The sequence below is a fragment of the Nesoenas mayeri genome (genome assembly GCF_963082525.1).
Source record: "Nesoenas mayeri genome assembly, chromosome: 10".
In the NCBI taxonomy this organism is placed as follows: Eukaryota; Metazoa; Chordata; class Aves; order Columbiformes; family Columbidae; genus Nesoenas; species Nesoenas mayeri.
The window spans coordinates 15,183,835-15,328,013 of NC_137560.1; the positions used below are offsets into that span (position 1 = coordinate 15,183,835).

Below are 144,179 nucleotides of genomic sequence, written 5' to 3' on the forward strand. Positions count from 1 at the left end.
CCTAGAAAGGGTCCCAGGAATGCACTGGCTGAAGGATGTATCAGGAGAAACCACTGGGAACATCCAAGGTATCAAAAAACCTAAGCTGGCCTGCAGCAGGGTTTAAGCAGAAAAGGCTGGCAAGAAATTAAAGCAAAGTAATTAAAGAGCATGTGATTAAGCTGAGGTTGGCTGGCCGTCTCCACACAAATGAAGCATAAACTGAAGTTAATGAGGAAACATGGACAACCCCATAACCAGAACAGCATCTTTCATTTTCTGGGATGTATCACCCTGGGCTTGTTCAGTCAAGGACCAACTCAATGTACCTGCAAATGTGCTGAGAGAGCCTAGCACTGGGCAGAGAAGTTGAAGAGGCTGGAGGAGGGGGTCAGGTCTTCACTGTAAGGCTCTTGGTAGCCCATCTGCAAGACAGATGATACGAGAACATGGCAGCCATTGGCTATGGCAAGCAGACAGAGGTTGGAAAGTCAATTTGTCAGCTTCTAAAATGAAACAGAAGACATTCAAATGCCCCCAGAATAGAACAGGGAAACATAAATGGAAAATAAGTAAATGCACAGGAGAAAAGAGTAGAAGAAAAGCAAATAAAATAAGTCCCAATGCTCAGTGGATTGCTATTAATCAAAACAAATAAACAAGATGAAGAGGGCAGACCTCCTTGCATACCTAAGATTATTCCATCTTGTGATTTAGTAAACAACAAACTGCCTTAGACCTGCAGTTCCTGTAGAAAGCAATCCAAATTGTGTTTGGATTGGGAGTTAAAATTTCAGATAAGTATTTGGTAAACAGGCTAAGAGCTTTAGTATGCCATCTAATCCAGCCTCCCATTAGCTTTGGAGGTGACTTTGGGCAAGTTATTTCTCTTCTGGTCACTCTATTTTGCTCTTCTGTAAAATGTGGGTAACAGTCCGTCCTCTTTGCAAAGTGCTTTGCCATCTGGAGATTTAGCCAGCAGTGAGATCTGGATGTTAGGACTTTCCTATTACCCTCCATGGAGCAGGGCTACACAGCTTTAGAGTTTATTCTTGTAGCTTTTTCACAAATTTGAGATATATGCAGGTTCCTAAGTGAGTTTGCCTGCAATTAACCTTTCAGTACAATGACAACTCGCTCTTGCCTGATGGACTCTGGAAGAACTGTGTTTTCCAGCTTCTGCTTTTACGCCTGGTTTTGGTTTTCTTGAACTTTGTTTCTGAACAAAGACAGCTTTCAGAAACACAGCCTAGAGAAAGGCAAAGAAAGACAGGTTCACACCTTCAGGCACTGCTGGTGAAATCAAAGGAAGATCTTCCCCTGTGCTCAGTGCACAGAGCTATACACCAAGGGAGCCTTTGGTGTGACAAGGTGCACCCGAGCCCTCTGACTGCCTCAGCTGGAACATCCTATGGAAAGGTTAATCCTGCATCCCTCAGTCTTATGGGGAGCAGAGTGCTGGCCACCAGCACTAGCACAGGTCCCCATCAGCCCCCATCACACCACTGCTTCCTAGAGAAGGGGAATTCCTCCCCAGAGGATGGACATGCCTTTGAGTCAGGGAAAGGGTGTCTTCTGAGTACATGGAAGGGATCTGGCATAGTCTTAGTAAGACAAATAGGTGACTGCGGCAGATACAATTCCACCTTCTCTGAGAACTGCTGTGGTAGTTGTATATCCCCCTCTCCTTCAATGGGGCAGTTAATGGCTCTTTTGTGGGACCCAGAGTCGGTTAGCCAGGGTCGTTAGCAGAGGAGGAGCGGCCCAGAGAAGCAGAGAAACTTCTGGAATGCCCACAGCCAGATCTGATCAGACTATAAAACTGGGTTCCCGACGAGGATTCCCTTTGTCGTCTTCTTGGAGCAGCGGGTCTGTGTCAGAGCCCTCCTCTTAGGCGAGAATGCCAGCTAAGGAAACTTCCCGGGACTGGGAGCACCTCACCTCCTCGTTTGCGTGAGTGATAATTTAAGTCCTTGCCGAGTAGGCAAGTGTAGCCCCTGCCTAGCCAGCCAGGTGTAGTCCTTGCCTGATTCAGGCGAGTGTAGTATCCTGGAGTCAGAGAGCCCTGGTTTTGTTTCTTGTGAGTGCATGCATGCATGCTGTGGATCCTCATTTCTCTCATTTGCTGCACCCCAATAATCTCAACTGATATCCGAACCTTTATCTTATGTTATAGGAGGGCTAACTAATTGTATAAACCCTATTTTGGTCAGTTCATTGGCTGTACTTTTCCAGGCAGAATGAAGTCTGTTTTGGAACTTGCTTTGCTGCCTAAAACTGACTTCGGGGTGCCTCTGTGACAGTGACAATTGCAGGAAAGTACAGTACCCAAAAGACAGGGTCACTGAGGCTGAGATACCACTGTCTGGACCACACTGCTGATCCTGAAATTACCCCACCACACAAAAACCTCAGCATCTCAGGGTCCCACATGCAGTTGGGCAAATGAATCAAACTCAGCTCAGCCCCCAAAGAGTCCTTCAGGGGACAAACTGTCTCTGATGTTTTATTTAAACCCACCATAAGAGCTAAAAACAACCCCCAAAAAATAATTATGTTCCTCAACACAAAAGAATCCCTGGAATGTGAGTTCAAAAGAGCTTTAACCAGCTGGTATCGATCCCATCCTGTTGCTCCTCATCCTGTCTCACCCCGCAAGGGCATGTTAGAGCCTCAGCCAGATCAGAGGCTCCACAGAGCAAAGAAGGATCCTGAATGTCGCAGAAAATCACACAAATTGCCTTTCATAACTTTAAATTTGCTGTAGGGCATCATGTTGGAAGTTAACGTATGCATTCCTATTGTACTTAAGCATTATAAAACTAGCCGATTATGAAACCCCATCCTGGTACCTGCACGTGTCTTCAAGCGCTCCTACCACCCCTAACATGCATCCCAGATTAGATAATCTTAGTTTTGTAATTGTTTTCCCTCGTGTAGACAAGACCTCCCCTTCCAATGCCTGGTCACCTGGAGCCTTTAAAAAGCACCTCAAAGGCACCCAGTTACAGGAAATCTCTTAACTGGGAGATTTTACCCTCTGGAACCATGCCGGTGTCAGATGAGACCTTTGCTCTGGTGGCCCCGGCCACCATGCCCCAGAAGCCCTGTCAGACAGACTTCCAGCTGGTGCGAGTCAAGAACACGTGGTTCCGCATCAAGAAAGGAGAAGCTCTTTCTGACTGCAAGGATGAGATAACTCTCTCTGAAGCAAAAATGTAAGTACAAGAGTCCGCGTTGCTCATTGATAACTGCATTGGATGGCTCTGGCTAGCCAAACTACACGGTCTCCCTGGGGGGATGCATCTCAGATGGTTAAACTATCTTGTATGTGGCTTAAACTCACCATTTTGTGTACAACCCTGTGAAAGTGGGCTTCAAAATGTGTGCAATATGGCAGCATGGGTATTTGCTGTTCTCCTTGGCATAACCTGGATAAGGTACAGAGGGAGTTTTATCAACAGCTTCAATTTTTATGGATGGAAAGTTTATTTAAACTTCTAAAAAGCTTATGCAGGGACTTCTCAATGCTGCACTTGTTGTTTTTTTTCCCCTGTATGTACATGAAATCTTTGTGTGCAAAAGCTCATGCACAGGCACGGGAGAAGGATGCATTTATAGAGATGGCTGCAGATAAATGAAATGCCTAGATAGGAAAAATAAACACAGTAGGTCATTGACAGGAGCAAAAGCCATACTACATCTCTCAGACTATGGAAGTCGCCTAATGCTGCTTCAGACAGAGGGGACAGACAAATTTCCCCTAGAAATACATACAGCTCTTTTCTGATATTATATCTCTCCAGTTAATAATCCTTTAATTACAGGATATTCCTTTTCATGAGCGCATGAAGCTGTGTTTGTAATGTTGGTCTTTCTTAATACAGCTACGTTTTCATGTCAGAAGTTTTCTAGCATTTGTCATATTCAGACTTTAATGTCTCAAGTCTCACCCTCTTCTCGGTCAGGTCAGAGGGATCTTCACCAGCACTGGCCATGGGCAGCAGCTGCACGTGAGTGTTGCCCAGGCAGAGCTGCAGGAGATAGGACAGGACTTTAGCAGACCCAAAGGTGATCCGCTGGACTTCAGTCAATTGTAGGATAAACTAGGGCCCAGAGCACACCCAGACAAATCCTCCGCTAACACATGCCTCAACAAGGCTATGTTCAGCCTCAGATTCACTACTATCTTCATTGCAATGGGTGCCTGTTGCGCCATCCAGCATCTATAGTTGATTCCAACAACTAACATTCAAAGTCATCCTGTCTCTTAGAAGGGTTACATACCAGAGACGGGTGCACATGCATGTGAAGTACAGCTATAAGGTATATATTTTGTGCATTAAAATGTAACATGATGGTGTTTTTTGTAATACTGCATTTTAGAAGCTCAGAAAAAAATTTATGGAAGATATAAATCCTCACTGTTTAACACTTAAAAAGGTTAGGGCCAGAAAGCAGAGAAGCATCTATTTAGAGCTATAAAAGAAAGTGGAAAGAAACTGGGCACGTACAGAAAGCTGATTATCCAATAAACCAATAAATCTGCTCATTCAAAAACAAAAAATAAAACAAAGATTCATGGAAACTTTCAATTTTTACCCAACTGCAGCTCAAGAAGAGGTCTCATATAAAATATATTTTGCGGCTTTGCTCCTAAAAAAAAAAATCATTCACTTCCCAACAGGAGTTGGGAATTAATAAATTGGAAGGAAAAAATTATTTGCTTCTCCATCCCTTCTTGCCCTCTGTTTTATCATTACCATGCAGAAGTTCAGCCATTTGGCTGTTCTCTAAGACGGTGGAGGGTTTCTCCAGTGCCAATGCAATAGGGCCCTGACACCCAGGAAATGTGTCCCTCCCTCGCAGCCCCACACTTTTGTAATGCACAGGCAGGCGACTCCACATTCCCCAACCCCAGTTAAATATTTAAACTAGTTCAGACATGCAAAGTACAAAAGAGGAATATTATGATTTCAAACCATGTTTTCTGATCTTTGCCAGTGGTGAATGTGTCTCTGAAGGTGGAATTTCTTGGACAATTGAAGCTCCCATCTATTTTTGCTACAAAGTGGTAGAAACATACAATATTCTCAATCCTTCTAACACTACTCTGCTCTGGGGTCACATCACTGACCCCCAGCAACTAGAGCTAGCCACTAGTGGCAAAAGGAAGTTGAGGCGCTTTATTGTAATAGATGAAGTCGTTGATGAACTTTATGGCTCCAAAGTCAGAAAGTACTTTGAAGAGAATAACGTTCAGCACAAAATCCTCGCCCTGCCTACCACTGAGGAAACGAAATCCATGGACCTCGTCTTGAACATCCTACAAGAAGTCCAGAGCTTCAGCATCGACAGGCGAACTGAGCCCATCATCGCCATCGGAGGTGGAGTCTGCCTGGACATCGTAGGACTAGCTGCGTCGCTCTATAGAAGACGTACCCCTTACATTCGGATCCCAACAACCCTCCTCTCTTATGTTGATGCCAGCGTGGGGGCAAAGAATGGGGTGAACTTCCTGCAGTGTAAGAACAAGCTTGGGGGCTACACGCCCCCGGTAGCTAGTTTCCTGGATAGATCCTTCATTCAGAGCATCCCTCGGCGACACATCTCCAATGGCCTTGGTGAAATTTTAAAGGTATGGACTTTTGCAACTGCTGTTTTCAAAACTGAAATCATAGAATAGTTTGGTTTGAATAGACCCTCAAAGTTCATCTAGCCCAACCCTCTGCAGTGAGCAGGGACATCTTCAACTAGATCAGGTTGCTCAGAACCCCATCCAGCCTGGCCTGGAATGTTACCAAGGAAGCAGCATCTACCGCCTCTCTGGGCAGCCTATGCCAGTGTTTCACCACCCTCATTGTTTAAAATTTTGCCTTATATTTAGTCTGAACCTATCACTTTTAGTCTGAACCATTACCCCTTGTCCTGTTGCAACAGGCCCTGCTAAAAAGTCTGTCTCCATCTTCCTTGTATGTCCCCTTTAAGAACTAAAAGGTCGCAATGCTGGTAAGATATCAATCAGCATCTATGGCATTGTACAAACTGCTTTACAGTAGCAAGGCTGGCCCATCAAGGCTGAATGAGGACTTTTAACTCTCATTAAACCCATATATATTTTTACAGCTGCTAAATTTGTTAGAATATCCCTTATATGCAGTGCATAGTACTAACTCCACAGAGTGAACTCCAAAACTCAAGCCCAGATGTAGACACAGCACAGCCAGGGAAGAAAACATCTTCCCATTAAGGCTGATCCATGGCATTCTAAAATGAACTGCTGGCAGAGAATTTGAGGTTCATTATACTGGGGATTAATAATCTGCAAGATCATTTGTACCTACCTCGCGGGCTATGTTGAGTGCAGTCAATCAATCTCCTGCGAGACAAATTTTACTTCTAAAATTACCTGGGAAGTGCACAGAAAATGGTTTTATGCCTGAAGAGCTTTGAAAACTTTTGATAAAGCAGAGTTCAAGCTATTAAAGTGTATTAGAGATGAGTTCATCAGCAGCATCTTTCAGTGCTTACATAGTGGGAACTCCCCAGGATACCTGGAGGTTTCTGGCAGGCACTTGGAAGCCCGCAGGTCATCATTCCCCCCTACAGGAAGGGGCTAATCCCTCAATCAGAGGGCGAAAACCCACATACTTGTAACAATTAAATCACTCTGAAGCCTCATATTGCCATGCTTTCCCATATTCTGTTGCCCAAAGAGAAATTCCAAGGATTAGATGAGAGTTACCTTGGGGATGTCCACCATCCAGTCCCTGTCCTGGGGATGGTCACCATTCAGCTCAGACAGCCTCGAGTTTCCTGACAGGCACAAAAAAAGCTAAAGCTCATTATGAACCACCTGCTGGGGTACTGGAGCATGTAGCAAGCTCCCAGCATGGTCAGAGCTGGCTAGTAGCAAGAGAACTTGCCCATCAGTGCTCCCATCATCTCTGCCATTTTACCAGAGCCCCACTGGGCATTTACACACTGCTTTTTGCATATGATATCTTCTTTTACCACAGCTGACAAAGTGTCACAGCACAAGGTCACATTTCCTAGAGACCTGAAGATACACCAAACTGGTGTATCCTCCCTACTCCCACAGTCCCATATACATGCTAACCAGGAACTGTCTCTACAGAAACACTTTTGCATGTTGCAGAGGAAGAAATTGCCCATGTACCAAGTTTGTAGGTATTTCTTTGCTAGTGGATAACATGATATTGTAGTCCAGCCTATTGAAACACTCAAGTTTTCAACAGCACATACAAGGATCACATAATGATCTCTAATTACCTCTTCTTTTCTACCCTAGATGGCACTCATGAAACACAAAGGGCTGTTTGACCTGCTCAAGAGTCACGGGAAACATCTGCTGGACACCAAGTTCCAGTCTTATAGCGGTTCTGCTGACCACGGGGACGCTGCACTGCAGACTACCAGGATTGCCATTGAAACCATGTTGGAAGAGCTGGCTCCCAACCTCTGGGAGGATGACCTGGACAGACTGGTTGATTTTGGTCACCTTATAAGCCCAGAGCTGGAAATGGTGAGTGGCAGACTTTGTATTTCAGCATATCTTTTAAAAAAGAAACGAACAAACGAAATGTTTCCAATGAGCAGCATGAAAACTTAGTGCAAGTGAGCCAAGCTAAACTCCAGATTCGCACATTACCTCAGATCACCCAACACACCCAGTCTGGTCCTGTTGGACAGACACACCCTTCCCTGCCCAATTTCCCCCACACATCTGCCCGTGTTTCTTATTCAGATCATGGGCCCGTTTTGCTTCTTACCAGTTACCAAAGCAGAAAGATCACCAGATTACAGTGAAACCGTTAGAAATAACCAACATGAGCTACAACAGTGCAAAGGCATGGAGAGCATAGGCTGTATTACCTGGGAGAAATTACCACTGAGGAATAAGGTGGGGGGGATTAGACCTTGTGCAAAATTCAGAGCTCTTTTCTCCAGCCCATGGTTTTCTTCATCTGTGATTTGAATAGGGAGATAATTAGATCCTGGATCCCTATGAGAGATTTTACATGCGATTAATCACCTGTAAAAGAGATCACATTCTTCAACCCATAAATCACAAGATGCTAACATCCAGCCAATCTGTACTTCTGCTGTGAGCTGAATGTCAGTTTTCACAAGTACTTTTAGATAAAACCTACTTATTTACTATTTATCAACCCAAACCTTTTTCCCACCCACCCTTGCTCTGCTTCAGAGGGTTTTGCCGTCACTGATGCACGGAGAAGCAGTGAACATTGACATGGCATTCATGACATACGTTGCCTATGCACGGGGGCTCATCAGTGCCGAGGAGAAAGAGCAGATCATCCAGTGCATGAGGGGTCTGGAGCTGCCGGTCTGGCACAGGGGCTGCAGCTGGGCCCTCATCAAAAGAGCCCTGATGGAACGCCTGAAACACAGCGGGGGACAGACCCGGATGCCGCTCCCCACCGGCCTCGGCGTTGCAGGTACTGGGGGAGAGGGACACCAGGGACCCCTGGGAATGGGTGCTTGGGGGACAGTGGTAACCCAACACACTGACCTGCTGGAAAACCTGCTCTGCGATTCTGCAGTTACATGTTTTTGGTGTTACTTGTGCTTTTCTTAACATCCCAATAAACCTGTCAAGACACAGGATCCTACTGATTAGACTGAGGTCTAATTAATTGCATTATGATTGACCAATTCACTTTGCAAATGTGTTTGCAAACCAACAGTCTAAACACAGTTCTCTGACAGACAAACCGATAATGTCAAAAGGAAAAATGATTCCTTTGTTATACCTGAAAATATTTGTTAAATAATCCTTGGAAAAAAGAGTTTTAATGTGTTACTGTGCATAGAACAAATACTTGAAAACTAAACAGTATCTGTTCAATAACTGGGGTGAAATACTCATAAGACTTTAAAAAACAAAACAAAAAAACCCAACCAAACAAAAAAACCTCAACCTCTAACATAGAAGTGATGCATGGAACCAGGTTGTGATCTCTTGCATCCATCCAGACTACATGGTGTTTCAAAAAGATCGACCCAATTTGCAATCACTACATCTCTGAAATTGTGTCCGTCTTTATGAAATACCCTCTATTTCCGTGAAGCTCAGTCACTACACAGTCACAAGAAAACAGACTCTCATAAACTGGAGGAGCTACTCTCCCCCCTAGTGAGGTAATGCATGCAAGCAGGAAAAGCTTCTTGGGATGTCAAATTAACTGCAAGTCTCATTTTACAGAGATATTCAATGACACTAATGAAGAGACTCTGGAAAGAGCATACAAGCTGTGGGTCAGGGACTGCAGGTCAGTGCTGGAAGAAGAACCAGCTACCTTCTGAGAGCTGCAACCCTGGCTGAAGGTCCTGCCCCAGGTGTGGAGCTGCTCAACATTGTGAGTGGGCAGGACTGAGTTTTAAATGAGATAACTGTAGCACCCGTGAAACCATGTACAGCCCAGAGCTGTGAGGAACAAGAACAATATTGGTATCTGACCTGATTTACCTCTTTTGATTGCTCTTGAATTTGTTAGTGCTCAGGAAGCGATTGCTCAGAAGTAAAACCTCCAAGTGTCCATAGTGTAGTTTGTAGCAAGCTGTCTCCTTTGGAGGAAAGTGGGTGGCATTTATTCACTAATTTGATTAAGTCCAACGGGGGGACAGCCATGGCTTTGCATAGCGCTATCCCTCAACTGCTTGTAGCTGGACCGCTGAAATCAATAGGTGTATCTGGCTCGCAGACCATGTAAAAGAAGTGGAGCATCTTGATGGCACCATGCAAAATCTCCATGCTATATAAAATATTTGAAGTGGGTTATCTCTGTCACTGGTTTTCGCATTCTGAGTTGTTCTTGTTTTTCAAGCTCATTCAAACTAGCAAAAAAAGAACCTCAGCTGCCAGCCTTTGCTCCCAGTGTAAGGGAGCAACACACCCTGATTATAGACTCTGCCGTACAGCCACAGACCAGCGGATACCACTGCTGTGAAGCACGATGGGAGCTGTATCTTGACAGCATGGCAGTCCTATGTTTTGGGACTCTTAGATATTAAGGATATATTGAGATATATTTTGTTGCCAAATATAGTGGTGGTTTTACTGTGTAATCCCTGCAAGCCACCAGTGTGATAAACACGATACTATTTGCATCAGTGTGTTCTATGAACAAAGCTGAGCTCCAGGCAGCTCCTGGGTAACCCCATGGAGCATCTACCAGGGGCTTCCTGTCAGATGCTGACCACAAAAAAATGTAAAGACAATGTCAACCTTCCCCATGGAGGATGAATCAAAGGAATCACAATCAACAAACAGCTTTTGAATTATTTACAGCATTATTATATTATTTTTTTTTCTTATGTCATACCAGTTTGTGCTGATGTGCCGGCTTCTGTTTTGCTGAAGTAATAAAAGCTATTAAAACCAGAAAACTTGTAAAATAATTATTCTATTGCCAGGCATTTCTGCAGCATCAGGATGGGTTTTCATACAGATGGTACCACCTTTCCAAGCAGACCTTTCATACGCCCCTCACAGAAAATAGCAGAACACCACATCCTCAGAGCCACGACTTCCCATAGAAACAATCTCCTAAACCCCCAAGTTAAATAAGCCCAAGGATATCAATGCAATTTTGCCTTCTTTCCAGACAGTCAAACATAGGTTCATTTAGCTGGATTCTGACAGCAGCCAGTAGGGAAAGCATCACTCCCGCTCACAGGGAAGCCATCTGCACCATCACCTTTTGCTAGAGCAGAAAGGGACAGCGCAACTTAGGACTAGATGAGGACTTGAACTTTTTAGGAGCACAAGAGAGCCCCAGGACAGCAGAACTGATGAGCAACATGCTGAGAGTCTCCAGGAGGGGAGCCCCATGTTGTCTGCCCTCTCAGAGCTGATCTGGGACTGCAGACCTGCAGCTCTGCTGCTCCTCTCCCAGAGTCCACAGTGATCCCCCGGGTGCACTCAGGAGTGGTTTACCTTCTCTCCAGGAGCTGGATGGGCCATTTTATCACATCAGATAATCTGGAAATTAATGAAGTGCAGGATTATCAGCTGCCAAACAACCATGGTCCTTCAGTGCAGCAGTCCTACCTGGGGGAGGTACAAGACAAACATCAGCTCGAGTTGCTTATTTTAAATGTCCAGGGAGAGACCCTTAGGGCCCAAAGGCATCTCTCACTGCAGCCCCATGGAAAGCCAGGCAACAGCTTGGTAGGGTCCAGCAGAACCAAACCCAGAGGAGTCACAAAACCAGACATACCCACTAAAAGCCCAACAGCTCAGGCTGATGTGCTGTTGGTGACAATGGGTCACTTGCCAGCCATTTCCACATGTTGGCTTTGCCTCCATCTTCAGGAGCCTGTGTGTGTGTAACAACATATCAAAGGAGCTGGAGCACAATTAAGACTGAAAAGTGAACACATGATTATTATTTTTTACTCTCCCTTTTGCCATGGGTGACAGAATACAATCAATGCCTGACATGCTTGATTGCTTAGTAGCAGACAGCCACATTTTTAATTACATACTAAAATATGCTAAAGAAATAAAACGGCTGTGCAACTAATATGTGTATATCAAGAAAGGCATATGACAGCACCTAAATTGCTTCAGTGTCTGATAAAGAGTGCCTCTGCCAGGCTTGTCATCGAAAGATCAAGGGAAGGAGGTAGAAAGCATTATTACTAAAACAACAGCTTTTAAAAATACACCTCATTGTTTGCAGTGCATTTTTTAATGTCTAGCATGAACTTAATTCTTTTCTGTTTGTTCAGTTTTAATTCCTGCCTTCTCAAATGGAACTGTTATCACTAGAACTAAAATCTCTGTTTATTCTCTTATTACATCCAATGACATATTACTCCAAAGAGAAAAGTGGAAAGCTGTACAGGACCCAGCTGGGTTCACCACAGAGCGCATTATTAATGGATTTGTTTGAATGAAATTATAATAATACTTTAGTAGTCAGAAAGATGTTAAATTGTTTTACTATTTACATCTTCTAAAGTAATTTGTTTTGCAACAACCTGCTCCAGGAACTGCTTCTTAGGGGGGAGAAGAGGGCAAGATTCTGAGCTCTAATCTTTTTAATAAAGGAGTATCTAGGCAGTTATTACTCATGTCCAGTCAACAGCAGCATTCAATGTACCCAATGCAAAAAGAGAATCGGGTCAGTGATACTGAAGAGACCAAAACATTTTGACTAAATACAAACAGTGACTAAACAAACAGTGCTGAACATGACAGCAATTGCCCTGTTCCTTGTACCCTGCAACATGTGCTCAATGGTGCTCCACTTGACTGTCTGGAGCTGTTACTGCTGGTACAAGTTACACGCTGCATTCAGACAAAACGTCTTGCAAATGACAGAGTTAAATCAGCTCGCTCTAGAGAAAGGTGAGTTCCCTGCTTGTATTGGGATGGAGTTACTGGGCTGGAGCTCATGTGGAACCGCAGAGAGATGCCACCTCTGCCCCACCAGCACCAGGACGCAGCCAAAATAATCACTGCAGTGTGATGGGTGCCCAACCAGGGAAGCCTCTTATCATTGAAGCTTCACAGCCTGCTGGAAAAGACACAGCCCCACAAGAGTGTGCTGTTCCCCACTTTTTAAATTCATGTCTAGCTCTTGCTGCCATCAAAGGTGGAAAGTGGGGAAGCCAGTGGGAGCAGGGAGCTCTGGAGAGGCACTGCGGAATGGCAAGAGAGCAGGCAAAGTGCTCAGGCAAGACCAGAGCCCCCAGAGCCATGTGTCCCATAGCCAAACCCAGCTCAGAGCCCAGAGCGCATCCCCGGGCCCTGCACATCCCTGACCCTGCTCCCGTGGGACAAGCCCCATGTGCGGGCACTGGGTCCGACACCGGACACCCATGCTTGTCCGCCCTCCCAAATAATTGTGGCTGCCCTACTGATGGCTATAGCGAGGTGACCACTGATGGGCTGTGCCCAGCTCCCAAAGCCTCTGATGACCTCTCACAGCCCCCCCAGACCCCAGTGCAGCTCCCCTGCCCACAGCACACACATCAGGCATTGAGGATTTCTCCCATAGCTCCTTTGAGACAGTATCCACAATATGCAACCGTGTACATCAACCCCATGGTGATTTTTGTAAATACATTCAAAGAGCGACCAATGTTTGCATGATTTGCATACCTTGGTTGATCCTGCAGATGGTATCAGCCTTCTCATTGGCTTGCACAGTTCTTGGACAGCATTTAACAGAGATCTATTGTAGGAACCGTTGTTTTCCTCTATGAGCACAGAGTACAATGGTGCCGCAGCCCCAGGAAGCGCAGGTGTGGGGTAAAAGTGGCAGCTCAAAGGGCTAGGAGCTGCCTTCGCTCCAAGGAATCACAAACAAGAGCATCCATCCATGTTCAGTACTGCTGGAGTTCAACAGAAGCTTTCCCACTTCTTCATAATCTGGGTAAGAAAGTCATTAAAAGGAAGAAACTGCAGCTTCAGGCTTCAGTGGAGACATGAGCCTCAACACACGCCCGTTAAGAGAGTTGCTCTCAAAAATGAAGCAGTTTCAACTAAAGGTGCACTTTGGATCACAGGTAAAAACCGCGATGGTCAGTGCACATGCATTTAAGCTGTGAGCCACCATTCTATTAAGCCTTATTGATTTTAATGTCAGGAACACTTTACATGGCATTCCCCTGCAACTTTAAGCAAGTGCCTTTCAAAGGAGCTGGAAAAAACAGGAGTATGACCACCATTCAGTGCTGGGACTACCCTCACATGCAATCACAAAAGGAGCAGCAGCTGCTGAACCTGCAGAGGAGGCACAATCACCATCCCCTTCCCGGCGTGGGGACCTGCTGAGCTCCCAGGTGTGTCTCCCTGGAAGGAAAGCGCGATGCGGTGACATGGTAGCAGGGTCCTGCCGTGCCACCGCGCTGTGCAGCCGAGCCCCACAACGTCCCACAGCCCGGTCACAGGGACTTTCAGCAAACCAGACCCCACCAGGCGTTGGCAGCTTAATTTTTAACATCCACTTTCTTACCCTGCACAGAAATTTTCAGGCTTGTCCAAAGGAACTAAAAGGCTTCTAAAGCAGACCTGCTACCACCTCTTTGCTGACACACACAGAGCAAATACTTACAGCCATTACCCTGCAACAGGTTTTGTTTCCCCTCCTCCTGTGTTCTGTGACCCAGCCAAGACCTGGAGCTGCTCCCAGCAACATCAAGAAACTCACTCCCAAAATTCAGCACTGCCACAACTGACCACCAAAAGGAAAGCAAAAATACATCTAAAAACTTGAACTTTAAATAGAAACTATATCCTAGGCTGCTAACAGATTTTCTACTGCAGTACTACAATGCTACATTCTAATACTGTGCTGAATTTTAAGCAAATAGCATTATAAAGCCTGTTGGAAACACTCACAAGCCTTAAAAATCATCTACAAAGGGAGAGCGGGGCTTTTCTATTGTAATCCTAGCAAAGACAGGTATAATAGTTGTGACCAGCATTTTTTTGTTTCGTTGCTTTTTAAATTGAGTGATGCAGGACAGCTAGTAATTTTTAAGTGCAATTGAGTTAAGTATTTTCTAGTCCTAATAGGTATCAGATTTTCAAGGCACAAGCCAAATTCATAACTCCTGTTGTTCATATTCAGGGCTTAAAACCCATGAGATAATACACTTTAACCACCACCACCGCTGCTGCAACGTCCAGAGACAGCGAGGATTCCCCGCTGTGCGCAGTGAGCAACAACCTGTCGAAGAACAAGAGCAGAAGCAATGAAAGAAACAGAGAGACAGGGAAAAATGATGAAGATGGGAAGACAAAACAAGACCCCAGCTGGTTCCTCACCAGCACTGGCTGCAGCTCCCAGCACAACCCAGAAGCAGCTCTGTGGGCAAGTGGAGGTTTAGGGGAATGAGCTGGGGGGAGCAGAGAGAACCGGGATCTCTCCCTGCACAGGTGAGCTGGACAGGTCAGTAAGGTGGCTCCTCTGTAGGACGCTGGGGGTAGGTGACCTCGCAGGAGTGACAGCAGAGCAAAGAGGTGTCAGTAGCTCCCGGCCACGCTGAGCCCAGGCCTGACACAGGGCAGCTGGCAGGAGGTGAAGGGCAACCCAGCTGGGGGTGGTTTGGGCACACGCCCTTTTGAGAAGGGAAGGAGGGAAAAGGCAAGAGCCCACGGGAGGGGACAGACGCAATGGCATTTTTCCATGTCCAGCTGTTTCAGTCCATAAGCTTTGGGTCTGTACACTTTGGCGTGTATTTGCAAAGCCCAAGCGGGGCCTGATCCACAGTTCCATCCCCCCTGTGCTACTGCAATACAAACACAACCAGACAGCTCAGATACAACCAGCATTGCTGACTGACAGCACGTCAGGAACACGGACACTTCCACTGCCAAGTCACAAACACCAGAGCAGTGCTGGGACTTTGGATGCACAGAAACACAAGATTCACTTACATGGGAAAACGAGTGGCTTACACAGATGTATGTGAAAAACCAAATGCTTTAATCCATCTATCAAGAACAACAGTTCAAATTATTTCATTGGATACATTAATATTGATCCATAATTTACAGTGCTATGGACCATACACGAATTATTGCTGCAGTCAACAGCAGATGAATATCAACATTACAGTACCAAGCATCATAGCAAGAGGCAGTAATTAACGTCACTTTTTCAAGAAATATAGGTATTTATACTAGTATCAACATCAGCTTCCCCCCCAGTGCATTTTATGTCAAACAACATAAATGTAAGTGCATTATTTTGTGCTTTGTGCTTTCCTTATGTACCTTCTTTTTGCTTTTATAGGTTGTAAAGAGTTAAATATTGCTTCATAGGCCAAAAGCAGTAAGGAAGAACTTCATGGTACTCTGCATGTTCCTGCTTGTTGCATGGCTTTGGCAAAGTGAGAACTGGTAGGCATCCCACCCACCCACCCACTCAGGGAACCCACCTCTGGTCCAGTGTCACACAAGACATGACCATCAGACTGAGTGACAACTTCTGTCCATCTCACTCCATCCAGTTCATGCTAAACCCTGTCTCTAATTGCTGTCTCTGTCCTCTGTCATCAATCCTCTGTAAAACAGCACGGTCACGCGTCCCATGATGCGCAAGCAGGCAAAGACATCTCCAGTTCGCACCCACCTGGAGGTCTGTGTCTCCCAGAGATGTCACCCCTGCAGTGCCCACTCCAAGGGTGGGCAAACTCCAAGGTGGCTGTAGCCTGAGGAAACATGGGGTGAAGAGCGAGAAGCCTGCGTGTTACTCCAGAGCAACGCAACGTACGAGGAACACACGACATGGTTGCTGGGGCCATAGGGACTTTTATCAAGAAATCCAGCTCTTGATACAACGGTGTCCTTGAATCCTAACTCATCTCTGCACAGTCTGAAGCCAAAAAAATCACAAGTCATGGCTGTCAGCGAGTACCAGTGGTTTCATGGAAGCTTGAAAAATATTTATATACCACAGCCTAGACTCCAATTCCTGAATGCCCAGCATGGGCATCAAACCAAAAGCCTTATTCAATATATTCAGTGGTTTTCAGTTACTACACTCAAGGGCGCACACCCTGATTTTGTACAACACTGCAGAGCTGTCCCATGTTCCTGGGGAAGGGCAATGCAATCCTGTGTTACAGCTACAAGCATTTTACAGCCCTGATTTTCTTTACCTGTCACCAAGCGGCAGCACCAGAAGCCTGTATCTGCATACTCAGAGCTAAGTACGGCACAGCTGCCTCGCAGGGAATTTCCCTGCCTGAGAACCACGATGGCTGCGGAGCATCCTGCAGGCTCCCGGGTCCTGCCCTGGGCCAGAGCTTCACTGCCCGAGGAAAGACACATTCCCAAAAGCTGTCTGGGGTGGGGGGGAGAGGCATCATTATAATCAAACTCCAGCTCCTCCTTCAAAAAATTAAAAAAAAAAAAAAAGAAGAGAGAAAAGCCACAACCTGATGGTTGCGTCAATGCTAACACACAGCTCGCCGCTCAAGCAGAAATGGAGATGGCTGGATGCAGCCAGCAACAGCCACAGAAGAGCGACAGGAACACAGATCCCCAGCACCGTGACAGCAAAGCCGTGTCCCGCCGAGCCCCTCGCCATCGGCGCTGGGAGGAGTGGTGCCAGCCAGGGGACACGGCCAGAACCTGCCACGGGGAAATGTCTGGGTGAAAGCTCAGCGAGCCACATCACAGGGAACTCCCGACCTTGTCCCCAGCTGTCCCGTCGCTACCCAATTCACATTTGATTTCTGAACACTAACCGCTGCAACCAAGGTTTCCTTATAAATCCTGCCAAATTGGCACTCAAGTCGCTAACCGTTTCACGCATCCTATGTCATTTCCAGTGTAGCACAAAGGAGAACGGGAAGCTCTTGTTTTCTATACGTAGGCACCATGCTACACTTCAGCGTCCTATAGAACATCACCCTCGAGCTCTCTCCTATGCCACACTTCAGTCAGTGCTAGTCGAGGAAGACTACAACTAGAGTTTAAGGCACTTCATTCTGAACGAGAACCGCTCGCGAGCCAGCTGTGGGCTGCTAGTGAGAAACCCAGGCAATCCGTCCAGCTCCAAACACCACATCTCACCTCCGTAAAACACCTCGGCTTGATATAATACATGTATAACTACCATTATTGCATAGGACTACACTTGAGTAGATAATGCACCCGACTACTTTTACAACATTGTTGCATGTTAAAAATTAATAACATTGTTATCAAGTAACAGTTATTTGCAGATACAGTAATTTACTCTTTTTTTTTTGTTTGTTTGTTTTTCTTACGTCAGCCCCAGTGCTGAAATAAAACACAAATTACTATAACGGGTATATTAACTACATAGTTATGTTTCCAAGCATATTACTACTTTTTTCTGTATCACTAAAAATAAATATGTAAGTTCATTTTCTCTACACAGTTGTTTTATTACCTAATCTAAATTTTTACTCTACCTTAAATGTGTTTAAAAACATCTTCAAAGTGAGACTGTAATATACAAAATATTCTCAAAATCTCTCTTAAAACACAGAACCCTGCATAAAAGCTTCCTTTCAAGTTTACAAAGAATGCAGAAAACTTCCAATGAGTTTTAAAAATGTCAAAAAATTGTTGCAATATTAAGAGGCAGAAATCTTACAAATGAAATACAAATACATTTAAAACAAAAAGTTGAGGCTAACTAAGGAATCCATGCAAATCAAAATAAACTGTACAATGCAATTTAAAAAAAATAAAGCCAATTAGGTATGTACAACATAATGTGCCCAGCTGATAAAATGTATCTGGTTTTTTTTGTCCAAAAAGCGTATACCAACTTACAGTGCTCCTGCTTGGTTTACTGTTGGCAAGCCATCAACGCGTGCTACAGCACAAAATAAAGATCCAAGAGAAAAACTCAACCCATGATCAAAAGGAAAACTCAAATCGGCTCAGAGTCAAATTAAATGGCACTCTGAGAAAAAGACTCACGTCTCGCTGCAATTTTCAGCAACAGAATTTATGTCACTAGAAACACAATCAGGATGTCTTAATACTTTTTGTTGTTGTTATTGTTTGTACTCTGAGTGGAGTAGGGCAGGTTGCTTTTCCCTAAACACTTGTCATGTAAAGACCAGCTTTTGAGGGACACTGTATCTTTAAGGCAGCACTATTCAATTAATACAATTACAAACTGGACTTTTTTTCTTTTGGTTTCTTTACATTCTTTAACTTTACATTTTGTTTCCGAGTAAATAGGTTGCATTTACAATTCTACGATTCCCCCCTGCCTCCCCCCTGTAGAAACAGACTCTTCATTTGTAATTCTATTGCTTTGAGTAGATTTGACCAGTTCAAAATTCTTGGCGAATCCAGTTCACAGATACTGTACATATGCTGTACAATATTTTGGAGGCATTGGTAGTTTTAAAATAGAATATACAAGTTTCTCCACAAAAAATTCTAAAAAAAATTCCTATATATATAATATATACACATACACACACACACTGGGCTACTGATGAAGCACAAGGAAAAAAAAAATCAGAAAATTCTACAAAAGGTAAATTATTTAATCTACTGATCAAGAAACAAAGCAGTTTATGAAAGGTGGGCCAGGTATATGCTAACAAGCATGATCGGTGTCCTCCATGCTCACGCTGCTCCGCCTGCTACTTGTCTTCGATGCTCCAGGAGACACAGAGGAAAGTAGCGGGTCAGTTACTCCAACAGGGGAAAGGGTATCGTCCATCAAGATATCTTCCAGTTTGGATCCCATTTTTGGAGGAACACTGTAAGTGCCAGTCGGTTCAGTCACGTTCCCGAGGTTGTCACTGAAAGTGATGGTACCGTCGGTGAGATCAAGCGTGGTTGTGCAGGACAGGTCTGTGTGGTGCGGCATGATGTCTGGGTTGCAGTTCTCCAGCACAGGTTCTTGCTTGATGACCCTGTTGACCATATCAGGGGAGCAAAGGCCTGTAGATGGAACAAGGGACAGTCCGTGTGCCCGAGCTTGCATCTCAAGTTCCTGGAAAGGAGGAGAAGAGACAGATTAAAAAAATCTGAAAGCAAATTCTGTCATCTTGCGCTCTTGTGTACTGCGAGTTACAATTTCCTTCTGTTGGACACAAATTGTTTCCTCCCTTTCCAACTGTGACAAGAGCTTGCACCTTGTGTATTTCTGCCCTGCAGATTTTCACCTAAACATCAGTCTCTTGAAGAGATGGGCAAACCCCACCACACACAGGTCCTCACACTTCTCCTCAGAACTCACACCAGAGCCAAAACCCAGCACCCTGTAGAATTGACATGTTTCCCCTCCGGCCTCTTCTCAAACCATGGTAAGCTTGTTTGGCACCAGGTCAGGTGAAGAAAGCATTTGAAAGTCGGGAAAAAAAGTAAAATAGCAGAAGCGTATGCTTAGTACTTTTTAAAAAGTCATTTATGAAGGAATAGCATGTCTATATGATGCTTGTCATTTCCTGCTGAGATGCTGGACAGGGCATTTCTCATTCTACAAATGGCCTAGATAGGTCCCCAAACAACTCCGAAAACCCACAAACAAAAAAATAATTCGTTTATTGCCATTCATCTGAAACTGCTTCAGAAGAACACAAGCATTAAAGCTACAGGTCAGAAAAACTCTACGAACAAGACAACTAAAGTGAACATACTTCCAAACAGCTGAGCTGAATTTCATCAGAATCAACAAATAGATTATAATTTAAGTTCCAATTCCTTAGGTCTGGCACCCAGAAAAAAATATTATCATATAAATCTTTTTTATCGTATTGTTTGGAACTTGTGTTGTCCACGGTAGAACAAAAATAGACCAGCCATAAGTGCTTTACCAGAGTGTTGGGATTTTATTTTACTTCTCTTTTTTTTTTTTTTAATTAATGTATTCTGGGTTTTTTTTTTCTGGAAAAATCTCTGCAGGCATCTCAGCACTGGTCATGATTAGTTTGAAAAGTGGCTCCTTCTAACCCGTATTCCTACAAACAAACTTCAGTTGCCATTAACTGCAGTCACACTCTGCAACATCAAGAGCATTGCCAGGTTATTTATCAGCAAACCTGTATTCTGAGCAGCAGGTGCCTGTTGGCATGTTCCAACTTCTTCTGTCTGTTCTCAAGCTCCTTCGTGCGTTGCTGTTCTCTCTGCAGCTTACGGATATAGTCCACTGATGCTTTCAGAATAGTTCCCTTATTCCAGCGCATGTCCCTTTGAAATCAACACAAAAGGAGAAGTTAAGACTCTTGGGGAGGCTTTATTTTGTAGTCATTAACTTCACATCAGCAGCTATGATTACACCTCATACATACACAACACCTGGCTAATATTTATTCCAAGTTTGTGAATACAAGTGTTTGCAGTGCACTGAAGGGGGGCAGAACACAGTGACTGAAGCAGAATACAGCCAGCCTGGCCCAGCCAAGGGCACAGCACCCGGGTACTGCCCTGCAGGCCCCCCAGGCACTGCCCTGCAGCCCCTCGGGCTCCCCACAGCGCCCCAGGGCCAACCCCCCACCTTCTGCCCAGTTTGGGACCAGCACTGCGCAGAGTGACTGGAGACCAGGGGCTCCTTTCATGGCCTCACAGCAAGGCTGCAAGATGACAACAAAACCTTGCAAGACTCTTCTCAAACACAGTATCACAGAATGGTTTGGGTTGGAAAAGACCTTAAAGATCATCTAGTTCCAACCCCCCTGCCATGGGCAGGGACACCACTGGGCTTGCTGTCTGGTTGATGTCTGATTTCAGCTGGGAAGGACCATGTATGACCTGGTGCTTCTGTGGGAGAAAGACCTGAGGCTTCTAGCTCCCAAGAAGCAGCAAGCAGCCACCTCCTGGTGGCACTGTGTCACAGCTGTGTCACAGGAGGAAGAGAAGAGCCCAATATAGCAGCACATTCGGGTGATTTAAACTTCAGCTCTGGCTAAAATACAAATGCCATGTTACAGCCTTGCTGTGATTGTTCTTCAGTCAAGGGGTATGTGGCTCCCGTATTCCCTCTTGCACCTCATTCCTCCTACACTCACTTTAGAGAGAGGCTGCCTGCATCGTCTTCTCCCCCATACCATCTTGCTTTCTTTGAATTAAAAAAAAAGTTTACTGCAGGCTATCAGACCAAAGATCTACCTGTTCCATAGGGTGATGCTGTGCAATACTGCCTTGCTTACCTTAGATGAAGTTAAAGAGCCTCTCTGAAGAGTAACTGAGTTGCTCCATGAGCAACTGCCTTAAAGTAACATTGGCTCTCCTCAAAAGCAACACAGGGCATTGAATCAGATTTAAGGGAGACTTTCAAGCTCCAGAGCAAGAGCTTTCCTTGCTATTGAATCAGTATTTGGTAAAGTTTAGACAAGTTAGTAACAGTAAAATTACTTAAAAGAAATACTGGGAAACTACTACAAACAATGGTCTTTTTGTGTGTGTGCGTCTGTTTTTGATGGCTTCCCAGAGAACTACCCTAAATTTCACAGAAAAGAGGAATCAGTTCTATCTTGCTGAGCAATGACTAACTCTGCCTCTGGTAAGGTCGTCATTCCCAGCATCAGCCACAGCACAGGGTCCTGCTGGATGCTGAGCTGCTGCACAACAGTTTTGTGACTATTTTGTGACAAAAATCATCAAATGAATATAAACTAAGACAAGTTCCAAAAAGAAAAAATAAACTTCAAAACAATATTCCAAAATTGTAATTGACTCTTCAGGCATTTCTACAGTTGTGGAGTGCCAAATCATGCAAGAAAACTCACATATTTTTGTTGTTGTTTAAATTATTTTTCTCCCCTAAGATATTTATTTTTCTTTTAACACCTCCTTCCCACAATCTCCTTGGGCACATTATACTTACGGGTCATTTGACTTGGGTATCAAAGTGCCTAGTTCTTTTATACGATCATTAATATTAAATCTTCTTCTTCGTTCAACTTTAGGGAAAACAGCAGAAACGTTACAAGTAATATTCACACTTAATTGCAACACATAAAGCATTTTATCGAAGATTTGAAATGTTTGAAATGTTCATCTGAAGCTTAAAATCCAGTGACAGAGTAATTTATTTTGCTCTCCTACACATGGACACACTAAGACATAAATTCTGTCTACACTGTATAAATGTGGGACTGCTGAATTGGCTGAGCTAAAGTGAGACTCTGAAAACCAGGATGGCTGTGGTAGCTTAGGACTCAAGTGAGAAGATGATGTTTTCCTAGGGAAAAGCATCACAAGTTCAGAGACAAAAAATTAAATGCTCAAGGAAATCCAAAAGTAGGAAAAAGGACAAAATGCATAGTCTCTTCTTTTAAAGTACTCTTTCCAATGTAACATTCTGAGGATCCAAAAGCCAAACTTAAATACAAATTTTCCTGCATCAGTTTTTCATACTATGGGAAAGGCTTCTGAACAGCATAAGGTATGAAGCAGTTCCTTATTTTTCTAGCAATATAAAGCATAAAAGGGCAACTTAAGGATCCTTTCAGTCATAAGATGCTCATTATTTTAAAATGGTTGCAGTTTGTTTAGTTTCCCCTCGCCCCCAACTTGGAAATATGAGTTCCCTTCAAAAGTGGAATTTATGAAAATGCCACACAAAGGAAATGCACTGATGCTTAAAGTCACAAACTGACTACGTATCTACGATTTTAGATTAAGTTAAAAAAAGGCAAAATTATGCAAGGTGGATTTGTTAAAAGCAACTCAATCAAATATTGTTCTCAGTAATTCCATTAATAACAACCACCTGTTCCTTTGGTTTACTGAAAAAAATAAAACCAGTGTTTAAAATTCAATAGTAGATGTAAGTGCACATTTCACAAGAATTTGAGGAATTTGATCTATGGGCATAACATAATGAACTAGTACTATATACCACATGCAGCTTATAATTCAGATTTAAAACATCAACATTTAAACACTTAACCCCTAAAATCATTACTAGAATTTGTGCAAAACGCAAAGAACCAAAACTTACTCAAGTTGTGATTGTCTTTCTTTTGCCTCTCCTTAGCCAATGCCCTCGCTTCGGACTCTGTGGGAAAAACACACGCTGTGCATGTGAATCAAGTTATTAGAATTACATTAATTCATACACAAGGTTTCAGTCCGTGAAACATTTGTGCAGGAAGCCTGATTGGTATTTGTCAAACTGACTGTTACACCCATTCCAAGGGCGAGGAGGGTCTGTACCGTAAGCTGTGACTGTCAAAACACGAGTGTTCAATGTCCTCCCCGCACCTGCCGAGCATCCGCTCCCACGCTGACTCCTGGGATGAGAATGTTTCCCACGGAGGCCCTGATTCAGCAAGGCATTTGAGGACAACAAATTGCTGAAGCCCAACATACCTTTTCCTACGTTAACGCAGGGCACAGGAGCTGACCCAGAGGAACAGCGTGTTTCCTGCGCTGCCGCCGGCACAGGGTGTGCAGCAGCCAGAGGCTCCACTCACTGCAATTATGGGTACAGCCTTTTGTGGCACGTGTACACACATCACCACAAGACTCAAGGTATAACTTCAGCGACCTATTAAATATGTTCTATTTTCTAGCTACACTAACTGTTGTTAATATATGATTAACAAAAAAAAAAGATGAAAAACTCAATACCTGTATTAGCGATATTGTTAGAAAACAATGGTCCTTGTTCAAGAAAAGTAAAAAGGAAAATAATGACAACCATGCTGCACATCGCTTGTCTCCTCAACTCAGAACTGTTTTTAACCACGCTCCACACGTTATGAGACTTCAGCATGCAATAGTTCAGGCAAAACACAACTAAATTTGTTATTAATGTTGCTAAATTCAGTTCTGATTTCATCTTACATTTCTCAAGTAATTTTAAGCATTTTCATATTTGCTCTATCCCTTTTAATTATTGACAAAAGGTGAGGTTGTTAGTCCTCGCCCTGTTGCATTTAAATCTCAAAACCAGCAAACATTATTTAGTTTCACAGTAAGTCAATGGAGGGAAATGAGTGTATGATCTATTATCACAGGTTCCATTACAGAAACAAAACCCCTCACTCACTCAACAAGTCTCCCTCTATTATTTTGGTTTTAAGGATTATATACTATCTGATTCAAAGTAACAGGTGATCCAGGTTTCCCTTGGAGTATTGGAAGTTTACTACTTCACTACTTAGGATACAGAGCTACCCCAATATTGTACAGAGTATAACGAGACACATCCTTTTCTATGCTGGGCTCACAAAGTATCCTCCAAAAAGCTTTGAAAGATTATTGCATGTCTCAATGAAATTTTGGCTTAATTTGACATTGCCTTATGAAACAGATGTGAGGTTTGTAAGGCCAAAACTGATGGAAACTGCACTCCTGGGTGAGCAGAATTCCCATTAAATGCCTCAGTAACTACAGCTTAGAACTCGCAGCCATCATTACTTTGCTTGGTTCTTCATAATTTCAATATTTAGACAGTAGGATGCAGAAAGGTTTCTGACAAATGCTAGAGTTAAACATTGCAAGCTCTCTTCAGCCCAGTTCCAACAGCAAAATCTGGAAATGGAGAATCAAAAGACTCCTGTCTGCAATAATAAGCTGGTTTCTAAAATCACTGGCTGTCAGCACCATCAGTAGTGCTTTCTGTACAAAGGCTTGGCCAGATCGACGTCAAAGTGACTACTGTTAAATTTTAGTTTAATTCCTAAACCTTTCCTACCTTAAATGCAATCAGCTAGTACATGTTTTCAACAGAAAAGGCACTCACCCAAGTTGTCACTGTGAACTGGCGAATGTAGCATACAGATATTTAACTTAGTCAGGTCTCTTTTGAGTCCTGATTTCTCCTCTCCTTCTCCCTTCTTTGCCTGGCATCTTACACAACTATCTGCAGTGAAGCCACCAGCTCAGATATCCAACAAGTTGAATTTTTAGTTTGCAGTCTACATCCACCTTTACCTTTCTATAATTGGGGCAATGAAACTGTGTATAATGCAGGACTTTGAGTAGTTCTCATCCCCTTTCACCCTTCTCATAACATAGTTCCAATTGCTGTATAAGTATTTCTTTTTCTAGCAACCACAAATCATTGTGCAGTTTGTGTGTCTTCATTTGGTGCTGAACTGAAATTTCGTGCCAGCTCAGAGATGTGGCATTTCCTCCTGAGAAGCTGACTCCTGGGTTATTAAAACTGTTCTACTTAAACTAATTCCTGCCCACAACCTGCTTTGCAACTGAGTCAGCCTCTGAGTTTTGACAACAGAAGCCCAGAAACATGACAGACAAGAAAGAAACTATGCCGGTACCATACTGCATACAGTATGACTCCCTGCTTGCTTTAAGAACAGCCATTTCTGGGTATTAAGTTAATTTTTTTTTTCCCCAAACATTTCTAGAATAGATCTCCATTTGTTCATCCTGTGGACAAGCTTGTCTTGTATACTGTACCCTACATGTGGTTATATCCTTTCAAGTGAATCAGAACAGCAAAAATAAAACATGCCTAAAAATATGAAACGTTTTATTTCCTACTTCAAGCTATTTAGCTTCTGTATACATATGTGCTTGAGAGAAGGAGACTTTTAATGTTCTCCTTCCCCTGCCTCCCACGGCTTATCCAGAGCACTGCTGGAGATAGCGACATGACAACGAATTTATAGGATACTTCATTTTCATCTTAATTTAAAAGATGCGTATTCTCTCTCTTGAGTGCCTCCTTTTACATATCATAGGATCTTGGTGTCTAGATTTCATATTACAACAGGTTATTTGTTCATCACTGCCCTCTCCTACTAGAGTAAAACCTCAACATGTAGAATCCCTTGAGCTGAACCCCATAGATGTGAAGTTGTGAAAGTTTGGTGTTGATAGAGCAAACAATAAGCCCAAACTAGAAAACAGGTCTGCAAGAGAAGCTTCTTGGACACAATATTTTCAATGTGGAGATTTGACTACAACAACTAGGGATTTTGTCTTAATTTGTCCCAGTGAACACACACATGCCCAAACATGAACTCAACTGCATTGCAGGCTCATAAGTCTGCTAAAAAATGGTCTGCAAAGCAAAAAGCAACTATTCATCCCTATTGTCTTTCTCATAACAGATATTATGTCCAATATCACCTGAATTCAAAACAATTACACTATTGCTCCAAGGTGGTATTATAGACATATTTACCTGTGAGCTCCCTTTTTATATTAGGAAGATTTGCTGGACACGAGTTGCTGATGTTTAGTCCTGGAGGAGGCATGCTTTGGTTGCCATACAAGTCAATCAAATTGCCAGACACAGGCAACTGGAAAAGATAAACATGGAAAAGGATCATTTGGTTGCCCTTATGCAAAAGAACAGAGTTAGGATCTGCTAAGAAATCTGTGCTCTTTTCCATGTTCAGACTGAGTATGCTGTAAAGTCAGCAAAAGTCACAGACATGCACAGATATGAGGAATGAAACACCTACACTGGGTAAATTCTGCCTTCTCTCCTCAAGAACATGCAGAAAGAGAATGCTCAGAAGAGGTAACATGATGACAATATTGTGGTATTGTTGCTTCTTATTTTTCAGTGAAACTATTACATCTGTACCTCCATCACATCTCTTACTCTCAAAAATATGGAAGAGTTCACAGAACACTCTTGGAGGAAGCCCTTATTTTTCCAGGAATATGTGAATGAAAGTACTTAGCAAGTTGCCACATGCTTGAGGGAGAACACCGTATTAATCAGTTACAATTCTAATATGATTTGAAAGCTACTTACACAGAAAACATTTAAGTTTACTTTAACTTGTTTTCCACCTTACGTAAGAAGAACATACACCAAGAGAGGAAAGATTATTTTCACATTAAGTTTTCTCAGTTGTTCATTCTGCTGTTCTTATTTAGGTATGCTTAAGCAAGGATATTTATACAGAAATAGGATAGTATTCCAACAAGGCTTATCAAAGCTATCTCTTTAAAGTGAAATGTATTTAAATAAGTTTATCCTGAGTGGATTATTCTACCCATCTCTTTTGTTTTCAAACTGGGTTTTGAAAAGACAGGTATAAAGCATTTTGATATCTTATCTGAGTAGCAATACTACTTATCATTGTTGCTGAAAAAAACCCCATCCCTTCAAGATACTGATCCCTTCAAGATACTGATTGGAGTATTAACTTTACACCCATGTAAATAATGCCGTTCAATACAATGGAGTGAGTCACAGCCTGGACTATTAAACTGCTACTGATGGTCCTTGCCAGACTAAGACCTAACAAAATATCTCTGCCCTCTGGAGCTACCATGAGAAACAAAGTTGGTATGCACCCATTAAAGTGCCACCAGCTAGAAGCCATGCTGAGATGTGTCTTGAACAGACTGTGGCCAACAACAAAAATGAAGTCCCCTGACTCAGTCTGTAGTTGACAGAGAAAAAATGTAACTCAATTCTCACCAAGATTCAGCCTTACAATTCCTCACTCTTCTCCTAGCTTTTGAATGCAATATTTAAAAAAGAAAAAATTAAAAAAAAGAAGGAACATCTATAAATCTATGATAAATCTAATGTCGTCACTGTCCATCACAGACTATGGTCCAAGTTGTGATCTGCCCACATTAATGTCAGGGTGACCACTCACTCCCCCACTGCTCTACAAGGCCGACTCTTGTATCTTTTGGCTCCTCGAATGCATCCATGACATGGGCACAGCAACAGCGTCATAAACCCTTCTGACTTGGATGTGTTTTTCCTATTCATGCTCCTAAATATGGGGAGAGCACAAAGACCTTGTTTGTAGCCCAGGAACTTGAAGTTCAACACCAGACATGTGAAATCTAATCAGGAATTTCAGGGAATAAAAGATTTTTTTTTTTTTTTTCCAGAAATCTAGAAACGAGCATCTCAAAGACTGGGTAACACAGTGAGGTTATAGGAAACATGGAGAACAGTTAAGGTAAACAAGCTGCTTTCCTCACTGTGAGAGGGACCATGCTTGTTACCACAAGTTTGTGATTTATTTATCTTTATCCCAAAGTGTCCACACTGTGCCAGATTTCCACGTAAATAAACAGGACCTATGTAAGCAATTACCACAAAAGCGAATGGTAACACAGGCAGCAGCTGCTGAATGTCCACACCGAAGTCCTGCAGAAGTTGCAAGCACCAGGGGAACCCAACTCGGAGCTGTGCTACAACCACAGTGCAAGTTCTGCTGATGCAGCATTAACCAAATAAAGGAAGATGAAAGGCGAAATTTGCACAGCTGATAAATGTTGCAGGTTTGTATGTACACATGAATGCTTATCGCGGAAATTCATATGAGAGGCAAATGCCAATCTCAATTAAATCAGGTCAAAGCTTCAGTTTTAAGTTTTTAATACAAGTGTGACTACATGTATGGTCCACATTCAGTATGAGCCTCAGAGACCTCTTCTCCAGGATGGCTGCAAGTCACATCTTTGGGACCAATTTTATACAATCCCTTTCAACTGAAAAATATAAAGCGCACACAACAGTACAGCTCATTGCACATGCCTAAAATACCTGCAGTTAAAACTGAGGCACATCTTTTGTTCCCAATTATATTCCAGGTCCCAAAGGAATAAAATTAGTTGAGTTGTAAGGTAAGACCAGTAATAATTAGTGCAGAGTTTAGGGAACTGGAAAGGGAAGAGGATTCCTATGCTGAGGGCGTTGGTTTGAGATGGACAGGTTGGTGGTGCTGTGTGCACACACAAGCAGCCACTAGGCTGACTTGGGGAAAAAAAACCCAAAACCAAACACAGAAGAGACTTATAATGTGCACAATGCAGCAACACCCAGGCATCGGAAGAAACTGGAAAAAATTAAACATTGTTTGCACACTATTTCAGTTCTAACCTATTAAGACAGTAGAGACTTTCATCCTTTTCCCCACCTGCAAAGCAACAGGAAAGTGTTCAAAACCCCCACAGCCATTTCATTGGGAAGACGAGTTTCAAAACTGAGAAAGGCACAGAATTTGATGTCTTTTTTCTAGTGCTAAGAGGGCTCCTTCCCTACCTTCACCAAACTCTAGCATCTCTCCAACTTAAATATGCTTTTCTTAAGGCTTTGTTAGCCACCTCTGGCAAAGAAGAAATTTAAATACAGTGTCATTCAGAACACCCACCTTTACCATCCCAAAAAATAAATGAAGAGTAGCTCATACCAGGCTTAGCTTATTATGTTAATTTAAATAGGATAGTCTAAAGGCCTTCATTTGTGAGATTTCATACTTCTAGGCCTTGGCTTTACAAGGTGTACAAATTACTGCTTTTATATAACAGAAATTTCAAATACAGTAGTTATTCCTGCAGACTCGTTATAGCGTACAATTGGGGGAGTCTGAGGTTTTCTCTTCTCCTCCATCACTCCAACAAAACAAGCACCCACATTAAGGTCATTTGGGCTCTATACAGATCACTGAGACATGAGCTGTCTGATCAACAAGGCTGTTTCTGAGGTATCAGTACATGCTGGGAGGGGTTTCTGTTCCCCATCTCAGGCAGCCTATAACATATTGTGTTGTTCCCTTGCCTACGAGCACACGCTCAGCAACAGTCCCTGAAATAAGATTCTTCTCTGTTTCTGGAGTTTAACTTCCACAGAAAAGTCACATTTAGACATGAAGCTCCACATACTCACACAGCTTTCTGTGCCAGACTCTTGCTAAAAATTGATTAGTTGGATAAATTAGTTGTCATCTCAACCTGAGACAAAGGAGCACTTAACATAGTACCTACCAACTCCATTACTACGTTGTATCTACACAAATCTTGGCAAACTAGTGACCATTTTGTGATGCCTTTCACCACAGAAGCAAAGCCAGTTAACTTGTGACCCAATACCAAAGTTTACAAACACTTCCACAAGCAGTATATTGCAATAAGCCCTTTTCCATTAAGAGGTACTTGGAAACTTCCCTTTGCTTGCTCTAGACAGAAATATCTGATTTTTCTTATCAATTAAGTATTGTTACCAAATGCAACAAACTGGTCCTTTTGTTCTTTGTTGGTTATGGAACAATAGCAGCCTTTGTTGTAGTCTCAGCACAGCTATTTATAGGTTGTGTCTCTTTAGAGACCATTTCCTCTCTTAATTTCTTCCACCTCTACTTAGCTCAGTCTGCAGACATTAATTCCTTATTAGTAAAATGTTGGGTGATTTAAGACCTAAACACTGTTCCAAAAGAAAAGTGTCTGTTACGTCAGGTTCATTTTTTTCCCAACCAATTGTTGGGAATCTTTGTTCCAATTTCTTCAGGATTGGTACCAGGTTAATTCAGGGACTGAAATACGCTTTTTGTCTCCAGCAATTTAAATGTATTAGTAAAGAAGTCTCAATTCTATTATTCCATATCTTTATTTTTACGGGCTTTACTACATATAGTGGGCAATTTATGAAATTTCACAGCAAACATGGATCAGGCAGTCTTCACAAGGCTTGTTGTCACACAACAAGCAGGAGAGATGCAACTACCCTAAAGATTGACTACATGGACTCCTTGAACCAAAAGAACGCAGAGTACCATTATGTGCTTGTCTGGAAGCAAAGAGCCACTGCTGGGGTCCCTGTGAAATGAGACAGGAAGAAAAGCACAGAGAAATCCAAGTTCCCTCCAATTTAATAGGTCCCAATTCAATTAAACTTCAGAGCAAGGACTCCAGAAGAAGCTGAACCCTCAATTAAAACAAACAAACAAAAAAAGGTAATTAAGTTGAAAACTAACTTTTCACAGGTTATAAAGTTTTCCTCTCAAATTCCAGGACAGATGCACTTTTCAAGATTAAAGGCAAATTCATTCTTTCTGGTGGAGCTCACTCCACTGTTATTTCCCCGTCTGCTCAAAGGGCGCTATTTAGCAAGGGATGCTGATGGGCCGTTTCCTGCGGCTTCCACCACATCTCCGAAAGGGCTGTGGGAATCTGTGGGAGCGCAGGACTAGGTTAACATGACATCAGATGAGTACTGTCAGCAAATGTAAATCTATGCCACAAAAATCGATGCTATGTGGCAAGCTGTAAATTTTGGCACTAGATAAAAAAGAAACAGATGCCAGCCCTGGCAGACATCGACTCAGCCAGATCTAACAGCACTTAAGCCTAAGGCAAAAAATTCACTGGAGCTACCCTCCACAAAAGATCAAAATCAGATTATGCCAGAAGTATGATTACATTAATGCTCACAGCAATGTGAACCAGCAAAGAGAAAGAGAACTCAGAGCCAACCTGCACCTCCCCTCACTCAACGACTTTTCCACCCCTGTGTTCTTGTCTTTTCTCACAGGCTTCCTATGTCCCCTTCCATTGTTCAGTTTTAAAGCTTCTTTATTCCTCCCCATTTTGTTTGTTTGGAAGCTGTGGTGGGTTTTTTGTCCTTTTGTTGTTGTTTGTTTCATTTGGTTTTGTTTTGTTTGTGTTTTTGTTTGTTTGGTGGTTGCCCCTCTCTAAATTTTGTACATCTTTGCTGTCATCTAGCTATGGACTTCTCTGCATTTGAAATCAGGTTAAAACTATGATATTAGAGGCAGCAGCTAAAGTAGAGCATTTCTGAACAGGGATGTTAACACATGCTTAAGCATGGTGTACAATTTCTTACTTGAATATGAGAAGATACAGAGACCTGGGGTCCCAGGGGTTCATTCTAGGCTTTCTGAAGCCAAGTATAATGTTCATGGCGATCTTTAATGTCGATGGTTCTGAGTTCACCCGTTAGCTCAGTTCACCCTGTTACAAGAACTAACTTTGAAATAAGAAAAGCAAAATTGTCCTTTGCATTCCCTCAAGCTGATTCCAGCTTGTGTTCTTAGTTCATGTTTTTCATTGCAAATGTATACCTTGAGCTCTTCAAAGAAAAGCTAATTACAGTCTATGGGACAGTACAATAACTACTTAATTGTTTGGAAAAAAAGTCATGCTGCAGTTTTGTGTTCTCTCAAGGAAAGACAATTAAACTTAACAGGGAAACAAGAAGGAAAGGACCATTGTACCGTATTTGCCATTTGCAGGGCTGGGTCCATCAAGCCAAGGATTTCTTCATTGTAACTTGACTCCAGACTAATTATGTCATCGATCACATCATCCATCTGCAGCAGAAAAGGTAGACAAAGAAAAACAAACCAGTTATCAAAACCACGAGGATACAGAGGCCTGACACCAGGCTTGAACCACACATCGGTTCTGCAGCACAGACGCCAGCAGAGCCGCCTGTGCAGCTTCACCGCGCTCCAAAACCAACCCCTCAGCCCTGACCCCCGAGATCCAGCCAGGTCACGACAATGCTGAGGTTTCACAGTCTAACCCGCTCCTCCCACCAGCAGCACCTGCCCACGGACACACTGTTCCTCCAGGAACAGCAGAGGAGAGAGATATCTACCATAGAACAAGCTGCGCTAAAGACATGAATCCCCCTTCCCCAAGCAGCACTGTCTGCATCGCTCCCACCTCTGCCCCCTAGTTTTGGGGTCAAAACCCACATACAGACAGTACTGCCCGAGCCCCGGGCACTCGCCGGGGAAGGAGAGGGAACAAAGGTTCGCTGCTGGGTGACAGGCTGCCTGCCCTCGACAACAGAATCCCTTGGATTCACATGTGCCATACGCCCTTGCAGGATGCACCACCCGAGAGCAGCTCGGAGATGATTTTAGGTGGTGCAAGCCATCTTCTTGCTGGGGCTGGGAGGTGCCTCCATAATGTCCTGCACTGTCACGAGAAATAGAGCCCTAAAAACAACCATTGCAGGTGCTCCGAACTGTCCTGCAGGATTGACTACCTCCTTTGCCTTCACTACAAAAAAGGAGCTTAAATGACAGCCATCTACAAAATCAATGCATAAAGTTGATGGTAGAAATAGTTTTATATTGTATATTTTGTATCAGCTCAAGAAAGTGTCGTCAGAATGAATTACACTGACTGGAAACAAGGGCAAGAAAGGAACTAAAAGTTACAGCTCATATCCAAAGTTTTGTTAGATGTAAAAAACCTTTAGTAGTTTAAAAAAGAAAAAAAAGAAATATGACTACTGAGGACAAATTACCACCGATGGATTAAAGTCTTTGCACACCATCTTTTTTAAATGCAAATGCGATCTGCATAGAAATGTCTTGGAAACTATCAGGACACGAAAACATCAGCGCAATCTTGGGAAAACTGCATTAGAACAGATTTCCTGATATGAGATCTAACGCATGGTTGATATGTTGTTCTGCTGCAGTGCTACAGAGCTAAGAAAGCATGAGCCCTCTTCAGATGTCTTAATGCCCTTTTGATACCAATGCTAATAAACAACTTTGTTGTTTTGTTCCTTAAATATAACTTAGGTTCAGCTTCTTAAAGATACTAAGGGGGAAGTTTATTCTTCGACATAACTTCAAAGAAACATGCTCAATAGAAAGGGGACCTGTGCTCCACCTCCTGTGTCATCCAGTACCTGCATGCATGATGCTCGTGAGTGTGTATTCAGAGCCGGGCACTCACTCTCAACCCTGCTTTGCTCTTCAAATTTATAAAATCCCTGCAGAAATAAAAAGGAAATAAAAGAAGAAAAAAAAAAAAAAAAGAAAAGAAAAGAAAAAGCAAAGCATGGATCTGAGTTCATGGCACAGTCTCAGTCCCAAAAGGAGCACAATCGAAACAGTGTCATGCACACGTGTGCCTGGTGACACAGCAAAGTGAAGCTGTAAATATTCTTGAGGGAAAAAAAATATTTGGGTACAACTGGGATGGCAACAACTTTATTTTCTTTTGAACCTATGGAGCACAAGTAATTTCTCTTGTGTGTGCAAAATACACTCTGTAATAACTTTCTCAAAGTTGCATAGCATTTTGCTCACAGAGCGCTTGTGTATTAAAAATCTGGCACAAAGGCTTGTGGAGGGAGGATGGGGGAACATGAGGAGCTCTACAATTGTCTCCCATTTGTCATGTAAAAAAAACCAAAAACATCAACATGATTCTTACACTTGTTAACACCTTTCAAATCATCTTCCTCTGGCACCTGAGCACACATGTAACATCCAACTAAGATTTTTGCCAGGAAAGATTGAGACAAAGTTGCTAAGGACTTCTAGGTATAGGCTAATGAAGTCTTATATTTGCAGCACTGAGCTCATCACGAAGCAGCAATCAGTAACATTTTAGGGTATATTATCTGGGAAAATTTGCCTTCCAGCTAAGCAAGAGACTTGCTCAAATTTAACTGTAAAAATACCTAAAATATCTCAAAAAGCTTTGCGTTTTTCGGTTATTTTTGCTATGCTCTTTGCTCTTTCTGCAAAAATGAGCCATAAATAACATTATTCCAGAAAGCTACAGCTTACAAAACAGCTTTGTGTTCTCCAAAGGTCAATTATTCACTGTATGCATGAAGCAAGGCACGGGAAAAAAAAGTAGTAGTTTTTAATAAGCATAAACCAGCTAAAATAGTTCAAAAAAGTGGAAGATAGAGGGACACAGGTTTTTTTGCCAAAATGTTTTATGCAAACCTATATTAATCAGGCAGACACAGAGGTAGCAGTTTTATTTTCAAAGTGAACAGCCCAGAAAAGCGGATAAAAATAACATCTTAACAATAAGCAAATACGGTTTAAACCAGAAAGTAAGCCGACTGCAATTCCACTTTACTGAAGAATAAGCACAGCGAGAGCGTATTACCTCCTTCTCGCAGTTGGAGTTCAGGGTGAGCATCGCCATCGGACTGTTGGGCGCGCTGCTGCCAGTTCCAGGTGGCATGACGTGGTCACCGGGCTGGTTGGGACACGGCAAGCTCAGGGCTTGGTTGGCATGTTTGTTTGCGAGGGTGGTGGAGAGGTACTGCTTCACCTGCTGCCGCTGGGCTTGCTGGATGTGGTACTTGGTTGGGTTCTCAAGGTGAGTCTGCACCTGTATGACACAAATGTTAAAAATGCCTTATTGTTTTACAACATCATTATATGCGCTATCAATTTGAGCTATACATTTGGGACATACACACCAGCTATGCATTTGACTTGGCGTACAAACCTATGCAGCTCCAAGGAAGTCAGCAGCGCTTCACTAATCCACGGTTGGTAACAAGAAATCAGTTTATGAACTAGCGTTTCAGTAACCGAATTATTAACAGTAAACCAATTCCACTTATTCTTCTACAACACGAGATTTCACATGTAAGACCAACGCTCATGTTTTTCAGTTTATACAGAGACTCCAGAACAGTCTGTTCTCCCTTCGGACCTTCAGCTACGCCACATTTCGTTTTCACGAAAAATATGGAGAAACAAGTTGCACTGCAGGACTCATTTTACGCGTTAGTAGCTACCACTTAAAACCAAAGAGCCTGGACTGATATCCTTTATCAGGTGTCAAGTAGCAGAGAGATCAAAAGGGTTTTTGTTGTTATTTTCAGGTGTTTTCTTTGGGTTTTTTTCAGTATTTTGTTGGTTTGGTTTGTTTTTTGCAAATAACACATTGGTTAAAAAAAGGAATATGCAATTTTTTTAACGACAAATTATTTATATTTCAGATATATGCCCTAAAACATATACAAAAAAAGACAACTTGTTTATAAACACATCATGCAAATAAGATGCAAGAAAAGAAGTGTTTCGGCTCAGATCAATCACTGTCCTCAGCAACAGCTATTTTTGTATTTAAGATGAGCTTTTCAGTACTTAGAATTTCTTTACATCCAAAGTACAAAAAACCTCATATCTAACTCCTCTCACACACTCTAAACAAGAAAGAGAAGAAAGGCAGGTTTTTTCCTTGCAAAATTTTCACCATATCCTAGAAAATCTTTGTCACCTTTATTTGACCATTATTGTATTTATCCAAAAGTAGAAAACAAACCAAAATATAGTAATACTCTGAGAAGCCTTTTGGTTTAAAACAGTTCCATTAAAGTGACTTTTGCCACTACAAGCAACCGTGTATGTCCCCCACTTATTTTTTGTGGAAGAAATTAAATAAGGCATACTAGATAGCAGAGGAAATGGGTTTCCTCTATACTATAAGCCTTCTTAGCAACAGGTTTTAAAATAAGTCTGCAATAGCAACTCACCTGATAATGATTATACTCAAGCATTTCCAGCATACTAATAGGTTGTGAGAGAAGCGACTGCAATATCCTTTGGTCTATGCTACTCCGGTTTGAGGGATTCACATATGGCAGCACCATAAACAAGCTACCCCAAAACAGCAGAAGCAACTTGAATGCCACTGTTCAGACTTATAGTAACCTACGCTAATTAGCCACGCATGTAGAGAACCAAACAGTTCACACAGGGGCTCTTCTTGGAAGCTATGCAAGTTTAGCCCTAAGTATTGGTATTAATTTTTTTTCCCTGGCTTTGACGTCATGCTTTTTCATAAACATAAAAGGACCTTTTAAAGTGATGGGCTATCAAAGTCAGATTGACAGTTCGCTCAAGGCTAATTCGCTATTCATCTTTCGTTCCAGTCGTACTAATAGACAATGGTATTTTTCTTTAGCAGTAAGGTTAAAAGTTTTTAAGTACAGAGTAAGAAATAACTGAACAAATACCCTACGAGCCCAACACGTATCCCCTGGCAGTGGGGGCCACCGAGCAAACCCACAGGTTTATACGGTCCTGTCTTCAGCTCCCAGGGCAGCAGCCCCACTGCCCAGGGTTTGGAAAAGCTCCATCACATCCTCAGCCTCCCCTGTGCTTCAGAGCCCATTAATTCTGTCCCAACCTACAGCTGGAAGAGGTTTTCCAGTTCAGGAAGGGTTGAAAATGGGCTAAAGCGTGTCCCAAATGCACGTAGCTGCAGTTCTACCCAGCCACGGTACTCCACGCCGTCCCTACACCTCCCGGAACTTTTTCTTTCTAACCAACTCCTTGACAAAAGCTCATACTTGAGCACAAGCACCAAAAGCTGCTCAACATGCATTATTTTCTAACAAGTCTGCTGAACATGGAGGCACACTTAAGATAGTGTTTCTAGAGAGTTTAATCTGATTTGTTGCACTAAATCTCTAGACAACAAAATACAGAAGTCTGGTGTGATAAGTACAGCACTTGCTTTGCCAGTCCCAAACTGTGTTAGCAATTTTCCCATCACTAGCGGCAAGAGTTATGTTACCCAGATAAGTCTATTTTTCACTAACATTTTCATCTTCTGAGCAGATAAAGATATCAGTAAACTTGTTATTTTCATAACACTTATCTTTGAATATGTTATTTTAAAGCCAAGCCCTGCTTGTCTGACAGAATTTGCACATTCCTTTTCTTTCCCAGGCCCAGATACCACGGCTGTTCTCCCTCGATGCTGCCATGGAGCAAAGCTGCTCCTCCCTGCACACATCTCCTACTGCCCCTCATTGCTCCCAGAAGAAGAATCTGCAAAATTCCAAGATCCACATCACAACTGTGCATCATCAAATATTACATTATTTATAATATATACTATTACACTGAGCTGACTCCACGACAACTTTTGAAACACATACTGCCCAACTGACATAGGATTTTTGTTGGCAAAGTACATACTTACACTTCATGAGAGCATACTTTCCCCAAAATTTTGTTGTATTATTCTACATTAGAATAGTTTGTGTCATTTTGCTAGTCCTTTTTGTTTTTTAATGGGCTGTGCTGCCCTCAGTATGCCAGGGAAGGGAAGAGAAAACAACTTGTGAACCTTAAACAAAGGACCTCCATTCTTTATCAAACTTTTAAGTTGTAGATTTCTACTTAGTACAGAAGTGTAATTATTCTCTGAGAATTTTAATCTTGCTGAGAAGTACGTCCTCTTCGGTACAGGGCAACAGATTGCAGCTGCATTTCAGAAGCACACATTTAGTCATCTCTTACTACACTGGCAACAAGTGACTCTGAGGAAATTAATTTACTGTGAGGCAGGTGTCTGGGCTTCACATCAGCGGCAGCAGAGAAAATGCTCTATTGCCTTTACAGAAAAAATACCCACCAGAAGAACCGTAGTCATTATATACTAGATATACAGAGTTCTCCAAGGACGTGTCACCTTCTCATGCAAGTCCAGTACTGAACCAAAGAAAACAGAGAACTGCCCTTTCTGTCATTAAATTGCTCCGAAATGATGCAAAGGAGAGATACAGGGACTGAACATTTCCTTCTAATCCACAGCTGGTAAAACACACTTTCGCATTTGAACACAAGAACATACAATTTTTCTCCAAACAGAGGAGAATGAGACATAACTATTCTCAGCCCACATGTCGGTGCAACAAGGACAGGAGCTCCCACAGGACAGAAACAGCTTCACACACGTTCCTTCTTGGACAGACGTTCCAGGTTCAACTCTCTCGCCCTGGCCAGTGCGAGGCCTGATAGGTGACAATAGAGGGCATCTGAGAAACTTCAGTTTGAATCTCTGTTGTGTTACTCACTCTCCCCTTGAGCTGCCTTATCAGCTCCATCATCAAAATCTGGTGACAACAACCTTCCTTAGCTAAGTGCTTTTTGTTGAAACTAACTGTCTTTGGCCTAGAAAACCCTTGTCTTCAGTCTCCGCTTCAAAGAGAGACAAACTGTGCCTACTTGAGCAAATGTCCCAAGATGTACCAGTCATGGTCAGCCTGTAGATAAGCCATAAAGCAGTCTTACTTTTTAACAAGCTATCTCACAAGCACAGAGTAAAACAAACCCTAAAATGAAATTCGACTACCCCAAATTTAAACCATAAATAAAAGCTTTGACTTAATTAAAATCTATTTTTGGTCTTCAGCCCCCTTCTTGTCTTTGGAGTGAAGAATAGTTCTTGTTGTTCTTCCAAATTCATGAGACACAAAGTGCAAGAATACGACAATTTATTGGTTTGGATACACTCCCTAAGAAATATGTTTGCATGGGGACATGCGATAAAAATGGAACAACTTGAAACGGAATCCTTTAGATCTCAAACCATCTATCTCCAGGAATCTCAACCCAAGCTTTGCTGTGACATTATTGAGTGGAACATTGTTTTTTGGACATGTTGGTATTGGCGAGCAAGAAGTAATGGAAAGAAGTAATGGACGTATCATCTGCACAACTTTGGAAATTATTTGAGACAAAGTGGCAAAAACAGCTAAATTTATCACACTACAGTAAAATAATTTGGCTACAAGAAACTACAGATCAAGGATAGCCAAGTGGCAGCCTACAGCCTGGCTTCAGCCCAGAAACACCTGGAAGAAGTCTGTACTTTCAATGTGCATTCAGGTGCATTTTCAATGCCCAGAAGGGGCTTTGTGCTAAAACGGCCTCCAACACCAGCCCAGCAGCATCTCCATTCACCTTCAGGGCCTTGCTCCAGGCACTGTTAGAACTGCCACTGCACCACAAGCCAGCAATTCACGCTCTATCCATTCTTGCCATGCTGAACCTGAGCTGGTCGCTTTTTTCTTGGGCTGAAGCACTGAGAAAAGCCGTATAAAGAAATCAGCTCAACTACACCCATATGTAACCCAGTTTAGGCCCTACAAGGCTGAGCCAGGCTGAATAAATTCTGGATGGAGCCACATTAATTACTCAGCACTTGTCCCTCACTCTTTGTGTTATACTGGAGAACAATGTTATCTCAAGCAGGGGAAAGGCTTTCTCACGCCTTCACTAATCTCAACATCTGACTGCTATTTCCAGTGCACACATTCAGTTCAAGTATTTGAGTAGGGGAAAATCAGTTCCTAGGGAACTGTCTGTTAACTTCCACATCAAAAAAACCATAGTAATAACCCATATATGTAGAGGAGTTTTTTCCCAGCCCTTGCGACTGGAGTCAACCAAGCAAACATTTTATCAATGGTTTTCACTAGCTTTAAGCATACATACAATATCAGTGGGAATTTTAGGTATACTTCAGAGCACATTCTTCAAAATCCTTGTATTATATTACACAGTTACAGGACTCCTGAGTAGGCCCACATAATTCCTTCAGTTCGAAAACCTAAAAATACTTCCCACTAAGATGATCAGGAGATCAGGAACTTAAAAACAAAGCGTTGCTGCATGCTGAAGCACAGAGCATACATCTCAAATGATTCCTCTATACAAAGCTAACAAAAGCAACCAAAACAGTAATTCTGATACTTGCTCCTCCTGTCAAGTTTTGCTGGGAATCACTCAGAGACTTAATTTACTAATAACTTGCTAGTGATGGCAAGATGTTGGAACAGTGCTACATTTATTCCTAGGCAGGAAAGCCTATTGGCTTGGCCAGTGTGTTTTGCATAGTATAATCCAGAAATTAAATGGCCAATGATTAAAATAACGGAGAATTTATACCAGTATAAAAATCAGTAGTTAGCTGTGGCTTTACTACCAATCATCCTCTAGGAACACTTCAAGTTCATTAATTACTGCAGGATCAAGATTTGACCCATCATTACTTCTGGATAAAGGTAACAAGGGTAGGTTAGCTGGCCTGTGTTATTCAAATACCTCATGGAGACCCACCTGCACAGGTCTCCTCACCCCCAGGCCTTCCTCTGCTGCATCTTGGTGTTCCCCACTTGTCATCTCCCATGAAGTTAAGCAATGGAGACCTCAAGCCTGTGCACACAAAGCTGAACATGTCCCAAACCCTCCACTGGTGCAACACAAGTGACAAAAGGCCACCATGATGCCAGTAGCTCTGGGCTGGACCCCACCAGCTGGGAAAAAGCATATTCCCATTCCCCAAAGCACACAGAAGGAGATTCTTCTCACCAAAACCACTAAAGCTCCCTGTGAAAGTAAAGCCACACCACTTAATGCTTTATTTGAGCAGAGATAGGTTGAGCACAGGGACATACCAGGGGTTTACAGATGACAGCTAACCAAGGGGAAGACATTTCCCACTTTTTGGGGTTTTTTTGTTGTTTAAATTGAAAGACCGTTTGTCTCAAGTATATTGCCTTAGGATTTACACTTTACAATTACACATAAAATGCTTTCTGGTCAGTTTTCTCAGTTGAATAGAACTTTTTGTTGCTTAGACAGCTAAATGTCATGGGATTTTTAAGAAAGGTTAAAATTCTGTGTCATTTCACAATTTTACCCAATGAAAAAGGATACAAAACCACATCCATGGAAGCGTTTCGCAAGGAGTACAGGCTTCAGCTGGGTCTGCTGCACCAGAAAGCCTGTGCAACACACTAGCACAGGGCTGCAAAGCTGCTTTTTAAAGATGCTTTGACCCATCACTTTCAAGGATAAAAATCCAGCAGCAGCAACAAATTGTTTTCTAGGAGTTTGACTAAAACCAGAAAGCTGTATAAACAGGTGCCTGTCCTTTTGGGCTAGGGAAAACAGAAGATCTGAGGAGAATCACATGAGAAAGAAAATCAACTAGTGCCTCTTGCATTAGGAGTGATTTAAGCTCCTGAAATTTTCTAATCCGGGTTCATATTCTGCAAGTCATATTCACCACAGCTTGATCCACTAAGCCTAAAAATCCTAAATATTATATAAAATTTCAATTATTTCATTAAAATATTGATCATGGGTTATACTGCAATGCCAGGAAGGACCCTTCTACCACCAAACTTGGAACAATCCAAATAATTATCCAGACAACAGTTTAACTCATCCTCAAGACATCTTCCCACGTGAAGCATTCAAACATTAAGCAACGGCATCACCCGTCCCTCCTTTTCTAGATCATATTTCCTGCTCTTTTAGTCCATAACCCATGAAGAGTGGCCAGAAGAACCCTGACCAGAAAGCCCAAGAGCAGGAAAAGGTGAAGGATTAATTGTATTAACTGGGGAATGACAGGCAGGATGAGTTGATTCCAGCATTCTACCTTAGGGACATTGCCAAGGCAAGGAAACATCAGTTAGCACAATAAAACTCCCTGGTTACTTAGCTCACCCAAAACCCCCTCTGAACTTGAAAACCAAGGGAGGTTTGAGATAGTTATGTTATTTAAGATCTGGCATTATGATTGCAGTCTAAGTTGATCCAACAGTCATCTTCAAGCACAAATAATTATGAAAAAGAAAAGGCGCATTGTACAGAATGAACATCATTTATACAACTGGGGGTTGTTTTGCCCATCACCAAAAATTCCTCTGTGTAACATGACTTTTTATCCAAGGGAAAGGCATGAAGCAGACAAAAAGAACAAAGTTTTTGTGGATTAGTATTTAAAAACTGTGCTTTAGCTATAGAAGCACATGACAACAGAAATTAAAGAAAGGTTAGCCAAATTTGCCTAAGGCAACGGGAACTGATGTAATTTGCAGGTTAGTGGCATGCTAGCTGCCATTCCACAAGTGTGGCTTTCAAACAGGATTCAGTTCTTTCAACTCCAGCATTTTATTTTTTTGTTAGGAAACCAGCATTTCAGCTGTTTATTTCCTAACACACATGCCATAAATTTTTAATTTTATACAGTTACTGAGAGGATACCAAAAAGCATTGCAACATTTTAGGACAGACAAGTAATTGACTCCGTAAAATGTCAGACACAAATCTTGTGCTATGATTTCACCTACCCCAGGTGCTTTAGAGCATAAGTATTTTATGACTAACAGGCATTGATACCAGCCACACAACTGCACCTGCCAGGCAAGTTTGAATTATGGAACTGCCACAGTAAAACGCTTAATTGAAACACCTCATATTTATGTCCAGCTCTGCCATCCTTCTCTCTCATAAGGGAGCTGGGCAGCACTCGATAAGCACTGGAGGGTTTGAGATTGTTCCCAGTGGGACGTGAATGACTCCTCCTTACGGGAACTGTCAAAGATTGACATAAAGTTGCTTCCAAAAGCTTTCTTGCAAGACCTGGCATAGAGATGTGAACTCAAGAGGGAGCAGAGTCATAGAACCACAGACATTTCAGCTGCCCCAGAGCCCAAAGCCAGGACAGGCAGCCTGAAGCTATCTCCACTCCCAGCTTGCCCTTGCCAAGCATCTCATAGCTCAAGCACAACTATCCCCCTTCAGTGCAGCCCAAGCAACATCAACGCAAGATTTACCAGACCACTCTAACATAGTTTGCTATCTACATGAAAAAGTCACTTCTGAGAGGTAAAACCATTTGTCTGACTTTATCTTCCTCCTAAGGTTGCCAAGCACAGCGTCCGACAGTGCCACCTTTGACTTGCTGTCACATATTTAGAGCCTGAGCAAGACTATCAGTTACATTTCACAGGGGTTACTAATCCAGCCACCGTTCCAGCCCTCAGTAACCCCTGCTAGACCTGCACAAAGGGGTATTTCACCTCCAGATCTCTGGTTCCCTACAAAACTGCTGGGAAAAACAGTGTCTTAATGACTTCACTCTACTGCAGGGAAGAGGTGCAGAATACCAACCCTTCAAAGGAGGGTCATGACAGGTCAGACTACTACTTAAATCATATCAACCTTCACATGTGTAAAGCATTTAGGCACTCTGGGTCTATTTCTAGACCCCATGCCTGAGACAGCACGCACTTTGATATACAATAGGAGAAATATGAGTTTTTCCTCAAGTCCTGCAATGCCTTGATGGGACAGTTTCCACATGTGAGAAGAAGCATCCTTCTCCACACCTGGTTCTGCTCAGGTGCACATCATTGTGATGAGCGCATCATTGCTCATTTGTCAAATGTGAAGAATACAAATGGGACCGGGTAAAAATACTGGCATCTCTCATAGAAAATGGACAAAGGAGAAAACAGTAATCAGTTTTATACAAGATGTTGAGTAAAATGTAACCAGAGCTAACCTTAAAACAGAGGAGAGGCAGCACCCACTGATTTTAAAATTAAAAATAAAAAAACAACAAAAAAAACACCTTATTACCAACTTCCTGGAGACATGGAATTACCCACACAGAATGGGGCCAGCTGTTTGCTTGTCCAGACTTTAATAAATAAAATTCAAGAAGCTTCAAGACTCCACACCAAAAGCAGATTTAATGCAGTAAATCTGCTTTGTCCCTGCATGGTCTTGTCTTAATAAGTGTCCTGCAACACTGACTTTTCACAGTTGAACTTTAAGCTAAAATAGGCTATTTTGCCTAAACTATAAATAAAAAGTATAAGAAGGGGAAAAAGCCCAAACTGTTACTTTCATAAATTTTAAAAACCTTTACCCTCAAACACTGGTCTCATTTGCCACTATGAGGTTCGTGAACGATTGCCCAAATTTATAGTATATGAGACAGTTTTGAACCAAGATAACTTCAAATGTTGATGAATATGATCTTCAGAACTTTGGGGCTAAGCAAGAAGTGGGTTTAAGTCTTTCAGATTCACACTAGCTTCTGAGAAACAACTGACATTCAGAATATTGCCTGTGGGCTACTGAAGTATTTATTTACAAAACTCCACATTACAAAATTTCAATATTCAGCATTGAAAGACGAGCTAGGGACAAAGATGTAAAGATGACACTAGATCAAAATACATCAAACACCAAAAGCCACAACAGTTGTGTCCTTCTCTTTTTTTAAATAAAAGCTATTTGTATGCTGAAATGCAGCTCTTGTATTACAATAAAGGAAATAAACTTCCCCACTTTGGAGGCACAGCACACATCAGAAGGACACCACAGTATAATTTTGGTTGGAAGGGACCTTTAAAGGTCATCTAGTCCAACCTCTGCATCTTGTTGCATACTTGCATAGAGACACTTACACTTGTTGCATACTTGTCTAAAAACGATCTAGGTGAAAGACTGCTACACTCATTGTTCACATAATTGCATGGGGACTGCGAGGCTGGCAGCGTGCTCTCCGGTTCACTTACAAAGCACATATCAAGGGCATGCCACTAATCACAAACCCAAAGGCAAAACCAGAAAACAACTGCACCAAACCCAACCAGTGCCATGCAGTGTGTGCTGGAACAGTTTGGCCTGTGCATCTACTAGAAATGCTTTCTGCCTGAAACTTGTAAGGAAGCATCCAAAAATAAGAGTGAAAATAATTTTGAAAGCACCATTTATTTTAACAAGCCACTTGGCAACACAGTGGCTCCAGCACAAAGGACACTTGTTCTGCAACACGCCTGTTTTTAAGCTATCTGCTTTATGACAAATACACAGTGACATGAGAAGAAGTTAGCAAGAGAATGAAGATTTTGTTAATTCAAAACAGTTTTATGCTGTTAACATGCCCTGAGCTTCTACATGTCACAGTTAATAACAAATTAGAACGACTTAGTGGGCTCTATAGCACTTTGCCTACAGTCAGTGATGTTTCATGTCAGCCCCAATATGGAAGACTTGAATAAGCAGAAGAATAAAGCAGTCTAGATACATCCATTTTATTCATGCTCATAATATGAGCATTAGACACAGTTTAAAATAATAATAAATCACTGACTTCATTTAAGTAAAGGAAATACAAGCTGGCTTACCACCTAACTCCTTGATTTTTATCCTTCTGCTCAACGAGCTGTGATGTTATTTATGACTGTATTAAAACCTACTGAGTTGTAATAAAACAGTTTCAGTACCCGAGAGTGCTTGATCATCATGTTCTCTAATGTAAGATAATCCAAGTCACCTTCATGCAAACTCAACTGGCTATGATCTGAAGCATTCTGCTAAATACCAGAAATGGGATTTTTGGGGGGAACTTTGGCAAGCCACAAAAGTGGGTATACTCCTTGTATAGGAGAAGACTCTGGAGGAGAAGTGACCCAGAGGGCCAAGCTAACGTCATAGAGCATCAACATTGAAAGCCAACACTGTCAAGCTCACTCTTGAATGGTGGTGGCTCTTCCTAGGGAGCAGAGGGCTAGCATCCAACACTTCCATTTAGCAACATAACATTTTCACCTCCTGACATCTCACTCACAAAGCAGGTACTGGAGCAGGCATCACAGTAGCCAGAAAAGGTTAAAAGTAACAACAGTAAGAAATTAAGTATGTTTATTCCACTCTAATTTTAAACCCAGAAACCACAATGAAACTTAGTGTTTTAGTTATTTCTTAGCTAAAGGAGTACTTCCATAAAACTTTTGTAACACAGACGTATTTAAGGCAAATAGCCATTAGGTTGCATGATCTCACCTCTACACCCCATGATCTTATTCCCACAACAGACAGTAGCTATCGTCTGGCTCCCAGAAAAAACAAGGCTACCGTCAGCTCATTTATTAAACAAGGATGCCAACATCTCAGCCCTTTTAAGATCTCAGGCCTTACATACATAGAAACATAGCATCACCATCTATTTTATACTTACAAAAACAACATCCAGCCGCCCGGCCATTTTTGTAATGTTCCCTACACCTGCCCCTCCATGTCTTCCAGAGACGAGCTGTTGAAAACCTTTCTCCTGTTATTTCACATAGAGTAGGCAAATAATTAGTCACACTGTGAAACAGGAAGCTTCTTGTCCACATAAATGACCCCTGATCAGTCAAGAGGATGGGGCCCTTGCAGGACCACCACCTGAACAGGTGAAATCTTTGACAAAAAACAATTTAAGATGTCAGTAAACCTGTTTATACTGCAGTTGTAACAAAAGCCAGCAGTCAGGATTGTTACTTCAGTAGATGTCACACAAGCATGTTCCTTATCATGAAAGCTTAAAGACTGAAAAATAGGTTATATAAAATGATGGTCTAAATTGCGGCTGTGATGCTCTTCCAGCACATACACATACCCTGGCACAGCTGCACTTTCAGCATTTGAGCTGAAAATATAAAACCTCCAGCCTGCAAGGGACTACAAGCTATTGATTCTCTACTGTGTGGTTGGGGGTAGGGCTCTTTCTGCAGGATTGGAATCACTTCTTGTTATATGACAGCAGACAAATTCCACCTTCCCAAACATCTTAAAGAAAACTCTTTTCAATGGTTTAATCTGAACTTCAAAAAAGCACAGGCCAACAACTCACCAGGAGAGGCACATTGACAAAACACAAAGAGGAGTGTGTGCCATCATTCCAGTTCTCCAAAGGTTAGTTGCAAATATGAATCAACAAGAAATTCAGAAGTAATAGTTTTGTCAGAAGATCAAAACATCTTTTGAGAAAGAAATTCAGGGCCTCCAGGCTTGGTCTCAGAAGAATCCTATTTTAAACCGCACTTGACCCACACTACTGTAACCCTTCAAATGCTATTACAAGAACAGAACTATGTTCACAAGGGGAAACTGGCATAGCATCTCCTACTAAAGCCATGTTTATTTATGTAAAAAAATCATGCACCTCCTTTTAACACTGAAAAAATACAAACAACATGACATGTATTTTACAACATACCTCTCATTGCTGATTGATAATATACACAAAGTTTTAGCTACCCAAGAAACAGTATGGGAACAGAACACAGTTCAAGGCAACCACATGCTAGCATTAGAAAGATGTAATTAGAGATTAGACATTAATTAACTAGATCCCAACTCAGTCTTCCCCACTTTCCTCATCCTTTTTAAACCTCAAATATAAACCCATTTTAGCATGTCACTACTTCACAGGAAGGAATAAATATTTTTTAGAGATCTTAATGCTTAAAAAAAAATGCAAATGAGCTCACACTAAACAGAGTTTATTTTAAATGAAGTTTAAACAGAGGAAAAGTAGAAGCACGTTTTGTTTTGTTTGTAACATCTGCTAGGAGCCAGAGGAGAAACCAGTACATCCATGATCGCAACAGCTGGGTTTGGCAATGGCAGATGTAGTCGCAGCCAGTCCCGAGGACACCACAGGTAGCTGTGCACCCTCAAACAGCACAGTGCGAGACGCAGGACCCCGCAGGGGAACAGTTCAGGACACCATCTGCATTTCAAGCCACTGATGTCAGATGGGCTCTAGTCTGACTGAACTCCCAATAGCGACGGGATAACACAAGGTCTTCTCATTTAATTTCATCTGACGAGAATCTAATTATCACTCATCAACAGCACTGGGCAAAAATAAGCTAATGTGTAACGAGTAGGGGCAACTGGGAACTGGCTTCCAAACCGCATTGCCACTCCACACTAGAGGCAGAGCTGGCCGTCCACAGGCCTACATGGACCCAGGCAACCAGAACCATGAAGCTGATTAAAAAAAAGCACCACCTTTCCAAAATCAGGCCTTTTTTAAACTTCAAACTGCCTCAGCGGTCCCACATCATTTTTAGTGTGCCCCCCAACACATATATTGGCATAGCCATGGGGGCAGCAATGACCAGGCTGCAAGAGACATTATCAGTCACCTTTGCTGCCACAGTCAACGTACCTGCACTCAAGAAACAGAATTGGGCACAAATGGACACCTCAAATACTGTGTTCAGTTTTGGGCCCCTCACTACAAGAAAGACATTGAGGTGCTGGAGTGAGTTCAGAGAAGGGCATGAAGGTGATGAAGGGTCTAGAGATGAGCTCTTATGAGGACTGGCTGAGGGACCTGAGGCTGTTTAGCCTGGATAAAAGGAGGCTGAGGGGAGACTGTATCACTCTCTACAACTACCTAAAAGGAGATTGTAGCAAACGGGGTGTTGGTATCTTCTCGCAAGTAGCAAGTGATAGGATGAGAGGAAATGGCCTCAAGATGTGTCAGGGGAGGTTTAAATTGGATATTACAAAAAAATTCTTCAAAGAAAGGGTTGTCAGGCACTGGAACAAGCTGTCCAGGGAAGTGGTTGAGTCACCATCCCTGGAAGCATTTAAAAGGTGTGTAGATGTGGTTCTTAGGGACATGGTTTAGTGGTGGACTTCACAGCATTACATTAATGGTTGGACTTGAGCTTAAAGTACTTTTCCAACCAAAATGATTCTGTGATTGAATAACAGACAAAGTTCTTTCTGCCTTACCCCATCTGGTGGCCTATTCCTTACATACAGCTGGTAGCAACAGCTATTTAGGCATGGTATCTGGAATTGCAGTTACTAGAGAAGAGAATGCAAAGTTGGATTAACTGTGGTCCTCTAACAGTTATCTGTGGCTATTCCCCGGGTCCCGTAGCAGACAGCCCATTCCTCACTAACAGGCTACCACTTTTAACCAAGCTGATAAATTGAATTAATAAATTTTCTTGGGGAAGGTGCAAGTACAGCAATAAGGGATTTCTATGGATAAGTGCCGTGAACAGGCAGAAGCCATGGCTGGAAGCTTTTTCCTCATTATTTAGAGCAAACACTGCAGGGAAAGGCAGAAGAGAATTCTGAACAGTGATCCACGTAGGAAACAACACTTTGCATAGAGCAACCAGTTATTCAATAAGCTCCACTCTAGAGCAGAAGGCACCACTTTTCTTCCCTCAGAAAGCCAATATACATTAGAAAAGGATAAACTCTTTTGAAATGCCACAGTACTGTGAGATAAATACTATTTTTCCTTTTACACAGCGAACCATACATGGCTGAACCCTTAAGGAATATATGAACTTTCATGTGAATGAAGCCCATTAACTATCATGCAATGAATGCAGCCTGTGGTCCAGAATTCATTTCCTTTTAGAAACCAAAGAGAAACAAGAAAGCTTACGATTGCTACACACAAGTGCTGACTCATTCAAGGTCATTCTAATCCTTCCCTGAACAAATTGTTTCTTTGAGACTCAGACTATGGTAACATTTCAGAAGACTATAGTTTTGGTGGGAGTCAGGAAGCAGAATTTTAAAATAGCCATGTAAATAGCATAGTAAAACAGTATCAGATTGCTCAAAGCAAGACTTTTCAATTAGTAAGTTATGAGAATACAGATAATCGCCCTATTTTTTTAAACATAAGTCTCACTTCTCATAATTTTCTCTTTAACAAGACAAGAATTAACTTTAAAGTGCTGTTGAACAAGGCAGGAATTAACTTCAAAGCAGTTCCTGACATGGTAGCAGAGCACCCCACTGCTTCTGCAGAACAGCCCTACTTTGCAAGAGGCTGTTATCAGGACAAAGAGCAGCTCTGTCCCCGTCCTTCCTGAGAATATCACGTCTTCTAGACAGGACTCCCAAAACCAAGAAGGAACAAAAACCCTGCACGCCTAAATAAAAAACACAAGCAGAGAGAACTTGCAGCCTTAGATAGCCAACAGAAATCTTCAAGACAAGGCTTAGCGTGCTGCCTGCAGGTCCCTGACAGGACCTTCATCAAGACCTGGGATAGGCAGACAGGATATTTTCTATACCTCATGCTTGAAATGGGTTTCTTTGAAAGGAGGGAGTACTTTTTAAAGAAGAGACTCTCCCTTAGTTGCCTGTTTATATTTTCATCTGAAAAGAACAAAAAGTTTTAGCTATATCCAACCTTTATGTTCATAAACAGAATTTTGATGGTTTCAACCAGGCGACTCCTGCTGATTTTTAGGAAGGAAGACTGAAATATAAGCTTTGATTCACCTTCCTTAACATGCAAAGTTCCTCTCAAATTCATAAAATATTTCTGATTCCAAGTCAGAATAAGTTCTGGTTTGATACCACTACCAGTATATTTTAATATAGCAATTTACTGGCAAGGCCTTTCATAGTAACTAGAAAGAAAAAGAAACAGCAGAGTTAAATAGGGAGAGAAAGATACTCTGAAACTCACCCTGGAGCTTGCAGCAATCAACCCTCAGACCTTTTAAAGATGCTGAGGTGCCCGACTGCTGCCCAGACTCCATGCTCAGCCCCAGCGACAGCTCCCGGCACTGCAGCACCCGGGGCCTGAGAGGGTTTCGGCACATGGATCTCCTGCATGTTCAAAAGGAGCGGAGCGATGGATGGATAGATAGATAGAAGTATTATACATTGCTCTGAGACAGAAAAACAGCTCTTTCTGACACTGGTTTCTTTAAACACACAAGACACATTCCTGCTGATGTCAATGTGTTCATTCAGAGATACGACACAGATTTCAGCCAAGTTAGTAAAAAAATGCTGTTGTCAGAAGCCAGGGCTTCAAGTAGTTTGGTTGCCTGAAAACAGCTAATGGCTTCTGGGTTGTGTAAGACACATTAATTTAGAATTACAGTAATTTTTTTTTTTTTTGTGGAAAGCCATCACACATTTCAAATTATTTTTATTTCACTAATTCACACTGTCTACAAAAATCAGGATTTGTAGCACACAAAGCTAGAAGGGGGATATAATTTAACAAAACAAAGTTGTGTCTTATATTGCTTTGAAGACAGGGAATGTTCAATGGCAAACACACTCCAGTTTTATCACTTAAGCTTTTTCAGCAGTCTAGTTGTACTTGCTGAACAAGTTTATCACTTCTACTGGATGCCAGTAACAGATTTACTTAAAAGAGGCAGGCTGCCTTTCACAGACTTTCTAGCAGTAACTGTTTTTTGTGTGTATTAACTATTACATACAGCATTTAACTGGTTAATGGCTTCAGGGCACCTCTGGGACATTAGTTGGTAAAAATAAAATACAACACCACAAGCAAATAACACAATTAGATTAACGTGTCAAAACAGTTTTTAGCACCTGCGTATTAAGCCTTCATCAGAGAAAGGAATAGTCTAGAAAGACGACCTTCCCAGCAGCTGGGAGCTTTCCCAGTACATGCACACACTCTTGGAAACCCTCATGCCATCTGCTGAGAGATTAGGAAAGTGCAGCGCAATGAATGACAGACCCGAACGAGTTCTCAGTGCTGCCGAGCATTTCGTATACTAGTTTAATTACTGTAATATTGATGTTGAAACGCCTGCTGCTCCTGATGAAGTTCAAAAGGGAAAAAAAAAATCTACTTGAATTGTATAAGTTACCCAAGAATTTTCAAAGAGCTATCTGGAACTTCCAACTGCTGATATCTGATATTCAGCAAGTCGAGGGCACTAAATCACAAAGGTCTATAACCAAATATTGTTCCAGTATGTTAAAAAGATAACGATATGATGTTGGAAACTTAAGCTATTGATTTGGTGGGGACATTCTAACTTTGCAAAAAACACTGGTATTAAACAGAATTGTGTTTGTTGGGTTTGCTTGATTGTTTGGTTTGGGTTTTTGTTTGTCTGGTTTGGGTTATGTTTGTCCTAAAGATACTAGATTTTCTGTTCCACATCATTACAAGCTGGAAAAAATGCACCTAGTTCTAAGTCAACGTAAACTCTAAAAGTTTATTAACAAGTCTCAACACAATAAACAAGTGGGTAAGTGGCACCCAGTGCAAGTGCTTCTTGCCTGCAGGGTTGAGCTGTTACCCCAATACTCCAGCGCTCTCTACAGGTGTTTGGAGGCAACAAGATACTTTTGTAGTTGGTAACAAAAGAATTGTTCAGAACTGAAGACTAGCAGAGTACTATTTCCACAAAAGCAATCTTTTTCTTCTTTTAAATTTACCAGTCTGCCAAGCATATAACTGCCTATCTGCTTTTTTGCTGGGTCACAGCAGCAGGTGACAAACACAGCCTCTCCCAGGGGACTTAAAGGGGGTGTATGGACAACTAGAGAGGAACACCTTTGTTGTTCTTTGCACTGCAACACTATATTCAGTTTGGCCCCAAACAGCACTAATAAGTTAGAAGAGGTTCAGAAAAAGCCTTCTAAAGGACTCAGGATCTGGCAAGCCTACCCTGAGTGGAAGGCCAGCACAGTCAGCTTTTCCTCTAGCCCACAACAGTTTCAGAAGTGTTGCAATCTCAGTCTGACATTAATTATTAAAGGAAGATTTACAGTAACAGTAACTTAATTCTTAAAGTCAGACAGACCAACCTACCCAGATCTGCTGGCCAGCAACTGTTGATGTAACACATTCAAACTGGATGCTGCCATACAGAGATATTCTCCCAGAAAAATGCAAAGGCAGCAGCATATTAATCCAGTTCTAGCCTGATCCTCTCATTTAATTTCTGAGTAATGCTATTCCTATGTTTGAAGAAAAATAAACAATGTTGCATGAATATTTTCATAAACATATACAAGCCAAAAGAGTTCTGTCCTCAATTCAGGGACAATTTCCATTACAAGCACTAAAGAGATGTGTTACTAAAATGGATCGTTTTGCTCAAAGAACAAGACGTGAAGCTGGTACTCATTTCCAAGAGATAAAGGGTTAAAGCTGTTACCCATTTCCTCAACTGGACAACTACTACTATTGTAAAGTCTGTATTCAGTTGAATTCCATCAGGCCATGCTTTCTTAACACAATCTGACATGTACCTCTTCAAGATCTTGGATCTTTTTTCCTCCTCTCTGACACTTAGTAGTAGGCACTAGAAATAAATAAACCCCAAAAGTCTAATAGTAATCCAAATGTGAAGTAATATGTAACTATAAAGTTGGGGAGACTGATGATGGGACTGAATAATGTCTCTTTTTAAAAAATAAAACCAAAACACACTTGCCAGGTCCTTTACAGACAACACAATACTGTTTTTTGTTTCAAGTTCATAACTTGGCTCTTAAAGTAGTTGATAATGAACCAGCAGGCATTATTTTAAATCAACCAGTTTTATTAAATGAGCCAGAAAGGAAAGAGGCAGGGCTAATTACCAACATTCCTTGATGAATTACCTAGCGGTGTGTGGTAAATCTCCAGGCGTCTTTGTCTTTATCCCCAAATTTATCCCTTACTTATTTCTCAAGAGGTTAAAGGACATGGGGCTAATTAAGGAACCAGTCCAATGACAGACAGAATCATTCAAGGTAAGGCTGCTTTTTATTCTTTCAAGCTTTTGCATCTCTGCCTGGTACTTCTTAATCTAATTTAAAACAAAAAAAAAATATTACTGCTGGGGAGGGGGAGAAAAAGTGCTAATCTTGTCACGGTCAGGCAGGTTGAAATTGCCATGCAGTGCTGGGCAAAATGCTACATATTTGTAATTTAGCCAATAAGAAATTCCTTAAGCCTCTCTTGAATGGCAGGAATGTCTCCAGCTTGTCACTTTGAATTCATTCATTACACAGGTTCAGTGTCTCAGAGAATAATGCTGCCAAACTAGCTGAAGAACTGAAATATTTGTGAGTATACATAATACCAAAAGATTAATTTAAGCAGATCTGAATTTTCACATTTTAAATTTAACATCGATCAAAGGTGTCAGCAGAGGCCTCCCTCGACCTCCACCCGACTCCCCGGCTCTCCAGCACCACGTGTGGCTCCGGGCACTGTTGTATTCCAAATTAAGCCACAGACTTGACAAACACAACTGCAATGACCAGCACTCACCCTCTTCATACGTCCTTGGCTCAACCAGGAAAGTGGAATAAGGTGGTTTTTAAATTAACATTCACCAAAAAAGGACTTAGTACAAGCTGTTGAAACCTGTTAGCTGGTGGGTTGCAGAGCCTCATCAATGCTTTTAATACCCACAACTATGGGCACCTACAAGTCTTTAGGAAGATTAATTCATCTTCTGCAGGTCTGAAACAGTCACTGACACGTGGTGAACCACCATTTTCCCAAGGTCTGGTAACTCAGCCATTGGATAATACGTCTAGACCGCGAAGGAAAAAAAAAGTGCTTTGAAGCTATAACAGAACAAACTTCGCAAGCTCTCCTTAACTTTGTGGATGTTATCACACCAGCGGAAAGACAGCAAATCCTTGAGACCACCAACCAGGGTATAAACCACCAAGAACCTTCTGAAAGGCGATCAGACCTTGGACCTCCAGATACCTATATTGTTTTGTGTGAATATATCCTTAATTTCCTCCATGTCGACAATATTATTTCAAACTGCCAGGTGACTACTGTGAACTTGCAGGGCAAGAGTTCTGTGATAAGTAGCAGTTCTTCAGCTATCTTCCCACTCTGCTCAGGTACCTACCTGGGCATTGTGCTCAGAAAATGTCCTGGCCTTCCAGCAGCACAATCCAGCAGCAGCACAGAGCTCTCAAGAGCTAAGCAACACACATATTTGCATCCATAGGAAAGGACACTTGGGATGAAGGCTGGAAGCAGTGTTTTGCACTAGCAGTAAAGCAGTCAGATACTTGTACACAGAACTATGTTGCCCCCTTGAATTCCATGCATTTTTAATGTCTAATAACCTAAGTGTTAAGCAAGAGTTTACATTTTACCTCTATTACTAACCACAGACATCAAGCACCAGTGCTTGGTTTGGAATAGCTTTCAACCCACTAAGCAAGCAAAGGATTTAAAGCCTGAGAAATACTGTTATACTTACGTGAAGGCTCAGGAGACAAAGCAGGCTTTAGTGGTTCTGCAGTTAAATGCAAGATTTTCTTTATGAAGAAATTACTGTAGGGTTAAGTTGCGTATACCAGAGTCACTGAGTGTTAAGTAACCTTAGTTTAAATGTTCTATTTGTAGTTCACGACGACTTGGTCTGGCAAAGCACTTGTCTAAGTTCTCAATTGCAAATACATGCCATACTTAACATACTGGCACACACTACTATCTACTATTGTCAAGTTAGATTAAATTAACTTTTAATCAGATAAGCGTGTCCACAAACACACATTCCCTGTAGCAGATGCTACCGCATGTTTATCTTGACATCCCATTGTTCCTGTTCTTCAGAACCATGAGATAAGTCCCCTATACAATGAAGTTTCATGGTAATCATTACACCAAGAACACTATTGCTAACTGCACAGCCTTCCCTGCTAGGCAGGTCTGCATTCTCACCTCAGGTCATGCTCTGCAATAAGCATACTGGAAAAGGACTAGGAGGAGGTGTTTTTTTAATATATATGTCCATAATCATTAACATCACTCAGAAGGCATGCTCAGCATTTCAGGGCTGAAGAAACAGAGGGTATCTGATGCAAACAGCTTGTTGTGGTGGTGCATTTAAAATCTGAATGAACAAAGACAGGAGGGTGAAAGCGAGAGGCCAAGCTTTCAGCTTGCGTAGGACCCCAGGTGAAATAAGAAAAGCCACAATGACAAGACAAAGCCACAAAGAGCTGTATTTCTAGCACCAGATAAGCAGTTGATATCTACTATGAAAATACCAACCTAGGCAGTGTGGCAGGGTGAATCCTAAGTGGGATACTTAGTGGCACAGAAATTTTTAAATGTCCAGCATATTATAAACATTATTCTATGCAAACACACTGTTAATAATTTGTTAATAACAAATATTAAAACTGTTTTTCTAGCCTATATTTCCATACATATGTTTTTCTACATATGTCACATTTTGGGGTGAACTGCCCTGTTAGCAAGAGCAGGCACTATGCAGGAGCACAGAGAAGAGAGATCTCAAGCTGCAGATCAACAAAGCAAGACCCACCTTGTCCAGATCCCCTGGAGCATGGGAGCGGTTTGCTCACTCTCCAGAAACAAGGGTGAAGGGGATGTTAGCATCCTGAAAGCAACCTCTTATACCATCTGCTGGTCAGACCACCTGTTTATATCTCATTACCCGCAAGGCACTTGCGCAGTGTCCAAAAGACTTGTGCACCACTGCAGGAACACGCTGGTCCATGCTGCAGACACCTGCTGCAGGTTCCCACCTCAGCCCTCGAGGCTGTACTTTGCAGTGGCATCCAATGTGGCTCTCCCATCTCAGCGCCTGTGTCAAATGCAGGTTACATTCTTAAATCCTCAATGACAGTGAAACAGGGAGGAAAAGAGACATCAGATGCCCAGTAGATTCCTTAATGTGGTATTCATTTGGTGTGACAACACTCTGGAGGGAAAGGGAAGTGAACCAACTGCATCCTGGGGAGCGTTTGCATGCTGCATCAGGGACAGACTGGGACAGGGACCACATCACTTCACCACAACACATCCAGTTGAGGCTTCCGTCAACTTTTGCGTCCTGGCCCACCGCACCACATTAACAACAAGACAGAACAAGCATCACATCCACATGCCAAGGAACACCACCAAACAACATGGGCGGACAGAAGGAAGAAGTGTTCACCCTCATTTTTCCACCTTCCATCTATTTAGTGAGACATGCAGAGGGCTAGATGTCAGCTGCCCACCAGTAATGTTTTAAATCCTGCAAGAACTGGTAATGTTTGCAGCTCTATGGCCAATGCAGGCCCTGAGCCTCTTTTCCTGACTCCTGAGGATGCTCCAGTGCATCTCCTCTCATGGAGGACACAAGACTGCAATGTGCCAGTTGCAGTTTCTGCAATGCCACATTGTATTTTGGGCAGGCAGGTCCAAAGTACTTAGGAGACTGTGTGATGATTGTTCTGAACAGTAAACTTTATCCAGAACTCAGGCCAAGCAATACAAACCACACAGCATAGCTTCAATTCAAGTTCTGCAGTGTCTCTCAATGAGCAAACAGGTGAGTCTCCACCACTCCCCAAGCCCAATTCTCTGAATTTCTGCAATATGTTTTCTTTCTGGACTACTGCAAATTCTGTAAATAAGACTACTTCGAGACAAATGCACTTATAAAAAAAAAAAATAGAAGTGAGCAACCTTCAAAGGCAAGCCTTAATCAACATATCAGGTCTGACTACTTCTATCAGCAGAACTTCTCAAAGACTAACCCCAAAAACAAGCAGAGGATCTTGCAAGCCTTGCTTGCATGAATAAGGCACTATGGCTGGTAATTTCAGCCTTTAAAGTCGCTCTTTCTTTGTTTGTTTGTTTCTTTTAGATGTTTTAGATGAAGGAAAACCTTTTTCCTGCTGTGTCTCTCAAAAGCACATACAGAGTGGTAAGCCCCATACCTGTCCTGCCTCAGTGCAGCTCTGGTGAAAATGCCAGAGGGACCTTACGTAAAACTCTGGTCATATATGTCAGCATTTCTGCCTGCTGAACAAAAAAGTCCTAAAATCAGCGGCCCAGACTGATGTAGAAGACTTAAAACTATCCTAAAGATGAGGATAGGGTGTCACTGCCTGTCAGAAAGGCAGGGAGTTGTCCTGCGCTGCCAGGGGCTTGGCAGGAGAGATCACTCACTTGCAAGAGTCCTGCAAGTTGCTTGGTAGGAAAAGAGGCTGGGAGCGGGCAAGGGGGTGCACAAAAGACATGAAAAGCAGAACGCAGCTACTGTATCACATCATCTGGAGATACTCCCTAAGTAACTGTCAACAGACAGCTGCTAGGACTACAGCAGAAAAGCTAATTCTGTGATATCAAGCAGGAAGACTGTAAGATAGGAAGCCAGAGACAGCTATGGGGAAGCTGATTAATGAACCAGCTTCACTGCAAACAGAGAGTGTATTCTCTCGATTTCTGTTCATAATAGCAAAGGATTTCACCACCTTTAACACATTATCTCCACAAGGTATGGAATTAATAGCAGTAATATTTTGCAAGCGGATGACTGAGGAGCAAAAGCACTAACCTGTCATCAGGTCCCAGTGACGACAGGCAGGGCCCCAAGGCACGACCTCCTCAGGCCCTGAGCTAACCCTGCTTACAGAAACCAACCACATAAGAATAACCAGCACATAAGAACTCCTACCAGACAAGAGAATCACCGCAATCAACAACAGCAAAAACAGTTTCTTATTATCTATAAGTATATAAAACTAAAATACACCTGTATGGAAGAAGCTACTCCGTAAAACAACCCACTGCCACTGAAGCCATCTTAAGACAAATTCTTACAAAGAAGTCAACTCTCTTAAGTGAAAATATAAACTTACTTTGTATCTCAGGAACAGATACTGATCCAACATTAATAGGGCTTGGAACTACTCCAGCGATCAACATTTTAAGTTACATGTTCCTGTCTCCAGTGCAGAGCAAGAAGTTGAAGTGCAGCAGAAGCAAAGAAAGTTTTGTGACACATCTCAGTAGTTGAGGACCAACGTTACAAACAGGAGACAGAGAAGGTGCTTAAAGATAAACCAGCCTGTACCTCTGCGAAGCTAATGTCAGCTCTGCAGAAGGAATACTGAAAGCTGTAAGAAATCTTCCCTTTGCTACTAGGCTCAAAGAGATACCATTTCAAATGTGTTAGACCTACTCCCAGTCCATCTCATAATTAGGTTGTACAAAGCAACACAAAATTTGAATTCCTACAGGTCATTTCCTACCTTGCCAAGCTACATTACTTAGAGAAGTGATGTAAGAAGTCATTACTCAAGAAAATGAAATCCTATTTATTCATATAGCCTTGAGCATACCACATTATGTAATTTGGAGATTCCTATGCAATGTGACATAGATTTGTTATGTATTTCTCTTTCTTTCCGTATTGTTTCTAAATTAGCATCTTGAAAACAAATATTATAAAATCCAAGCTCATTAACACCTTTGGCTTCTTTTTAAACCAGTCACTCCAAATTACCATCCTCAGGCACAGAATCATAGAATCATTTCAGTTGGAAAAGACCCTCAAGATCATCGAGTCCAACCTTTAACCTAACTCTGGCACTAAACTATGTCCCCAAGAACCTTGTCTAAAGGCCTTTTAAACCTCTCCGGGGATGGTGACTGCCCTGGGCAGCCTGTTCCAATACCTGAGAACCCTTTCCATGAAGAAATTTTTCCCAATATCCAATCCGAACCTTCCCAACTTGAGGCCGTTTCCTTTTGTCCTGTCACTTGTTACTTGGGAGAAGAGACCAGCCCCTCCATGCTACAACCTCCTTTCAAGTAGTTGTAGAATGAGATAAGGCCTCCAGGCCCCTCACCAGCATCACTGCCCTTCTCTGAACTCTCTCCAGCAAGTAGTATTCTCCTTCTCACATTGTAAGATACTGGAGAAAGGGCAAGTCACACAATGTAACTAAAAACACAAAACATTGTCAAGTTCAAGAAGCCTGGAGTACTTTTTTTTTGATGCTAAGTTCCAAACCAACCAACCAAAAACAGCTGGTACATTTGGTGGTATTTGTTTGTGAAGTAGAACTCAAAAAGATCTCTTTTAAAGAAAGTTGCCTTGTAGATCAACATTTCTGAAAGTGTAAAAATCCCCTGTTTGTCTCTCTCATTCTTAAAGGTCACTAAATCCAGACCATCTGGATAATAAAGTTACCAACTTAGTTCCCTATTTATCTAATTAAAACTTCAGTACAGCTCATATGGAAAATTTGTCTACAGCTAAAAACAACTGAAGTGTAAAAAGCGGCTGCAGGGAAATGATGTCACTGGTTCAGTGTTACTGCAGGCAAAGGTGGCTGGCAGCGTATTGGCACCAGGAAGATCCCGATTTATTGTAAATCTCATCCTTTGAGCCAAATGATCTACTAAAAAAACAACTGCAAACAAAACAAAACAAGCAAAAAAGCAACACCAAAATTATATGGACCTTTCAGCCAAATCCTACGTTTACTGAAGCATCACTGGTAAATTTTCAGCAAGATCATGACTTCGAGCCTGGTATTTTGTACTAATTTTTGTTTTAAAGAACTGGCGCACTTTTATAAGTAAAGATAAAAGGCTGAATCTGCTTTCCCCCATCAAAAACACAAGCAGCAAAACAATACAAAGCAGTCTCTCTTCTCTCATGGGCAGAGACCAAAAGGACTTGTTCTTGCTAATTTTTGCTGTTACTTATATAAACGCAGGTGATGAGAAGTCAGGCATCATTTTGTTCCAGCAAGTAGCTCAAGTTTCCACAACCATCACCTTCAACGCATAATTCTCTTGTCATCAAAAGGTTGTTGTTGCCAGTTATTACTTTCAATTTACAAGCCAGTTAAGGACACATTGTCTTAAATTTTCCTCTACAGGGTCACGCACGCTGCCATTTGAGCCAAAGACAAGTGCAGGGGAGGCGTCCTCCCTCTTTCCAGAAGACCCTCCTCCATCAGGAGGGAACGGGGGACAGATAATTATTGTTCAGTCTTGAAGGACTAGGATTCAAGTTCAAGTTCTTTGTGTGAAGCTCCCTAGCAGTGCTCCAGCAGGTTACAGATTTCCATACAAATCCATTGGCAAGCCAGCTCCTAGTAACCCCGCTTGTAATAACTGAGCATCACCTTTTGGCTGCAGTATCTTCCGTAGTTTGTCTTTCCGAAATAAAGGGCTGCCTCCTCTCCTCTCTCATATAAAGAGGTAATTGTAAAATGAACAATACAGACAACTGCTAATGCTTCTTCAAGACATTACACTCATTCCTTAATAATATAATAGGAAAATAAACATTTTCCCACAAGTTTTCAGAGAGGTTTAAAAAAACTCCTAAAATTCCCATTGTAACATGTTAGGATGAAAGGATATAAAAATGTTACGTAGTTAACTAAATGCATTATAAACAAAAAACTGTTTCGTAACACCTACACATCTGCTGGATCTGAATTATAACTGTGGTGCCATAACCTGGAAACAAGTTTAAGGAATTGTTATACACAAACATTATGTGTAATGCACAAACGTGGTGTGTAATACGCAAGCATTAGACAAAATAGCTCTTCCTAGTCAATTTCGGACTCCTTACTATATGTACATGAACACATGCTCAATGTGTATCATATTTAATTTTTAATGAAAATGTGTATGTGTATATACAAATTCAAAATTTCAAATTAAAAATTCAACTGTCTCCTTTCTGCTCCCAGATTACAGACACTAAAGTATGACTCAAGTGTCCGCATTAAGTATTCGTTTTGGCACTGTCAGCACAATACCATAATGCAGATTCAATAAATAAAAGCACCCTACATTTCCTCCATAAACCCATCACATGGACTGCCTGAAAATCCTGAGCCCATAAGTCTATTTTAAAACTACATCTTTGAATACGTATCATCGGCATGTAACAGCGATGAGCAAACTACAAGCGGGTTGTAACTGAGCTCAATTAATTTATCTGGTAAGAATACGCTTACTGACTGCAGGCGGTTACTAAACATCAGCTGTAATAAAAAGGTTCAGCAGTAATGCAGAGGATATAGATAACTCTTCAAAACTCAAGAAAATTTTATTTTAATGAAATATGCCAGCAAATTTATCCAAAATATTTTGTATTCTTCCACTCACACATTTCATGCTGCTTTACTCTACTTGGACTTAGCCAGTGCCTGAATTATCTCTTCTCTAGCTGTTCACGTTCTTCCCCAGTAATTAGCAAGCTATGTCCCTTTGACAGAGGGGTACTAACAAGCTCCTACAGTTTCCAGTAGGACAAGGAGTCCAAAGCTACTAATGGCAAACAAGTCATTTAAGCAAAAAAGGATTACGAAGGCTTGTTGCAAGAGGCTGGAAACTGACCCGTATTTCAGATTAAGGCTTTCTGAGCAGCTCTTTTGTAATGAGTTTTGACACCATTTTACAAAAATATTTCATTGTTTGCTTTTAAAAGCCAAAATATTGATTTAAATATCTATTAATAATTTCTTATTTTTGAAAATAACTAAGTACTAGAAAGGCGGAGAAGCGTTTTCCAAAGGGAAAATGACAGAAACATCAGCTTTGTAACAAAACCTCCCTCCCAAGATCTCAAAGTTTAAAGAAAATGAAAGTCACACAAACTTTTCAAAACAAACACATTTTCCATTCTTCACTACTAGGACACCAAAACAAGCTGCAAATAAAGCCAGAGCGTAGTTTATTTGCAAAATTTCACTGCCGAAAATCCCTATAACCATGTCCCTGTTAAAAAAATAAAAGGTATGTTTAGATGAGTGAGAGCTCCTGAATAGAAAGGCAGAGAGACCGGCGTACCTTGAGGACCTCCATGGGCACCTGGGTGGCGGGGGGCAGGCTGGTGGGGACGCTGACGTTGATGGCAGGTGTCTGGCTGACGGGCACTCGCTGCTGCATGAACTGGGCTGCTTGCTGCTTCTGCTGCTGCTCCCGACGCTCCTGCTCCTGCATCTGCTCACGCATGAGCTGCTGCCGTAGCAGGATTCGTGAGGTCATGCTGGAGGAGCTTAAGGGAGGCTTGGAAGCGCCAGGATGCTCGGAATTGCTGTGGGAAGACCAGAGAGAGACAGGATCAGCTTCCACAAGCGGGATCACGGCTTCAGCGGTTGGAACTTGCAGAATTGTACCCGAATGTGGGGTGGGACGGGTGAGGATACGCCGCACCACGCGAGGGGGAATTCGGAGCCGACCTACTTCAGGTACTTAGCAGCCACATTAGGCTGCCTTAACTCGACTGCAGCTCACCATTTCCAAATGCCAGTATCCAACTGCAAAGAGTGTTTGCTGTTTAAATTTTGCAGCAAACAACCATAGCAGCAGGTACTTGTATTCCTTTTTTAAAAGGTAAAGGGCTGCATCAAGTCTAATAACAGGTATAGATAATACTCCAGTTGTAATGAAAAAAATAAACAAACAGATAAAATAAATCTACCTCTCCCATGAAAGCACAACTTAAAGTTCAGTTATTTTCTGCAAAATACTACCTTGGGGTTGGATATGCTGGTGGTGACACTCTTCATAGCTAGAAAGCAGGTCCAAAAAAACCAACCCAGTTCCCACTTCAGGCCTATCAGTATCTTCTGAGTGCAGCGAGATACAAGATCAGGCAGAAGAAACAACCCTAACAGCTTTATTTCAGCCACACGTTATAAAGTGACAGAGCCTCCTTCCAGACAGTGTGGGGCAAACCACAGGACTTTGCCACAGACTGCAGGGACACCTCCTGAAGCAACTTATCATTCTGTTAGCCCTCAGAAGCAAAATCCATTCATAAGACGTTTCTGTAGCATAAGGCACAACAATTAGGGTATGCAAATACCAAGCTGCCCATCTTTTGAGGGAAGGATGTTGGAAGTGGGTAAGAATACATGAGTCCATATAAGAGCGAGCTACAGTGTGTGTAATTCAGGATATTTGGTTTCTGACTCCGCTGTAGCTGATGTCAGCCCACGGCAGAAAGGGCTCGTTAGGCTATACTGGTGCAAGGCCATACTGGAGAAGGCAGCAGTGATCCTCCCGCTCTAGGAGAAGGCTGCTCTCATGAGACCCACCTCTGGCTCCAGCATTTCGGTCCTACCTGAAGGATGGTGACTGGACCACTGGCATAGGGGCCAGCATCCCTTCTGGGGCTCACACAGGCACCCACAGCCACTTGTGCTTGGGCAACCAGAGCCAGAGCTGCTGGAAGTTTGGTGGCTTTGTTTAGGACCAATGTTGACAAAACCAGTTCAGAGTAGAAACAAAAAAGGAGAACCCACACTTAACTCCCTCAAGAGATCAAACTCTGCTTTTCCGGAGCACACATGTTGGAGGCAGGGAGGGAATCATCTTGCTATTTAAGACCTGTCAGGTTGAAACATTCGGAGAGACACTGATCCTTTTGATAAAACAAGAGAAAACCTTTGTGGTGAAACTAATGCAGCTGTGGAATAATCGCACTAATTAGCTGCTCAAGACAAGTCATTGACTGTGATACTTGTAAAAAACACCACCCTTTCAATTAAGGGTGAAGCATTCTCACATCTAAACCCAGCAGCGTTTTTCCTGACTGCACATCTGAACCACTTGCACATTTCCAAATCAAGGACATGCCTTATTTCCATGATCAAGATAGTTATAAATCAGCAGTCTCCCAATTTTTGTGATCACGTACTGTTACCAGGAAAAAAAAATGTTTGAGTATGCACCCCCAATATATGTTTATTTATTATTTATATACATGTGTTACTGAAGTGCTAATATTTTCTTCCTGCCCACTAAAAATATTGCTCATCCCACCTCGGACACCACTGTAATAGATGAGAAAAAAACTGCACTGAAACCTTGCTTTTAAGGAAGGCTTCATTTTTCCCCATGTTGAGGAAAAGCTTATTTTGTATCGCACTAAGCAGGATTCTCACTTGCATGCTACTGACATTTTTTTTTATAGATACCTAATGCTGCAAAATTGGTAACCCAGCAGTCCCTCCCACCTTCTTCCATTTTCAACTGTTTCTCTGCCTACCAAAGTCAAGTGAGCTGAAAACCATCTCAGGAGAACCTTCCCATATACTAAAATTCTGGGGAATGCAAAAGAGAAAGAAGGAAAAATGATTTCCATGGCATTTCAAACAGCCTCTGCCAGGAACCTCATCTCGCCCATGCAATTACTGTACCTACTCACACCAACACCACAACTGTCCTCGCAGCTGCCTGCAGGTGGTTCGGGGCTCTACCTTCAATTCAAAATTGTCAACAAGAAGCTTCAAATATTTTGTCTCTGAAATAAACAATAATCCCAGAAAGTGCTCTTCTGCCAAATTCTTTCCCAAAAGGCAGAGAATCTTCCAACTTTTATTTCTTTTGTAATTCTGCTCAATATTCTAGTTACTCACTGGAAAAACGGCTTAGATGCAATTAGGTGCGCACTGCAAGGTCAGGCAATGTACTTTTTAAACAAGTATCAAAAGAAGACCAGAATCTGCAAGGGGAAGAAGAGTCTGATCTCATTCACATCCAGAACACGAGATTTTGGTGGCCAGATGAGGGCGGAAGAAAAAGCCTGAGACATGATTATGGAATGTCTAGTTCATCCCTGTTTCAAAGGAGAAGCAAGAAACCAGTGCAGCTACAGAGCCACAAGCTCAGTAGACACATCGTTCTTACTCACAAACGTTATAATTTTACACAATATAGAGGCAGATGGACACTGCACACAGGCAGCACCAAGCTGCCAGACTGCAGTTACTGCCATCAATGCACTGGAGTTCAAATAACATTTTTATCTGGAATAAAAGCTGCTGCACAGCACCTCTCTGAGCAGAACCTCCTGCCACAAGCACTGAGAAGGAACTGCACAAACACAAGCCAGCTCCAGCCATCCCCAGTACTTATCCCCAAGGGGCTGTAAAGCTTCTCCCGTGGGCAGGGTGGTCTCACCACACCAGCGCTCCTTCCACTCATCGCAAGTATCACTGATCGAACATGGAAAATTGGTACAAACGCTGGTGGCTCATCCTCTAAGCTTGTCCCACACACAAACAGAGCGTTCTCACACCCAGCTTTCCATCCCACTGTGTCCGCTCCTCCTCTCAACTGCAGGACGCTCCACACAAAGCTCCAAGGTGGAATGGGAAGATGGTTTGGGTTTCATCACCACAAACCCTCCAGAAAGCAAACAGGAGTAGCTTTGTCAGAAACTCCATTTTCCAATTAAAAAAGCAATTAAAAACTTGCTGCGTCAAAGGCTTCATCAAAAGAGTTTTGATAATTCATCTTTTTAAAGCTTCTTGACCTTTACATGCTGCTGCTCAGGCAGATCTTCTCCCATGATCAAGCACGGTGCCGTGTGCCGCAGTACGACCCAGAACCTGGACACGTGCACTCTAAACTCTCATACATGAACTGATTCACCCCCGGATTATGTAGAGCTGGTAACAGAGCCCACACACACAACCGATACACGATGTGATTTAGATACTTCCTGCAAACAGGGTTTATGGGTACCATTTAATTGCAATAAATGAAACCAACTCATCCTTTTAATTGACATATGATTAAACCAGTTATCCATTAGCAGTCTAATAAGCATAGTGTAATGCAGAGTTATTAGTTGCGAGTGTCATGTGCCAATCAAATTAATCACTAAGTGATAATGGTTTATTAAAGAAGTTTAAATTACATATCCTTTGCACAGATGCCTGGGAAATGTTACTGTATACATAAATTATAATGCACATAGTTGTTGCATAATAAAAGGCAACTGATCAGATTAAAAACAAGTTTGAATTTGTTGCCATCAACTCAAGAGATTACAAAGACCATACCTTTTAAAGCACAATCTACCTTCCCAGACGTGTACTGATTATTTTACCTTTGTCTCCTTGGGCAAAAAGACAAACTGGTCTTTGTTGGTTAGTTTTGTTTTCAGAGTCTTACAAATTGATCAAACTAGTTCTCTAGTTCACATGCATTATTTACATTAGTTGCCTGGTATACAAACATTTTTTTTTGCATTACTTATGTATTTGTTAAGAAACTTCTGTGGAAATTTTGAGTTGGAAAACATTAACTCAGCTTTGCTTTTTAATTACTGTTTTAATAGTTATGATTTTTTTTTTTTAAATAAAAAAGCCTCTAACGTTAACATCTTTTAGACAAATTACAATAACTAAAAATACAGACCAACTCCTCAAATCCAAAGCTTCCTCAAGCAGAGATGAACAAGAATCAAATAAAATGCATTTTAAAAAAAAGCTTTCAAAACCACTTGCTCTGGGCAGGATCAACCACCCTGCTCTAAGTAGAGAAATGGCACACCAGGGGGAGGCTGTTGGTCTCTTTCGTTCATGCCAACTGTTTGTTAATGGGTTAGTCCACAGAGAAATCAGCCAAGAAAAGCGTATTTAGCACCTCAAGAAATCCACTGAGCTGCACCAGATCTCAGAGGTAAGAAATAACACGGGATTAAAATGCTCGTGTTTCATGTCTTACCCTTATCCCATTCATAATTATTTATAGAGAAAAGGCATGCACGTTTAAGTATCTGACATTAGCATAAAACTACCTTGATCTTTAAAGCAAGCAGACGAGAAGTTGCCAACGTTACAACTCAAATACTTGGCTTGACCTCTGGAAGGCCTTATGAAAAGAGACCACCACAGGGCTCCCCTTCCAACACCCCTCCTGTTCAATGACCGCTAGTTTATTTGTACAGATTCTGTTTTCAGTCTGTCTACCAAGCAGTGAAACCTCAAGAAGCTTTGTTGCCAGTATTACATATGTGGCTGATGTAACAAGATTTCCAGCAGCATCTAACCTGCCGGCCAGCATTGCTGCTTGCCACAGAGAGGGGTGACAGAAAAAGAATACCAAAAGGAAAAAAAAAAGGCAAGGAGGTGTTAGATTGCCCCTTCAAAAAAATAAAATCAAATCCACAAACAACAAAAAAACCCCTTCACAATCTCTTCTCCCCCATCTTCAGCCGAGGTAAGGGGTTCTAACTACTGCAGCACTTTGTATTTCATTCCTAAAATTTAGCAATTGATCGTGGGTTACAGTGACTCTCTGCTTCACCATGCCAACTGCCTGGTGCTGCTTAAAGTATCAATGTAAAAAAACATGCCCCAACAGTTGGCACCCTCGTACATCCCCACTTGCCAAGGACAGAGCAATTACATAAACGGTGTGGAGACCTTTATTGGCCTTTACAATAAAGCAAGGACTAGGTTTCAGGCTTCTATATGAAAGAAGGTTTCCATGTTTGAAGGTTATATATTTAAGGAGACACGCTGGCTGCTGCTGCATCTGCTCCATCATCAAGATCAACATTTTTCTGTCCCTCCAGTGTTTTCTTATCCTCAGCTGCTCCAGCTCAGAGCTGCTGTCCCCCAGCAGAACCGCTTACCCAACACCAGGGCTGCAACCACAGAACAACCTTCAGCCTAGTGGGCATCCATCCATCTACCTGAATGCATTGAGGGCACCTGGTCAGCAGGGGAAAGAAGAAAAAACCCTGAAACATCCACCATGCATATCTACCACCCAGGAAAGGCTGAATTACAAATCAAGTTAATTCACTTGTCCTTGATGAAAAAAAAAAATCCAACACCACCACACACACCAACCAAAAAATTCAATCATAGAAGGAAAAGCATTCAGTCCTCATCTAAGATTTTTTTTTTAATTAGCTGTACACCATTTAGTAGTTTTCCATTTTTCTTTCTGTTTTTAAAACACACCTTCACAAGCTGCTGAACATAACGCTTTCTGAACTTAATGAAAGCCTCTCTCATGACCCAGAAGCACTCAGTAAATAATTATTAAGCTCTGGAGGTGGCTTTTGCATGAGTGTTGACTTAATAAAATGCCTTAAGTTGATCTGCTTGAATGCCCATTTACTTGGGGACACAGCTTGCAGTATAGCTTGGAAAGCTTGATCACCATCAGATTAAGGAACAAGGTAAAACTAAAGAGGTTCAATCTAAAAGCCGCAAAGGTCACATTTTACAATCCTTTACTACAGTTCTTGTTAAGTGGGAGATGGAGAATTGCTAACGTAGGATACCCTCAAAGACTTCCATATAATAATCACTATAATGCACCTAAACTGAACCTCCCTTAGCCCAAAAGTGTGTGTATGCCATGAAGTTTCAGAAGGATATAAATATAGATTTATAGTTTTCTTTAAACATGGAGTATTTTATAAGTCTTCCCCTCCTGAAAGTCACCAGCATTCTCTCAGCCGGTCAGCCACAGCTCCTGTGGCCCTGCAGAAGACAGTGGCCAGCTCCCAAGCACAGTATTTTTAACTCCCAGAACACAACCTCCACCACAACACATCAATCACACAACCCGCTCACAGTGCCGTGGCTCCGGGAAAGCGCCACTTACAGACAGACGCTGTCAAAGGAGCAGGGCATGAACATCTCAGATCTAACAGCTTCCATCTTCCCCCCCACCTTGTGTCCAAGGGCTTTTGCCGAGCACCCTCGGGTGAAAGTCAAGCGGCGTCCAGGCCGGCCATGTCTCTAGGGGTGGCTCCAGATAAGGACCTGGCAACTCCAATCCCCAGAGAGCAGAATGCGGGCAGCGGTGCCCGGCGCCTGCCGGCACTGCAGACCTGTGCAATCCAGCACCTACCGAGGAGAAAAGGAGGAGGAGGGTTGAGGCAGCCATGCACAAGGTCTTCAGATATCACAAAAAGGACTCCAAAACTGCTTAAGTGTTTGGACTCAGCATCTCGCTCCATCTTGCCTCGCCCTGCTCACCATCCCGCAGAGGGACACCCCGCTGCAGGACTGGGAAGAATGGGAAACACAGGTTGGCTATGAAGGCACTTCTCCCATTCATTAATTAAAAGGGGTGTGATCAGGCCATTAACACCATCAGAGGAGTGGATAAGGACTGTCTGTAACGGCACAGTTTTCTCACGATCTTTATCACCAAAAAGACGAAGGGAAAGGGTGAGTGCAAGACAAATTTGTTTTCTGAGACATAACTCCTTGGTGCTCTTCCTCAAATTTTCAAAACCATCACAAGCTTAGAGAAGATACTACTCCTACACACACCGCTCCCACCCCCATGCCCCCCCAAAAAAAGGCACAAGGCAGATTTGTCTTTCATTTGAAAGTCTGACCAGTCACCTTGTCAAAGGCGTTTTGAGCCATTTTTCAGCCACCACATCTATGGGTACTTCCCTCTCTGAAGAGCTCTATACACATTTGCAAAACAAAAAGCCAGATAGCTAAAACAAGCAAGGGGTGATAAAAGAAAAAGCAAGAAGATAAGAGTCCACGAACAACTTATGTAGTTCTTGATTTTGTAATATAGAATTTACCTTCTTTTATCTGGGTAAATAGAGAAGATAACACTGTCGCCGAGGGTGAAGATGACGTGTGATCACCACACTTTTTGTTACTTTGCAACTACACAGTGCCCAGATCTGCCTCCACAACACCTTTTCACCCTGTCTCGGTTTAGAAATTATCCATCACTTACACAGTCAGACAGCAAGTTCATTCACAGAGGCAGCCCTGCAGAAAACAAGACCCAACCATGTTGTGTTCACAGCTTGTACTTGTCATTCACACGCTCAGATTCCCTCCCAGCCAAAAAGCCACCACGCTCCTCGAGGCTCACAGTGACCCAGCAATTCCCAGCCTAAACCCTTTGCTCACTGACTCCACTGTTACAGAGGTATTCAGCGCTTTCCAAAGACGAGCAGGCAGCTCGAAGCCTCATCTCACGCAGATGACATCCTTGCTCTGGTATGCTGAGCAAACAGGATCTTAAGAAGCAAAAGGGAAAGTGTTTATGGAAGATTTGCTTTAAATGATTAAGAACCCCAAACAGTCATAACGAAAACCACAAAGTGAATTCAGTGCTCAGTATGTGATAGGTTGGTGTTACCAATGTGTAGGACTTGCAAATACTACATGCAAGGGAACCAACAATCCCTAAAATATTATTGCAACAACTCTAGCATTAATATAATCTTGGACAGATAAAATGCAAACTCTCAGTTCAATCTAGCCACAACACTAGCTGTTGACTACAAGATCTGATCAGATCAGGGAGTGTCTTCAGCAACATTTCTTTCTAACAAAGCAACTCTCCAGACTGCAGAAAACAATTCCTCAGCGTCCACACATTTTAAACAAACTTCAATTTTAGAGTCCTTAAGCATTGCTCATAGTTCTCCTACATTTTTGGCTATTTATGGAAGAGTTATTGGGGCAAAGAGGATTGTTTTACTGTGCAGGCTGAATGACTGGCATGAGGTGGGGGGGAAACATTTATTCAGCAACAAGTTACTTTACCAACCACTGGGATATTTACACCGCAATTGTGATTTGCAATTGCAGGAGAGGTGTACCAGTCCTGCTGCCTTGGGTACTCATGGCAGAGACAGGAGGGTGTGATAAGCTGCAGCTGTGCATGTCACAAAGCATCAGTGATGTTTACAAACTTGCTATCTGAGGCCAAGCAAAATGACAGTCATCACTGGAAGAACTGCCCAACCACAAACAACTACAGAAGACACGGTCTTCCATTCCCTTGCTTGGGCTATTATTCGATGCGACCTACAGCATCTCTGACATGAGGTAATCCCAAACCAAGGCTCCTAGAAAAAACAGACCACAGCGGTCCATCAGGATGCTTTGCTATGCTACCACGGGATCCAGCAGCATCAGCAGCAGAGCCACATCCAGCAATAAGGTCCCTCTGTCCCCAAGTACCTCTCTGAAATCCCAGCCACTCCTAGGTTAGGGATTTCCCAAGGTGGGTACATGGGTTTTCTGTGCTTACAACCTTTGGGTGTTCACTGTGGGTCACATCCAAACACCTCAGGGTCTGCAGCTGCACAGCATGGCTGGGGTAGGTCAGTGCAACTGCTGATCAGAGGATCTCTTCACCCACCATCCAACAGCTGTAAATTCTATTCTAAGTTCATGTCATCTGTATGAACTGCAGTCTCCCAAAGAAATATTTAGTATTGATTTAAAGGCCAGAGTATGGGGGAACTGGCACCTCCCAGGACTGTTTTAGCGAGCCCCCCTCCACTCACCTAAAAATATTCTGTACCTTATTTCTAGCCAGAAACTCTTCATGAACACCAGGGAGAGGGAAAGCGGAAAATAATTAAATTTGGGGTCACATGTAAATAAAAGAAATAACAAATCAAACACATGATACAGAATGAAGCTTCATTCAAAATAAGAATATGCAAGCAACATTATAATTATACTTTATGATTTCAAAGTGTCCAAATATATACTAAAAGATCCTCCTCAGTTTATTTATATTTTCCTAACAACAAAAATACAGGCCTGCTTTATTGCATTTTGCAATCACTCTGTTGTTCTGCATCTGTCTCACGTTGTATCCAAAAAGCATAAGCTCTTCTTGAAGAAGACACATGAGTAAAAATCCTCAGAAACAACTTTGGGCAATCAACTAAATTTTTAGAAATTAATACAGCTGCTGCAGTTATAGAAAAAAAAACCCCTCTATTTTAAAGTAAAACTATTCAGCATGCACCATGTTTTGCACTGTTTCATGACAACTGAAACATGCTGTCCATGTAACTTGCTGCAGGATTACCACCCTTTTTCAAAATACATCACAGCTATTGGTTTATTTGGGGGGAAAAAAAAAAGGGGCAGTCAACTCAAAACTATTTACAAGCCTTTTTGTTAGACCCTCTTAATCTCCTCTGCACTGCCAGAAGCATAGCACTTGAATGGCTATTTCTGTTCAAAGCTATATTTGTTATGGAACTACTGCAAACTCCTGAATCATGTAAACAGAGACAAGAGCCAAAAAATGTTTCCCCGGACTTGAAGTTCACATCTGCCTTAGTTACTAGGACAAAAAAATAAAGGCAGGAGCTTAGTTTATAACCAATAAATCCTGCAAAGACTACAGTTAATAATGAATTCTTGCAACTGGGTTTTGTTTAATCTGGTTTATTTAGCATTTGTGACCTTGGCAAAGTACCTGTGGGAGCACCCACCATTACTGCGGAGCAGCAATTCGCACCTCCTGTTATTTTAGGCTACAGCAGCCGATTATACAGCGCTAAATTAGTCAACCAGGTTTATAAACTTGCAGCAAAGTCACCTGGAAATGATGTACAGTTCCAGACTTACTGGAGCCCAGCAGCCAACAGTACAGCTCACCCTAAAAAGCTGTTTTGTAAAAGCTCTCAGCCTGGACTTGGTAGCAGCTGCACGTTTCTGCAAAACAGACGCTTGGGAAACACGCTGCTGCGAGCAAAATGACCCTCCCATTTCTTTAGCTCCCAGGCTGAGAAAGGTCAGCACTAGAAACCATCCCCTCACCTTCACCCACCACTTTGGATGCAAACTTCACCTTCTCATCACTCACCTCCTATTCCTCGGGCAGGAAGAATCCACAATATGCTGGCAACCATGAAAAGCCCCAAAACAACAACAAAAGCCCACGCAAGTCCTTGATCCCAACTTCCCACATATTTCAAAGAGCCAGCACTGCAGGCAGGGACAAGTTCTACCCAGTGGTCTTGGGCACTGAACTGCAGAAAAGGTACTACAGGTACGATGACAACCAGCATATTTTTGGATAAGAATGAACCACCATAGGTGGATTAAGGAAAAATAAAAAATGTTTCCCTCATCATCCACAGAAAAAATCTGCATTAAACTGTAGTATCCTGTTTGTGCCATACAACTAGCTGCTGAGTTCAGAAACTTAGTGGCTGCCTCATATTGAGTTGCCAATATGGGTCTAATACACTGCAAATGTTTTTTACATCCTTTGAGGGAGGCTGCTGCAAAGCCACATTCAGGAACTGCACTTGGTTTTCTAAGTACTCGGGGCAGTGGGGGGAGAGAAACTATTTTTAGCAGCCTCCAGAACAAACGTGATGATTTGTTATTCTTGTTTTGTTTTTAAAAGTAGATAATAAAATGCCTTTTTCATTTATACTTGTATTAACCATCACTTACTGTAAGTTTAAGACTGTACAAATCAGTCAGGAATAGTCAAAAGATACTTTACCTTAAAAGTGTTAACCTTACACATCTCTAAACTTTTTTGTCCCTTCTCTTCACAGAGCTATAACCTGGCTATACAATTCCTAATCTGAATAGAAGGACATATATTTGGTTTTGCCTAGAACTGATATTATAGACTACTTGAAATTGTATTAAAGCCAGTATTAACCTCTACACATTCCTCAATGCTGAAAATTAGCATCACCTGTCAGAATGCCGTTATTCAATTAACACTTGCACAGCCAAAGCGTTTACAATCCTATTTGCAAGTTACAAAACAAAAAAAATCCCCAAACACCCATGTGTGGACTAGGGAAAGCCATCTTCTCCAGGATTTCTTATTTTGCAGCTCCCAGACATCTCCCTTTCTACACTAGATGGAGCTTCGTCCCTGCTTCCCCAGCCCGCAGGGAGGAAAAGGGGCAAGAGGCGAAGGGTGAAAGGACACCCAGAGTGCAGACAGGGGGGTCTTGTGACACCACGAGTATTTGGGCTCTCGCCATGCCCTCCCTGTTCCTGCTCCCCTCCCACCCCCATTCATCTCTCCTTCAAGCAGTGTTTTGTCAAAGAATTGGAGATTTCAACAACACCGAATCCCATCCTGCATCTTCTACCAGCCTCTCCTATGGCCATGAGGCACTACCTCGAGTTTCCACCACATTACAGTTACATTGTTTTTTCTCCCCTTATTAAGAGACAGCATTTACAATTATTACCAGATTACAGACCTGAATTGCTTGTTTGCTTACCTGGATCCCTCTTTACATTCCCACTTATTTTCAATCTTCAGTCTCCTCTGTAGTAACCTGAAACGTGTACCTAACGCCTGTGCTAAGACTCCAGACTTGAATCCATTGACACTTCTGGGAAACAACTCATTGATTAGAGTAAAATTCCCCTTGGCTTGTATCTGATGGATTCGGTCTGTATTATTTCAGAACATAGTCCAAGAGAAACAGCTCATCCTTTCTGGTGAGCTGCCACAACCCCATTAGGATCTTTCAAAGCACAACAGGATATGGTCCATCATCAGTATTTCTATGATGAATTTAAACTCAATGGGACAGAGAAGAGCCCAGGGGAATGAGTCACTCCTAATGTCACAAATGGCCAGCACTGCAACACAAGCATGAAAAGCAGCAGCCTCAGGCTGCATCAGGCAAGGTAATCCCAGAGAGGATGGAGAAGCACTAATGTCTGTATTACAAGACACCCGTGTAAGACCTTGTGGGCAAGGGCTTCTGCCTGGTCACCTCTGCCCAAGAACAAGGATCTGAAATTGGAGTGATGAGAGAAACAAGAGCCCACATTATAGTGGGAAGTTAAAGTAAAGTTTGGCATTTTAATCTCACAAAATGGAGGTTGACAGGGATGAGTGTTGCTGTCTATAAATACAGTAGAGAAACAAACACCCAGGAGAGAACGCTGGCATTTCACCGAGCAACATGAACCAGCTATGAGCAAGATTAAATTGGTACCAACAGTCTCATTCTGAGAAGTCCAGTCCCGAAACTGTTTCCAACTGGAGGACTGGCAAAGGAACAACTTGCTTCTTTTCAGATAACCACTCATTGCCTAATCAAAGTAGGTCACTGTGGAACAAAGCAGCCAGTAATGAATTATGGGCCACAGAAGATACCCTCCAGCCAAAAGCTCCAAGAGGACAGATGCAGCACAAGGCAAACTCTTCAGCAGAGCACACAGATCTGAAGTAGCGCTGGAATACAGTACTGCACACAACAGGAGCTGCTGCCTTCACAGAGCTCAGCATGGCCAAATGCAATCCTTGTGGAAGGTGAGCAGGCTGGCTTGAACAGGCTTCTCAGCAGGTCCCACTAAAACAAAGATGCTCTTCCAGAGCTACCAGCCCATCTGGACCCTAACAAAACATTCCTCATCATCTGGCATGCTGGGTCAACTAGAATGTAAGTGTCAGCAATCACCGTGCTGCAATTTCTTGGAAGTCCTCTCCTCCCCCACACCCCCACTTTCGAGGACGCCCTTGCCCATGTCCTCTCCCACGTCAGCCCAGCTGAGTGAGCCAGAGTTCAGAAGTGTTGAACTGAAGTAGTAAATAATAGCTCAAAAATGCAACCCCTCCTTTCTAACTAATTCAGAAATAACTTGAATGCCTATGTCACCACTTTGCAAGTAAGTGACTACAGTTTAGCCAATTCCACCTTTTATGTCTGGCTACTACACTATTCCCCAGATTTGTGCACTGAACCATGCAGAGACCAGAGGGGTCCAGTGTTTCCTTAATTTGGGGAAGTCACATGTTCAAATGGAGTAAGTCAAAAGATAAGACTAACTTCCAAGCACTAATATTAGGAAGAGGTCTGAAAAATAGGCTCCAAATAAAGGTCATTTTTGTCATGCAAAAGTTCTTTCAAGTCACTCTTTCTTAAATAGGCCAAAACTCCCATCAAGCAGTACAAATAACTGACATAATAGCGCAAAAGAAAGCTAGAGTTAGAAAACCGTGGGAGCAGGTGATGAAAAGGAGAAGCTGTTATTTGTTCACATTGGAACGATCAGCCTTCCCCTTTTCTTTCTGTTGACCACACCAAGTTATTCAGTTTAACTGGCCCACAATGAGCATCAAGACGTTTTCCCTATATGTTCAAGTAGGTCACCAGTTTTCAGAAAAAAAATGTCTTCTTTATTCAGTGGAGGAATTAAATAAAAATAGGAAAATAAAAGGCACACCTACTATACATTCTTCTCCTGGTTTCCAGGCAATGGCTTCCTGACCAGCCTGGGGGCATGTCCAGCAGTCCAGACTGGGCAGCCAAAACTGGTCAGTTGATTTAAGTGTTTTTTTCAGGTCAAGGTGTTTATAACATGCATATAACCTACAGCAGACTTTGACAGAGCAAGAAAACTCACACTCCCTTCCAGAGAGTTTGCTTTGCAAGGAGAACTAAGCCAAGTTACTTTCAAGAGTCTTAACACCACACCTTCATTTGCCCACCACTTTCTGCCATCCTGGAAAGCTGGAGCTCTCATGCTTTAAACTACCAGGTCATATGGGCTAATCTATAGAAGTTCACCTGCCCATCCTCTCTCAGTCGAAAACAAACAACGCAAAGATTAGGGGTCCTCCACAACACAAACATAAAACCAATAAATACTTACTACAAAAAGAGACAAAGTAGACGGAAGGCATGCAGAGAAAGAGATTTAATCCAAAGCAGATTTAAGAGGGACACCTTTCTAAAACATGACAGCGGCTGAAGGGTCCAACAGCCACACATCATCTAACAAAGTTGCCATCACCTGTCATGATTTTTAACACAAGGATTTTGAGCAGAAGCTGAGGGGACTTACTTGGGGACACACAGCCTGGGCAGTAAAGACAGGTCTTGAAGCCACATCTCTAAATCACAGCATCGTCCATCCTCTGCAGCTAACAGTCATTGGTCTTTGATTATCCTACCAAGTATTGACAAACAGCACAAGATACAACTGAAGGTGAAATTGCCAGGCTCTTGCAACACCTACTCACAAGTTTAGCAGAGAAGAATGCAGCGTAAAAAACCTCAAACCGTTGGCATCCCATCACCATTCAACACCCTGGACTTGCCATCTAAAATAGCCAGCCTGGAAACAAAGTACTTCATTCTCCAGTGCTCTTTGAATACAGTCTAATCTATACTGAAAAAAGTAATAATTAAGAAGTACACGAACCCAGAGTATGCAACCTGAAAAACTTCCTCTTGTCTGGCAGCGCAAGCACTTTCTAAAGACACTTATATTAGTTCATGCTGCTAAAATTGTTTTTAATTGAGGGAAAGCAGAGGCTACCTACAAAACACATAACAATGTGAAGCTGAAAATGTCAACGTTGAAAAAAAAATAGCGCCCACCAAATGCATTAGGTAATATGTTATAATGTTTAAGTCCATATACAAGTTGTTTGAAACTGAAGTCTTTAATATCTTAATGCTTAAATATGAGTTTTTAAAAATGCAACAAGTGTTTAGTACTACTAAAAAGCCAGCATATTAAATCTTTCCAGTCTGGGATTCAAAAACTCCCTGAAATGAGAGTAAAAAAGCCCTAGGAAAAAAAAAAATCAAATTTCACCACCCATCCTACCACACACCTACACAGAACCAGCACCAGGTCAATTAGGGATTGCAAAGTCAGCCAGAATAATGCAGTTCCCAGGCCAAAGGTGTTTGGTTTTCAAACAGGTCCAAGACCTTGGTACTGTAATGGCCTGGAAAAGGATTGCAGAAGAAACACAAGTGCCAGCAAGGAAGGCATTTTGATACCAGTGGTCTTACAAGTAATAAAAATGTATTACTATTACTACTTCAGTTGAGTTCTATCTTTCCTTATTTAAGGAAAATGTCAACATATTGCCATTAAAAAAAAAAAAAAAGGCAATAAAACAGCAATTCCAGTGAATGGAGAAGACCATAGTTTGAGAGGGTGAAAAGCTCTCTCCATGTCCACAGGCAAAGAACAGGCTGAAGTTGGTAGGAACGGTCTGAGTCACCTCTAGGAGACCACGGCACTTCCAACACAGCTTAAGGAAATTAAGAGTAGCATCCTCAAAACAAAACCATGCCACAAAATTCCCCAAACCGCTCGTGGAATCATGATGACTCCTAACGTGTCACTGAAGGACATACTACTACAGGGATAACTCATGTATAAGACCTATTTTGCAACACGATTCTCCTGTGCTGATCCTCTCCCACCCTGAACAAGACAACATAACCCACAATCTTGCTTCCCTGGGGTAACATGCTCCAGAAAACCTGAAGTAGCAGGATTTGTTAGAAATTGCCCAGAATGTTCTAGATTTAGCTGCAATAACTTAAAAACCCAGTTTCTAACTGATTTACCATTTTCTCACTGCATTATTCAACAGTGGCATCGTTTTATCAACAGTCCAAGTATTACCCTCTAAGAAGCAACATCCAAGCATTTTTCCATCATACTAGAGCAGCAAAAGGAAAATTTATATTGGCAGGAAAATGCTGAAGTTTTCAATACCAAAGCTCATTTTTGTAATTTTTCATTTGAGATTAAATGCTGTGTAGCTCTTTGGAACTAATAAGTCGAATATGCAAATACAAGGTGGGACCCACCCTGCATGCATTTTTGTATTGGTTAACATTTCACATGCTTAAAAATATGAACAGTGAACATCAAGCCAGAATTGTCAAATCACATACTTTCCTCATTCCAATTAAAAAGATGCATATAACAATTTCCAATGCAGTCGGGAACCTATAGATGCATGGGAAGAAGACAAGGACATAAAATAACCAAAGTACTTACAGAAAATAGATTTAAAACTGCATTTCCGCATAGCAATAAAACAACATGCCACTTGGAAACATCCTTCCAATCCTATTTAACATAATGGTGGTGTGAATTACTGCCAAAGTAAACTTCAAAAATTTGTTTGCCATGGAGGAAAACCAAGCAAACTTAAGTTCTATGCGCAGAATCCTGTTTCAAGAATGTGAAGGTTTCTTTGTTCCCTTTAGTGCCAGGTCATTCCAAACTTTTACGTCTACATATTTTATTGTGCTTGCAAAACTTTTAGTAAAAAGACCCTGCAAGATTATAAATTAAAAAAAAAAACAACCACACACACACAACAACAATAAAACAAAACAAAACCAAACAAACAAAACACCAAACACCACAACTCCTAAAAGTCAAAAAAGCCCTGCCAAACGTCCTGTATAAATATATCACCAAGTGCATAATTCTTCCTATTCTATCAGTGTACTCCCACTTGGCATCTGAAAGCAAAATATTATTTCATGTAGTGAAGAGAGAAGGTATGTTTTTTTTGGAAAAATGTTTGTATAATATCCAAGAAAAAATATATTTACAATTTTAATAAAAGTAAAACACAATCTATACTCTTAAATGGCAGCTTCTGACAATTAACAGCCATAAATACAGATAAGAACTTTTATTCAACTATCATGCTAAATTTCCAGTTTCCGTAAGCAACCTGATAAAGCGGCCCAATTATTCCTCCTTTGCTTATCTGTTATCTAAAAACCACAGACAATATCATATCAGACACCAGAAGAATACTTGGAACTTTCTGCATAGTGGTTTATCTGCCCCAGCAGATCTCTATATACAAAGAAGAGTTCTCCTCCATCCTTGCTATCCATTTAGGTCTTTCCATGGTTTTATGTTCCCACCTTCAGCACACAGACATTTAAGCATACAGCAAATTCTGAAAACACTTCAGAAAGCTTATGTTACCCATTCAAGACATTCCTCGTAGTATTGGTCCCAGTAGCCTTAAGTTTAAACTCCAATTGTAAGGTCAGACTCTTAACTGCTATAGCACTGAGGAGAAAAAGAGGCTGATTTTAATGAGATTATTAGATAGAAAACTTTCACTAAGCATTTAATTACAACTTTAAATTCAAGTATATCTTCAGCACGTCATAACCAAATTTAGCTGGGACATGGTCCCAAACTCAAGGAAATTGATAGGGGTGTTTCATTCTCCCCATGGACCCAAGCTCTGTAGGCACACTGTATTTCACTACAGTATTTTCAGCTAAAAACTCATCTGCCCGTACTGCATCTGAGGAGGTTGCAAAACAGCAATCTCAAGGCAGCATCGACCCCACCACGTACAGCATCAGTTCTGCAGTCCAAGGTGTTTGCAACAGAGCGAACCATGAACCAGCTGGCTGGACATTAAAGCACATACAAAGGTCTTGTGCATGCTTGTTAGGCTGCTTCGTAGAAGAAGAAAAGAGCAAAGAGATATTTACCACCCTGTGTGGGTTTGGGTTTTTTGTTGTTGTAAATCAGATAATTCCTTAATTTTATTCCTACCTGAACCAGGAGGGGAAGGCGCAGGGAAAAAAATAATAATCCTACACCACTGCTTGTTCTCCAGCCCCTGCAAGGCAGCTGCAGCAGCTGACGTGCGAACACAACCCCATGCTGGCACCAGGACGGATAATTGCTCTGTACAGCTCTGCTGCAGCTCAGAGAAAAAGGAGCGACAACTTACCCAGGGAACCCATTCTTTCAGGTTTCGATCCAGCAATGCAGCAGCTCACAGAGAACCGCACTCCTAATGGCCACAAAGCCAAGACTAGACAGAAAGGTCTTAGTAAGCACCGGCTTCCAGAAACTGCACTTCCACTCCTACCATCCACCTCCTAACCCTGCCGCTGCATTTGTGGCTGCCTTTGTTAGAATACTTCTGCAAATGAAAACAGATGAGTAACTATTGCTGCTTTAGCAAACTCCCAAGCCCATGGTCACTAATAATAGCTTTGTTCCTTTTATTACTAAACAAAACCAAAAAAAAAGTTTAAATGCTTGTATAAAATGCACATTGTTGAATGTTTTCTTTCATTGATTCAGAGCCATTTCCCATACAAGCTTAGGCCCAGGTCTCTCGAACAATTCATGTGGATCAAAACAACGTGGAGCAATCTCAGGGTTGCTGAAGGGGTATCCTTGGCAAAAAAATAAAATAAAAGTATTCAGGTTTTGTGCTCCTTCACTTTAGCTATTAAGAGTTCAATTAAAAAAAAAAAGTCTAAACAGAGACATTCCCCTTTTTGCACAAACTTAAACCCAAAAGTAGCTCTGAGCTCTCTGCTATGCAACATCCCAGAGCTTATGAATTTAGAACGGCAAAGGTGCTTTGGCAGCTGAGCTCCTGACTCCCCTCTGGCACAGCAGCATGTACATCCCACAGTACATCCCGCAGCACATCCCCGCCAGCCCCGGCTCCGCTCCAGGGGCAAATAGGCGGGACACGAGGGAAAGAGCAGCGTGCGGGGAGGAAAAAGTGGAGAAGGGCAACACAGAAGAAAACGAAGAGGGTATGAGGCCATTGGTGTGAAATGACAGTAGAAGAACAACGAGAAGAAAGCCTTCCCTTGCGCAAACCCTGATCCGGTTCAACGCTGCTAAGAAAAAGAAAAATAGAAAAAACACTACAAATAGTAATTTTGTTAAAAACAAACAAACAAACAAACTGATTTTCTCCCTAGAAATAAATAAATCGCAGGAACTCCTAAAAGCAACAAAAATAACAAGCTTGCAAATCACTCGTTTTTATCAGAGTCTGTTATGCTTCTCCCTGATGAAGCCTGACACCACGTACCCCTTTGGCCCAGGATCTGCTGTAGCCTCCCACTCCTCCTGTCTGTGGCCTCTCAGCTGCTCTGGTCTGGCCTGTGGGTTTTCACACCGACCATGGACTTAAGCACAGCACCAGCAAGGCCAGGCCCTCCGTTAGCCTGCACCATGCTCATGGGAAAGAACTTGGAGCTGCTGGGCTTTGGCCACCCATGCTGGAAGGTGAGCAGACATCAAAAAAGATTAAAAATCGAACGTTTAAAAGTCAGGCCACAGCATTTTCATATGGTTAACATCCTGAAGGTTCCAGCAGGCTTTAAGTTATTAATTTGTATTATTGGGTTGACTGTTGCTGAATAATCCCAAGCACTGCATGGTGAGTGGTGTTTTTTATTCAGGAAGTAACCAAGCCAGAAGCAGGGAAAGCATCCTCTTGTTCTTGTGCGAGCCCTTTTTTTTTTGAGTTTATTTGAACAATGGCACCATGAAACAGCTTACAATAATGACTGTTACAAAATAGGAAGCTGAATTATTAGGCAAGCTTCATCTGCGTAACTCAATCAGGCTAGGGAGGATATGACAGGCACGACGAAGACAAAGGACTGGACTTGGTGACCCCAGGCATCGCTTTCAGAATTCTGTTTCTGCAACTGAGTTACTTAAAAGTTGAAATTTGCTTTTGCCCCTTAATTACATGTGCTATTCCTATAACTGCAGCAGCAAAGCACATGCACTTCACAAGAAAACAGATAACCAAGACAGTAAGCGTTTTGGAGAGGCTGTGATGAGGACTTTACCTGAAAATAAGTTTCAAAATTGAAAAGCAAAGTTTAGCATTTAATCTTTTTAGTGTACAAGGGGTACACACAGTGGGATGGGTAAATCATGTGTTACGGCTTTAAGCAAACCGGCAAGCATAGCTTTTGCAAACCAAGAAAAAAATAACTGTTCAAAGTGATGTTTAAGTAGCACCAACATTATTTTGATTGCAAGGGTCAAAGGCACAGAATTTCCACCAGCCTGCCGAAAGCATCACTGGGACGAGCTCTGGAGTGATATACTTTGAACCAGATCATCAGTAACCAAGGGCAGAAGACACCCACCATCCTGTCATTAACATAACCCTACTGAAACTATGAAAATCAGGCCTAAGTGCTCATCTGAGCAATCCTGCCGGCAACAACAGCAACACAAGTGACTGAGCAACAGCAATACAGGAACCTGTATGTGAATCATTAACGAGCAATGATTTCTCCATTACTCACCGTGGATATAGAGTTACCGCGGGTAAGATTTATTTCTAAAAAAAGGGAACAGCCAACAACATGAGTACTAACACATTCATCAAAGCTCAACACAACGTAGGAAGGGAAGAGGAAGGCATGGCTATGGGTCAGTCTTTGTGGTTCACAGAGGAAGGCTCCATGGAGCAGAGTGGCAGCGTTGGGAACACCATCCAACACCCACTCCTTCCACGGGGGTTGTGCTCAGGGGCTCACGCCAATGGGGTGTTGATTTTGTGTTACACCAAGAAATTATTAACTCATTCTACAAAAGCTATACATCTGTCAGACTACTGATACAGATCAATAGCCAACAACCTAATGTCAACAGTTTGACCTCTAGGCAAGGGTTTCCATACGCCTTTACCTACATTCTATGTTAAATGCTCCTAGTACGTTTTCCCAAGCATTTGCTGTCTATGCTACTGAAAATAATCAACAGGAGAACTAAGCTAACATTCTCAGCAATCTTTAGGCAAGATTAGCAAGCAATTAAAGCTGTTGTATGAGGAATTTTAAGTGCTCTATGACTTCATGCCAAACAAGAGCTAGTCAAGCACTGGAATTTACTTTATACAATTCTGTTCTACACAGAGACAGACAACAAATTTAAATAAAAAATTTTCAAAGCAAAGATTAAACTACTTACCAACACATCTGTTATAGTTTAAACACTAATAGATGCTGAAAGAAATTCTGCGTCAAAAAATGACACACAAAGCACTGTGACTGCTTCCTATAAAAAAAATGTCAAAGTTGACATATTCATATAAAACACTTCAATTTTAATCAACCGGGGAGGGGAATTAATAATTTTTTATTATTTTGTTGGCAAAACATAATTAACAGTTTTGTTAACTGCATCCCAGCCTGTTTGGGTACAGGAAACCCTGGGAGCACTTTTAAAGTCCAGAAGCAAATCTCAGTCCCAAAGCAAACCAGTGCTTGCCACCAATTGCCTATGACCAGATCCACCGGGACAGGTAGCAGAGAACACGGCTTTTGTCCCAAGAGTTGATCATTTAGTCCCAGCTACACCTCATCATTAAGCTGCAAGGAAAACAAGACAATAAGAGAGAAAGTCATGTATTTCATAAGGCTAAAAGTTACAAAACGAGGAGAAGCTTGTTTTTAAGTACATCAGGAAATAAAGTAGATTTTGCAAACTGTCAGCCACAGTAACAATTGCACAGCTTGCATGGGTTTGATAATATGGGTTGAAATTAATTATTTTCATAAACACACCAACTGGAGCAGAAAAAACATCACAATGAACAAAGCAAGTAAAAGAAGTTAAATAAGGCAACTGAAGCCTGAGCTACAGCTTCAGACTGATCTGCTGTTTGAATAAAGAATGCTCTACTTGGAGATTAGGGGTAAGAAATAAGAACTCATTAGCTCTTCTTCAGGGTTCATGATTCAAATCTGACAAAACACACACTTCAGTGTTTCCAAGCTTAAAGAAAATTCCAGCAGGGTCACGGAAGATGCTATTTATAGCTGGCTTAATCTCTGTGCACTCAAACACAGCTTTTCTACATACACGTTTTGTTAGCATGTAAAGAAAAAAAAAATCTGTTATTGAAAACTTAAATCATACAAAAGTGCTGAAAATGCAAACGAGTTTTTCCTCTTAATATTAGCTGCTTCTGACTGAACTCCACCAAAAAACAGCCTACAGTTTTTCCACGCAAAACTGTTACCAGAAAAAAAAACAGCTCCTGGAAAATATTCAGTGACATAACTGAGAAAGAATAATGTGGAAAGTTACCAGCAATTGATTTGTTCGATAGGAAACAAACTCTTCCCACCCTCAATGTACATCTCAGTACATTGTTCTGAAACCTAGAACATTCAGGCAGTGAAAGGCATTGGGAAGAGCCCGGCACTGGCAGCTGGAAGGAAAGAGAACAGCCCTGCAACCCTGGTAAAGCTCATTCTGCAAACACAGACATAGCTAAGCCCTCTGACCTAAAGAAAATAGATTAGAAATCAACAGTCCTCTGCTCTGCCTTGGTTCTTGACTGGGTGTTCTCTGCAAAGACCATTTTATGTCTGTGGCTGGTAGTAAGAGGGCAAAGCAAAGGGGTCAGACACTTGTGTCACCTACACCAGGATTGGGGAGAGGCGACAGAATGGCTCCTGTGCCAGGGAAATGGTGCATTGCCAAACCAACTGCCTCCTGCGGTGAGATGGCCAGCCTGGAGGACAGAACCTGACAGCAGCGAACACTGTTTGCCTGACAAGGTGGGAAGAAATCTGGACAGACCGCCCGGCTCTACAGGCAGCGCTCGGCAGGTCAGCGCACACGTGGAGGGTGATTAACAGCAGCAGTTCCCAGGGGGTTCAATATTGGTATCAACATTGTTCAACATTTTCATCAGTGATCCTTGGGAGATAAGCAAAGCTTGTCCAACTTGGACACTGAGCCATGGGGCTGGACCAGACAACCTGCAGGGATCCCCTCCAACCCAAATTATTTTTGGTCCAGAAACATTTAGTCTTTGTCTTTTAAATTGTTGATCATATACTTAAAAGCACGGAAAAATACAAGTTACAAAGGTTTCAGTCATGGCAGATGGTATCAAAAAACTGATGTTGTCCAGGCACTGCATCACCCATTGGAAAGATATACAAGGATATTTATAGTTGCAACAAGACCCTTGTAACTCTTCAATAACTACTTTGTGCATGTATTGCTATGCAGGCTCTATGCAAGTCATTTACTCACAGGGCATTTCTTATTAAATTCTTTATTAATCCATAGAAGTAAGTTTGTTGAACTACTGTAGTTTTCAAGCATTTAGAGGTTTAATGTTCCTACCAGTCAAACCATTTTAATAGAATTAAAGAGATTCCATGTAAGGTTGTTAATAATGTTGAGAACTACTAAAATGCAGTTAGCTGAGCCAACACGAAGCCATTGAACCCTTACATATGCTCTCCTTTCCCCAGCAAGCATGTCCAGTGCAGAGCTCCATGTGAAGATGGCAAATTTCCCCATGTGCTTCCTTAAAATATTAACATATCAAACCTGACTTAAAGGGAATGGTGAGCAGTTGAACCCACCTCTCACCCCCTCAGCACCATTCACACACAGAGGTTGTTTAGCACATGGTTCTGCAACAGTGCCAAGATCAGTTTTATCACCTTTAAGAAAGTTTAGGAAAAGATGATAGGTTGGAGGAGCATGACAGAGCTTCTTTACCAAACACTACTGTCAGTGACAACTCCACCTTAGGGACACGCTGCATTTGAGGCTTTGAGTTAAAAGCTACTTAGCAATGAAAACAGAAGTACTTTACCAATGTACATGCACTTGAAAAAATCAAGCAGAGTCAATCAGAATCTCTCCTCATTAGTTTAAGTTATAGAAATCTTCCAGCAGTCATAATTCATAACCAGCTGTCATTTCTCTTAAGGTACGCCCCAAGGAAACTTGATGTACATCCAAACTCCTGCAAGCTTGCTGCTTTCTGTTGGATGCACCTTTCATTTTCCCTAAGAGTGTAAATCTTGTTCTGGAAAGGCTACAGCATGCCGGGGATACTTAAAATAGAAAGGCCTGTAGCTGGTGATACTGCAAATATAAATACAGCTACTGGTATAGCAATGGGAGTAATAGCAGCGACATGGAACCAGAGCAGCCGTGTGGTCAAACTCTGCTGGGAGCTCCCGACATCTCCCTAAACCCAAGCAGCAGAAAGGGAACAGCTGTTAAATAGTCTGAATGGGCATAATGCAAACAAAATGAGCTGTGGCAAATTCACAGCACAATTCCAACCCTTGGGCTTCAGAGTTACTAAATTTAGGATTTTCAGTGCAGAAAGGGAGGTAAGAGAGCTACAAAAGTGCTTTAGTAAGTTAACAGAGAACAAGCTGATTGCAAATCTGTGTAATTTTGACCTTGATGTACAAAAAAAAAAGGCATTTGCAGTTGGCAGCTCAGTCATTGTGTCCAACTGCCACTTCTGTATGACCAGAGAAGAAACACAATCATGGCTTTCTGTAATAGCAGCCTTTAGAGAAGGATACAAACACCAAACTGGAGCGAGAAAGGCTCAGGCACCAAAGTAGCAAAGCCTACAAACCTTAAAGTCTGCTTAAAAATATTAGATGTCCAAGTTATCAAAGCACAACACCAGTGAGAACTGTGTCCAAGTCTAATATAATAATGCCAGGTTTATTTTTGTCCGTGACTCTAGACGAGATGCTCCAGCTATATTTGTGCTTCTTGCAGCATTTTAAAGGTAGCAAACACACTGACTGAGCAGGGTCAAGGGTACATTAGATTATCTATGTCAGACAGCAACCCCGGTGCATCATCCAGTTAATAAGCAATTTCAGGTCAACAGACAGATCAAAGCATACACTGAGAAATGCTTTTTCCAAGTATTTTTAAGTAAATTCCTATTGGACTAAGAAAAAAACACATTTCATAGATTTTAGAATAATTTAGTGAGCCTTCTTTGATAAAATTAAAGAAAAAAAGTATTTCAAAAACTTCCTCTAAAAGATGACTAAGCCTTCAGACACGCGATGACCCAGGCAACGGTCAGAGCCACTTGAGCACAGGGTCCATCTGGCAGTGTCATTCACGCCATGGGGCACTGCAGCACATACGTCTTGACAGCCAGTTCTTCTGGAGGAAACACTCCGGTGGGGAGAGCACGGACACCAGTGTCCCAGCATTTGCCTCTGATTTCAGTTGCATTGCTACTGACTGAAATGCAAGTATCAGTTCCTATGTAGAAAGCAGATACAAGACAGCAAGGCTTAGGACAGAGATAATAAATAAACTCTAAATGTTGGAAAAATGAAGAATGGATTACTTCAGTTTAACTGCTTGATCTCTACTGAGGGTGCACTATCACATACAATACTTCCAGCATCCTTCCTGCAACCAACATACAGTTAAAAAGAGGTTCATGATGTTATTACTCAGGAAGGCTAAGTCAGACCTGGGGTAAACCTGCTAATTATTTGATAACAAATAAGAGCACCATGTTACCAAAGCTTGTTCAAAGTAATTTCAAATAGACCAAAAACTGGTGAAGAAATACAACCTATGCAAATAATTTGGTTTTTATTCTAAGTTTCACCAGGAAAAAATAAGCCCATCATCACAAGGCCACAAGGCCAAAATTATCAAATTCATAGTATTCCGAAAAATAGCTTCACATTTGGGGAAATAACACTGTATCTGAGAGATGTGAGAGAAGAGGGCTGCCCCTGGCAGAAGCCACCAGAAGTTGCTGAAGAAGAGGTCCCACTGCACTTGTTTTTAAAGATGCCGGAAACACAGAAACCGTCCCTTTCTAGTTTCTGCATCCACTCTGTCCTCAAATGTAAGACAGGACGTGCCTTTCCAGGTCCAGCATTCTCTCCGGTGCTCAACCTAGATGCCACAAACACTTTGTGCTTCTAGAGGCCTTCAAAAAATCCACCACCAGCACACACAGACAGCAGGCTGGCTACATCTACAGGTTCAGCAAACACATCTTAGTCACCATCTTCCTCTGTTTCGGGAAGGTCAGCATGGCCGGTCTCTGAAAATCAAACAGAAGCCCCCACTTCTCTCACCACCCCATTAAGCCAGGTTACGAGTTTCAAGACAAAAAGTTGCCTGCCCTTCTCTCTCCTTCCCGTTTCTTCTTCCAGCTTGGTCTTTCTTACACCTCACCCCAAGCTTAGGATGACAGGCTGTAGATAACATGAGCTGGACTCAGGTGTCCACATAGTAAAGCCATTGTTTAAAGGTCTTGGGCCAGAACTCAGTGAGTCCAAGTCGATGGCCCAGGCCACCCTTGGTCAATGTTAACAGTACTCAGTACAGCTCCTTTGCCTTCCTTACGTATAAAAGAAACCAGGACAGATGACTGCGGGATGCATCCACAAAGTACTTGCTAAGAGCAGCTGCTGAACAAATCCATTCTCCTAAAACATCAGAAGTTATATTCTTGCAATAACAAAAAGTGATGTTCTTATAGCCATGATGATGACAGGATATAAGCAATTCAAGAATTTAGATGGAGTCAGCAGAAACACTTGAGGTAGAAAACAAACTCTTAGTACATAAATTTTCCATTCGGCTCTCAGGTGTTCACACCTAACATGGCTCCGACCACCACCAAGCTCCAAAATAAAACCTTTTTGTTTTGGTATTTCTCGCACTAGAGAGAAGTAGGGCAAGAAGAAAACCAAGACACTGGACAAAGTCATTTCTCTCCTTTAAGGTCAGCACAGTTATATTACAGGTCTTCCAGTTCTGGCATCTGCTTTCTCACACAGTTAAATACCAAACTGTAAGAAAATGCTTGCTCAATGGTTGACCAAGTCTAAAATACCATTAATTGCTCTACTGTCCAATAGCACGTCAACAGATGGATCATTATTAGCAACAAAGAGATTTTTCACATGCCATTGGTCACATAAACCAAGAAAAAACACTGCTGTTGTGGAACAACTGAGATTTCTTATGAACTAATAATTTAACTATACAAACTAATTGATTCCTTTTTGCTACATGTTGCAGAAGCCCAGTTCATAGGTACAAAGCCAACTCCGCTTATATTTTATTCATTTTGAGGAGGAGGGGGTTGCAGAGACAGGAAATAACTAATCATTTGTGAACAGAAAAATAAAACCCTAACACAATCAAGCCATCACTTCCAATTCAGTTGGCAAGTTTTCCTTTATTGCATGATGGGAACATGCTAGATCAAGTCACCGCATCTCAATTCCTCCCCCTTTATGACAGAGGCATAGTGAGGCTTCATGCTAAATCCTAGTTACCCCACTACTAGCCACAGAATCAAACAACTCTGAGTAAATGGGTAAAAAAATCACAATAAAGCACACATTATGGCTAGCTTGGGTCATGGACACAGCGATGAATGGATAGTCAAACAGAGAACGATGGAAAAAAGCGGCAGAGAGGTCAGACGCACTCTTCACCCCCTCCTGAATGCAAAGCAAACTCACATCCTGCCCCAAGTACATGCTCTCCCATCCTAGACTGGTCTCAGAAATTGTCAGTTAGCAAAATCCTTATACTCTCCACTTGGGATATCAATGAAAAGTCCTCAATACAGAAAGTACCCTCTCCTTGACCTGCAATCCGAATTTGTAACTATTACTGCCATTCTTTATTTCTCTATTACTTGTAATATTTTCCTACTTGTTGCACTCCAAATTAAGTGAGTTCACCAAAGAAGAGTTCTGGGGATCATCTTTTCAGTTTGTGCTGTACAAAACACTATGAAACAAAGGGATATAGACGGAATTCCTTTACACTGTGAAAATCAGACAAAACATATCAAGATCTGGCTATTAGGCATGAAGCTAAAGAAATTTCATTTAGTCCTCAATTGTACAGGGAGAAGACAGAGGGGAGAATAAAGTGGAAGATTTCACATCAAAAGAAAGGATATAGTACAACAGGCCTTCTCCTTTAGGAGACAGGGGCACAGGAAAATGCAAGAAGAAAGACAGAGATGCAGAGAAGCTTCCAGGACAACAGTCAGTGTGCAGGGAACAGCCCTGAGGGATACAGCACAGGTGGATACCACAGCGTGAAGGTAGGAGCCAGATATTCAGGCCAGGTAAAGTCAGTGACAAGGAAAGACAGGGCCAGAAAACAGAGTGGAGTATAAGACTGAGTATCATCCTAGTAGGAATGGAGGAACACTTGATCTGGTTGTATGTAGAGAAAGACAGGTAGGGCAATATTTATGGGTCCAAGAAGAACAGCATCAGCTCTTTAAAAAAAAAAAAAAGACTGGAAAAATTGAAGAAATAAGAACAAGAAACCCCAAAGGCTTTTGGTTTTATTCTCTCTAAGGAAAGGTCATAGCTACAAGTGCTGTGTAACAAAAACTAGGTGATACCTCCAAGAAGTAAGCTAGTCAGAGCTCACTCCCAGTACATGGGACCTCAAGGGACAACACTGCCTGGACTCAGCCATGAGCAGACAGTACAGGACCTTCCTTTTCCAGTAACCTGAAGGGTGAGAAGTAGCCTGTTGTGTGTCTTATCATTGTCTGCCATGTACCTCCCACCCTACCACTCTACAGCTCCAACACTGACTATTCCTACCTGGAAGAGAATTTCATTGCCAGTAGCACAAGGCCATAATCCTTGGTAACTGCAACCAAGCTAGCTCTGTCTGCACAGAGGGAATGGTCGTTTATGTTCCACAATATTTTGTAATTAATTCTTATTTTCATAAGCTCACAGGAGAGCTTTGCTTGGTGGCATTAGCATCAGGCGAAATAACCATAGGAACTGGCAAGGACAAGGGCTCTGGTTCCTGACTACTGCTCATCTACATCACCTGAGAGGAAGTTGCTCCATTTTCTGTTTCTATTTCCATCTTTGCAAGGCAGGAATGAAGATAAAGGCCTCTTCTATAAGGCACTTTTTGAATTAGAAAACACAGCTACTGTTGTCCAGGCACAAACAATGGTCCCTCTTCTAAAGAAAATGGAGAGAGGCCAAATACTCAGATGTACAACCCAAGCAGAGCTGCACTGAGGGTTTGAAGAGTGGTAGAAGGTCCGTGGCAGGCTTAGAGATCTCCAGCAGCATTGGCTTTCAGATGATGGGAGGAAGCGCACACACACACACACCACCCAACTTCTCTCTCTCTCCCTCCCAGCACCACCCACCACACTCCATATATTAATACTTAACATTTCACTGCACAAGCAGCTAAGCTTTGACTGTGCTTAAGTTCAGACAACAAGGAAAAATAATTATGAAAAGTATCTGGAATGCTGGAAGATCTTTTTTATTCAGCGTGTTGAATTTGCCTCTGCAGTTTTTCCTTACGTCTCAGCCCACATGCGAACCGAAACTAGTTAAGTAACAATACAGTTCACCCTTGATGATGCAGAGTTTCTAATGAGGGACTTCCCAAGAAAATAATACTCAGACTTTGAGTAATAATTATTCATACATGCTATAAATAAACACAGATCCTAATACTTTTAATTAGACAGTTTCCACCAAGTTATGTTCCCCTTCAGTATTTACATTGTAAAAAGAAACCATACAACATTTCTCCTAGTGATAGAAGAGTTGAAGAGTGACCTAAGTCAAAATGGACTTACTGGAGACCTCTCTTAGTACCTTAGTTACATTTTCTTTCAGACTAGGTAAAAAAAAGTAATGAAGATCAAAAGCATTCATTTAATCTACTACACACATTTGAAAAAAATCATTTAAGTGGGTGAAGGTTTTGCCCATTCTGCATTAGAAGTAAAAATTACATTTGAAAGTATTAAACAGACCAGCTGTTGAATGGCTTGCTTCTGCAACTCCAACACAGTAACAAACACCTGGAGGCTTTATTTAGCTACATTCCCTTGAGCATATTGAGTATTTTACCTACTGTGGGCGGGATTGCTCTCTCCCCCCACCTGTAAACAGCTTACTTATCCATGTCACAAAACTGAAGCTTTTTATACATCTCCCCCTGTATATTAGAATCTCACGGGTTTTGTGCACGTTCAGTCATACATACACCAAGTCTCTACCTGCCCCATATAAGCTACTTAATTATTTGTTTGTACTGCCACAGCACACAGGAGCAGTTAACATCAATCAGCATCTTGCACAAACAGCACTACACAAATAGCAAACATGACCACTCATGTCCCGAAGAACTTATTATAGAAGATGGACAACATAAGTAACATGGGGGAAGATGAAAGCATGCCATGAGACAGCAACAGTCCTTACAATAGATGCCAGCCAAAGGGTATTGTCTTTTTTAAATAATTAAAAAAAAAAGCAATGAACTGCTATCATGGATCTCTTCTTCCATTTGAAGGAGGAAAAAAATACTTAGGAATACTTCTTTTTCCAGACTTAAGTTAATGGTCAACTTGTTCTGATGTGACAAGGCCAACAGGCAGCAGCTTTTGCTTACGACAGCCTTGTTCAGCTCTGCTGAACCTTCCCCTTCATTTTCTATGAGCAAAGTTGATTTTATGTAATGCTGCCATAGGAAGTCTTGCAGCAAAAAGCATCTCAAGATCATCTTTAACTCCCAATTCACCCCCTGCAGTAGCAAGCTGAAGATCTCAAGGGCAAGAATGGAAGACAGAGACAGATGAAAAAAATTAGCTAACAAGACCATTTCTGTTAAGAGCATCTCGTCAAAGAACAACACAAAGCAACTGAAGAGATGGGGCAGAAAAAGACCCAGAAGAGAGAAGGAAGCAAGGTAAGAAGGTTCAGCCAGACACCTGCTGTAAAAGCTTTGTGAGATGACTCACCCAGTTCTCTGTTCCTCTCTCCAGCTTTGCTCGACACTGGATCAGAGGGACGTTCTAGACATCAGGAAAAAAGGGTGGAGCTGACAGAACACTTCCTGGGCAATCACAGGAGCAATAAGCAGCCTGTTTGTCCACCCAGTGCAAATTACAGGAACATCGACACTGTTCAAACACACACAGCATGCAAGAGCGCCCTCAAAACTGCTCCATCAGCCCTACACTGCCAGGACACAAGAGGCTGGTTAAACTCTGTCCCTGTGAGAGCAAGGACCAGTGTCAACGTCATCCACTGGGAGCACTGCAGAGGTTCCTGTGTGACAGCCCTAAAAACATGATACCAACTCACTGCCAGTCTCACAACCTACAGCACAGTTCATTAATCAGACCATTTTAAAAGGCTCACGAGGATGATGATCACGAAACAGTGCTCTGTTGGACAAGGTGGATGAGCATGCAGCAAAAGCTTTGGGAAGAAGCAGCAGATGTGGTGTAACACAAAACAAGTCTACAACAGTGACTTCCAATGTGGAAAGGGGAGAAGGTGAAGGACATATACGATATTATATGGCAGCTGGTTAACCAACAGACAGAAACCTCTTCGCAATGGAAAGGCAAGTACAGGAAGCAAGGGATCGGGAATCTGGTGGAACTGCTGGATTCTGGGCGACAGCAGATGGATGTGAAACAATCAGGCAAGGTCTCATGGCTAAGGATATATTTGACATACTTAATTCCAAGCAAGAAAGAATGTCTCTTGACAGAGCCTGAGGGCTCCAGGTTCCCCTTTAAAAGCCCAAAGGGACTTCTAGAGATGTAGTCTCACTTGCTCTATAAGAAAGGCCAAAGGCACACATACAATAAAGAGAGGGACTGAAGATAGAACAAGGAGATTAAGCAGAAACTCACCTTGCTATCAGCTCCCAGGCAGGTCCTAACACCTACCCCAGAAACTCTCTGGACAAAGCTCCTGCCAGGCCAGACTGTCCCACACTTCCCTTCTGGCTCCTTCCCCTTGGAACAAGACTCCCAATGCCCCATCGCCTTCCCTCGCGTATCCAGCCAATACCTTCATATCCTGTGCTATTCATCTTTCTCATCGTCTTTTCATCCTCATAGCAGAGCTATTACCTACAATACTCCTAATCACATTTAATTGGTGTACGTTATATGGAAGATATCCATAATCTTCAAAGCGTCTTCCACACAAACTAGAGAAGGGATTCCCCTCTGCTCAAGGCATTTGGCAAGAGCATCGCAGCAGACATTACACCAAGTGGCCTTTTTGTTTCCACTCCCTGAGTCACAACGCTATGCATCAGAGATTGATTTCACACCTATCTGGGATAAATGAGCTTTCCCAAACGTTTATGACATGCTGAAGAAAAAAAAAAAAAGGCAAGGGGAAGTTATGACTCACCAAATATTTGCTAATCTATAGCTGATCTTCAGCAATTACATTTGTATCATGTTTCAGAAATAAACGTGCAGATTTCCAACACTTATCTCAGACCTACAGCACACAGCACGCTATCATTACAGGCTACTGCAGCTGCTGGAAGGACAAAACTACACAGAAGTAACAGAAAAGCCATCCTTAAACAATAACATACTCATTGATTAAAGGCCTTTTTTCCCCAATGATAATCCCTACTTTCTTCTGCTGGGTATAAATAGCAGCACAGGCTCAGCAGACACAAAATCTACAATATTTTTTTTTTTCTTTTTAACCACCAAAATTTTTTTCTCAGGTTTCCAGAAGGATCACATTGTCTCTTCCCATCCTCAAAGGTATTTGGCACAAGAACAGGCAACGCCTATATCATCGCTGAACAGATAAACCATCTCTATTGGCTGTCTGAGTCACTGTTTTAAATTGAGCAAAAGAACATGGAAAATCCCAAGCTTTCCTCTACCTCGGCATATTCCTACTCCCTGTTTCAAGGGGGACATCGTACAGAACTGCAGGGATCGCTTTTGCTCCTAGGTACAGACAAAGTACACAATAGTGCATTCCAGGCTTTGTCCTGGCTACGTTTCCTTCTCCTAAGACCAGTTTGTAAAATGACTTGAGGAGATAAAGCCAGGCTAGAGATGTGGATTTGCACATCGGCAGTGGTTCAGTGGGGAAAGGGGCTGTAAGTAACACTTAAGAGCTGGACTTAGAGTGGTAGCTCCAACTTTAGGGAATCTTGTAGATACTCCAGCAGGTTTGTTTGTTTGTTTTCCCCTGCCTCTTTTTTTAAGAAAGGCCGTTTGCACTACAAATGTTGTTGCAGCCTGTAAGCTGAGTAAGAGAAATCCCACCTCTGGGAAAAGTTTTAAACTGCTGAAAAATGAAGATCACAGTGAAACCACTGGGGTGGGGAGGGGTGACATCCAGGGAGGTTGGACTTACCACAGCTGGTGATGTCAAGAAACTGAATGACAGACTGAGAAGATGAGAACCACCACTACAGACCACACCATCAATGCCACCATCCTTCACAACAGCTCTTATCAAGTACATTGAAAGAAATGACAAGAGCCAGTTAGTAGGGAAGCTTGTTCCTGCTATTCCCAAAGCACGGAGAGCTGCATCACTGTAGCAGATGCTCTTCTGCCACAGTTATCCAAGCCCATCCAAATCTGTCAATCCCAGAGCATCAATGCAACAGCAGTGATGTTTACAGGAGAATTACATCACATACAAAGGGTTCTGAGCAAAGCAATACATATTATTCCATTTACTTTCAGAGAAACTTTTACTTTTTTTTTAATCATGCAAATATTTAAGACTGTGTTGTCCCATGCACAAGAAAACACTGCAATCAAACAATGTAACTTAAAAGATGCACAAAAATATAAAGACACAAAACCATAACACCAGCATTTATTTAAAATTATATTGATAATTTACTGGACACCAAAGCAGACAGAAGCCAAGTAATTCTGCAGTGCTCACACCTGATACAGAACCGCCACGCTCCACTGTCACCTGTCAGATGTGATGGGATCCAAGAAGGACATGAGGGCAAATCAAGTTACCTCCCTGAACCTCCAACAAAATCAGTTATTTTTGATTTTTCTTTCTTTTTCCCCTCATTTTTACCCCTTTCTGTCTTTAGCAGATACAAATTTTTTTTGCTAGTTTTCATCCTTTTGTATCTCCAGGCCATATTTTTAATTGCATGTGGACACTCAATTTCTGTTTGAGAACAAAAACAGTGTTTCTTTTCAGTGTGTCATTCCTATTGTATTTCTTTTATGTTCACTTTCAATGACTACTAACATGCCAAGCCCAGGTCTTTGTTGTTTTTTTGTTGGTGTTTTTTTGTTTGTTTGTTGTGGGGAAGGTTTGGTTGGTTGGGCTTTTTTCAACAAGCAAATCTGACATCATTGGCAACAGAAGCATTACTTGAACAGAGAACAACCAACGGTTACTTTTAACAGCTAATGATAATGAATGAAACAATCCCCATTAACTATGGTTAATAACCACAGTTTCACACCCTATAAAATTCTGCTGCTTAGCAAATGAGGAACAGGCAACCTTTAATTAACTCTTCTTTAAATATAATTTCATGTGCTTACTGGTGACCAAATTTTGTTTGCCTAACCCATGAGAGCACTTTGTTTCTTTTAGTTGAAAAACGCTGAGAATTCAGCTTTCATTCAAACAAATAAAATCTAGATTTGACTTCAGGTGGTCTTATGGCCTTAAATGTCATTAGGAAGGAGTCAGCCTTTTGTGCCAAGACATTATATCTTCCTCCTCACTAGGTAAATTCTCCACAGAGTAACAGCTGGAAGAGAGCTGGATGACTAACAAACACGAATCTAACAACTGAAAATAAGCAGATTGATCTGTTATTTCCCATTCTTGCCAGCAAGTGTTGCTGTTTACCAAGGGAAAGCATGAACGAAAAATGTTTAAAAGATATTGCTAAATTTCCTTATTGTGTTTGTACCCAAATCCTTCCATGCAGAATCCTGATTCATCCGATGAAACTCAGTGTGGCTTCAGAAGAGCAAGCTCTCAATAACTTCTGAAAGCAGAAAGCTTGCAGACTATTTTATGCAAAAAAACCTGAACATGCATATGATCTTCTGCAGTGCTGATAAGCACATTGCAAATGCCCAAGGAGAAAATTTGTGTGGGGAGATAAATACAGAAACTATTCTTAGTAACAGAGTTCTGCATCTGTTAAACTAACTCTGCTGGCACTGTGCTGAAAATTCATATTCACAAACATGTGCCCCAAATGTTGTGAAAAAGATACTATTTTAAATTCTGTTTTATGTAACCTGGAACATCTCTGTGGACTCATGGAGGTATTTTCAGCGTGTATTGAGAAGGAGCAGAGCCTGGAGCAGTGGTCCCCTGTACAAGGCTCACAAACAATTGTCAGTGTGGGCATCAGAAAGCTTCAAGTTAAAAGCATAGCAAAAGACAAAGCGAAGCTGACTCGCCGTCACTCGGCACGGGGAACTGATCTTTAGCAAAACATTTAACCAAATCCTTAATGCTCAGTGTAGCATGGAGTTTCACTTTCTGATCCCCTCATGCAGGCAACAGGAGACTCACAGATGAGCAGTAAAACCCTTAAGAGACCTGAAGATGAAAATAATTTGGTGCAAACTTCATGTATGTGGCAACAAATCAGATGGAAAACTTGGTCGTGAAGACAGAATGAAGCACCAGAGCCACAGTTTCCCATTTTAACAAACGATTTTACTGATTTAACTTGCAATGCACTTCTTTTAACTGTCTTATTTCAATCTGAAAACTAACTTTTGGTAGGGGAAAAGTTCATTACAGACTTTTTTTTACTTTCTAGCATCAGCTATTTTAAGTTTGCTCATAGCATTTTATTTTTGCACACTATGAGAAGCTGGGCAGAAATTTACTCTCTGATAGATTTCCAGTGCCTCCCAAGTCAGGCCAAGCAGAAATCACGGCAAAGCACACTCTTTCTAATCTAATTTCTTTATGGCTGTGCCCCTATGTACCAAATAGAACTGGGCCCCTAGATGCACATATAAATAATTGCTACAAATAAAAGCACCGGCACAGGCAATAAGACCATCCACACAGTACTAGGCTGAGTCCTAGTGAACAAACTGAAACAGCAAGCAGGGAAAACTTTATTTCTAAATCTGTTGCTGAATCCTCACTTCGCCAAATGGCTGAGAGTAGTCTCTGTGTTTGACATCACCTGAAGACCACTACAGCACCTTCCTGCAACACTTACTTTATAAGTGACCACATGAAAAAGTCATTATCCCACCTGGGAATAACTGGGACTTTTGCTTGTATAGTGGCTGTAGAGAGGTCAAAGCCTGAAAGGATTCTGGAGAAAGGGGGAAGAATTTAAGAAAAATAAAATAAGCCTGCAAGTTGCAGGGACTCCAGCGTAACAGTTTTCTAGTCGGTTAAACAGCTAAGAGCAGTATTAGTCTGTACCACTTACAACAAACTCACAGCCTCTTCTTCTTGGCTCTCAGGGGCCATACTCTGGTAGTTATTTTGAAAGACAGCCCCTTTCTTTAATCACCTTTTATTAAAATGCTCTTTTTAAAAGCTGATGGTACAGACAGGGCCCTACAGTAGTTGCAAAGAACATGTTTTTTTCCTGCTAATGCATCCTCATGGCAACAGCCAGAAATACCCTTCAATAACCCGTACGTGTCAACAAGCTCCATTACAGCCCAGGATGTTTGCTATAGCAGTTATTTCACAAGCCTCTGCTGGGACTGTAAATTCTGGCAGTGTCAAATACATTTCCTTTTATTACAAAACCCATTTTAAAGTCATCAGAAAGATTTCTCATTTGTAAACTAGCACTTCTATATTTAGAATATTACTTGGATTACAGATTTATTTTTTCTTCCTGACATTGCAGAAAAGGAGAAAAAGAAAAGGCGGGAGCACTAACACAGGCAAGCAGAGGACTTTTCAAATACTGGAAAAGGTTTTAAGTTTTTGGAGAAGAGGACTGTTGCGCTGGATTTGAAGGAAAGGCCTGATTCATGACTTCCAGCTAACACACTGTCCCTGACTTCACCCCTCCATAAAATGGAAACTCTTTCTCCGGCCAGGCTTCCCTACAATACAATTTGTGGTCTGCTTCAGAAAGCAAAGCATCAAGGTGCTGCGGGGATGTGGGGTGAAAAACCAAAGGTCCATCAGGTTCCCAGCCAGGAGAGGACCACTCACTTCCATAACTCCCCATTTCTTCTCTGCTGAATGTACAGACACAGCCAAACGGAGGGGAGCGGAACAGTCTCACAAGGCATCTGCCCCTCAAGGACAGGCAGCCTTTTAGAAGTACTGAACTAAGTTGTTTACACATGTACACTGAAGTACATCATGACATGGACTTCGTGAGTCAAAAAAATATGACAAATAGTTGATGGAAGTACAGATTTCAGTTCATCTAACCGATCTACTACATTAGGAGAATAAACGAGTCTCCTGTACATGCAAAGATGAACTCAACACTAAATCAAACTAATATTTATGACTGACAGGATAATTACTATACCCCATTTAAAGCAAGGCACCATATAGCCCTTTCTTATAGATGTGGAGGTTTTGATTTCTTTGCTTGAGTTCTCCAAACTCAGATGAGCTTTTTTCATTAATTCTGGATTAACTGGATCATTTATCTACTCAGTAAATGATATCCAAACTTTTGATTTCTTGATTAAACCTGCTCTGCAGCTAAAACTTATATTAAGGCCTGTCCAAACAGCTTGGTACAAATAAACTGGGGGAGGGTTGCATATATTAGTTCACAGATCTTTGGATACACATTTTTTGGGGGGGGAAGAGCCCTGTTCCAATCATTTCTTAAAATTATGGCAGCAGAACACAGTGTGAAGCTGGGTGGCATGTAACTGCCAACACAACAAGCATTTGCAATGATTCATTAGCCCAGGATTTGATGAGTTGTTCCTGGCTTTGAAATAATTAGAGAAAGAAAGAATTAGACATCCAACCTGCCAGAGCTCAGCTGAGTGGTACTCAAATTCCTGAGGCAAACTTGTAGTATTGTATTGCATATTGTTTAATTTTATTTTAATACAGGGAGCTATCTTGTGAAACGATGGACAGGTGGTCTGCATCTTGAAGTAGGGAACAGAATAAGCCAAGAGAACAGCCATTGGCTAGGTACCACTTAATGTTTCAGCATCTACATTTAATCATAATCAAAATTCTGTGTGTTTTTCTCTGAATAAAAACAGAATCATAATTTTGTATTTGAACCCTAATCTCTTTGTCTGCTTTTGCTATTAAAACTTTTTTCCAGGCCTCCATCCTCCCTTTCCCCAGAGAAACGGTCTTTTCAAAGTTTTAAATCAGATACAAGGTATAATTTAGCCTGCTATAGCTATTTCCAGATAGCCTCCAACGTGACAAATTTATTCACTTGCCACGAATTTTCCAATAGTGAAGAAATAAATTGAAGTGAGACAGAGTTCCTGAAGCAAAATCCTTGCTAGTACCGCAGGAATTGTGATACTTCATTTCTTCTAATAAAATCACACACAATTGGATCCAATCCACAGAGATACCAAACACTCCCAATGATTTCACCCTTGTCTCCAACCCAAACAGCTTTTTCATGGAAAGAGAGGCCACATCACAAGCAGGTACTCAGACTGCTGGCACACCTTCCTGGAATCTCTTGCCTGAAAATCCAGCCATTAACATATGGAGAAGTTGGAGCAAGCGCTTCTATTTTTATTATACACCATCTTTTCTGAATTATTGTTTTCCCTACATTACAAGGTATTTGGCAAAAGAGACAGAAAATCATGAATTAGGATCAAGAATTACAAAACAGACCTTAGCCTTCCCATCAGTATGATAGAACTTTTTTCTTTACAGAATCCTCATTCAAGTTGTGTGTTGCACAGTATAAATAATTCATTTGATTACATTTGAGCCTTTTCTCTTATTTGGAAAAAGGAGCTCCTGTATAGCACTATCAGACAGCTTTTATATGAAGGTAGTCTAGAAGGTCAGGAGACAGAACTCCAGATTCCTACGACCAGAAGTATCTGTAAAAACAATATTATTCTGGTTTGGCTACAAAAGGTCTTGTCACTTCTCCACAGATGCTACTTCCTTGGCACATCATATCTTACATAAGACCCTACAGCTCTCCAAGGCTCTGCTACCACAAGTCTCTGGACCATAGTGAACCACCACCAACTACCCAAGCAGACAACTACGCAGAATCACGAGCTTGATTAGAAATGCTGCAAGTTGACCATCAACAATGTCACATTTCTCCAACCATGTCTGCTCAGCATTTTCTCCCATTTACAAAGTAAGGTCCTCAGAGGTACCTCCAAGTGTACCCACCCTACCATTCTCCATCAAGTCTGACTTGAGAGCTCTTTCCTGGGCAGGACACCAACCAGGGTTTTGACAGCACCAAGGTAGTGGGTACACTGGGACTCCTTCCCATCATGCTGACAGCTCTGCCTCATTGTTTTCTCCTGTAGCCATCTGCTTCTCCTGCCTTGTTCTCAGATTGCAGATCTGCTGTGAAGCATCCCACCACCTCCCTCCATGCTCACATAGCACCTACCAGCAGCAAGGGATGCTGAGTCCCAAGCAGGGATCCTAAGTGTTGTAGTAGAATAAGTCATAACATGCAGAACAAAAGCTGTTTACAGAGGACTTTGTTGTTGGAGCTCTCCAGATATACTGCTAGAAAAATAACATCACATTTCATAATAATTTCCCCAATGCATGCCAACTACAGAGGAGCCCTCTTGAATCAGCACAGCTCCAAAGTACCTTGTGTCAAAGTTCTAGGTCTATGTACAACACTGCCGAGCAGAAACAAGGTTTATATTCTGATTAATTGCTCAGGATGAAAATACGGGCTCTGACATAACGTAATAGCTATTTTGGCACAACTTTTGAGGAGCGTGAGTAAGCAGCCTCTCCTAATTGATGTGCAGATCCTGGAGTGGGTAGTAACATTATAATAGTTTCATGTTGTCTTCTGAAAGTTAACACAGATGTGTACCCCGTCAAACTAGTCCGCAGTCACCAGCAGTGGCTACACACTTGAAGAATGTAATGCTGCTTCATCCCTTATCTACATTTTCTGTCTCCCATGGAAAACAGATTAACATAGGACGACTTGGATGTTACAGCTGCAGTCAACACAAGCGATTCCAGGTGTCAATGGTGGCAGGAGGACTCAAGCAGCCGATCAAAATACCTTGGCTTAACAGCAGCTGAGCAGCAAGAGCAGCCACGTGTGCTGTTAGACCACGGCCAACGTGTACTGAGACAGCTGAGCTCAGTCTACGGTCAAAGAGGTTTGTGTTAACCTACATTACATCATATTTGCAAACAACCAGGACTTTGCACACAGATAACTACTGCTCTATAGCTGACATCAGTAAATTATTACACAGAATTAACTAAACCATGCTTGAGCCTAAGACCATTAGCTCAGTGAGCCACTATATTTGGGACGTGGTTCCTACGGAGTAAGCATAAAGCTCGAGAAAAAGTGTCCTGGCAGGTTACCAAATCGCTGGCATTACTGCTCATTCATTTAAGAGATTCAGAATGTTAGGAATCAGTCATATAAACTCATCAGGCTGGACTCAATGGTAAAGATGTCACTGAATGTAAGCATGGTACTTGTCACACTTTCTACGGGAATGCCGGTTTTAAGGCAGGAAAATTCAGCTGCATACAGAAAACCAACCACATGCCAGCCACCGCACAACTCACACATCATTTTAGCTTCTTTTTTTTTCCCCTAAGGTCAGCAGTAAGATTTTATGTTCCATGTAACCCAACATAACTGCAAGCTGCTATGGAAGGAGGAGTCCTGCCTTCCCACATTCCTCGTTCCCAACCCTCCTCTGGGTTGGGTCTTGTAACTGTGTGGCCACAGCACAAGTCAGTTCTGTAAATGGATGGAAAACTTTTCTTCTGAGCACGTGTGGTCCTTTCACATTGAATCAGCAACATCAACCAACTCTCCCTGCAGCCATTCGGCAGCCAGCTCCTGCACAGGGTGCAGGACTGCGACTCGAGGCACAGATGACCCATGTGTCCCAGCCTGGAGCAGGAGATCAGGCACAGTTCAAACCACACCCTGCGCAGTGCAGAGTCCTCCTCCTGGTGTTCATAAGGTGAACTTTTACCCCACATCATTGCCTTGGAATTTAAGTAGTTAAGTAACTGATAAGAGACTACTACTTTTTCCCTTAAATCACTCAAATAATAGAAAAAACAAAGCCTCTGATTCCACATCTCTAAGCTATAGAGGAGGTGGCTGGGAAAACACCAAGCCTCCTGCATCTTCACTTCTGAAGTCCGGAGTAGACAAGAGCAAAGAATTGGTAGAAACGCACTTTAACATGAGAATGCACGTCACGGGGTGAAGGCATGACAGGCAGTATTGCTCTGCAAATGCCTTTGTGTTCACGTTCTGAATCGACGCTCTTATGTAGTCCCCAACATACAGACCAAAAATGATGTGTAAACATTTTGTGCATGCGACATTCAGTAGAGGAAAGCTACCTCATACCCCAAAACCTCTGGGCAGCAGAAACTGGTGCAGTTTGAAGGCCTGTACCTTATATCCCAAGGCAAATCAGCCCACATGAATTGGTGTTACGCCAGCAGTCTAGTCCTGAAAGCACGGGACTCACCAGCTGGCACATACTCATGCATACGTGCAGTAAGTCTGACAATTTCTGGGGAAAATTAAACCTGTTTCCCCTTGCACAGCAGCTCTGCTCTTGCATAGGGGAACAGCAGCACACAGCTATACTCCAATGCTGCGAGCAGCTAAACAGTCCTCTTGCCAGAAAACCTGGGGATCACTTCTCTTTGTATTGTAAGAGTAATGGCTCTATAGGATGTAAAATACGGGCAAAACAGTATGATTTCAACTAAGTCTGTATCACCCAGCTGAACCCGGTGCACCTCCATCTTCATACACTTTTCTCCCAGTCTCTGTGAGTGTCTTACACCTTCTGACACTTGAACTGTCACAGCCATCCAGCGTCCAAATCTCAGAAGAAGCTGTACCATAAACCTAAGTGCAATAACAAGTCAGTGCACAACGACAGAAATCCCAACTTCATTACTAATTTCCCATGTAATCCAGGACGTTCCATAACCACGCAAAGGCAGATGTAAGGCAGTGCTTTCAAAAATGTTTATTTTTGTTGTTGTTGGAGGGGTTTTTTTTGTTTGTTTGGGTTTTTTCATTGGTTTGGGTTTGGGCTTTTTTGTTTGTTTGTTTTTAAGAACTCAGCATCTAGTACAGCTCCCTGTAAATTGCATATAACCTAATTTCTGCGCTACCTTGTTTCAGTTTCTCATTACTGAATATCTTTCAGGTTTTAATCCACATGACATTCGATTTGCTGCATGTAACGAGCACCTTCTGAACTCCAGAATAAAATGGAGGTTAATTACTAAACCAGATTTCTAAGTGAGAGTAAAACTCTATTAATGCCTAAAGCAATGCTAAACTTGACAACTTAATTGAAGTTAAGCATTGCAGAGTTAAACTGCCCCAACAGCTTTATTCAAGCAGCAGCTTGAGACCTCCCAGGATCCCACATTTTACCCAGATGATGGAGGACAAGACTTCTCCTGCTCCGGAATTTTGCATTTGCAGCGAGATATTCAAGTGGCATTTGGAGATGCCTTTGCAAGCAGATGTCCAGACCTTTACCCTCACATTCTTCTCCTCATCTCCCTCGTATACACCACTGAGCCTTCAAATAAACGACGGGAGACACACAGAAGCGATGAGGTAAAAAGAACTCTCATGGGAGATACAGGTAGCGGCAAAAACTAGAGCAAAAGTCTGTCAACAGCCATCATTCAATATGGTATTAATTTTGTCACAGAGGCACTTAACAGCTAACTAAGCCTTACAGCACCCCAGGAGTGCAGCTATTGCTGCAGCTGCTTACCATCCAAAGTCATTCATTTGCATGAGAAAAGCGCAACAGGACTGCAGAAATGCAGATATCATCTTCATCTAGAAATTTAAAATAAGAAGGACCATTGACACTGTTGGTTCTCAGGTTTGCTTGGAGCTTCTACATGGAAATAAGTCGTCATGTCTCTTCCCTATAAAGTGCTGCTCTGTGAAAGCACCCTTAACATTTTGCTCATTTCTCAGTAGTTACTGGAAATGCAAAGGAACAAAGTTTGAAACAGTAAACATGGTTCATTTTCTATACTTCATGTTTTGGTATTGCCAGTGAACTCCAGTTACCCAAACATGTCAAAGCTTGACAGTACAGAGAAATTAATGCAGCCTCAGAAAATAAAAACTGGAGACTGTACAGTCAGCACGTGTTTGTTTCTACATCTGATAAAAAGTGAATCAACTAAGACTGCTATGGCACGGCATAGCACTGGACTCCCAATTCCTACCAACAGTGTCATTAAAGATTTGCATTTAGCAGCTACACTTTATTTTACCCCGGAAGACACTCTGAAGTAAACTTCTCCAGTAATTCCAGTAAACCTTTCCATGCTAAAGAATAAATTCTGTGAGATCTCCAGTTTGTTGGTCCTTGAAGCTGCCAAAAGCAACCTGCAGAAAACTGCAGTCCTAGATAACTGCACGATGCAGGACAGCCAAGGCAAGACCAGTCCCAACTGAAGATACTCAGCTCCATGTGAGATTTATTTAATATCGCTTGGCAGAAGCTGCAGGTTACAGAAAGGTATTCTGTGCACAGAACACTGAGGAACCGATTCTAGAATCATCCCAGAACATGAAATGGCCAAAGTTCATGTTTACTATTTCAGATGTAATTTCGACTTCAGTCTTCATAGAAGACAAGTTAGTGCTGGTGCATCAAAGAACTGGAATATTTTAGTCAGCCTCGTGGAATTACTATACACATTAAACAGCCCAGATAACATCACAAGCGATGAGCATCTGTCAAGTGCTTTGCACAAACAACACCAAGGTGCAGTTTTGCAGCACTGGACACAACCTCCGCACTGAAGCTGAAGTGCTTATTAAATGTAACGTTATGTTTTAAGGTGCTTTGCATCTCTCTGCAATGGAGAATGACAGAGCAAACAACTAGTTTGTCTCAAACACAATTGAATCAAGACAAGGAAGAAAACCTGGCGGCTTTTGAGCCAAGACCAAAAAAGACGCAGAAGTTTTGCTCACCATGTCTTTAACTATGCCTGTACCATCACTCGCTTTTAGGACAAATTGCAAAAGTTTAGAGGAGCAATAATTCCCCTTGTCCTACTTAGAAAAGCAAAGCTGAAGGAGTGTAACGTGGTGGGGGACATGTGGAGGTGTGCAGCTTCCTGCATCCTTCAACTTGTGCATACTGTGATATGCAAGTCAAAAATCAGTTTATGTATCAGTTATGTACAACTGGGAAAAAAAAAAAAAAAACAACAAACACAAAACAAAACCAAAAAATGCCACACGAAACAAACCACCACTATGAAACCCCAAACAAAAAAAACATATACTTTTTTTTTACTGTAATGGTCATCAATACTAGAACAGATTACCCAGGAGTTGTGGAGTGTCTGTCTTTGGAGATACTCAAAGCCCAATGAGACATGTCTCTGAGCAACCTACTCAACATGACAAGCAACAGAGTTGGACCAGATGATCTCTAGAGGTGTCACTTCAATGACTGTGATTCTGCACAGCCACTGCAAAAAAACAGACTGCTCAAAATAACCCTATTCCAAATTTTCAGAACCTGTCTGCATGACACTTGATATGAGCCTAACAACACTGTGGTTGGCTTTGAGAACAACTGGTTTGGATCCAGAAAGCTGCAGTTGTACACAGCTCTTCTTTCAGAGGAGCCACACAAGCACTGGCTCCCACACCAAACCCACCCCCCCAAAGAAAACAAACACACACCACCAAAACAAAACACACTACCCAAATTAATGAACCCACAAGCCAACACTATCATCAGGACATCAGAAACTAAATGGACAGTTAGGTCTTGAGGAGTGAGGAAAGAAAAATCTGATAATGGCCTTCCCGTGTTAAACAGCCTATACTGAAATTCAGTTAATTAATCTGCATCTCATGTTGAAAGGATTATGCATTTATCTTTTTCTAGTGGGATTTTTTTTTTACTTTTCTAAGTAGTATTTCAACTAAAGTGGAATATATGAAAACGACAGTTACAGGCTAAAAAAGTACATCCAATTTAACAGCCTGCCATATGCTGAACACTTATCTCCCTATCCAACAACGTATTCAAACCATGAGCTGAAACTTAAGCACAAATAGTCTTGAGCACCACGGTTCACATGCTTAATGTTTGCTGGATCAGGGCAGAGCTCACCTGTGTTTGCTGCAGCCCGAGGGCTGCAACAAGTTTAAACCTACAAGTACAAAAGCAATTGAATTATTTAGGATTCTGAAACAGAGAATACAAGGAAGTGTTTTGCTGAACTCGGGTTTGATCAAGGGAAGTCTTTAAACATATGCTTAAGTCTGATCTCTTTCAAAAGAAGCCTCGGAATGAACGCTGGGTGCTTGCAGCTCCCACTATGCCAAGGATTCAAAGTACACTGGGGAAAAAAAAGTCTATGGCAGGCATTTGCTCAGGAAGAATGTTTTTGGGAGAGACTTTATATCATTTTAATATTTTGATTACTTTTACAACTTCAAACAAGCCCAAGTTGTTTCTAAAATTCCAGATCATAAACCAGCACATTGTTTCCTCCCTAAATTTTAACTCGAATTCTCATCTTCATCTAACAAGATGCCAGGAAACAGAAAAGAGCCTGTTGCCAAAAACTTCGATAAAATTCAGTTAAATTATCCAGATGGTTTTCATTCCACAGAAAATACTAAACCAGCAGTTTGCAGAGCAGAGCATTTTCTAAATACACAAAATAAAGAGAAAACAATGCACAAGTGGAAAGTGCAAATGCTGAGCCAGTTATATTTTTGTTCCAGCAGAAATGCAACACAATCAATACAATCTTACAGTTCTAGAGCACCCATCTTTCTGCTGCCAGGTGTGCTCTGCAACTGTAAGTGCCACCAAATAGAGTGCACACAGTTCCTAGTTCTACCATGTATTTCTCCCCTTGCTACCACAGAAGGAGGAATTGCATTTCTACCACACAGCTCCCAAAACCAGGCATCCCCTACAGCACTACAAGAAGCGAAACAGCACCTACTGAACAAGCTATCTACTGCGGATGACTCTGCAAGCAGCCAAATTTAGCATTTCTCCAAAGCACAGCCTGATTCTATAGCTCTTAAATATAGAGAACGCTGTCTTAGATTATTAAATAGTGATTACAGAAGTGGAATTTTAAGAGGTGTGAAAGTCTTTGCCACAAAAAAATAAAATCACTGAAAAGAGACAAGGACAGATACTACGATTTTCTGCATGGTGTTATTTAACAAGCCTCAGTGCTAAGGTATTAAATTACTTATGGGAAATACACATCAGATGATTGTACGACAACACCAAAAATCATTCAAATCCACCAACAGCAGAATTAGAAAACTATCAGAAAGATCAGGAAGAGATGAGCCATGGAAAAATATCTCAGCAGTTACAGATGGATATTCATCCCTTCTACAGAGCATCTCACTAAAACGTTTCATAGCAACAGGGCAGGAGTTATCAGATGAGACTGGTAACCATACAAACCAGTACTATCATCCAGCTCATAGCACACTCGAAAAATGATATGAGAAAACAGGCAAATGAGCAAACAGGAGGAGCTGTAGGAAATAATTTCTTCTTTAGATCGTTAATATGTGTCTTCCTGGGGTAACCGCTGGTTTCCCATATTAGCCAGCCAGGATGGCACAAACAAGAGCATCATCGTGACTTGCTGAACGTTGCACCGTATCAATAGTGCGCCAATGCTCTCGCCATCCTTTGAGGGAGCAGGACCTGCCACCTTTCATGTGCCCCTGTCTCTGTGATCACCTGAAACAGCTGCAAAACCCCAGCTGCCCAGAAGCAGCTCTGGGTGTGAAACAGTGGGGCTGCCAGGTGAGGCTGGAGCCCCCCCAGAGGTGCCCCAAGTCTCAGCTGACTGCAAGAGCCACGTCTTCTCATGAGCCTCCTTTGATGTGGGATGCAGCACGACACCCAGCACAGCAAAACGGAACATGAGCTCATTGGACCTGTTCCTCTGCAGGTCTATTTATAGTCTCAGGTAGTGCTGCAAGGCAAAAGCCCACACGGTCAATGGTTTCAAAGAACAAGTCCCTAAGATCCCACCTGAGACCCAAGAGGACACACACCCCCCAGCTGGGTGCAAGAGATCACTGCACACCCTGCGGACCCAGAGGAGGGAAATTTTGAGCTACAGAGATCACAGTACACCAGCAAAGCTCTTACAAGCACCTTCATTAGAAAGGCTGGGGGATAATTAGCAGTCTCCTCCACAAACGAGGACTCCTTTGGAAAGAGAGCAATTACTGCCTACTCAGAGGGATCTCTCCCTCTCCCAGAAAGCAGGAGGCTGCTGTAAGGGCAGGGCGACCCATTCCTCTGTGAAATACCAAAAAGAAAGACCCTCCCCAGCTCTGCAAACCTGCAGCAGCACCAGGTCTCTTCCAGCCAGCCCTGTTTTCTTTGCAGGGGCAGCTCCAGCACCTCCAAAATCCTCATAACAAGCAGATCCATTTCAGGCTTTTCAACATTACTCACCACACTTGAAAAACAGAAAAAGTCCTTGCCGGCCCACAGCATCTTGAGCGTGAGCAGCTTCTACAGTACATCTTTGTACAGTAAGTATCAAAAGCTGTATTAGCTGGAAACCAAGTTATCACTTGCAGAATAGTTTTGCAATTTGATTGAAACTATAAATTGTGCAACAAGCTAAATAAAAAAAAATGTGATTTTATCTCCCACCTTACTTTACTCCTTTGAAATAACCTACTTCTACACAGATGCAAGCTTCTCTTGCTGCACCATGAAAGATTTCACATTCCTAAAAATCAAGCATTCTCAAGAATTGATGTATACTTGTCTTCACTGTTAATATCCAACCTATGCCTGGCTGCCTCCTCATCAATACATAGCAGTCGGAGAGTCCCTTTGGCCACCAGTACCAGAGTTCACACCACCCTTCAACTTCCTTGTCCTCCCGCAGCAGTTCAGGAATCTCTGGTTCCCACAATCTTAAAGACATTTTCCCTTAATCCAACTACCTGTGCCCCAAATATCACCACTCCTATTTCAAACACATCCCCATACTTCATGCTGTGACCCCAATTACAGAGATTTGGACAACTGCCTGTTAGAAACAGATGGAGCTGAAAACTGTCTAATTTCTGAGCACATCTTCCTTGTTTCCTGGTAAAGCTGCTCCACTTTGTACAAACAACTATTTTCTGGAGCAAGGTGGGAACAATGCCAGGCAAATGCTCACTCTCTGGTGTTACACCAAGACATTCCTGCCCCTACCAGTTCAATTAATACTATAAAAGGCAAAATGAACCAGCTTCTGCAAAAGAGACATCTCAAAAAGCCCATGGTTTATTGGTTTGGGCACTCCAATGGGTGGTGGACATGTTCAATCCCATGTTTTGAGTCACAGACAGGACTGGAACTCAAAACTTGTGTCTTGAGTAGATAAATCTGGAATAGGGTGGTGTTGTACTACCTGCTCTTCCTTGCCTCTGAAAGAGCAGACCTCTCTTTGGCACACCGCTCCAAGAAAAGTTTAGCAATAGCTCTACCTAGACCAGATAACCAAGTCTTCAAAGGACAGCATTCAACACCAACACCAGCCTCTTACACCCTTTACTGGCTGGCTCAGGCAATCCCCCACTCCACATGCAAGTTTTCACAAGCCTTCTTTGAAGCCACCTTTCCTTTCCCCCATGTGTTCTATGAGGGACCTAGACACCTACCCTTTTTTTTCTTTTAAGTTCCACTAGGCAGTAGAACACATAAAAATGAGATGATGCAACACTAAACCCAAGTTCTCCTTGTGAATATAGCCCTAGGTGCACAACAGGATGTGAGAGGTGGACAGGCAGGCAAGCCAAGGAGGAGGATGAGGTCACAAAATGAGCAGTTGCACAGCATACTACTAATCTTAAATTCCAAACTCATTATGCACAAGCCTAACAAACAAAGGAGCAGCTTAAAACATTTACAATGTGCCTTCTCCAAGGGTGGAATAATTATTTATCAGATAGCAACCTTCGTGTTACAACAGCAATAAATAAATAAATGGTCCCAGCAACTCCTCTGAACTATGCCACTAGACAGACTGACATCTGGGATGTGGCTTTAGCATGGCTGAGCTTGGGCATAATTGTAAATATTTGGTACAAATAAAATAAAACTCACTAGACTGAGCAGAAACCCAAACATGGTAGTTAATGGTACCCCAGGGGACCCACTGCAAGAGCCACACACCCTCCTCAAACTCCATTTTCCAGCTTCCAATGAACAGCCCAAAAGAGGTTTTTCCCTTTGCTTTTCTGTAAAATTATCCCCTCCTGTATGTGTACACATCTCAATATCATTCTTATTTCATTCTCTCAAGTTGCAACTGTTATTTATTCAGGCTGAAGTCCATAAACATTATAAAAAGGGTTTGGTTTGTTCCCTCTGCCTCTGTATTCCCAGTTTGGCTTTACAGCTGCATATGGTATTACCATGCAGTCACACATTCAGAAAAAGCATTTCCAAAGTCAGTCATATTTTATACAAACTCCTCTCTTATTTAGATTAAACCCAAAGAATCCTTAAAGGAAACAGTAAATATGCACATATTCAGTCAGGCTCTCCGACTTTGGTATCTCAATGATCCTTTTCCATCTCTGTGATATTATTCTGACTTCCCAGCTCGATGTTCCAGGATCACAACCCACACTTGTCCATATTCCTCATCTCTTGCCATCTGACAGCTTCCAAAGTCTGCTCCCATCTTCTCACCCCAAAAGAGTTCCCAGACGATTCAGCTCCATCCCACGTTTCCTAGCTAGCTGCTTCTCCAGAAAGTATCACTGTAATTCCTATAAAGAAATGTGTTTACACGTTACAACAGTACGGCTGGGAATAAGATTAGTAACAATCATTCATCATTCCTGTCTCCATTCTCTGGAGAGTCCTTGTTGGGGACATTCCAGTTGTTCCCACTTCTTCTTGTTACTTTTCTCCAGTCTCCAGACTCCAACACCTCTCCCTACTAGGTTTCTATCATTCATACAGCACTTTGTGTTGTCACCGACTGCGAAGACAAGAAATGGTGTCTCAGGACCCTAGGGCTACAGTAAAGCTTTGACAATACAGTATCTGCTACTGGCGTAGCACTTTAAACACATTAAACTTGGCAAACTTCCAGCACCTACATGTCTCAAAGCTGGTCAACATCTTTCTAGACACCCAAAACACTAATTTTCACCATATAAAGTCATTTCTCACAGTATTCATCATAAATAAATTCTTTAATGTAACTGTAGGCCAAACCAGGCATGAAATCCTTGCACACAGACAAACAAATCTTGGCTTTGTAGGTCTGAACAGACACGAACCTCCTCCTGCTCCTCACGACTTCAGTGGTCTCTTCACAAACTATCTCAGAAGATGCTCTAACAGCCCCCCCTGCCTCCATCCAGCCACTCCAGCCCAAGCAGCCAGTTCAGGTGGGTTTATGCCCGTTTTGTGTCAAAAGAGCAGCGCAAACAGCGAAAGAACATACCTGCGAAACTAGATCACCGTTTTTTGAGGAACATTTAAGAAGGATGAATCCAGTTCTTCCGAGAAAAGGGAACTGCCGCATCGTCTCAAATGCGACTGTTTCCCTTGGCTGAAACGTCCCTGTGAAATACCAACTGCAGGACTGATCTCCAGCCACCTGACACCGTACATGTGGTATTCTAAATTAAGAGAAAAAGGGTCCAAAAAAGAGGTATTTTTTTGTTCTTGATGCTCATTTCTGCAAGTAATACAGGATTCATAAACTCCACATCTGCAAATGTATGTCCGCCTACATCGTAAAGGAATAATCTTCATGGGAACTGATTTAAAAAAAAAACTTGTTTACGGTTAGAGGCTGTTAATTACAACATTAAAATACTAGCCCAAACCCTACATTAAACTTGCATTCTGTTTTACACAGCAGCACACGTAACAATCATCACAGCAAGCAGCTCTGTTGGCTCATGCTAGAAGAAGTAATTATATATCACAGCAACACATTTTTGCCCTTCAACCTGCCAGTCCAGTCCACGCAGCAGCTGTGAGCAGCAGGTCAGGGCATAGGGAGCCTGCAGAGCCTTTCTACATAATCACTTACCACGGAAGAAGAAAAAGCTATAAACTACCAGACCCTGGCTTGCATGCTTGGCAGAAAGCTGCTAACACAAACAGTACAGCAGCCCTTGCAGCAGAGATGTTACCAGAAAAAATGAGCTCGATCCAAAGGCACTATTAGTGGTTAAAGTATTAGCTAGCAGTTGTTCTGCAAGCCTTCCATATTAATTCTCACCATTTTTGTACTTGTCCAGTGATGCCCACACCATCCTCTTCCACTTGGACATTCCTTTGTCCTCTTTGAAATGCCTATTTTCAGGTGAAGCCCACAGACAGCAATGATTGAAAAGCCTATGCAAATCGCAAGATGAAATTCTGGCCAAAGATATTGAGCCAGAGGAGAGCCCTTTCAAAAGGCACCCCAAAATTGCTAGTGGCCATCCACAGCATCCACCTAAAGCACCAAGGGCCCTTGGCCTGTCTAACACTGACAACTGCATGTAACTCCAAACTCGGAGGTGGGCTGGAAGACAGGCTGACCTGCTTCAGACTGCATTACAGCCTGCGGTTCCTGTGAACCTAAATATTTCAATCTGGACACTCAAAGCAGGATCAGCTTTTTTACAGCTGTTGCAACTAAAGCAGCAGCACTGTTATATTATGAATATGCAATAACATTCCTTTTCCTGTGCTGTTTTTCCTCAGTATGAAATGAGATGCAAAACTACATGCAAGCCAAAAATTGTGCTGTCACTGTTTAGCTGCTGGGATTATTACAAAAAATTAAATAAAATTATTATAGTTCTAGTGCACTAAGACAGCAATGCGAGAGTTAACTGTCCAGCAAAATCTGCCATGCCATGATGCTTAATCATGTTGTTGTTGTTACAGCAAAAATGCTATTAAAGAACAGTGAATTTTACCAAACAAAAAATGCTAAAACAAATGTATTTCAAAAACTTTTTGAATCCAAAATAGAACGAGACAGGCAATAATGGCCAAGAGCCTAACCAGCTTAATGAACTTGGACTTTCATTTTGTTCTCAACACTGCAACAGCAGATAGTTCTCGGAAGACAATTAACAGCCAACACACAATTTGAATTTTTAGCGGAAAAGTAAACAGAAAATTATTCCTTCTGTTTCATTTTCAAAATCTTAGAGCATGTTGCTTTGGAAAGCAAACCTAGAAATAGAAGGACAGCATAGTAAGTGTCAGAACAGGTTTCTCCTGTATCCTCATTTTTAAGCAGCTGTACAGATTTCTTCCCATTAAACTTTTAATCATAGAATGTGGTGAGAGGCTGAATTTGTTTATAAAATAATGCATTTGCAAGTCTCTTCTGCTTCTGTTTCCCAGTTTTCTTCTAGATACTGACCAAACCGTACAGCAGGAATTAGTCACGCTGCCACCCCACCATGCCAGAAAGGACCTCTGATGCATCACCCTAAGTGCAAAATAAAAGCATACACAGGGCAGAATGAGCTCTGCAATGACTTGTTAATGACAACTGACAGATCCACAGCAGCCCCAAAAATTCAGGTCCAGAAGCTTGTGAAATTATCTCCCCTACACACAGTACCAGGGCACCCCATCTATCCATCAGTAGGGCTGCCTCGGTTTATTAGCAGCCATTTAAAAGGCAAAAGAATACATTGATTCAAATTATCACCTGGATTCCATAAATCAATAGTAGCCAGCTAGGGAAGCTTCCTGCTCACCAGAAAGGTATGGATTTATTTCATTCAGAGTGCATATGTACTTACACACAACTAATACAGCCAGCAGTCCAAATAAACAAAAAGAAAACACATGTGCATGCTAAAAGGTGCACAGTCAGTGCAGTCAGCTCAGCCTCCAAATATCTGTGCACCCTCTGATCAGCCTGGCAGCTGAACAAAACCCTCTCAAGGAAAGCAGGCTGGGGAAGCAAAAAGGTGATGTTCAATAGCTCGTATCAAAGCAAGTGCTGAACTGAATTTCATGGGCTATTTCTGTTTCCTCGCTAAATAGCAAAGACCTACTGCAAATAACAGAGCGAGAGTTCTGCAGAAGAGAAAAGGTCAAGCAGGATCTCTCACCACGGAGAATGCTCTGCTACAGACAGGGAGCAGCACCAGCTCCCAGTATAAAGAAATACAAAGAAATATCGCTTATTGTCTCCACATGTTTATACAACAGACACTCCAATTGCAGCCTTTCCTTTTAAGACTGTTTTCAAAAATAAAAGAGTACAAAAAGATGTGGCGAGGGTTTCCTTCCCAGTGAAGCAAATCTGAGGTGCACAAAAAACATGAGATTATTGACTCACTCACACAAACATTACCGGGCAGATTTCAAAGACGTACTTTTGGCTTAGCTCTACTCCCACTGACATCAGTTCAGACTTTTACCATGGACTTCAGTCAGTGCTTGCCTACGTATCGCTTTAAACTCGGCTATTACTACCTGCTAGTTTAAAATATGTAATGTTCCTCTGTAACAGACGGAAAAATATTTCAGGAACTTTTAAATTAAATCTGTTCTTCCAAAATACTTTTTTTTTTTTTTTTTTCAAACGCACAGACATGGTTCCTGGACGCAAGCACACGTGGCCTGTTCTAAATAAAGGATATTTTCCACTTCTTGCACAACTGGAACAGATATAAGCAGTAGCTTGGACAAACTGCATTGCAGAACCCAACCAGAATATGAAACACTTGAATAAGATCCATAAATAGCAGTAATATGAAAAGACTACCTCCAATAAGGAACAAACTCCATGTTGAGAAGCCTAATGTAATCAAGTTCAAATTTAATCACACTGCAAAGTTCATTTACAAAATTAAATGTGATCATCTGCAGACTAAGGCACTTTCAAGAAGTCCTCTTTGGCTCCAGAGTAGGTACGCAGTTCAAAAATGTGTGTCTGTCTGGTGAGATTCATATTTCCTCAACAAACACTGTGTATTAAAAGGGAAGTTTTTACTAAATTGAGACTTCAATGTTCAGCACAGCACCCAAAGAGAAAAAAGGGAGAACTTTACAGAGGATCCTAATTGGATAGAGAAGTACTACCTGATATAAAGTAAAATATTGAAGGCTTACATAAAAAAAAAGCATTTGCACACCAGGAATGATGAGAATTTTACAAAAACACCACTGCTTTAGTAATGACAAACTCTACATTTCAATGTTATTGCTCATAAAGTAAGAATAAGCTTCCTAAAAAACTAACATGCAACCTAAAAGCATTTCTAAATATTTTTTTTCCACTAAAAATACTTCAGTAACTGAATCATTCAGGTGCTGAAAATAAGTAAGCTGGGAAAGGGCAACAGAAAATAGCATAAATAGCAGCAATTTACCTCTAAGTACATGGTTTTATTAAGAACAGGGCAGCAAAATTACAACAACTGACAATAATTTGCTGGCATTTGCTAGGTTGCGTGTGCCATCCAAATGGACATACATTACAAAGAACCAAAACACAGAGAAAAGCAATTGAATACAGAAATTTTTGCTGCATTTGGCACATCTGGTTCAGTTCTGATCACCCTGTACAAAGGCAGACTGGAAAGTCTTTACTTCCAGATAACAGTTTGATATCCAAAATATCACTTTAGTAAGTCAAACGATTTAAATAATCTACATCAGTAGTACAATAAATGTAACTTAAACCTGCAGCGCCCTGATGACAGCATGCAGACACGTCAGGATCTGTGATTACTTTTGGTAATAACTGATTATTTTCTTCGAATGATTGCCTAAAAATAAAACCCCATGGATTTCATTGTGCACTGCTTCTACCCGAAAATTTATTTACTTGCTCATTACGCAAACACATACATATTTAAGCACAAGTATTTATAAATTAAAACTATTATCCTTTGGGAATACGGCAGGAGAGGACTAAAGTATGAATGTGAAGAAAAAAACACCAATCTCGTCTTACTGGCTAGTCACACAGCCCAGTTTCCTCCCACAGTGAAAAGTGACTCTGGAGAAACCAAAGCAACTGAAACATCATCTCAGTTTTCAAAGACACTCAACCACAGCAAATTCCAGAGAACCATGAAATGCGTCTAGCACTTAACACAAGAAGCAAACTTCTCATGAGTACGAGGGGTTTAGAAAATACGATTGGAACTGATGTCTCTCAGCCCCATGTGTTCTCTCCATCCCTTGCGATTAAAGCTTTTTGCTGGGCTCACATTTTTCTTTGGCCTCTAGCATTCAATTGTGGCTTGGCCTAAGTCAGTACAGTATTTACAGCAAAAAGCTTTTATTATTGGACCCCTTGCGGCTTTGGATTGCAGACTTGAATTATGAAATATGGATGGAGTAACTGCGAGGGCACACTGAAGAGGAGAAATCTTTATCTGGATGTCATATATTTTGGAAACAAGCAATGTGGGAGGAAGTAGGACAGCAATATCAGCAGGGCTCAGTTAAACTGGGCAACAAAAAAAAGTTTCTTCTTGGTTCAGAACACTGGCATTCTTATATATTTCTGAGCTGGATGGCTTTTTCTATGTACTCATAATTTCAGCTGCTCTGAGTAAGCCGAGGATGCTTCTCACCTCTTACCATTAGAAAAGGTGAGAGAAAGCCCTGAACGTTGCTAGGAAATCAGCAGTTCTCACCAGGGAAAAGAGCAGATTGCTATTTAGACTCATCTTCTAACATCTGCTTATTGCCTCTGGTTTGTCTGCTTCCCAGGCACCTTTTCAGAGCAAGGCTACGGAGACAAGAAAGCAATTCTCATGGCCACAGTCCCATCACTACACCACGCTGACCAGGTGCTTTTGCACTGACTGCTCTGCAATTACTCCTGATTTACATCCACAAGAGAAAGCAGCACGGTGATGTCTGATTCTCTCGCTAATCATCAGTCAGACTGGTTTCAGGCCTGAGCAAAGCTGAGGGACTACAGAAGTCCTCTGAGATTACGATCTGCACATCATGAAATAAACAGGTTCGTGAGCAACTTCTGCCTCCCGTTATCATTAATTTTTATCAGCCTGTCTCCAGGGACAGGTTTATATGGACCTGGCAGGGGCTCCTGGCTTCTCTGCTTCTTCATCTCCCACAAGGCCAGGAAGACAAGTGAGACTCTACCTAGAGGTAAAAGCTGTACACGAGCTGGGCAGGACCCACACTGAGGTTAACATGTCTGTTTTGCTATCTGTCAGAAAAAACATGGGTTGTTATTCCACCCTCAGGGCTCCACCTTCTTGTATGCATGCGTACGTGTGGAGGGACAGGGAGGCAGACTGAGACAAACTGGTCACTTCTCCTCCCAACAAGCCCTCCTGGAAACACCAGAACAGATGTTGGCCTCAGGCACCACCAGGATCTCTGGATGACTTGCACAAGGGTGCCCTTAGACCCAAAGTGTTGGCTCTACAAGGAGTATCAGGTGAGAACATCCTGGGGCAAATCAGTCTAGGAAAGATTGAAGTGATATTTAGAAGATAGCCAAATACTCCAGTGCTTCATTACTGAGTATCTTTATTCACTTCCCCCTGAGAGAAATTAACAATACAGATGCATTTCAGTCCCAAAGCATCAAGTCAGAGGAATTAAAAGCAGGTGGAACATCTATGTAAGGTCAAATGCAGACCTACTATCTAACTTCCATGTCCACACCATCTGAAGAAACAGGCAAACTGCTGACTACAAAGGGAACAACACCATAAAGGGACAACTGCACACCAGTTAGAACCCATGGCTGGTGCAGAGCTATCTGACAGCACGAGGCCTGAGAGCTCCACAATCTACCTCTTGACTGCTGCACTCCACTAGTGATGTAGGCACTGAAGCCAAAGCCGTGTGGGTCTTGCTGATGCCTCCATCACAGCTGAAACCCACCACTGCTGCTGAATCCATCTTCTCTGCACTGTCCTCTCCCCACACATTAGCCTGGCTCCCAGCTAATTACCTGGATAATGGCAACTTCCCTGCACAAAGGTGGAGGGCAGGGGAGTTCTGGCAGCTTTGGTTTGGTTGGCTGGCCTGTCAGGCTGTCAAATGCTGCACATCACCACCACCACTCTGCTCACCATCTCTTGGCAATACCAAGGGCTCAGTGTGAGGTAAGGCTGCCATGAAGACAAGGTGCAGGAGGCAGCCCCAGCTTTGCCAGTCCTTGCAACAGTGACAGAATTTCTAACATGTTTTACAAGATCTTCTATGTTTCTTGAATATTCAGAGCATGATCAAAAATTCATTTCTCTACTTTGAAGTCTGTCTGATAAGCAGTAAAACCTAAGCTCATTCTAACACACTTTTTTTTTTTAATATTTACCTTCCCATTCCTTTTTCATTTTCAAAGGCACGCACAGACATACGAAAAGCATTGTTCAAAACTAAAACCCCTGTATGTAAGGACAGGCTAACAACAGACTTGCTTACAAATAAGATGCACTCTCAGCAATGACCTTATGTTCAACTGAGCAAGGCTTAGCAGAATGTTGTGATAAAATGGAGGGTCGTTACCGACAGAGCACTTTGAATGAAAACAGAGGAAGAAACATGCCACGGCTGACAAGGTAGACACTCCAGGCGCGGGAGAGCGTTTGCTTTCTTTTTGCGGTGCTAGGACAGAAAGCGGGTACCTAACACCCTGCAAGGGCGAGAAACACACACCGCCTTATTTCCCTTTAAAGACCATATCTACACGGTGCAGCCGCTCCAGATAAGAATAAAGCATGTATCTCAGGGAAAAAAAATACTTTAGGGAGAAAGTGACGTACCTAGGCAAAAGTTTCCACTCCCCAGGCAATTGCAAGTAACAAACCTGCTCTCAATTCAAACGAAAAAAAAGCACCACCAAACGACCTTGCACTCCACTAGACCTTGCAACAACTTCGCAGGTCCGCGCTGACCCCACCCGAGGCCGCCGCACCTGCCGGGGGGAACGAGGGGAGTGAGCAGCGGCGGAACCACCGCGGGGCCGGGGACGCCGGTGCCTTGTCCCCCCCCGGCCGAGTCCGCGGGGGCTCCCCCGGCGTGACAGCGAGGCCCCGCGGTGCCAACAATGCCCTTTACATAAGGCTGGCCCGGCCCGCCCTCCCGCCCAACAACGCCGCTATTATGGCAGGAAGCACTAAATGGCCGCCCCGCTGCGCAGGAGGCCTCCCCTGGGCGCGGGGGGGTGTTTCAGCCTTTCCAAACCGGCTGACTCAGCGCCGGGACCCGCCGCGCCGCCCCGGCCCCGCAGCGCGGGGGCACCGCGTCCTCCACCCGGCCGTGCGGGCCGCCGCCGGTCCCACCTGCTCTTGAGGGGCTGGCTCTTCAGCTCGTAGTAGGTCTTGGGCTCCTCGTGGAACTCCTCGCCCACCTCGAAGTCCGGCACGATCCCCGACTCTGCCTGCATCGTCGCCGCCGCCGCTGCGAGAGGGAGAGACGGGAGGTGACCGCCGCGCCGAGCCCAGCCGTGCCGCCCGCTCCGCACACACACAGCGCCGCCGCCCGCCCCGCCTGGGACTTGTAGTCCGCCCCGGGGCCGGCCCGGCCGCCTCCGCCCGCTGCGCACTACAACTCCCGCCGGGCCGCGCCGGGCCCGCCGCTGTCAGGCGGGGGCGCCGAGCGCAGCCCAGCCCAGCCGAGCCCAGCCCAGCCGTGCCCCCACCTGCCGCCCCCTCCCTGCCCCCGAGTCTGACGTCACACGGCCCTGACGATACGGTGTCGTCAGCGGTGCCGCGCATGAGGTCACGCCTGCCCTCGGCTGCACCGTCCGATGCTGCCGCTCTGCAAAGCGTTTCCCCGCGGCGCCGCGGGGGGCTCGGCTGAGCCCTGCCCACAGCCGACCCCTGCCACACGGGCGAGGGAAGGTAGAAACACAAAGGGCTTTTCATCATCGCAGCCTTGCAAGTGTCTGGTTAAATGTAGCAGCAGGCGTCCAGCAGCACAGCACTCCCGTGCAGCTTCAGACTCGGGCATTGGCCTTGTTAGGAGCCGGCTTAGAGATGGAGGTGGGGGTCATGTTAGGCAGAGGAGGGTGTGATGGGTCTGAATGCAAACAGGGAAGATATAGGTGCGACAAATGGTGAGACATTTAGAGTAGTTTATTTTGCCAGGTACAAAAGTGATGGGCATTCACATCCCAGGATTGTTTGCACTTTTCAGAATTAATTCTCAGCATGAGAACTTATAGCTCTAAGAGGCTTCCTTCAAACTTTATGTGCATTTATAAATAGGCAAAAGCTTATAAACATTGCAAAGAAAGATACAATAAAATGAAACATTTAAGAGCCAGCTGAGTTTCAATTATTTGCAGCAGAAAATTGTTAATGACACCTTGTCTTCCAGCTTGGCTCCTGCAGGATTAGAAAACTAAGAACACATAATCTTTGAATACAGAGTTAGGAAGCACCTCTGCCAGATTCCATCATAACCACGATAGGCACCAGGTCCCAGAAAGAACAGAAGCAGGGGAACACGGATGCTCGTGTCGGGACAGCAACGACCCCAGCTCCTTTATGACTATGCGAGATTTGATGAAATAAAATTTTAGTTTGGTTTAGAAATTCATGTCCCAGATAATTATGCAGATGCCAAACGCCAAGCAATGACTTAATAGCAAGAGTAATTGCTTTAATGAATCAGATACAACAAATTGGATAAGGCCCTGAAGAATGTTCTTTTGAGCCCACATTGGCAGATGGCTGGGAGAGCTTGACAAGGGAGTAGGCTTGCTAACAGTGCTTTGGGGGGGGGCAGGGAAGCAACCAACAAACAAACAAAAACAACTCAGAAAAACCCACTGCTAAGCTGCATTTACAGCCTGAGCTTCTGTGGGTTAGGGAGTGTTTTTGACGAACTGTGTTATCATGAGTAAAGAAACACTCCGTGATTTGATGCAAGGAAAGAACAGGACTCATCTGTTTCTAGGGACTTTGCTTCTGTTTTTCCAGGTGTAAAAATGAGATATTCTTCTCTGCTCTTCAAAATGTTCAGCTTATGAGCTTTCAGCTCTGTTTTAATTATAGCACTAGTTCTAAAGAGCAAAGATCTAGTATGCAAATATCTGTCCTAGGCAATGCTGCTTCACTTGAGATACCGCAGCTTCTCGCAGGGAGAGGAGTAGCTGGCTTTCTTTTCATCAGGCCATGTAGCTTTTACTTCTCTCTTTCATCCCCCCTCTCTGCAATACAAAGTTTGTATTTGGTGCTCAGATGGGGGCAATTTGTCATTGCTCCTGGGCTAGTTGGGACCTTCACACTGTTTTGCTGCATCATACAAAGCTTTCTTCTATTCATGATAGATGTCATTTGCATTTATATATATTTTTTTAAGTTTATCTTTCACAATGAGGGACCAGTATTTGCACTGTATCAAAGCAGGATACTAATACATAAGCACACCCCAAAACAAACATGTTGCTTAAAGTTGAATCCTATCATTCCAAGGTTGTGGTTTGCCACAAAGAAATTAAATTAAACCCAAAATATATATTAGGTGAAAATAGAGATGCAGTGACTATCATTTTGATGCAGGGTTTTGGATTCTTTATAGCTCTTCTACATAGCTAGATTTTTGTATAGCTCTGTTGAGTGTTTTTCAGTCATGGATGTGAAGCTGCTTTAGGGAGGAGAGCAAGAACAATTACCCCATTTAGCAAAGTGAAAAGCAAAACACAGAAAGGTCATTTGTCAAACACCAAATCAATAGCAGAACATGAACTTTAGTGTTTGTGTTGTGGGCATAACCCTACTAAGACTATTACCAGGTAGGATTTCTGTAGCATTGTCATTCCACTGAGGTCAATGGCCTATGGGCAAGTCCCAAACACTCTTTAGGAGGTAAAGTCAGGTTTCGTTGGAGGTACAGCCACATAATCAGATTTAAGAATCACTGGGAATTCACAGCTTGATTTTCTATTGCCTGAAAGTGTCTTTGCCTTCAAGAATCATTTAATACAAATTATAGCCAGAATAAAACAAACAACATCTATATTGACAACTGCACATTAGTCTTCTCTCTTGAAAATAATACTCCACTTGCCCACATTTGTTTTTTATTGTTCTCCCCTTTTTCAAATTGAATGAAATTTTCATGCCTTGTTAAGTCCTTCCTAGAGTCACAGATTAACATCTAGCAACATACCGTAGACAGTGCCTATATGACAATTCCGTCTTGTTCTTCACCCAAACATAACACCCTGCAGAAGCCAAGAGCTACTTTAGGCTCTGCGGCTCTGCTTAGCTTCCCAGTGCTGTGCAGACATCCTCTCTCCAGTCAGCATTATTCAACTGATGTGTCTGATATTGCTAAAGCTGTTAAAATATGCATCCCGCTTATTAGATGAATTCTCCTTTTCAGACTGGATTCTCATCAAGTCTGAGAAAGAAGCTCAGAGGTTCAGGAGACTGAAGGGCTTTGGCCATGTAGCTCCAGAGAAGAAGTACTTATCAGGAGACACAGCTCTTCCTCATTCTGCACCAACATTTCCTGTGATTTCAGCAATGATTTTCAAGATACTTTGGGGTGTACAATTTAACGTGCAGCAAGCATGTTGAGCACAGCTGCTATTTCCACCCCAGCCATGATTAATCTTTGCAATTCCTTCATTTGTAGTATCTTCACTTATAATTCTCATCATTTGTATGTTTTTCTTCTGGCCTACAAGTATCATTTAAAATGTTTCTCTCCTCATTAATGTTACTCAAACCACAGTCTTTAGTTTAGGGGATCTTTAGTTGACAGCAGGGAACAGCAACATAGATTGATATCTCTGTAAGCAGGCAAAAAATTGACATCTGACTCAGTAGAGTTCCCAGTTTGGAAATATTCTTCATCCCAACTATTTGTACATTCATTTGAAGGGGAAAGGAAGCAGTCAATGCCGTTATTGAAAAACAAAAAAAGTCACATGACTTAACTTCGAAGAAAGTTCCCAGACTTTTGCATTCGTATTCTGCATCATACCCTGTGCAACTCAAGAGGAGAATGGAATTCAGCCCTGCAGACTTAAATACAAGAAGTTATATCTCTTTATCTTCCTACAAGGCAGAAGACTTGTTTATAAGCTTTCAGTACTGAATACAAAAAGAAAAGTGGCATTTCAGTGAGGACTTCCAGTACCCATGGAGAGATTATGTACAGTCTCATAGGAACATCCCTGCCCCATTTCTTTGCCCTGTCAGCTGCATATATTGCAAGTTAAAATCCCTTATCTCCAATATCTCATCTAAATTGTTTCACTCTCACAGGTCAGATGTAGCAGACAGTCCCTCTCTGCCCATGCTCTTTGTCATTTTGCCTCATTCCTTGTCCCACTTTCTTATTTCCTGCCACATTTGTTTCTTTGCAGATCCCCAATCTGTCACCCATTCTCCTTCCCTCCCCAGCTGCCACCCCATCTCCTTGCCCACCCAAGGCACATTCCCGCTATTTCAAACCGCAGCCGCCTCCACCTCCAGTGATACCCTCACACATTTATTCAGGATTTAATCACAGTTTCTGCCTACTTTGAGCACTGTTTGAGCTTTGTCTCTCATAAGGTGCAGTTTTCATCCTTTCAGCTATCAAATCAAGGTGTTCCCTTCTCCCCATTCTCTGTTCTCAGGAAAATAAACCAAACAAGCACCTCTCTGTATAAGCTCCCTCAACACAACAGCTCAGAAGAGTAACAGCAAGGAAATCCTGCTCCCATTTAGGATGGAAAATGTCCAAGAGGGATGAAACATATGAAAACTTAACTGCTGCTCTACTGTGCGTGTACTAGTTATGGTTTTTCAAAGAATCACCATTTAGCCTGATTGCCACAAGAACCACACATGGCACATCTCTGACATACATGAAAACCAGAAGCCACATACAGCAAGATAATTCCTCCAAGCTCTGTCTGTTTGCATGCAGGGCTTTGCTAGACAGCCAGCAGCAACCAGATGTTTTGAGAGAGAATCCAAAATCATTTTCTGAGGGGGAACAACAAGCCAACCACACCACATCTCAGCAAGACAGCCTTGCTCTCCACAGCCTGCCCCACACATGATGTTGTTGCCAAGTCTAATAATTTCTCTGAAAGGTCTACAGCTGATTCTCTTAGAAGTTTCTGGTTCTCAGGTTGAAAATGGGCCCCATCATTACATGAACACCTGGAAGAAAGAAGCAGAATTCATATTTTAAAATATGTTTCTAAGACTGTGTCATCAGTTTGGAACAAATTCTGAAACCCTGTCAGTCCCAGAGTGATTTTATCAGCAGAACTGAAGGTGATTAATTCTGCAGCTGGGGCTCCTGAATGAATTCTGTTACTCTGATGAATCATCCACTAATTCCTAGTCCTCCCTTTCTTCATCTCTGCCCTATTTGGATAGGTAACAGAAGAATTCAAGGGGGAACTGGACAATCTCTGTTGTTCAATATCCTTGTTTTGATTTTTGTGTGTTCCTCTTTCCAGACACTAACTCATGACACTGGTTAGCAACAGCAGCAGTGGCGCAAACAGAAGCTGCAAGAGCAATGTCATTCTGACTTGGCTTTAGAAAAAAAAAAAAATAAGCCTAGACTGGGGATTAAGTAATTTCCTCTGGTTCTTCATCAAAAGAATAGCCTTCATGATTTCCACATTAGAGCCTGAGCTTGGTGCTCCAGGCAGATGTTCTCAGGTCCAAACACAGGGTGTTGGAGGTCCCAACTGTCTCTTCAGGAACAAATGGTTCATCTTCTTTGGTCTGGGGAGGTACTGAGAGATGGGGATTTGCAGGATGGAGAAGAGACACCCGAGGAGTCTCACCTTCAGTCTATGGCCTGGAGAGGAGGATCTGACAGGCTCTGAACTGGGCTCCCAGCCAGTGACACCCAGTCACCCTTGGACAGGATGGTGTGATACAAGCAGAGAGGCAGGCAATTGGCTTTAAGTGAAAGCTGAGGTTCTCCTGAGCTAATATGACTCAAGGAAGTACCACCTTGAGAAAGACAAATCCAAGGTCAAGAACAAGGTCAGAAGAGCTGGCAGTGGGGTATGTGTGACCAGATCCTCCTAAGGACCAGAGGATTGTTCTCCCAATGGGAAATAATTTGGGTCTTGTTTCTCAAAGACCACTGCAGGAAGGCAAGCAAAGTCACCCTGAGTTCTGCTGGGCTTTTGACCTTCCAGGGAGAAGAAAAGGCAGCAGCAGATGCAGCCAAAGCTGGACCCCAGCCGGTATCGCTGACAGACACTCGGACACAGCCACAGACAACTGCTGGGAACAACTGCTTGAAACTCATTAAAAGTCCACAGAATAAAGTTTGTGAAGGCAACCTTATTTGGCTAGCACGGCATTGCAAATCCGGTTAATTAAACTGGTGCAGGGGCCAAAGCAGACATAGATAAACCAGGTTAAACTCTCACTGCTGATTGAATGTAATTCAGTGCAACATCAGTGCTCGTTATAATGATTATAGAGTTAACTGCTTTAAATACATTTGCCCCAAGTACTGGCACTGGTTTAACTAAACTGCTTAAAATCAAAAGCGAACTGTACACTCCTGCCAATCTTTCCCTGTTGTGTTTAAACCAATACAACCTGTAGAGACATGTAAGTAACTGCTTTTAATGAGGAACAAAGTACATAGAGAAAAGAGGACTTGGCCCTACAGCACTGGTCTCCAGTGCCTCATTCTCAGCTTTCCTGAGAAACTGTGTCACCTTCACATCAACAACACTTCGATCTAAATTTGTTTCCCGAAAATCCTATTATAAAAGGTGAGACCATAATCACAGCCCATCTTCAAAAATACACATAGTCTCATCAATTTAGCAGGAAGGTGTTTGTTTTCTTTCCCACTGTCCAATAATAGTTTTGAATTAGAAAAGGCACAGATTTTTTTTCAGTGAAAACTTTCTCAAGCTTTCTATTTTGACACAGTCCTGTGAATGCTTCCTGTGCTTCATCTGTCTTTCAAGAGGGATATCATTACAAGTGCTATATGAAGGGAACAAGACTTTTTTTTTTAACATTCAAAATATGAACATTTCTAATAAGTACTCACAACAAGCTCAGGTACCAAGACCCTCATATTTCTGCTCTGCATCAGGCATCATGAAACAGAAGTAATCACAAAATGTCTTAAAATATTCACTCACCTGAAATCAGAATATTAAATATTATTGCATTTAATATTAAAACATTCCCCACCTGTAGTCAGAATCACTTTGTTTTTTCTCATCTGCAGTATTTCTACTGCAATTCATTTCTGAGTCACCACCTCAAGAGTTTGTCTTCAAATGGAAACTAAGCAGAGAGAAAATCAGAAATCCAAAGAAAAAAATAAGAAGTCTTTAGTACATAAAGCCTGCTGAGGCTTGTGGGATTTTTAAAGCAGATGAATTAAAGGATAAGGGCCAATTTACTGATGTTTTGTGTTACCTTTCACACTTTTGGATGTGCAAAAAGGATGCCCTCAGCTAGCAAAACAGTGTGGTAAGTATTTTAAATCCATATTATACAGAGATAATTGGTAGCATCAAGGGCTAAAACTATGAATAGTTGAGATCAAAACTGCTCATACAAAAAAAGAAAAAGATTGCCCAAACTCTTCTTGAGTGATCATTAAATGCTTTACTCATAATGTGTGCCTACTTCAGAAACTCCACAGGCATTTAATACCTTATTTTATTCCCACTTTTCTCTCAGCAGGCTGCCATTTGATCTGAACGGGCAATGTAAGATTGTGTCATTGCTTCCATCTCCCTGGAAAGGATAATTTGCCATAAGGCTTTTTTTTTTCTTTAAAGACAAGAGGCTTTGTTAAAAAAAAATAAAATAATAATGAAAAGCCTGGTAACAGCCTGATATCCTAAATGTGGATCCATTGGACCTGTTGCCTCCTAGTGAAGGAAGGTGCCTGATTCATCACCTATGATGAATGCCCCTTTCCTCAGCATAAATCCAGGGACAAGTTTGAATTTTTCCTTCAGATATGTGCGTGCAAGCAGCAGAAAATAAGGCAATTTGCACAGTAATATGCTTCTGTATTTTTGCCCCTCTATTTGTGTCCTTACATCAGCTCTTACCCCACACTTCTTTTTGTGGGACACCCAAATGTGGGAGCAGTGTTTAACTGCTCAATTGCCCTATGTGCTCTTTGGCAAGGGTCCCTTTGACTGTGAGACCACAAAACTAACGACTGACATTAGCTTTGAAACCTTGGGGGTACATCAGTGTACATAAAACACATAGCCATGGCCCAACCGTGCACAGTGCAATAACCCAAACAGTATAGGTTGGCCCACTACTGCTTGTTTTGGAAAGCTCATTTTAGCTTCATTGAAAGCATCAATACCAACACAACTTTTGTATCAGACTTGATAAAGAATAACACAGCTTGGACCAAGTTTTACAGAGCTAAGTGACTCAAATACATGAACAGACACATGGCTTAACCTTCCACACCCTGCTAGATGATGATGTGCATGAGAATGGGGTATTCGAACTGCTTCAGATGGCCTCAATTATTTGGCACAGCGACTTTCATGGATATGGCTAAAGCGAGCTGTTTTCTCTCCAAGGAGCTAGTCAATAAGAAAGCCAGACCTGGAGCTCATGTTGTCTGCTTTCCCAGAAGTTAATAGCATTACTATGGTAAAATGGAATAAAAAGCACAGTCTGTACCGTTGTGGAAGAATAGGGAATATACCCTCTAGTGATTTTTCATAAAAGTCATTGCACAGCAAGCTTTCACAGAATCACAGAATGTCAGGGACTGGAAGGGACCTCAAAAGATCATCCAGTCCAATCCCCCTGTCAGAGCAGGAGCACACAGATGAGGTTACACCCAAAGTTATTTGCAACACAAAGGCCTTGCTCAGCAGGACTCCTAAGTCTACTTGGTAGGCATTAGTCTGGAGCAGCCGAAGTTACCTAGTTGTGTTACCTGCCCACACTCACCTGGGCTATTCTTAACAGAAATGGAGGATATTTCTGGCACTCTACAAACCTCCGTTCACCTGTGGATGTCCAAGCAGTGCAGACAAGCCACTGCTGCTTTGGCCTAAAACTATAAATGAACACCAAGGAACCCAGTACTTGCCTCACTACTCATGACTGCTTCTAGCTAATTAGCTCTGATCATCACCAGAACCCCCAAAGGCTGTGTGCCCCTTTGCCACCTCTTCCAAGGCACCAGGTTCAACTTCTTCCAAACTGCTAATGAAGAAGCACACAGTCACTGTCCCTTCTCTGGTGTATGCATCAGATGTCAAGACTGCTGGATGCTGCTTTGAAAGGCCAAGGAAAGCTAAGTTGCCTCAGATAGAAAATAAAAATGTGTTATTTATAATTTCTACATGTTATTAGCAGAAGTAGCAAAAGGTGCAGTCACTGGCACTTCCCTGTATCCAAAGTGTTCATAAAGCTTTCCTTGATGTTAGCAAGTCTATTAATAAAGTGTTGCAAGCAATCAGAACTGCTCCACTGGCCTGGTAGGGGGAGTGTTGGTGACATTGTGTTCCAGCTGAAAGTCATCTAAAATTCTCTATACCTTCTTCTGAAAGACATCAGCATCATCAGCAAATGTAAATATGCAATCACAGCACCTTGTAATTAATGGGAAGTCACAGGCCCAGCACTGCAGATCCTGTTCCACTAGCAGTGGGTGAACAGGATTCTTGTCCAGCTCAGGCATTATCAGTAAAATTCAGCAGCACAACCAAAAAACTTAACCGTATGCTGACCTTCACAGGTCTGCTGTAGCCTCTTTGTTTCAGTTGCATGGCTGACCATAGACTGAAGCTGCCATGGCCCTTGACTCCCTTTGTGAGTGGAAAGGACTTTGCTGTGGGTTTCAGCAGGAAGGTTTTGCCTTTGCTGACTACAGACACATCTAAAACCCCACATCAGCACTCTGGGGAGATGTCTGAGCTCACTGCAGAGTGTTAATACTGGAAAGATCCTGTAGGCCTCATTAAGAAATAGTTTTGTTCTTGAGTCTGTCTTATTTTTTAAAGCACTCAGGAGACAACAGAACCACCACATTTCTTCTTTATACTCAATTTTCTGATCAGGGCCTGAAGTGCTCACTCCCAGATGTTGCCCTGTTTTCATACAATCCATGTGATACAGGCATCAATGCCAGCAGCTATGTTTCCCCATGATATCAATGCACACAGCAGCCAGGAAAAAAGTTCCATGGGTAGCTAACTGGGGCATACATGCAAGATCATATATTTTAGATACAGCGTTTTGGTGGGATTTCTAAACATCTCGAACCTTATGTCTTGCTTAAACCACCAAATATCAAGCTGCTCCTGCTCAGCATCACATAACCCCCATGCTTATTCTTTGTCATCATTCTTGCACACACATCATGCTGTTGATGAGACTGAGATAAAATATTTTAAGTGAAGAAATAAGTGTGGGAAAAAACAAACAGCTACTTATTTTATCCAAATTTTGGTCTGGATTTCTAGAAGATTTTCTAGAAAATTGAATTATTATGGCGAAGAGAGATGAATGTCAAAACTGTGCTAGTGCATATATTTACAGTCTCTCCCACACTCAGTGTGAAGAAATAATTCACCGCAAATGATGACTTTCTGTTCCCATTGCAGTGTTGCCCACTTCCTCAGGTCTCCATGCAGCTGCAGCACAAGAAGTCAGAAATGAGAGACATCAAGACCAGAGAAGGGCAGGGGGTGCTTGCCACAAGGTATGGGATGGCACATGTGGAGACCTTGCCATGCAGGAGGTTTTACATCTGCAAGGGGGTACCATGCTCTCTGCCCACCCACAGCTTACAACCCAGGCTGTCCCGACAGTGCTCCTGACCTATCTGATTTTCCCTTCTTTTGCTGTTTAAGTAAAGCCAAAGGAAAAACCCACTTGAAAAATTCTCAGTCCAGCAGCCTTACGGGCTGCTGTCAGGTTTTAGACCCATCAGAGGCTTGAGGAGAGCCCTCCAGTACCAAATCAAAATAGACCAAGCTAAAGAACCATGAGGAATCTTCAAAGACTCTCATGTAGGAGACAAAAAGACACTCTGGTGCACTGTAAATTGATCAAAGGTTCTAAGCAAGGAACTGGTCCTAGAACCTCACAGAGTATGTTTACTTGGTCACAGAAAACTCTGGACCCCTTCTCCTTTGCTGGAAAAGGAACATTAAAAAAAATGAGAAAGCAGCAGAGGGGAATTCCAGAGAACTGAGCCGGGAAGCAAAGAAAAAGCTCTGTTGCATGTCTGGCATGCACTTGACTGACATTTCACTCTTAAAAATGTTCCCAGTAGTTAAATTCAGATAAAGGGGTAGAAGTCTTATGATTCAAACACGTGTTGAATAAGAAACCACATAAATGAAAATATCAAGGATACACTGACTGATGAGGCAATGAGCTCTGTTCTGTAAACATTCTTTCAAAGGAAAATCATGTGCTTTGTATAAAAAAAAGTTCCTTTATTTTGGCAAAACTCTGCTAAAATTTAGTAAGCCACATGCAGTTACTCACAGTGAGACCTGAAGCTTGTATTAGTCTGCTTTATATCCTAGTATTTATATTCTTTTAGCAATATTGTCATGTTCTGTCCATTAAGTGTCACCTTGTCTGAGCACACCAGCACCAAGGGGGCTCCCAGGCAGGACTCGCGGGGCTGCTGAACCATGTGCCACCAGGGAAGATCTGAACATGGACTTCCATCCCTGCTGGCTCCAAGCTACAGGCAGAAAGTCAGGAAAGTCCTTCCAAATGGTTGCTCACTTACCAAAATTAGGTCACTAAGGGGGAAGAAATGTCCCTGCCAACTGTAATGGTGAGAAACTTCCTACGCGGATTACGTGGTACTGGCAGCCTCTACGAATGCCACTCAAAGCAACCCTCCTGCTTCCAGGATCCTTTGGAGAAGGCATAGGCAATGGGATTTTTCCATTCTCTTAACAAGGTTTTTCCTTTTGCCTGTTCCCAGCTTCTCTGGAACACCTCAGAGTGGGATTTATTGAAATATCTGTGAAGTGGGTGTTGGAAAACTCCAAAACCTGTGGTGTGGGGGTTCACCTGCAGCTGAGAGTTGCCATAGTTGGCTGCCCAACATCTCTGCCCTGGAGCCTACTGGAGTACATGGACCTTCCTGCTGAATGGGCCCAGGATATCAAGCAGCTCTTCTGCGATGTCTTTGACTACACAGTCATCACAGGAAACCACAAATATACTCACAAGCATCATCCTCAAAGTGGCAAAACTAACTATAGCAACATGCTTGACTATTTTTCCAGTCCTCGTGCACTGCAGGTAAATCTCTTTTGCTCAGTACTACTGTGGCTTTCATTTGTGCTAATGCACATTTTAGATTATCTAAACAGTCTTGCTCTGATTTGCCTCCGCATTTTGTTTTCTTTGCTTCTTTTAAGGTATCTATGCAACTCTCACTACCAACAGGGCTTTACTTTTGGCTATCCCAAAGTTAGCTGCCCAGTGCCATTGTGGAGGTTTCCACCAGTGATGCCAATCTCTCTCACCAACTGCACAAGAAACCTTCAGGACCCATTTTAACTTCACATGTAACTTGCAGAGTAGCTAAGATTGAAGTGAGTTTTACCATATTTCATCAAAGTTCATTGTGAAGTTTATATCAGACATGTGACATCAGACCAGCATGAAGCTAATTCTGTACTACTAAGGTGCTGCTTGCCATGCTCAGAGCTGCAATCTGGATACTTGCTAGCATCAAATCAAGTACCATGAGATCTACAAAAACTATTTCTTGCACACATTGCTTCTAATCCTAACTTTCTAATCTCAGCCAGAAACTCAGACAACAGCGGGAAGGGAATTAGTTTAGAACAGAGGAAAAGAAATCTCTCTAACTTGAATCACTGAAAGGTACTCTGCTGAAAGGTCAGCATGACCTTGAAGATATTTATCTGGGATTTTGCACTAATATGCATGCATCCCTAGCATTGCCCACAGGCTTGCAAACCACAGGACTCTGAACAACCTTGTACGCCCCATCACACACGTATAGCTGTTTACTCACGTTGAATATTAGCGTCTGCCATGAGTAGTCCTGCTGTAACCACTGGGACTACTTCCTCAGAGAGGTACTATGCAACATGAGTAAGAACATTACAGCTTGAGAGAGGGCAAAGATGTGCAATGAGACTAAATACCAGTATATCTCCAAAATGCCTCTCCAATGCTCTTGAAATCTGCTTGACCTCCCTGTGTCAGCAGCTCTCTCTCTGGTTGTGGGGTCAGATAGACACAATTTTATTCATTTTCAAAAGTCCCCTGTCTCATTGCTAGACACCTCCCTTCCACCACCCTCCTTGAAGGGCCACAGACAGAAAGCTGTCTCTTACCAAAACAGCAGCTCATTAAAGCCAGTGGAAGTCTTCCTGCAGCAAGATAACCATAACTCCCCAATCTGCATCCACAGCCATTTTGAGCTTCTGTTCCCTACAGGTGTACTCTCGAGCACTCAGTCCTAAACACAGAGGCATCCAAGCACAGCAGCTGACTGAAATAAAAAGTGATATCTCAACCATCTGTTTAAAAAATGTGAGACCACTGACTCATTAGTTTCATCTAACTCTACCAGCACAATAAAAAAACCGCACGCCTTCTGGAGAACAATATCAACACGTGTGGGAGGGTATCATCTCTGCAAGATGAGGGGGGGGCATTGCAGTTAAGAGTGTCTCTCTGGGGATTTGCACTGAGTTCTATCAGGTCAGAGCTTCTGTAGATTGGCACTTGCCATGGTTGTACTGGGGTCTTGGCTGTTCCCTTCCCTGCCAATGGGCAGTTTTGTTTGAGTCCTCTCCTTTGACCGGGCTTTTGGAGATGAAAACCTGGGTGTGAATTTGCCTCTTTTTACCACTCTGCTTTTGAGCACTTTTTAAGCAATTAGTTTTTGAGCTGAAATTAAACAAAATGACCAAAAAGAAAAATCTAAACAGCAACCTCTGCCACCCCTGCTTTCAGCTGTCCCAGTCTCCTCTGGTGAGTCCTGATTATATGGGATTGTAGTAATTCTGGGGATTACTCACAGGCTGACCAGAGCTGCTCACAGCAACTTTTCCAGACAAGGAGGAGTGAAAGCTGCTGAAGACTAGTTTAACAGAACATGCCTCAGTTCATGGAAGCTGCTGAAGAAAACATAAATAAAGAGGGAAATCAGACCTTGGCAGAGTTCAACATTTGAAAGTTGAAGTCTCCTGCTTATGAGCTCACCATGCTCTGCTGAGCAAGTGGAAGGAAAACATTTTCTCTCCACAATGTGACTTCAAGAAAGGAAGTTGCGTGGGTAGAAGCACCAGGGTGACTCTAAATACAGTGATGTCTCTTTCCCCGGCATGCAAGCTTGGGAGCACTTGCTCTCTTCCAGTTGGGGAAATTTCAATGGCCAGATGTAGGGAGGAAAGTATTCAATACCTCCTGCTTTAAAGACATTTATGTCTACAGCCAATTATTACTCCAGCCATAAAGTTTTTATTGCTGCTTCTCATGCAGTTTATTTATTGTAACTTCCTTTTTTGAGTGGGCTGTTTATTTTCAAGCAAGTGTTGTTACATTTTTCACTAGATTACTAATAGCCACGTGCTCTGGCTGCTGAAGCTGAATAAGCTGATGTAACTGCAGGTCAGGATCTTAGATCCTTCCTTAGCCTGTCCTCAGAGTAAATACACAAAGGATGAACTTAGAGTTTTCTCAAAGAGCCCTATGTACTTTCCACTTGGAGGATGAAGCAGAATCCCACTTCCAGCCTGGCCACCAGGCCTTTGGGCTGCAGCAGGTGGGTTCCAGACTTTACTAAGTGAAATCTTCACCCATCATCAACAGGGCTTTGCAAAGTGCAGGGTAAAAGCAGCATTTAAAATTACTTTTTCAACAACCTCTTATCCATGATGCATCTCTTTCAGCTAACAGTCATTTAGAAACTTCTCATCTCAACAGCATTGGAAACTTCTTTCCAAAGGTTTACTGCACTCTCTGGCTCAGCTAGCAGCATGGTATTGCAGTATACACCCAAATACCCTCTTGGCATTGGAAGGGCTTTGGGGCTTCCAGCAAGCCATTGCCTTTGTGAACTGGACCATCTCAAAAATCCTCTTCCCAATATCGTCTACCCACCAGGCATATTTTACTCTGCTGAGAGTTTATGACAAGGTTTTTTTGTTGTTGGGGGTTTTTTCAGTGGTTTCGGGTTTGTTTTTTTTTTGTCTGTGGATTTTTTGTTTTGGGTTTTTTTGGGAGGTGTGTATAAATGAGGAAATAAAATTGCTCTGGGTTTTCTAAACTTGCCTTCCTGTCATGAGAGGAGCTTACTGGAAGCACACATTCCTGGATATGCCAAACAGCCCTGGGCTGCCCTGGCTGGGTGCAGAGCAAGCCTTGCTCAAAAACAGTTGCAACAAGACAGCTGCTTTGGGTGTCTCCTTGCACTCATCTGCGCTTTGCTCTCAGGCATTGTGCAAGATGGATCAGGGCCAAGGTCCTCCAAGCATCACCAGCTTTGGAGACTGAATATTTCCCCTGTGACCAGGGGACCTCACCAAAAATACTTCATCTACTCATCAGGCCACCAAGGACCTGGGTATTAAACACCTCTACTCTCACCAGAGAAAAGATTTTAAGGAGACAATATTGACTTTATAAATTTTTAGGTCATGCTTGCAGTTCTCACTGAGTATAAATGCCTCTGTCCTACCAAGGACATAATTTCCACTGTATTTTCAGTTGCTGAGATTAGTCCAAAATGTGGTACCCACATTTTCAGATGATTGGTGCATCTGTCTGGCACCTCCTATATGTTTACTGAAAAATGAATTTGTTTTCTTTTGTTCCAAGTAAAGATTATTGGGATGAGTATACTCCAAATTCCTCTGAAGCTGAAGTTTTAGGATGGGCTTTGAAGCCAATATGCTTTGGATCAAGCCTTCAGCACATTGCTCAATTTTCCATTCTTTTGTAGGAAAACAGTTTACCAGTTGCAGGGTGGAAAAGGGCAGCAGAGATGTTTCCAAACAGCTCTCAGCTCAGCACAGCAGTGTCAGTCCTCTCATTTGATGCTCTCACTAGGTGCCATTAGAGTCACCACCAAAAATCTGGTCTGTCTGACAGCTTTCAGATGCTGAGGTCACATCTCAACTTCCTCCTTTTAGAAGACCAAATCAGAGGTTTTGACCAACTTCTATAATTAAGGCAGATGTATTTCCCCTTACCACTTTCCACTCAAAATGGCACAAAGGCTCTGTGGAAACTTGACATTTCCTGTTTTAGTAAGACAGATTAATATTCAAGTTCATATTTCACTCAGAGCACCATCTTAGTCCATTCTATTTCACTAAGGAGCACACAAGCTGTGCCACTGAGCAACTTGACTGAATATTTGTATGATTTATAGCTCAGTCTGTAGTCAGTGTCTAAAGCCCTTATGTCCATATTTAACTCAAAATCCTAGCAGGAGCTGAGACAAAGCCTTTAAATTTATTTTTTTTTTCTGCATTCAGTTGCAAGAAAATAATTCACACACAAGTATTACCAAAGCTTTCTTTTCAAATGAAGGGTGTAAACCATTTCTTAGCTGCCCTCTCATTAGCTTTGAAGACATTTCCCCATCTCTAACAACCTGGGGAGCTTGTGGGAACCCGGTTCTCCTCCTCACCCGCCGGTACAGCAGCATCACGGCAGCAGTGGCCACCGCTGCCATTCGGCACTATCTGCAGCAGGTGGTGCTGCCGGCTCGCCGGGACCCGCCAGGACGTCACCCGTGCGAGAAGGTGATGGTGGGGAAAGGGCCCGGAGCACGATGCCTCCCACCCATCTCTGTACTGATCACCTATCAAAGGACCCTCCGGCGCTAACTGCATCCCTGCAGGTCTTCAGCTAGGCAGCTGGCTGGGCACGGGGAGTTTAGGGTGAGTCAAAGGTGTCAAAAAATGTGCAAGCCATTTATCTGCTAATTTGTGTACGATAATTTTTGGAATTAAAAAAATTGTCTTATGCAGATGTAAAAAAAAAAAACCCACAACACAAACCCACCAAAATCGAACAAAACCACCAAACAAAAAACAAAACCAACCAACAACAAAAAACAACCCACACCAGCAAAAAACCAAAAATCTTAGGATCTCATCCTAAAAAAATAATTACTTTTGGCCTGACATTTTTCAGTTTCCAATCAGAGGTGCAGCCATGTGCTCATTTCTAATTTAAACAGGGCACCACCTTTTCCCCCCGCCCAGTGAAAGCAGGGATTTAGGTCTTTCAGAAAAGCTAGATGAGAAGTTCACTTTCTGTATGAGACTGACTCCCTGCCCCCTTGAGCTGCTCCATCACCCTCAGCTCAGACCACATCCTGGAGCAGTTGCAGCCTCCATACAGCTCACGGTGGCTTATTTTCCAGAGCTTGAGTGGAAATAATCAAAATGCCCCTATGAGTCTCCCCAAGTCAATATCTGAGAGCATAAATTCCTCACCACATAAAGCAACATTTCAGTTCTAAATAATAAATGAGGTAGAAATGTACAGCTGGTTTTAAAAGGCCAAAGAGACAAAGCATTACAACATCTATTTCAAAATACTAGCTGTTGCTGAACTCATAAGAAGCCTTACCTTTCGATCAATCAGCAAGTTGCACTTTTCCATAGCACAACTCGAAGTCCAGGATGGCTGTCTCCTGTCCTCAGAGGGACCTGCACTAACCATTTAATACACAGTCCTTTAAATTAGCCAGCTTTAGCACTGCAGCAACTGAGTCCCACCCTGGGCTGGACTCCTCTAGCAAACTATCTGGCTAAAAGTTAATTTGGGCAAGTCCCTGTGTCTGATGCAATGATATACACACCTACCATCACATATGATGACATAGCACAGAGTCTAGCAGAGATATTGCTGCCACCCCACGTCATCTTCCACTCCTGGGAGAAAAGGACTGGCTTATGGGTGGCTTTAGGCAAAATCCCCCACTGCCAGGGCAGCAGCCTGGGTCCACTGAATTATTTTACCCTTGACTTTTTTTGGCAGGCTGCTGGGAAGCCTTGCAGGCCTTGCCAAACCTCTATCAGCTGGGCAAGGCACGGGGTTCCTGCCATCCACCACCCATCCTATCCAGGTTGTTTGGGGTAATACAGCCCAAGCAGAGAGGCAGGATTTTAGAAATCAGGTTCCTAAACCATTTAGATTTCCAAGGAGCAACCACAGCTTTTAACATGCAGTTTGGAGCTCCCAGGGAGTGAATGCACACTACAGAGCAGCAACTGAAAATGCCTGTTGCAGGTTACTGTTTAGCAAGTGAATGACTTCCACATTATTTTCTGGATTTTTTAAAGCTGTCAGGTGCAGTGTCAATGGTATTTACTCTTACCATAAGCCTCATTCCCTAGCATGAACTGTAAAATAGACCAGTTTACATTTGCAGAACTATGACATAACTCCACAGAGCATGAAAATTCTTGTTTGGGGTGAAGACTTGTTGAATTCCCTTCCAGCTCAGCAAACCCATCTGCTGATCTGTGCAATGAAGCAGGACCTCACTGAAGCACAGCAAAGCCTTTTTGCCTGTGCAAAGCACCTTTCAGCATAGGGAATTCAATCAGCATTGATTGATGAACAGGTAGTTGCTGGCCCATAACAGGATTTAGGAAGAATATTTCCCATACTAAATATTATTTTGATCTATGTTACTAAATCAAATTCACCTCTCACTCTCTCCACTCAGATTACGAACTCCGTGTAATACCAGCATGCACAAAGTAGATGTGGCACTTTTGCTCATGCTTGTGACATTTCTTCTGCAGATGAGTGACTCCTCTGGATTTACAGCCATGCCCTCTCCTTCCCTAAGCAAGAAGAGAGGATTTGCTACTTCATCAAAATATGCCTGTGCTCTCTTGCATAATTCCTTGTGGCTTAGAGAGTGTAAAGGGTAAATGATTAGCCCCATCTTTCACTGATACCTGTCAGAGCTCATTCTGCATTAACACAATCCTTATCCTGGCAGCAGGCAGGTGATGGCAGACAAAGAGAGGTACAGCTGCAGTGACTGAGCTCAAGTCTTTAACTAGGTCACTGGATTTGGGGCCTGGGGAAACAAAACCAGCTCCAGCAATGGGTGCATCAGCTCTGCCAGGGACAGCCAAGCACAACAGGGAAGAAAGGTCTTCAAGTCCCCAGCAGAGATGCTGGCTGGATGTGTTTGGACACATCCATTCTGAAATACAGAGCCACACATGAGGAAAATAGGTGTGATCTCCATGCAAGTATTATTTGAGAATGGGAACTTTAAAGCATCTCTGGCTGCAGGTGCAGCACACTGAAGTTATCAACATTCTCTATGGCACACAGCAAGCTGATGTTGACCCTAAGGCTTAATTTAGTAACAGGATTACTCAGAGAAAAATAATGTACTGAAAACCTTTATGGGACAAGGAAATATGCCAGAAGTAAACTTGGCCAGTGTACTTAATAGATAGAAAGCCATTTGTTTCTTTTTGAGAACTTAATTAAATTTCCCGTGAATTCATTTGTAATAACAGTAATAAGCACCATGTATGGAAATCTTCAATGAGCTGTTAGCAAGGTAATTTCCTGGATTTGGCTTATATCTTAATAATGTCTAAAGCCAGCTAGATTTTAAAATACAGCTGGTATGCATTATTCCATTCTAAGTATGAGGGTGTGTATAGACCTATTTGCAAGCTTGGGTGTGTAAAATAAATTACTTTTTTGTTGCTTGCAAAGAGTTCTATTGCCTGTAGAATGATGCTTGATCATATTCTGAAAAGCAGTAAGGAGAGAGTTAAAATTACTCATTCTGTTCAACAAAGAAGCCTTCAGGAGGGCAGTCCACATACCTTACACACTCTGACATGCTCCTTCAGTGCGCCTTGGATCACTGTCAGTAACCAGGAGGGGAAGGCTTTGAACCAAGCCACCTGGAATCAAACAAGGCAAGCTGTAAGCTCTTCCCTGCTCTATAGCCTTTGTGGTGAAACGCAAAAGAGAAGGAAGTTAGAAGGGAAATAACCACCTCATCACTAGAGAAGCATACACCCAATTTGCAACCCTACCAGCTTCCCAGGCATTTTTCTGTACTTCACATGCACGAACATAATAAATATACAGTAAGTAGCTAAATGGCAAAGAAGAAATGGTCATTGCTGACCAAGACTGATGACCTCATGGAGAAAAGAGTCTCACTTTCAGGGCATGAGCTCCATCAGGGGTTGGAAGGAACTTTCTCCTGCAGCTGCATGTTGTGTGCACTCAGAGCCCAAGTGCTAGTACGGGCCAAAAACCTCTAAAACTTTAACCTCCCTGCCATTAATTTTGAATGGGATTAAATAAGTATTTGAGTCCTGACAGGGGTAGGGTAAGTCACAGTATAAACAGACACCAGGATTATCTTGGGGCATGAAACTGAAATGAAGAGGGTGACAACAGTTGTGGCATAAAAGGTATGTGATGGCTCTTTGGAAGTACCACAGGAATGCTGGGGAAGAGCTGGAGTAGAGCTCAGCAAGGAAAAACACAGAACAGACATATGTTGCAGAGGATGCTAAGTTCCCACTATGCCCCAGGCAGGAAAACGCTATCTAAATAATACAGAAACAAAGAATGCAGCAGGTCAAGGGATAAATTAAAGCCCATTTAAATCTCTGAACTCCTCCTCACGTATTTCAGGGATATCCAGATCCAAGTGGGAAGGGTGTCAAGAAATCCCACAGGGATAAAACCTGCGCTCAGCAGCACCAGCCACCAAACACTTCACATACCTCAAAATGAGGTAATATTATATTTTTCATTATGAACATATGATAACAAACCTTCTGCTTCCTGAGAAGCTTCCTAAGCTCACACACTGACTTGGTTCAAAAGCTAAAGACCTGGCAGCATAAACACTTCATCCATAACCTGCTTTTTTACAGTTAAACCGACACTCCTTATGCTGTAACACAGCTACCTCAGGAACAGGCTTACAGGTTGATGTCTCCTTAGAAGCAGAGGTGGGGATCCCAGCTAGATCTTCCTGACTCATCTGCTCCTCCTGAGAAAATGCAGGATGCAAAAACATCATGTGCTGCCCATGCTTTAAGAAACTAGCTCTGTAGAACACCTCTCTCATGCACTTTCAGCTCTACGCTTTGCCAGGTAGCCTGATAGAAACTCTGCCCTCCTCCTGCCTGCTTAAATACTCTGCCCCCAGCACTTGCCAATGAGAAGGCACAGCTTGTTCTCATTAACTATATAATCACTCCATTAGATTTGATGTGCCTCCAGCTTTCCAGGGATGTCATAGCATTGATTATCCCACCTGCCCAAGCAGTATTATTCTTCTCTGACAACCCAGAGAGAACCCCTCTGATGATGGATGTAGATCTGCTGTACCCCAGCATCCTTTTCACCCTGCTGGGGGTCTTGCTCTCAATATGAGATTTGTGATTGTTTTATAAGTTTTATTGCTGCCCCGCATTTTTGTGGACATCTACTCAAGAACTGTGAAAGCTTCCTTTACCTAAAGGCAACATTCGTGCAGGAGTCACCTCTGATTTTGCCATGACTTCTGTATCAAGGCCAGAGCAATCAGCAGTCTCAACAGTGATAACATCTAAGCAGAGTGTAAGACCTGGCATGGAATTAGGATCTCTACTACATGTTAATGACTTGAAAAATTAATATAAAGGATTCCCTAATGAAAGTAGAAGCTTGAGCCTGCACTTGTTTTTGGGGAAATGCCCCATCAGTATTTTCTCCATTCTTCTCCTTTGCAGCTCCCCACTGCCCTGCCTGTCCCTGTCTCGCTGCCCTGCATGGGTATGCTGTGCCTCAGATGTCTGGTGTCTCCTCTGGGCAATCCCTTGGCCCTTAGCAGTGCTGGGGAGCTGAGCTGGTGGTGTAGAGCCACTGCCAATCTTCAGCTTTCTGTTGTTCAGCCAAGCTCCCTGTCCATCAAATTTCCCAAACTGCTTTGGCGAGCCCTTCTTGTAACACAAACTTCATCTCAAGACCTCTTTGGTGAATCACTATGCTGTGTAGGTCATCTAGGTGAAATTGGCAGAGATGTCCACCCTGAGAAGCTCTTCTCTGGCCTGGTTTACTTCACCTGTCCCTGCAGGTTGTCCTCTCTGCTCATTCTGAAGGAACAGCGGCTGCGAAGGGCTGGCCTTGAGAGAGCTGCCCTTGCTCCAGCCAAAACATTCTGTTACACTGAGTACATCCAGGCTCCAAAGATAAATAATTAATGCATTATCACTTTGTTTTTATGAGCAAGAGACAACCAATAAACCTACAACATTTAATGGTCAAGAAAATTATCTAAATAAAATTGCCATAGGGTATCACAGAAACCCGACCTGCTCCTGTTAATTTGTTCTTAGAAAGCAGCACATGTAACTGATGCAATCACAAAATGAACAGGAGCTTAGCAAAAGGAACCCTTTGCATTTGACATGCTCTGTCACATTGAATTTTAATTACAACTCCCCTCTTGTGCTAGCGCGGGAGGGGAATGCTAATGCCATGCGGGAGAGGCAGAGTGATGGCAATCGCCGACCCAGCACTTGCACAAAGGACGAAGCCCCCAACCTGACGGCAAGGAGCAGCTAACGTATTTTAAGTGAAAACTAGTAAAAAATAGTAAAAAAAAACCTGGTTGGATTTAAGTGATTTTAATGTATTGAACCATTTGCAAGGTACAGCCCACTGTGACAAGAAATCTACTGGAGGATTAGGGATTATTTGAACAAATACGACCACAGATCACTTCTCTAATAAATAGCAAGCCATGGCTTTGATTTATTACAATGTAATGATGCTAGTTGCTCAGTTTTATGTAACTCAGAATCTTGTGTGTTGAGTTTTATAAAAATGCCTTTGGTAAGCACCACTCAAAAAAAATGTTGTGTCACCATGGTGGGTCCATAGCTCAAGTAATTCTGGGAGTGGTCACATGTGGGCTTCTTGCAAGACTTAAGTGTTGTATACACGTAATGCTCTAAAACAATTACAGGCAGCATCAGTAACATCCCTGCTGCTCTCTACCTAAAAATACAGAAAACATCTTAATCAGATGGTGATCATTAAATATGTGCCAAGTATTACCGCAACAAAATCTTCCAGATATATGCGGTGATGATATATATCTCAACAAAAGGCATTTGGGACATTAGGGGTCCATGTAAAGATTCAAGAAAGCACAGATTGGATTTTAAATACAAAAGCCAGTTTTACAACCTGTGTAGATATTTAGAGGCTTCTCAGAGTATTACATCTCCTCTAGGTCTAGCTGAAACCAAAGACATTTACAGTATTAAGGTGGGTATCCTGTGCATTGTGAAGCTATTTCAGACCTCTTTTTGTTCCCCCCCTTCCACCTCCCCACCCCCAAAAAAAAGAAGACATAT

At 42.3% G+C, this 144,179-nt stretch overlaps 2 protein-coding genes across 3 annotated transcripts; one reads left to right on the forward strand and one right to left on the reverse strand.

Annotated features, from left to right (window-relative positions):
- Window positions 1-3,027: 3,027 nt before the first annotated feature.
- LOC308044111 (2-epi-5-epi-valiolone synthase-like) lies at window positions 3,028-14,740 on the forward strand (the record flags this gene model as incomplete). The annotated part of the gene is made up of 5 exons (XM_080350587.1): window positions 3,028-3,197; window positions 4,984-5,617; window positions 7,292-7,525; window positions 8,210-8,462; window positions 14,613-14,740. The coding sequence occupies 5 exons, from the start codon at window positions 3,028-3,030 to the stop codon at window positions 14,738-14,740; spliced, it is 1,419 nt and encodes a 472-aa protein (XP_080206713.1).
- Window positions 14,741-15,468: 728 nt separating this feature from the next.
- Window positions 15,469-121,412, reverse strand: MITF (melanocyte inducing transcription factor). 2 transcript variants are annotated; one of them, XM_080350554.1, is made up of 10 exons: window positions 121,123-121,412; window positions 62,723-62,969; window positions 35,069-35,296; window positions 33,846-33,929; window positions 32,407-32,502; window positions 26,595-26,712; window positions 23,436-23,492; window positions 22,317-22,392; window positions 20,533-20,680; window positions 15,469-19,484 (listed from the first exon to the last, which is right to left on the reverse strand). In XM_080350554.1, exons 1-10 carry the CDS (start codon window positions 121,224-121,226, stop codon window positions 19,083-19,085), a joined length of 1,560 nt encoding a protein of 519 aa, XP_080206680.1. In that variant the 5' UTR covers window positions 121,227-121,412; the 3' UTR covers window positions 15,469-19,082. The 2 variants fall into 2 exon arrangements, with proteins under 2 accessions (XP_080206680.1, XP_080206681.1); XM_080350555.1 differs by lacking the exon at window positions 33,846-33,929.
- Between the last annotated feature and the right edge of the window lie 22,767 nt (window positions 121,413-144,179).

What these genes read in the sequence shown, in the direction of transcription:
- MITF (XM_080350554.1), bottom strand. Translation starts at nt 121,226, where the DNA reads ATGCAGGCAGAGTCGGGGATCGTGCCGGACTTCGAGGTGGGCGAGGAG. An exon ending in ATACCCAAGTCAAATGACCC is followed by an intron (nt 20,681 to 22,316) that starts GTAAGTATAATG and finishes TTGATTTCAAAG; the next exon opens with GGACATGCGCTGGAATAAGG. An exon ending in ACCTGCTGCTCAGAATACAG is followed by an intron (nt 19,485 to 20,532) that starts GTTTGCTGATAA and finishes CCTCCTTTCCAG; the next exon opens with GAACTTGAGATGCAAGCTCG.